At 47.9% G+C, this 142284-nt stretch overlaps 2 protein-coding genes and 1 long non-coding RNA gene across 22 annotated transcripts; all 3 read left to right on the top strand.

Moving 5' to 3' along the window:
• The first annotated feature begins 21766 nt into the window (after nt 1-21766).
• Nucleotides 21767-99734, top strand: IQSEC2 (IQ motif and Sec7 domain ArfGEF 2). Of its 5 annotated transcripts, XM_027053474.2 has the most exons (16): nt 21767-22712; nt 46431-46460; nt 58949-59044; nt 79827-80088; nt 81022-81423; nt 83835-84730; nt 86412-86573; nt 87047-87169; nt 88144-88310; nt 90504-90643; nt 91407-91532; nt 93648-93747; nt 94306-94467; nt 96151-96324; nt 96816-96865; nt 97464-99734. In XM_027053474.2, exons 1-16 carry the CDS (start codon nt 22006-22008, stop codon nt 98427-98429), a joined length of 4563 nt encoding a protein of 1520 aa, XP_026909275.1. In that variant the 5' UTR covers nt 21767-22005; the 3' UTR covers nt 98430-99734. The 5 variants fall into 5 exon arrangements, with proteins under 5 accessions (XP_026909275.1, XP_026909276.1, XP_026909280.1 ...); XM_027053475.2 differs by lacking the exon at nt 58949-59044; XM_027053479.2 differs by lacking the exon at nt 96816-96865 and having other exon boundaries at nt 21768-22712; nt 97464-97561.
• LOC128311598 (uncharacterized) lies at nt 62055-70820 on the top strand. Its single transcript, XR_008290118.1, has 2 exons — nt 62055-68463; nt 70100-70820. It is a non-coding gene; the product is annotated as an uncharacterized LOC128311598 (long non-coding RNA).
• Nucleotides 99735-106584: 6850 nt separating the features above from the next.
• Nucleotides 106585-139023, top strand: KDM5C (lysine demethylase 5C). Of its 16 annotated transcripts, none has more exons than XM_027053516.2 (27): nt 106588-107232; nt 111115-111192; nt 113413-113535; nt 113843-114013; nt 114547-114681; nt 115390-115513; nt 115627-115808; nt 116855-117013; nt 118772-118891; nt 119008-119166; nt 120019-120200; nt 120295-120457; nt 126753-126872; nt 126980-127174; nt 131209-131390; nt 131479-131603; nt 131731-131878; nt 132489-132594; nt 133281-133639; nt 134248-134386; nt 134850-135029; nt 135176-135313; nt 135501-136100; nt 136371-136440; nt 136522-136778; nt 136881-137006; nt 138159-139023. In XM_027053516.2, the coding sequence occupies exons 1-27, from the start codon at nt 107083-107085 to the stop codon at nt 138279-138281; spliced, it is 4614 nt and encodes a 1537-aa protein (XP_026909317.1). In that variant the 5' UTR covers nt 106588-107082; the 3' UTR covers nt 138282-139023. The 16 variants fall into 16 exon arrangements, with proteins under 16 accessions (XP_026909323.1, XP_026909325.1, XP_026909324.1 ...); XM_053202352.1 differs by having other exon boundaries at nt 106589-107232; nt 136881-137073; XM_027053510.2 differs by lacking the exon at nt 138159-139023 and having other exon boundaries at nt 114550-114681; nt 136881-138128.
• The last annotated feature ends 3261 nt before the right edge of the window (nt 139024-142284 follow it).

Genomic DNA, 142284 nt, shown 5'->3' with positions numbered 1-142284 from the left:
GAATTGAAAATGGGCATTCAAACAAATGTTTGTTTATAATACTACTATTCACAATAAGCAAAAGGAATAAACAACCTAAATGTTCATCAACTGATGAATGGATAAGCAAAATAGTGGTATGGTCATATTATGAAATATTGTTCATCCATAAAAAAGAGTGAAGTACTGATACATGCTACAACATGGATGAATCTTGGAAACATGCTAAGTGAAAGCAGCCATACATAATAGGCCACATATTATATAATTCCACTTACATGAAAATGTCCAGAAAAGGTAAATTCATATAGGCAGAAAGCAGATTGTTCATTTCCAGGGGCTGGGCACAGAAGAGGGATGGGAATGACTGGTTAATTGGTACAGGGTTTCATTTGGGTATGATGAAAATGTTTTGTAACTAGATAAAAGTGATGATTGCACAACATTATGTATTTACTAAATGCCACTGAATTGTACACTTTAAAATAGCTACTTTTATGTTTTGTGAACTTTACCTCAGTTTAAAAACTCATTGCTGGGGCACCTGGGTGGCTCAGTCGGCTAAGAGCCTGACTCTTGATTTCAGCTCAGATCTTGATCTCAGGATAGTGAGTTCAAGCCTCACATTTGGCTTCACGATGGGTGTGAAGTCTTCTTAAAAAAAAAAATTATCGTCTCCACTTCTTCAAATGTTAAATATAAATTTACCATATAACCCAGAAATTTCACTGTTAGGTATCTACCTAAGATAAATTAAAACATGTCTGCATAAAAAGGTGTACTTGGGGGGCACCGGAGTGGCTCAGTCAGTTGAGCGTCTGACTTTGGCTCAGGTCACGATCTCACGGTCGGTGAATTCGAGCCCCGTGTCGGACTCTGGACTGATGGCTCAGAGCCTGGAGCCTGCTTCACATTCTGTGTCTCCCTCTCTCTGCCCCTCCCTGCTCACACTCTCTCTCTCTCTCTCTCAAAAATAAACATTAAAAAAAATTTAAAAAAAAAAGGTGTACTTGGGTGTTTATAGCAGCATTCTTCATAATAGCTAAAAGATAGAAACAGTCCAAATGTTCACCAACTGCTGAATGCATAAACAAAATGTGATATATCCATACTATTTGTCAATAAAAAGCAACAGAGATAGATATGTACTATACCATACATGAACCTCAAAAAAAATTTGTTCAATGAAAGAAGCCAGACATACAAAAACCACATATTATGAGTCCATTTATATGAAATTTCCAAAAATTGCAAATCTATAGAGACATAAAGTAGATTATTGGTTGCCTGGGGCTAGGGGTGGGGATTGAGAGTAACTACAAATGGGCATGAGGGCTCTTTCTGGGGAGGCAGAAATGTTCTAAAAGTGGATTGTGGTGATAGTTGTACAACACTGTAAATATGCTACAACTAATTAAACTGTACACTTAAAGCAGGTGAATTTTATGCTACTTAAATATATCTCAACAAAGCTGTTTTTTCTAACAACAACACAGAACATGCCATCCAACAGCAGCAGAATTCACATTCTTCTCGAGTACACATGGAACATTTTACTGGATACATCATGTGTTAGACCACAAAACAAGTTTAATAAACTTCAGAAGATTGAAATTATATCAAGGATCTTTTCCAACTACAATGGTATGAAACTAAAAATCAATTACAAGGATGAAACTGGAAAATTCACAAGTTTATAGCAGCACTCTCAACAATAGCCAAATTATGGAAAGAGCCTAAATGTCCATCAACTGACGAATGGATAAAGAAATTGTGGTTTATATACACAATGGAGTACTACATGGCAATGAGAAAGAATGAAATATGGCCCTTTGTAGCAACATGGATGGAACTGGAGAGTGTAATGCTAAGTGAAATAAGCCATACAGAGAAAGACAGATACCATATGTGTTCACTGTTATGTGGATCCTGAGAAACTTAACAGAAATCCATGGGGGAGGGGGAGGGAAAAAAAAGAGGTTAGAGTGGGAGAGAGCCAAAGCATAAGAGACTCTTAAAAACTGAGAACAAACTGAGGGTTGATGGGGGGTGGGAGGGAGGGGAGGGTGGGTGATGGGTACTGAGGAGGGCACCTTTTGGGATGAGCACTTGGTGTTGTATGGAAACCAATTTGACAATAAATTTCATATATTGAAAAAAAATAAAATAAAATCAACATGTCTAAAAACAAATAAATAAATAAATAAATTTTAAAAATAAAAAAATAAAAAGGTAAACAATATAGACAAACCTTTACCTAGACTTACGAGAGAGAGAGAGAGAGAGAACCCAAATAAATGAAATTAGAAATGAAGGAGGAGTCATTACAACTGATACCACATACCACACAAATACAAAGAATCATGAGACTGTGAACAATTGTATGCCAACAAATTGGACAACCTAAAAAATGGATAAGTTCCTAGAAACATACAACTTATCAAGACTGAATCATGAAGAAATAGAAAATCTGAACAGACCAATTATCAGTAGACATTAAATTAGCAAGCAAAAACCTCAAAGAAAAGCTCAGGATCAGAGGGCTTCACAGGTGAAGTCTACCAAATATTTATAGAGGAATAATACCAGTCCTTTTCAAACTGTTCTAAAAAATAGAAGAGGAGGAAGCACTTCCAATCTCATTTTATGAGGCCAGCATTACCCCAATACCAAAACCAGATAAGGACACTACAAGAAAATTACAGGCTAATGTCCTGTGTTTTAACAACACATTAAAAGAATCATGCACAAGGGGCACCTGGGTGGCTCAGTTGGGCGTCTGACTTCAGCTCGGGTCATGATCTCACAGTTTGTGGGTTTAAGCCCTGTGTCAGGCTCTGTGCTGACAGCTCAAGGTCTGCAGCCTGTTTCAGATTCTGTGTCCCCCACTTGCTCTCTGCCCCTCCCCCGCTCATGCTCTGTCTCTCTCTCTCTCAAAAATAAAATAAACATAAAACAATTTTTTAAAATAATCATGCACGCAATTAAGTGGAATATATTCTAGGGATGCAAGGATGATTCAATATACACAAACCAATCAATGTGATACACCACATTAACAAATTGAAGGATAAAAATCATATGATCTTCTTAATGGATGCAGAAAAAGCACTTGGCAAAGTTCAATATCCATTCATAAACAAAAACCCACAATAAACTGGGTATAGAGGGAACATACTTCAACATAATAAAGGCCATATATGACAGACAAGCTTACAGCTAACACCACACTCAATGGTGAGAAGTTGAAAGTTTTTCCTCTAAGATCAGGAACAAAGACAAGATGCCTATTTTCAGTGCTATTATTCAACATAGTACTGCAAATCCTAGCCAGAGAAATTAGGTAAGAAAAAGAAATAAAAGGTGTCCATATAATAAAGGAAGCAGTGAAACTGCCTTTATTTGCAGATGATATAATATTACATATATAAAACCCTAAAGACTCCACAAAAAGAAACTATCAGAATGAATCAATGAACTCAGTAAATTTGCAGAGTACAAAATCAATATTTAAAAATAAGTTGCATTTCTATACACTAATAATGGGCTGTTAGAAAGATAAATTAAAGGGGTGCCTGGGTGGCTCAGTCGGTTGAGCGACCGACTTCGGCTCAGGTCGTGATCTCATAGTTTGTGGGTTCGAGCCCCGTGTCAGGCTCTGTGCTGACAGCTTGGAGCCTGGAGCCTGCTTTGGATTCTGTGTCTCCCTCTCTTTCTGCCCCTCCCCACTTATGTTCCATCCCTCTCTGTCTCAGAAATAAATAAACATTAAAAAAATTAGAAAGATAAATTAAGAAAACAATCCCATTTACAATTGCATCAAAAGGAATAAAATACCTAGGAATAAATTTAACCAAGGAGGTGAAAGATCTGTACACTGAAAACTATAATACATTGATGAAAGAAATTGAAGAAGACAGAAGACACAAGTAACTGGAAAGATATTCCATGCTTATGGATTGGAAGAATTAATATTATTAAAATGTACATACTACCCAAAACAATCTACAGATTCAATGAAATCCTTAAGATTCCAATGGAATTTTTTCATAGAAATAGAACAAACAATACAGAAATTTGTTGGAACCATGAAAGATCCTGAAAAGCAATCTTGATAAACAATAAAGCTGGAAGCATGATATTTCCTCATTTTGAACTACATTACAAAACTATAGTAATCTAAGTAATATGCTCTCAGATCCTAAAAGTTCTCATCACAAGGAAAAAAACCTTTTTTTGTAACTATATGAGGTGATGGGTGTTAGCTATTCTAGTTAACTTATGTTAACTAAACTTAATCATTTTGCAGTATATGTATGTCAAGTCATTATTCTGTACACTTTAAACTTATACAGTATTGTATATCAATTCTATCTCAATAAAACTGGAAAAAAGCAGTATAGTATTGGCATGAAAACAGACACATTGATCAGTGGAAAGAATAGAGAGCCCAGAAATAAACCCATGCATATATGGCCGATTAATTTATGACAAAGGAGCCAAGAATACACATGGGAAAAGTATAATCCCTTCAGTAAATGGTATTGGGAAAAATGGACAGACACATTCAAAATAATGAATTGGACCCCTATCTTACAACATACCCAAAAATCAACTGAAAATGAATTAAAGGCTTGGATATTAAGACCTGAAATTATAGAAGAAAGCATAGGGGGCAAGCTAGTTGACAATGGTCTTGGCAATGTTTTTTGTATTTGACACCAAAAGCAAAGGTAACAAAAGCAAAAATAAACAAGTGTAACCTCATCAAACTAAGAAGCTTCTGCACAGCAAAGGAAAGTCATTATGCTGTACACCTTTTCCAAATGAAAAGGGCGGAATGGGCAAAAATATTTGCAAATAATATATCTGATAATGGTTAATATTCACAATATATAAAGAGCTCATACAATTCAATAGCAAAAACCCAAACAATAAGATTAAAAATGAACAGAGAAATCGAATGAACATTTTTCCAAAGACATACAAATGGCCAACAGGCACATGAAAGTGTTCAACGTCACTGATTATCAAGGAAATGCGCATCAAAATCACAATAAGATATCACTTCACACCTCTTAGAATGGCTATCATAAAAAAGACAAAAGTGTTGGCAAAGACATGGAGGAAAGGGAATTCTTGCACACTGTTGGTGGGAATGCAAATTGGTGCAGCCACTATGGAAAACAGTATGGAGGTTTCTCAAAAAATTAAAACTTGGGGGCTCCCAGGTGGCTCAGTCCGTTAAACGTCCAACTCTTGATTTTGGTTCAGGTCATGATCTCACAGTTTTGTGGGTTTGAGCCCTACATTGGGCTCTGGGATTCTCTCTCTCCCTCTCTCTCTGCCCCTCCCCCACTTGCGAGTGCATGCATGCTCTCTCTCCCTCCCTCCCTCTCTCTCTCTCTCTTTCTCTCAAAATAAATAAACTTAAAAAAATTAAAACTTGAACTACCATATGATCTGGCAATTCCACTTCCAGGTATATATCCATAGGAACTAAGAACAGAGCTTCAAAGAGATACCTGCACTCACATGTTCATTACAGCATCATTCACAATAGCCAACATATGGAACGAACCTAAAAGTCCATCAAAGGATGAATGGATAAAGAACATGTGATATATATCCACATATTATATATTCATATAGATATTCAGACTATTATTTAGCTATGCAAAAGAAGGAAATCCTGTTATTTGTGACAACATGGATGGACCTTGAGGGCATTATGCTAAGTTAAATAAGCCAGACAGAGAAGAATAAATATTGCATGGTATCACGCAATGTGTGGAATCTAAAAGAAAAGAATCAAACCCAAAGAAACAGACAGTAGAAAAGTGGTTGCCAAGGGCTGGGGGGTGGGAATAATGGGGAGAGTTTGGTAAAAGGGTAAAAGCATTTAGCTATAAGATGAATAATTCTGAGGAGCTAATCTATAACATAGTGTCTAGAGTTGACAATGCTGTTTTGTGTAATTGAAATTAGCTAAGAAAGTAGAACTTAAAAGTTCTCACCAAAAATAATAAATTAAATAAATTAAATTAAATTATATTAGCAACAACAATGCCTCAGTGCATTACTCTCTAGCTTCTACTCTATTTCTCTGCTCTCTGCCATAGGCAAACAGCTTAAGAATGTTGTCTGCACTTGCTGTCCATATACTTCCTCACATCCTGTTCACTTTTTTCTTTTTTAATCTTTTTTTCCCCTGCAGTCACATCTTAACTCATTGCATTTTGCATTCCACTCCTTTTTTTTCCCACTCCTTCTTTCTTAACCCATTGTAATTTGCCATCCACCCCCATCACTCCCTGTTCTCTGCAAGACTACTAGTGACCTTGTTGCTAAATCTAATGGATGTTTTTCAGACTTTGTTTCATGTAATATTTGGCATGTTGACCCTTCCCTCCATTTGGAGGATGATTTGCCCTTGATTTATGCGACACCACACTCTCCTTGTTCTATTCTTTATTCTTTGGCCACGACTTCTTGGTCCTTTTTGTAGGCCCCTCTCCCTCTATCCTTTCCTCAAATATTGGTGTCTGATAGAGTTATGTCCAAGGCCCTTTTCTTTTCCTACTCTGTACAGTCACGGTAGGTGATCTCATCCATTCCTATGGCCTTAACCATCCACATGCTGATTGCTCTCAACTCTATAGCTCCTGCCTACATTTCTTTCCTGAACTCCAGATCCATATATCCAACTGCTTCCTGAATATCTCCCCTTGGATATCCCACAGCCACTTAAAATTGAATTCAGCATTTCCCCTTTGAAACCATTCTTCTTTGGGTGTTCTCTGTCTCAGTGAATCATTCCATCATTTACCCAGCAACCTCAGCCATAAATCCAGGCTTCTTCTTTGACTCACTCCCTTAACTACCATATGCAATCCATTTACTAATAGTGTTGGTTTTCACCTCCTAAGTATTGTCTTATTCAGAGATTCTACACAGAGGTTCATGGACCCTAGAGGGTTTTAGAAAATCCATGAACATACTGAATTGCAGGCAAAATTTGGTACAATTATGTGCATTAGCATTTTTTCTGGGAGAGTGTGCAGACCATAGCTTTCATCACATTTTCAAGCAGGTCTGTGACTTGACAGAAAGTTAAGCACATTGCTCTAACTCCGCCTATTTCTCTTCATCCACCCCTCCACTCTGACCAGATGTAGTCACTACAGAGGATCATTTCTGTATTACAGCCTCTTTGCTCTCTTAGGGCTGCAAATAGGGAGGGAATTTTGCTGAGGAAATGGGCTGAGGCTAGCAGAGCTGAATGCACCCTATTCCTAGGGGCTCCTGTGTGCTATTGTGGCCGGCTCCTCTCCCCACTTTCTGCCAACAGATCATTTATTCATTTCCTTTTCTCCTCTCCTGGTCTCTCTTTCTTCATCTTCTCCAAAACTCTTTTCCTCATTCTCCTTCCCTTCGTCTTTCCCTTTTCCAGCTCCTCCCTCATGCTTCACTAACACATAATTATAGGGTAACCGGATCTTTGATACACATAGCTTGAAGCCTCTTAAAACCAAGACTAGAGGCAGCTTCACCCTGTTCATTGGCTCCCACTTGCAGAGAGCTGCCAGTAACCCCTCCAAAGAGGAAAGGGGAGTGGGAAGCCTGAGCTTGGAGGTGTGGGATCTGTAAGTAGGGAGACACCAGCCACAAGTATAGTTGTGGTGTATTAGGAGAAATATGTGGGGCAGGCCAAGGAATCATAGACCTTACAAATCTTTATTAAAACTTAAAGTTTGGAAGGATTTTTTAAAATGATCTAACCCAATCTTCCTCTCATCTCATACAGATGGTCCTTCTTGATTCTCTTCTTTTCTTCATCCTGTACATCCATTAACAAGTTTGGGGGCTCTATTTTAAAATATATTTCATTTTGTTCCATTGATCTATGTGTCTATTCTTTCTTTAAAAAAATTTTTTTTCGACGTTTATTTATTTTTTTTGGGACAGAGAGAGACAGAGCATGAACGGGGGAGGGGCAGAAAGAGAGAGAGACACAGAATCGGAAACAGGCTCCAGGCTCTGAGCCATCAGCCCAGAGCCTGACCCCGGGCTCGAACTCCCAGACCTCCCAGACCTCCCAGACCTCCCAGACCTCCCAGACCGCGAGATCATGACCTGGCTGAAGTCGGACGCTTAACCGACTGCGCCACCCAGGCGCCCCTATTCTTTCTTTTAATACCACTGCCTTATATACTGTAACTTTATAGTATTGTAGCTATCTTGAAATCGGTAGTATGAATTCTCCTACTTTGTTCTTCAGTATCATTTTGGTTGTGCTAGGTCATTGGCTTTTCCACATAAACTTTAGAATCACTTTGTTTATAGCTACAAAATAGTTTGGTTGTATTTTAAATGAAATTATGTTAAATCTATAGATCAAGTTGGGAAGAACTGACATTTTTAACAACACCGAGTCTTCCTATCCATGAACATGGAATATATCTCTCCATTTATTTAGATCTTTGGTTTCTTTTACTTGTGTTTTGTCATTTTTCACATTAAGATCCTGTGCATATTTTGTTATATTTATACCTAAGTATTTCATTGCTTTGCAGCTGCTGGAAGTAGTACTATTTTCTTAAAAGTTCAAATTCTACTTTTTCATTGCTGGTATAATAAGAAAGTAATCGATTTTTTCATATTGAAGTTGTATCTGCAACCTTGCTGTGTATGTCCTCATTAGTTCCAGAAGGTTGTGTGTGTGGGTGTGGGTGTATGAATGTGTGTAGATTGTTCGGGATTTTCTACAATCCTATAAATTTTGATAAATTATATTTTCATTTTCATTTAACTCAAAATATTTTAAAATTTCTCTTGAGACTTCTTCTTTGACCCATGCATTATTTAGAAATGCATTAATTTCTAAACATTTGGGGATTTTCCAGCTATTTTCTGTTATTGATTTATAATTTAATTCCATTGTGGTCTGAGAGCATACTTTGTATTATTTCTTTTTTTATGTTTATTTATTTATTTTGGGGGGGGGCAGAGAGAGAGGGAGGCAGGCTCCCAAGCAGTCTTTGCACTGTCAGCTTGGGAGCCCAATGTGGGGCTCAATCTTAGGAACTCAGGATCATGACCTGAGCTGAAATCAAGAGGTGGATGCTTAACTGACTGAGCCACCCAGGTGCCCCACTTTGTATGGTTTCTATTCTTTTAAATTTGCTAAAATGTGTTTTATGGACCAGAACAAGGTCTATCTTGGTGAGTGTTCACTGCAGTCTAGAGAAGAATGTGCACTCTGCTGTTGGATGGAGTAGTCTATAAATGCCAATGAGATCAAGTTGATTAATAATAATGTTCAGGTAAAAACATATCCCAAATCTGTCTACTTAACTTGCTTCACCATCACTATCATAGCCCAAACTATCATGGTCTCTCACCTGGACCTCCTAACTGGTTTCATAGCCAGCCTCCTAACTTGTCTACCTGTTTCCAGTTTTGCCTTCACTATAATCCATTCTCCTCACCTCACACAGAATGATCATAGATCATATCACTTCCAGCTCAAAGTCTCCATTAGCTTTTCACTGAACTGACAATAAATCTAAACACTTTCAGGGTGCCCGTGTGGCTCAGTCGGTTAAGCGTGTGACTTCAGCTCAGGTCATGATCTCACAGTTGGTGAGTTCTAGCCCCACATTGGGCTCTGTGCTGACAGTGCAGAGACTGCTTGGGATTCTCTGTCTCTGCCCCTCTCTCTGCCTCCCTCTCTGCTCTTCCCCCATTTGTGCTCACTCTCTCTTTCTTGCTCTCTCGCTCTCTCTAGAAATGAATATATAAACTTGAAAAAATTCTAAACACTTTCTCATGGCTGGTATGATCCTACACAGTCTTTCTTTAATTAATTTATTTTTTTTACTTCAAGGATAATTAACATACAGTGTTATATTAGTTTCAAGTGTACAATATAGTGATTCAACAATTGTATACATTACTCAGTTCTCATCAAGATAAGTGTTCTCTTCATCTTTACCATTTCACCATCTCCCTATTCACCTCTCCTCTGGCAACCACCAGTTTATTCTCTATATTTAAGGGTCTGGTTTTTTGTCTGTCTCTATTTTCCCTTGTTTGTTTTGTTTCTTAAATTTCATATATGAATGAAATCATATGGTATTTGTCTTTCTCTGGATGACTTATTTCACTTAGCATTATACCCTCTAGATCCATCCATGTTGTTGCAAATGGCAAGATTTCATTCTTTTTTATGACAAATACACCCTACACAGTCTTGCTCCAGAACTTCTTTCCTGCCTCATCTAGTACCAGTCTCCCTGGTCTCTCTAGTGAGACTTCTTCTTGAAGTCCCTTGAATATACCAAACTCTTCCCCACCTTAGGGCCTTTACCCTTGTGTTTCACCCTGCCTGGGATGCCATGCATCTGGACCTTCATGAAATGACTGCCTTCTTATCATTCAATATTGCCTTCACTGTCACCTCCTTGGAGACACCTTCTCTGACTCTCTATTTAATCTTGTTCCCCATCCCTACCCACACTGCCTTTGTACAGTTTTTTCCATTTGTTTTCAAAGCACTTTTAACTTTTTGAAATGATCTTGTTCTTGTATTTGTTGGTTGTTTGTATCTATCATCTTTTCTCTAAAATGTGAGCACCAGGAGAGCTTGGGCCCTCTTCACTACTGAGTTGTCTACATCTAGAGCAGACCCTGGTACCTAAATATTTATTGAATGCCTGAAACTTCCTCCTGAACATTTCCAGTGACTTGGAGCTGACTACTTTGATCTATGAGGCAGCCAATGCCTCTGTGGGTGGTTTTGTATGTTAGAAACTTCATATTTCTCTTGAGCTAAATACTGCATTCTTGACCATATAAACAGATTAGAAAATTAAAAAAACATGATCATTACAAAAGATGCTGAGGAAGACTTTAATAAAATTTAACACCTGTTAGAAAAAAAATATTTTAGCATACTAGGAATAAGAGGGAACTCCATTAACCTGATAAAAAGCATTCTCCAAAGTCCTACAGCAAACATATATAATGGTGAAACATTGAAAAACTTCCCTTTAAGATGAATAACAAAACAGGGATGCCCATTATTGTCCCTTTTGTTCAGCATTGAACTGGAGATCCTGAACAGTAAGACAAGGAAAAAAAATAACAGGAGTAAGGAATTGGAAGGAAGAAACAAAACTGTCATTTAAATCTACTTTCTCATATCTTTCACCCACTCGTCCTCCTTCTGCTTTCTGGAGGCCCACAAACCAAAGCTGTCCCCTCTTCTGCCTGAGAGCCCAGGTCTTCTTCCCTCTCTGGGCCTCAGTCACCTCAGCTGAAAAGTGAAGGGTTAGACAAAGTTATCAAAAAAACTTCTTGTTGTTCCATCTTTCCATGATTTAGGAGTCCATATCCTCTCTCCTATAGGCTAAACATCTCTATTTTCCTTAACAGTTTCTAATAGTGATTTCCAGAGCCCTCCTTTCCTATCAACACACTTTATTTTGTTGGTTTTTTTTAAAAAATGTATGATGCCCAGAACTGGGCAAAAGGTGAAGAAAGGATAGGGCACGAAAAGGTTGGAATAGAGGGACTTAGACTAAAAACAGAGCCTAAAAATGAAATGGTAGAGAGAGGCAGCAGGGAAAATGGGCAGGGGACAGCATCTGAAGGAGAAGTTGCCTGGTGGGACAGAGCTCCTTGACTTCTCTCCCTGGGATGGGAGGATGGTCCCCTGCATGGTTTGGGGGACAGTGATGGGTACTGAGTTTGTAGTTGGCCACAAGCATTTGGTGGCCCCGTCAGTCCTTCCTTCCACCTTTTCTATCCCTAGGCTATAGGACCCTCCTTCTCATAGCTGAGATTGGGGGAGGGGTATTGACAAAAGTCAGCTCAGGATGGGAAGGGAGGCTGCACTGAGCTGGGTCCCTGTCCAGGAGGCAGAAGCAGCCATCACAGTGGGAGGGAGCAGCAAGCCAACAGCTGAGTGAGACAAGGCCTGGGTTATTTTTTTTCCATTTTGTTGGCATGTGGGTGGATTTTTCTCCTTTTTTCTTCTCTCCTGCTCTCTGCCGTTTCCACAGAGATGTGGGAGTTTGCAAATTTGTCTCTGTGGAAGAGAGAGGCAAGAGCTGATCTGGGGGGTCCTTGTCAGGGACCAGGAGAGCACCAAAGGACACCGCAGTTCTGGTAGCAAGAAACAAGGACCTATTTCCCTGATGATATCACTGGAGCAAGGAAGGCTCTCACTCTCTTTTCCTCTTAAGGATGCAGGGATTCCTTCTCACCTCTGCTCGGCTCTTGACTCTCAAATCCATCCCACCTGGTAATTGCAAACTCCTGTTTCTTTCCTTGCTCTGCAATGTTAAATGCCTTTTCCTTAGGGCCCTGAACAAACTATAGGCACACCTGAGATTCATGCCCAGAGGCTGCTCTCCTCCCCAGTACCTCTGGGGGGTTGGGGGTGTGAGGCCAAGGAACTTTCCTTTTTTTTCCAGTTACATATTTAAAGCATTAAAAAATAATGCAGTACTTATAGCACATGCTAAGTGTCAGATAAGTGTTTCAGGGAAAGCTTTCTGAAATGATTGAGAGGTGGGTAGTTTAGGAAAGGCTTCCTGGAGGATATGGGACCTAGACAAACTAACAAAGCAGGCAAGGGCATGCCAGGCAGTGGCAGGGAGTCTGGACATGTACCTGCTGATCCCACTTCTGCTATAAATTTGTAATGTGATGTTGAACAAGGAATTTACTTCTCTTGGGCTTTCTTTTCTCATCTGGAAATCAAGCTGGATATTTAAAGCTCTACAGATCTCTGGAACTTGAATCCTGATTCCTGGCCTTGGGGGTTTTGAACCATCTAATGAGATCATGTGTATGCACAGTGCATCAAACACCATCAAGGAGTAGGATGACCAACTGTTACTGTTTACCTGGGACTCAGACGTTCCCTGGGAAGTGGAACTTGGGTGGTGAAACAGTCCCCCGGGCAAACTGGGATGGTCAGTCTCCCTAACAAGGACCACATCCACTACTTGTTATTACCATGATCATGATCATGATCTTTATCATTATCATTATTACCACTAGAGGGCAACACTCTCTTACTCCTGGGAGTAGGTCTTCCCCCATCCAATAGGTGCAGAACTGCCCCCTCATTCCAGGACCAGCCAATCCTGTGGATCTTTCTCCTATAGAGAACATCACTGAGGAACAGAGAGATCTGTGGATTTTGAATCCCAGGAGCGTCCTTTTGGTCTTACCAACCCCATGTGGTCAGATTTTGCCAATTGTGCCTGGTACTCAGATGCCTAGTCTGTCCTACTGTGGCAGAACTACCCTGCTTCTGTGGGTAATGGGGAAATAGATGCTACACACAGCTTTGGTTTGTCAGAACACAAGAGACACTTTCTTTTCTTTCTTCCTCCCTTCTTTCCTCCCTCTTTCTTTCTTTCTTTCTTTCTTTCCTTCTTTCTATCTCTACATCTAATGTGAGGGCTTGAACTCACAACCCCAAGATCAAGAGTCCCATGCTCTACTAACTGAGCCAGCCAGGCGCCCTCAACAGGCACCTTCTCAAGGCTATGCTGTTGGCCCCCTGCTTTGATTATCTGGCAGTGTACATATTCTACAATGCCAGATCCGTTGATGCAAGAGCTGGCTTCCTCCCTCCTACAGAATTGATTTCTGTATTACCTTCTATCCCTTATCACGTTGAATTGTAGTTATAATTGATCTATCTGTATACTCCATTAGATTGTTGATTCATGTATTCAACAAACACGGATTGCTTATTGCTTACTTACCGTGTCCCAGGCTTTTTGCCAGACTTGTGGTACAGTGGGGAGCAAAACAGACGGAGTATCTGCCCTTGTAGAGCTAACAGTCTACTGAAGGAGGCAGGGGGAAAGCAAACAAAGAACCGCACAAATCAATATGTAATTACATACTTGCTAAGTTCAAGGAAGGAAAACGACTCCCTGAAAGCGTGTATCAGAGGGATCTGCCTCATCCAGGAGTGAGAGATGGTGCTGCTGAGTAACTGACATTTGAACTAAGATCTGAAGGCTGAATAGGCGGTAAGTAGGCAAAGGCAGCAAAAAGAGCTTTTCCATGCCAAAAGAACAGCAGGTGTTCAGGGCCCAAGAGGGGAAGAGCCCAGCTCTCAGGAGGAACTATTTGCTCCTTGAGGGCACAGCCTGCCTCTTGTTCATCTCTTGCTATAGCTCCAGGCTTGGCACATGGATATGCCAAATCAATGTCTGTTGAATTGAATTGGATACAGTTTTTGTTATGGAAAGCATCGTGGGCTGGGGGTGAGGGTGTCAAAAGACCTAGCTTCTGCTTCCAGCTGTTCTGGGCAATTCAGTTCGATTTTCTAAAGATTTCCTGTGCATTCACTATGTGCAGGGACTTGTGGCCAGGTCCAGTTGGGGGATTAAAAGGTAAACAAAAAAAGGTCTCTGCCCTTCAGCAGCGCATGGTCGGTGAAGTGGCTGACAGGTAGACAGGCCCCTTCCACTCTCTGGGCCTCTTTCTCTCCAGTTCTAAAATGAGGGGTTGGGATTATATCACCTCTAAGTCTCCTTCCAGCTCTAACAGTCTTGATGTGCTCTTTCCTGAATAACAGCAGTGGGAGCAATGGAGCTGATGTTTTCATTTCTCCTGCCGCATAGGAGTCACATGGAATAGGACTGGGGAAATGCAGCCTGGGATTCTGTTTCTGGACCACTATCCCCTTTGCAAGCATCTCAGAAGCAGTTAGGGTTTGCTGCTTTTAACTAGAATGTTCTAGCATTTGATGAACTTCAGTTTCTTTCTTTCCTGTCTCCTTTCCCCACTTGGCCCCCCTCTCTCCTGTCTTCTTTTCTACACCTAGAGCTGCATTTTGCATCTATTAGGACTGGAAATGGCCTTTAAAATCATCTTATCCAACCCCTCCATCCAATGTTTCCATTCCCTCTGCAACAGACCCTCAGAATTAGGCTGTCCAGCCACTATTTGAGGACCTCCAGCAATGAACTCACCATTTTTACTAAGCTTTGCCTGTAAGAGGTTTGTTTTCTCAGGGAATTTGTCTCTCTGTAATTTTCACCCATTACTTCTGGTTGTGCCCTTTGGAGCTAAGCATAATAATTTCACCACATTGCCCTCTTGACAGCCTGCTCGATATTTGAAGCCAGTAATCATGTCTTCATAAGCCTGCTCTCTTCTAGGCCAAATATCATCTGTTCCTTCAAATGTTCTTTGCTAGTTCAAATCCCCTTTGCATCTGTAAATATAGTTTAGTTTATGTAAGATTTGTATCCCACCTACTTTAAAGAGGATATTAGGAGGCTCATCGGTTACAACATGAAAGAAAGACAATTAGGGATAAAAATGTGGAAGAAAACAGACCAGAGACCATGTAAAGGAAGCACGAATAGATGTTGCCAGGTACCTAAAATGAACTGGATTATAATTGGACTCTGAATTTGGCTCAAAGTTTTATGGCAGCTAGGACAAATTTGGAAACACATTGGGTTATGTGGTTTTATGTTCTGACAGGATCAAGCTTACAAATCATCTTCAGAGAGAAAATTTTTCCTGAAACAAAACTCCAGACTAGCCTATTTGGAGTGCCTTCTGTTAGACTGTTCAGGACTGACAGGTACTTTGGATAAATCTTGCCCCTTCCCCCAATAGGGGAAAGAAGGCTGGAAGGATGATTAACTAATTAGCTAAATGCTGTCTCAGTTTTAAGCACCGATATCTCTTTAGGGAACCCCACAGAGATGAGAGACTTCCTTTTCCTTTCCTTTTTCATTCTCCTATGCTCCTTGAAGATGGTCACTTTCCTACCATTCTGCTCTTTAAAGTCTGCAATGTTAAGACTCTTTGGGACACCAGACCTCAGGAACTAGCCCAAGTAAGGAATTGCAGCCTAGCGATCGCACAGCAAAAATGTGCAAATCATTTCTCTTGGGTCCTCAGTGTTCTCATGTGAAAAATGAATTAATCTCTTTGGTCACTTCAACTCTGATGTTGTGGACTGTAAACTTTTTTAAAGTTATTTTTTAACATTTATTTATTTTTGAGAGAGAGAGAGAGAGAGAATGGGGGAAGGGCAGAGAGAGAAGGACACAAAAGATCTGAAGCAGGCTCTGCACTGTGAGCACAGAGCCCGATGCGGGACTCGAACTCATGAACTGTGAGATCATGACCTGAGCTGAAATCAAGAGTTGGATGCTTAACCAACTGAGACACCCAGGTGCCCCTGGACTGTAAACTATTTGATGGAAAAACCAATGATTTGATGGAAAAACCAATGATTTTTTTTTTTAATTTTGATTTTCCTGTTTCATGTCTGGCAGCTAACCAGTATAACAGAAGATCTGTTTATGGACAGAGCTGTGAGAACCCAATAGGAAAAACCAATTTGAACAGATGCCACCTTTGCATCTGAAGAAAATATTTCCTGGCTTTCATTATCACGACGAGTTCTTGTTGACTGGCTACTGGCAGCGGTGAGATGTGGTTTTCAGGGTTCTTTCCTGCTCAAGCTCCATATTCCTTGGCAAAGCCAGCTCTAGGGTAAGGGGAATTGGAACAATCACACCAGGGGTTGAGGCTTCTTGGAAATGACTCTGGGAGCCAGCAGGCAAGGGGAAAAAAGGGTAGTACCACAGTCTCTGCTAAACAACAACGAACCAACACAAAACTCACCTTGTAGTGTGTATTATTTGGTACATATAATATCCATGTGGACCCCCTCCCTGCCTACCATGTTGCTCTCGCTCAAAAATATTCCATGATTTTTCATTGCCTATAAGAAAAGGTCCAGATGCTTCAGCTTGGCAATGGAGCCTTCTCCAAGCTAAATCAAGCCATGTCTTCCCACTACCTCCTATCCCTTACAACACACACACACACACACACACACACACACACACACACACACACATACACACCTGCTCATGCACGCATCTCTTGTTCTCTCTTCAACCAAACTGTGTGTGGTTCCCTAAATACACACTGTTTTACTGACTGCTCGTTTCCTCCCACCACACGCGGTTCCCTTCAACAGGTATTTCTCTGCTCTACCACTTCCACCTGTTGAAATCCTAAGCTCAGTTCAAACAACTTCATATTCATAAAGACCTCCCAGCACCCCAGTCCTGGTGCCTCCACTCTGGCACTTTACACATTGTCTTGTTTGTCCTGTTTGTGACTTAGGGTCATAGCTCTCTGACTAGATGGGGAGCTCTCTGAGGCATAGGCTATGTCTGATTCACCCAGGGCTCTCTGTCATCCTTTCCCGTGTTGTCTTTCTCCAGAGCATCTATCATCATCTGTGTTAGTCTCCTGGGGCTGCCGTAACAAACTACCACAAATTGGGTGACTTAAAACAATGGAAATTTAATTTCTCACAGTTCTGAGGGCTAGAAGTTAGAAATCAAGGTGTTGCCAGGGCCATGTTCTCTCTGAAGTCTCTAGGGAAGAATCCCTCCTTGTTTCCTCCCACCTTCTTGTGGTTGCTGGCAATCCTTGGCATTCCTTGGCTTGTAGACTCCAATCTCTACCTCTTTCTTCGCAGGTCATTCTCCTCGTGTCTGTGTGTGTGTGTGTGTGTGTGTGTGTGTGTGTGTCTATGTCCAAATTTCCCTTTTCTTATAAGGACACCAGTCATTGGATTAGGGCACACACTAAAAGAGTATGACCTTGCCTTAACTTGATTACATCTGCAAAGACCTTTATTTCCAAATAAGATCGCAGTCACAAGGCAGGCCTCAAGTTTTGAGGGGATACTATTCAATCTAGTACACTATCCAACATGCTCTCTATATTTTTTGTTTATTGTCTCTCTGTCTAACCCACCAGAATGTCAGCTCCATGAGGTTAGGGATTGTTGTATACTTTGTTCATTGCTATATCCTCAGCATCTAGAATAGTGCTTGACACGTGGCAGACATGCAATAAGTATTTTGTGAATGAACCTTTGTACCCATTTTCCCTATACCCCACAGGGAATCTGAATGGGAGAAGCAAGGATAAAGATGATAATGCAGGTATTGCCTAGAACATAATAAATATTCTGTAAGTGATCACTGGATACATAGAAGTATTTGATGCGTGTGTTAATTTAACACTTATGGGTACCTTTTTTATATAAAGTACTGAGGAAAGGTACAAAGAAGTGAGATGGAAACATCTGAGCATCCAGGCTATGCCTCTGGGCAAGTCAATTGAACCTCTGGGTTTCCCTACCTGTAACATGGGACTAATAGCACTGCCTACCTCATTGGATTGTCATGAGGAGTAAGTGAGCTCATACATGTAAAATGCCTAGCACAGTGCCTGGCACATGGTAAGCTCCATAGATGTGTTAGTTATTATTACTGTAGTTGCTGTTATGTGCTATACTCTGTGCAAGGTATATGGGTTTTTTTTAACCAGCTTTATTGAGATAAAATTCACATATCATAAAATTCTCCCTTTAAAAATGTACAGTTCAGTGATTTTTAATTAACAGAGCTGTGCAACCATCACCACAATCTAATTTTAGAATGTTTTCATTCTCCCTCCAAAAAAACCCCATACCTGTTATCAGTCACTCCTCTTTCCCCAACACATGCCTGGCAACCACCACTGTGCTTTTTGTCTCCATGAATTTGCCTATTCTGGAATTTTATATAAGTGAAATCATAATATGTGGCCTTTTGTGTCTCATGGAGTATAACACAGCAAAATGTTTTTAAGGTTCATCCATGTTTTAGCATGGATCAGTACTTTATTCCTTTTTATGGCTGAATAATACTCCATTGTGTGGATACACCATATTTTGTTTGCCCATTCATCATTAGATGAACATTTGTTTCTATGTTTTGGCTATTATGAATAATGCTGCTATGAATATTCATGTGGAAGTTTTTGTGTGGACATATGTTTTCATTTCTCTTGGGTATACACCTAGGAGTAGGATTCCTGGGTCATATGGTAACTCTATGTTTAACATTTGAGGAAAATTTCAAACTGTTTTCAGAGTGACCACACCATTTTACATCCCAACCAGCAGTGAATGAAGGTTCCAATTTCTCTGCATGCTCACCAATACTTCTGTCTGTCCTTTTTATTTTACCTGCCATAATGGGTGTGAAGTGATGTGTGTGTGTGTGTGTGTGTGTGTGTGTGTGTGTAAAGAAGCTGATGTCTATTTTTCGACAACTTTATTTCCATTTTTTGTTTAAGAGCCTGTGGAAGAACAGTTTAAGACCACCACTAGTTGTTCCTATCCATTCAGTGGGAGCTTCGGACCAGTCTTCAGCGGTGGGCTGAGCACTCCAGTCTTCAATAGGGAACTACTGGAAAGGCACTGAGGGCATATGTACACCTTCAGACCAGTCTGTGATCTTGAGTTGAGTAACAGTAAACCCAGGAGCTGGAGCGGTAAATTCACCTTGAAATTCCTCCTTAGACAGCCTTTTCAGCAGTGGCCTGCTCTTCCTTTTCAATGTCTTCGGGATCTCTTCTAAACAGAGATCAGGTATGATCTCCCATGGATACTCATGGGAGATGATGCCACGTGTGCACACAAAGAACTTCCTGGTCGAACAATCACCACAGCAGACCCACTAAGGTGCGCCCTTGTTGTTGCATGGGATTGCAATATCCACAGGGCACAGAGAAGAGTCTGTGTTACACAGAGCAATGGTAGGCAGGTTAACATAAGACACCTCTGTGACAGGCTGGTGGTCAGCCTGGGACCAGTAGTCATGGCTCCTGGGAGGCTGCCTTGATCTGTTTAGTGAAGCTTCCAGGAATGAGGTGGCCAGCAATAGGAGTGGCCCCAGTTTTCGGCCCTGGCAGAAAACTTTAGCACAGCTTGCTGGTCAGTACTCCGATATCAGCCGGGTTTTCAATGGCAACAATGGTAAAAGCCACCAGCAGAAGCTTCTCCTAGGTTCTCTTCAGATTTAAGATGTGGATGCCTTCACTTTTCCATTTGTACATGTACTGTTCCACTTGGAAGTCAAGATTGGAAGTCAAGGTTGGTGCCACCTAAAAGGGTTCCTGCTGCAAAGAATTTAAGGACAGCCCCCTCCTTCATCTGCAGGACCCCAAGGGCTCTGGAAATCATGAAAGTTTCCCTTTAGGTTATGACGGGAATCCAGAACACCACCTTGTGGGTAGCACAGAAAGCTCATTGTGTTTTTTTTCTCATTGTGGTTTTTGATCTGCATTTTGCTGGTGGTTAATGATGTTGAGCATCTTTTCATGAGCTTACGGTCATTTGTACATCTTCTTTGGAGAAATGTCTCTTCGAATTCTTTGCCCATTCAAAACAAAATTGGGTTGTTTTGTTGTTGTTGGGCTGTAACAACAGTGGAGAGGGGGCTGGGGTTCTTTGCATATTATGAATACAAAACTCTTATCAGATATATCATTTGCAAATATTTTATCCTATTCCCCGGGTTGTGTTTTCTGTGCCAAACGTTTTTACTTGCTTTTTTCCAAGACCACTCCTGTGAGGCAGGTGGTATTGATAGGGAAATGGAAGTTCAGAGAGGAGAAGGTGGAATTTAGATCCAGTTTTGTCTGACTGTAAAACATATGCTTTTTCCTCTACCTCAACTGCTCACAAAGATGAATGAAGACATGTTTCTGGCTTTAGGGAGCTCAGCCTGGCAGAGGACATAAAACAAGAACACAAACTGACATGCTATAACAAGAACACAAACCAATGCGCTATAAAGTAGGGTTCCACTTGTTCCACAAGTGCCACGAGAGAAGTGTAGAGAAGTGCAATTGGAGGTCCAGAGGAGAGAGAGCAAGCACTTCTGGCTAGAGAAATCAAGGTTGGCTTCAGGAAGGGGGCATTTAAGTCTTGAAGGATGGGTACAGTTTCATTGGATGAAGATGATGGACAGAATGGAGAAGAGCATCTCCAAAGGAGGATGGAAAGTGAGAGTTGAATGAATGAATGAAGCTTTGATCCTAAGATTGACAGCAATGGGCAGTCCCAGAGCTTTTGGGATGGGATCCTGGGACTGCCTTGGTTGGAGGACCCAGAGACTGGCTAACCTTTGGGATCCTGGGGTTGACTGGGTTAGGGGATCTGGGTGCTGGCTTGGATGGAGAGTTTAGGAACTGGATGGAGTGGGGGATGACTGTGATGTTGTGTGTGGGGATAGGGGAGTGATGTTCCAGGGGCTGCCTGGGAAGGGGGAACTGTGTGTGGACTGCCTGGCTGGAGGGACACGGGGCTGGGTGGGATGGAGGAATGGTCAGGGGACTGGCTAGAATGAAAGATCCAGGGACTACCCGGGATGTGGGCGGGAGGAAGGTCGCCTGAGATAGGAGGCCCAGGTGTTGGATGGGATGGGGAATCTGACACTTGGGACTGGCAGACTCAGGGAATGGGGAATTCGTGGGATGCTCGGACCTGGAGGCTGCCTGCGATGGGGGTTCCTGGGAGGTCTTAGATGAGGATCTTGGGCTGAGAGGACCCGAGGGATATTGGAACGGACCGGGCTGGAGGGCTTCGTCAGGCTGAAGACCTTGGTTAGGTGAAGACCCTGGGACCGGTGGAAGGGAGAGCTCTCCGGCAGCCTGCGATGGGGCTGGCCCCGACCTGGCGCGGGTGTCTTGGGTCGGGTCCGGCTTCGGGCGCGGGTGGCGGCGGCAGGTGGGGCGCGCGGGGGCGGGCCGGGCGCGCGGGGTGGGGGCAGGGGCGGGGGGAGGGCCGGCGGCCGGGGCGGTCCCGCGCGGCCGCGCTGCGCAGTGACTCCGCAGCGGGCGGAGCGCCGTGGGCCGCGTCCTCCTGAGCTGTGGCGGTGGCGGTGGCGGTGGCGGCGGCGGCAGCGGTAGCCTCAGCTCCTGCTCCCCGTGCCGCCGGCCCCAGCGCTGTCTCTCGGGCCCCCCCGGGCCCCCGGGCCCTCGAGCCCGGTGCGCGCCCTCGCGTCCCGCCGGCCCCCTCCCCCGGCTGGGCCCGGGGGAGGGTGGCGCCGTGAGCGAGCGGGGACCGGGCTCTCCTGCCCCTTCCCTTGCCCCTGGGCCGCCAGGATGGAGGCGGGGTCGGGGCCCCCGGGCGGTCCGGGATCCGAGAGCCCCAACCGGGCGGTGGAGTACCTGCTGGAGCTGAACAACATCATTGAGAGCCAGCAGCAGCTGCTGGAGACCCAGCGGCGGCGCATTGAAGAACTGGAGGGCCAGCTGGACCAGCTCACCCAGGAGAACCGCGACCTGAGGGAGGAGAGCCAGCTGCACCGCGGGGAGCTGCACCGGGACCCCCACGGCGCGCGGGATAGCCCCGGCCGCGAAAGCCAGTACCAGAACCTGCGCGAGACCCAGTTCCACCACCGCGAGCTGCGGGAGAGCCAGTTCCACCAGGCGGCCCGGGACGTGGGCTACCCGAACCGGGACGGCGCCTACCAGAACCGGGAGGCAGTGTATCGGGACAAGGAGCGGGACGCCCCCTACCCGCTCCAGGACACTACCGGCTACCCAGCCCGCGAGCGCGACGTGGCCCAGTGCCACCTGCACCACGAGAACCCAGCCCTGGGTCGCGAGCGTGGCGGGCGGGAGACCGTGCCAGCGCACCCGGGCCGCGAGAAGGAAGCCGGCTATTCAGCTGCGGTGGGCGTGGGGCCCCGGCCACCGCGGGAGCGGGGCCAGCTGAGCCGTGGCGCATCCAGGAGCTCCAGCCCCGGGGCCGGTGGCGGCCACAGCACCAGTACCAGCACCAGCCCGGCCACAACCCTCCAGAGAAAGTAAGGAATGTGTGTTTGTACCCCTCTCCCCCCTACCCCCTTCACCCCGGCTCTTCCCCTCCAGTTCCCTCTCCAACTTGTCCGGCTGATAAAGTAAGAAGCCAGTGCCTGATACCATGTCCTCCTCTCCCGTCCCAGACTGTCAGAGAAGCTCGGTCCTGCTCAAGCAGCCGACACCCCTTCTCCGGCCACCCCAGCTTGGCTTGGCCAGATGAGTGCAGGTGTCTCTTCTTTCTCAAAACCGTGGCCAGTGAGGGCCTACAGCAGTCATCACCCCTCTACTTCTTCACCCCCTAGCTGTACCCTTACCAGAGGATGGCTTTTCATTTATTTCTTTATTTTGGATGTGCTGCTTGGGATTTTTATTATCTGTGACATTGTCACCTCAGAGCCCCAAGGGAAAGAAAGCCCCCGTCTCCCCCCCCCCCCCAACTTTGGGTCTCCTCTGCAGGTCCTGAGTGTAGGCCTGATCTTGTCTCCTCTGGTGGCCTCAGCTCCATCCTTTCCCAGAGAGGCAGGTGGGGACTAGAATGGCTGCTGGAGGCTGAGACATCCCTCTGATGGGAACCGCAGCACATCCTGGCCAGGGGAGCAAAGATGGGGGAGCAAAGATGGAGGCCAGGCCCTTGGCTAGTTCCTCAAAGAGCACCCCCACTCCACCCTCAAGAAAAACACCGCCCAATTAAAGAGCTCCCAGGAAGGGAAGCCTACAGATCTTCTCTCTTGTTGGATCAGTGCCAGTTTCTTTGCTGGTGTCCGTGTATTTGCCTATTTGGGACACCTTGGGTTGGTGGGACATGGGCTGGGTCCACTTCTTCCATGCAGATACTACTGTGAGCTGGTCAGGATAAATGTCAGGCTAAGAGAGTCAAGGGCATGCAGGCTCACAGGGCTGCCCTAAAGGCCCCCTGATTTCTCTTTTGCTGTATTGGAAAGAACAGCACTGAACTGGGAGTTAGGACACCTGGGTTCCCCTTCCAGCTGTGCTGCAGATTGACTTTGTGACCTTGACTGACTCCCTTCCTCTCTCAGGCCATCAGTTCCCCCCATATCTTGTCTTCCTTGAATGCTCTTTAAGACCCCCCAGCTTAGATTTGATGGTTCTGTGACTAATCCAGCCACACTACCGAGCAAGTCTGAAGTCCTCTAGCGAATGGACAGCCTTCCCCCTCCTCTCACTGCTCAGCTGGTCCTACCATGTGCCACAGACAGTGGAGTGTCTCTTGGAGGCTGGGCTGGGGGTGGGGAAGCCTTCTGCCTCAGGAAATCTGCTGGGAGACAGCTCTCTGCAACTCCCCCGTGGTGAGGCAGCAGGCTGGGGTGCTGGGTTGAGATGGCTGGGCCCCAGGAGCAGCAGCTGCAGCTTGAGGCCTCGGCTGGGCTCCACTGCAGTGCACCCTCAGCTGAGTTTCGGTGTGGACTGCCTCAGAGTAGTCCCAGGGCCAGGGAGATGGGTTCTCCTGTCCAGGCGTGGTTGCTGGGAGCCCATTCCCAGTGGACCGACTGTGTGCAACTTGGGGCCCCACCCTGGAGGAAGGGTCCAGATCAACCCAGCAGAGCTGTTTCAGGAGAGGGCTACGGTGGGTGGGAGCAGGAGACTGGAGCCTGCTGTGGTCCTTGAGCCTGACTGTGGAAGACTTTTCTGGAGTGGTCAGGCCTATGACAGAGGAAAGAGGCTCATTATGTGTGGCTCCAGAGAGCAGAGCCAGGAGCGGTAGGAAATTTGGGGGTAAATCAGGGAGAACTTTCCAACCTGGCTGCCTGGTGATGCAGAGGACTGAGTCAAGAGGTGGGGGTGGGAGCTGGGTGGACTTGTCCGGCAGAGGCCCAGTGGGTGTCGGGAAGAGCTGGAAAAAGCACCATTCCTGAATTGGGTGTAAAGCCCAGTGAAGTGACCTGGGTCTTCCCCGATACCAGGATTTCATTACCCTCAGATTCTCCATCCTGCAGACGTGGATCTCTTGGCTGGCTGGAAGCCCATTTGCTCTTGAGCTCTGTGCTTCTGCCATCCGCACAGGCCTGCCTCTCAGTCTATCCCTCTTTTGTGCACCCTCCAGGCTGTTTGTCGGATTTCTTTGCCTCACATTTCCTACTGGATTAATAAGGGGGTTTAGATAGTGCTTTGAATTTCTCCTAGCCACATATTAAATATTTGCACATCAGTTATTGCCTCTTTTGGGCCTCACCACAGGTTCTGGTGAGCATTAGCAACTCCATTTGAGAGATGGGGAAACTGAGGCCCCAAGATGAAAGGCTTTTGCCCAAGGTTATGCTGCTAGTTCCTAATGGAGCTGGGACTAGAACCCACATCCACCTGTGTCTGAGACCTGTCATTTTTCCACTAGATCTTTCCAACCCACATGAGTCTCCTGGCTTCAGGACCTGGCCAGGTCCCAAACTCGGAGAGGCCAGGCAAGCCTTAGGTATCTATAGGATTGGAGCAGGAGGAGCTGACTCTGGGATGAGTGGCAGAGTCAAGGGGCAGGGGTGTGGGGGAGAAGGCTGTGTCTCCCTCCTTTCTACTCTTCCTCCCAGCCAAGCATCCAGAGGGCTTGTTCATGCAGTAACCATTGCTGCCACCACAGCTGCTGAAGAGACTCCCTTGCCAGGCCTGTTCTGGGTTTGTAAGGAGTGGGTGAGAAGGCTGCTGCTGGAAGCCAGGGCAGGCAAGGTGGGAGTTTAGCGGCAGAGGCTGCAGCACTGGGGGTGGATCGGTAGAGCAGGTACAGGCTAGGCGTTCCTGGTCCCCAAGCTCCCTCTGGTGGAAGAAGAGGGGAGAGATGGGCCTGGGCCCCAGCTGCCTCTTGTTGAGGGCCCCTTGTGCCTAGGGACTTATTTAGTTCTCCCAACGACCCTGTGCGTCAGGGACCGCAGTCCACATTTTACAGCCGAAGAAACCGAGGGGCTCAGAGAAGTGAAGCGACACACCAGAGGTCACTGGCCCTAAGACAGACTCTTCATCCTGTGAACTTACCCTCTACTGCGGTTGCTAGCGGCTGTCATGTCCACCCCCACCCATATCATACCCCCAGGATTCCAACATCCTCCCGCACTGTCTCTTCTGGACGGGTTCCCGGATGCCAGTATGCCTTCTGGTGTGCTCTGGGTGTGGCCTTCTTAGTGCAGCAGAGCACGAGATGAGGCTCAACCTCCTTCTGCCCCCTGGTCTTCTGTATGTGAGGGCTTTGCTTGCTTGTTTGTTTGTAGCTGCTGGTTTCCACCAGTGTTCAGGTCTTTTTTCCCTGGAATCGTTCCCCTCACCCCCCAGATGATTAGAGAAGAGTTCTGCTTTCGTTGTTGATCTTGACCTGGCCCTCCTTGCAGTTCTGGCGCCTGGAATGATTTACGGGTGTGCTGGGGACCACTGCTGAGTTGCTCCACACTGAAGAGAGCGGTATTTCCCACGCTTTGTGCATGGGCCCAGCTCCGGCTCTGCCGTAGGCGGTGGTGGGGTGAAGCTGGTTTGGTGGTAACTCTCCACCCACCGCTCCACCCCCCTCCCCACACACACCCTCACCCACCCTCAAGCTGGTCCACATTGGGGGGCAGCAACCAGAATGCCTGGCCTGGTGTTCTTGACAGCCAGGGCAATGCGTGGTCTGCTGCTTGGCTGCTGGGCTGTGTCAGTGTTCTCCCTGCAGGGGCTGAGGGCACTGGGAAGGAGGGGGGGGAGAGAGTGAGCCCAAGGGAGGGGCCCCGGGGAAGTCTGTCTCCTTTGGGCTCTCAGGTACTTTTCCGGGGGGGGGGGGATTTCTCCTTCTTCCCAGGAGGGTAAGCCATCTATTTTTCCCCCCACTGTGTTGAGAGCATTATACTTGTGTGGGAGGAAATGATAATGTTGAGTTGAAAATTAGAGGAGTCTTGCTTCTCCGTCTAGATCTGGGGCAAGAATGGGGTTGTTGTCATCCACAAACATTTCTTGGCTGCGTGCACAGAGCAGGAGGGGCCACCAGGCTGAGCAAACACCATGCTCTCTGTGCTTGAGGAGCCCCCTCCTCCTTGCCGGAGCTGCAGGGCTCCAGGCTCAGCCCACCATCGTGACAGTGCTCTGGACAAAACAAGTGGCAAGGGTGGTGGAGTGTGGAAGTTCTCAGAGGAAGGATCAGGGTAGGCCAGGCCACTGGTTGGGGACCCTACTCAAGGGCTTCAAAGAGAGTGGGTGTCTCCTGGGGTCCAATGGGGGCCTAGGTGGGAGGAAGACTGGACTGAGGCTTACCCTCTGCTACTCTTTCATCTCACCCACCCCTGCCTACTGTGGCCTCTGAATCTGCTGAGAGCATAGTAAAGGCCTGGAGCACGGAGAAGAGGCCACACATGTGCTTGAGTGAGTCTCAGCCTTCTGTGTGCCAGGCACCACCCTCTGTGGCTTTATATAATAATAGCTAACATTTTTTTTTTACTGCATTTACTGTGTGCCAAGCACTATTTGTTCTGAGTGCTTTCCATGTATTAATTCAGTCAATCTCCACGTGAATCTTTTGATGTAGATATTGTTATTAAATCCATTTTACAGATGAGGCAACTGAGGCCCGGGAAAGGTTGGTTAACTTACCCAAGGTCACTCAATAATAAGCAGGAGAATTGAGAAGGAGCTAGAAGGAGCACAAGTAGCCAGGCTCCAGAGTCCATCTGCAGCGTTCTTACCCACCATGCAGTACTACTGCCTCTTATCTCATTTGCAGAGTCCCTGCCAGGTGGGTGTTAGTATTATCTTCATTTTTCAGACAGGGAAACAAGGATCAGAGAGGTGCAGTGACCTGCCTGAGGTTACACAACTGCATGGGGCCCAGAACTGTCGGGCTCGAGACTGTGGTACACCACTGCCTCCCTCAGGCAAGGTGTAAAGACGTTAGAGACACTCCAGGCATGGCTCCGGGCTTCCCCCAGCAGAGCTCCCAAGACCACTGCTCCAGTCAGGGTCCGTCTCCTGACTGCTTCCTGAAGTTTTGCCATAGTCTTCTCTGACAGATGCCTCTCCTGCTCTTGTTCCATCAAGCCTCTGACGAGATGCAGCCTGGCCAAGCTTTCTGCAGGGCTCCAGTGGTTCCACTCTGTCTTTGGCCTGCAGGAGAACGTTCAGACTCCTCCATCTGCCATGCATAGTCCTCTTAGCATGGGCACCTGACTTCCCTTTCTCCCCTCATCTTTTGACAGTCCACTTCCCACAGACCAAGCCCCAGCCAGAAGGGCCTGTGCACCCCAGTGTTAGCCCACTCAGCCTTCTGATAGCCTCAGGGTCTTTGCTGATGCTGGTTCCTCCTCCTGGGCTGCTCCATATAGTTCCCACACTGAGCTGAGCTGTCATCTCTCCTGTGTCTATTTGCTGGTCTACCCCTGGCCCTTGAAATGAGCACTTTCTCTCTTTTTAAGTTTCTTTTCTTTCCTTTATTTTTTTGAGAGATAGAGAGCAAGCAGGGGAGGGGCAGAGAGAGGGAGACAGAATCCCAGGCAGGCTCCGTGCCATCAGCATGGAGCCTGATGTGGGGCTCGAACCCACAAACCATCAGGTCATAACCTGAGCCATAGTCAACGGTCGGTGGCTTAACCAACTGAGCCACCCAGGCGCCCCTCTCTCTTTTTATACCTTTATGGTTATTTGTTTACATCTTGTATCCTCTCTACTAGATTGAGAGCCCCTACAGATTGACATTTAAGTGACATGTATCAGGAGCATGTTGTGTTGGTCCCTATGGTAGGTGCTCTGGGCATGAGTGACAGAGCCAGCAGCTTGGAAACACACAGCACAGCACGTAGTAGCTGCTCAGTAAATGTTGAATAAACAAATGAATGTCAGATTAAGCCTTGGTGCACTAATGGCTAGAGGTGCCTAAGTTTTTCTTCATTCTAGGGCCCCCCATAGAGAGATGACTCCACTTCAGAATTCTGTTGGCTCCTGCCTTGCTTTCTCCTCATGCTCCCAGGAGTTGTTTGGCCTCTACTCTGGGCTTTTCACACTTACCAGCCTTCCAGTTTGTGGGATATCAGGGTAGCAGAATCAGAGGAAACTTTGGAGACATTTAGGCCTGTCTATTCATCATTACCTCTCTCTCCCATGCTATGGCCATATCATACCGTGGTCTTGACCCTCAGTGCAAGATCTTCTGTTCTGAAAGGAGCAAAGAGACATGCGTAGGACTCGTATGCAGCCTGCCCAGTTTAGTGGAAAGCTACTTATTTATCCAACAAGTCTCTGTTGGGTCTCAGACCCTGGGCCGGGTGTGGTGTCTCAATGTCATAATAAGACACAGCCCCTTTGGCTCACTCCCTGGCTGTATTCCCTGGCAGAATGATAAACACGGGTCATGGGGGAGAACGATAAATAAATGACTTATTTCCACTTTTGAGGTAACTCATTTAGGGCAAGGTAATTTGCTAATTACTCTAACTTTCTCATGGAAGTTATTTGATCTCTCTCCAGGCATCCATGTTGAAAGCATTTATGTAGGGAAGCCTGTTATCAAGCACTTAAGAGCTAAAGCTCTTTGGGGCCTCTGTATTCACGGAAAGCGCAGTGCCGTGGAAGGGGGACTCTCTGTGACTCTAGGCAAGTCACTTAACTTTCAGAGCCTCGGTTTTCTCAAGTTGCAAATGGGGATAAAACTATATTTTCTGATATATAAGATTCAGATTCATGTTGCACCCCACCTCCCCAATGTATCAAAAATTTTCCTGTCTACCTAACACAGTAGTCAAGGAAGGTTCTGGTCAGGATGGAAAGCTGAGAGACGAGGATGGAAAATAGTCTGTGGGGTTGCCCTGCCCCCTAGAGGTGGAGTGTAGCAAACCAGACAAGTCAGCCAAGATCCACACATCACATCCTTTTCAAAACAAAGATAACAAGCCAGAGCTACGTGGGCTGATCAGGATGATTCCTCTAACATTTTAAGAAGGAAAGTTTGTTTTTATTTTATCACAATTTAATCACAATTATCACCTGATATGTGCCACTTCTCCAGTATCAATGCCTGTCTTTTTAGCTATGTGATTTTTATACCCTTTTAAAGGGATAATATGACTATATATCTGGGCCTTGTGATTTCCTACTGGAATCCAGGATGCTGTATTTGCCTTTATAAAACCAATTATTTTCCTCTATATAACCACTTTAGAATTATTGTCATCATATCTGTGATTAAAAGTACCTACATGTTCCTTCCCTAAAATTCCCTTGTAAAACTGGGAGGCACTTGTACATCTGATATGCTGGCCAGTTCATAAATAACCCATATTCTCATGATTGTTGTAAAAATTGAGTAAGATGACATATGTGAAGTATTCAGCACATAGTGTATGTTTAGTTGGTGATAGGCATTGTTGTTATTATTTTTAAAAGTTTTTTAATGTTTATTTTTGAGAGTGAGCACAAGTGGGGGAGGGGCAGAGAGGGGGAGAGAGGGAGACACAGAATCCGAAGCAGGCTCCAGGCTCTGAGCTGTCAGCACAGAGCCTGACACAGGGCTCGAACTCATGAACCATGAGATCATGACCTGAGCCAAAGTCAGAAGCTTAACCGACTGAGCCACCCAGGTGCCCTGAGGCATTGTTATTATTAATAATTTTGCAAAACTCTGTGCTGGGGAGGAGCCAGAGGGACAGGCCATGTGGGAGCTCACCACACTTCTGAAAGAGAGGTCAGTCCAGTGAATATTGTGTGCCTAGGACGTGCCATTCCTTGTACTGCTGCAGGCAGGGAGTTCTGTGATTAATGTTATACAGTTCCTGGCTTCAGGGCATTCACAGTTGGGCAGAGAAGATGAATGTGATGCGGTTTCCTGTGTGCTGTGCCGGGGGGGGGGGCACAGGGCTCTGTGGGTGCCCAAAGGAGGGACATCTACCTAGACTGTCGGGGAGAGCTTCCTGGAGGAGGTGTTGCCTGAGCTGAGGCCTGGAGGATGAGTAGGAGTTAGCACGGTGAAGCAGGACAGTGTGTGGCTTGGTAGAAATGGAGAACAAAAGGGAGACTAAGGCAGAGGGGCCAGCATGAGTGAATGAACAGAGGCATGGAACCAGCAGGTCGTGTTGGGGGGCGGAGCACTTTTATTAGGTCAGTACAAACTAAAGCACAAACTGAGGCAGGAAAGGTCTGGAGAAGAGTCTGAAGAGTCAGCCATCCCAGATCAGGAGGACACTTGACTAGCAGGATAAGGAGCTTTATTATGTTGGGAATTGGGAGCCAAGATCGGGTTTTAGCTTGGGGCAAGAGGTCCTTATTGTAGAGAATGGGGAGATGTGTTGAGAGGCATGTTTTGGAGAGATCCCACTAGTGGACAGTTTGGAAGACAGATTGGAGGGCACCCAGTGAGAAGGCGAGTGTGACAGTCTAGATGAGAGATGATAAGGCCTGAGCTTGGGTAGTGGGGAGTAGAGATACTCTGTTGGAGGAGAGTGATAACACATTGACAAGTGCTGTGACAGAGGGGCATGCAGCCTACTGTGGGGACACAGAGGAGTGGCAGCCATTCATGATGAGCAGGATTTTAATAATACCAGCATAAAAGCCAAGAAACTTCAAGCTAGAAGGGTCCTTAAAAATCATCCAGCTCAAGCTGTTCATTTTACAGATGAGAAGACTGAGGCCCAGAGAGAAAGGGCTTGTATGAGGCTGCTCAATGTATGAGCAGAACAGCTCTGACTAGAAAAGTCACTCTAGGGGCGCCTGGGTGGTTCAGTTGGTTAAGCGTCTGACTTTGGCTCAGGTTGTGATGTTATGGTTCATGGGTTTGAGCCCTGTGACAGGCTCTGTACTGACAGTCAGAGCCTGGAGTCTGCTTCAGATTCTGTGTCTCCCTCTCTCTCTGCCCCTCCCCTGCTGATGCTCTGTCTCTCTCTCAAAAATAAATAAGCATTAAAAAAATGTTTTTTTTTAAAAGAAAAGTCACTCTACTGTTAATGCCAGTGTTTAAAGTACTGTTCCTTAGATGTGCTATTTTATGCTTTAAAAGCCTGTGAAGATTATAGGGATCATTATCTTTGGGTCCTGCTGATGAGAAAACTGGAGCTCGAGGAGGCTTGGAGACTTGCTGGGGAGGAAGCCGTGAAGAGGAGGGATCACCTAAATAAAGGATCTCTTGCTTTGATGGCAGACAGACCCTCTGCTCTGTCTAGTTCAGCCCCTCAGAAATCAGATCTCCTAGATTCGTAGCTGGGGAGTAGACCCAGATTTCACTTTCTCCACCCAGGCCCACCGTTTTTTCTGCTGCTTTTTACCCTAGGAGTCCTCATTTAATGTAACTGAGGCAGCTCACAGGCAGTTTTTGCCCTGAGAGCTAGGCCTGTCATCCCCCCTTTTTCTATTTTTGTGGAAGAGGGCGGGCTTGTGTCTGTCATCACTTGTGTGCCCATCGCCTTGGGCAGAGTGTCTCCAGCCTGGATGCCTTTGTTATGAGTCCCCATGGTATGATACACAAAGAAGGAGCTTTGGAGACAGACAGACCTAACTTTGTTTTTGTTTTGTTTTGTTCTGAGTATAGTGACACACAATGTTACATTAGTTTCAGGTGTACAATATAGTGACTTTGCAAGTTTATACATTATGATATGCTCACCACAAGCATAGCTACAGTCAGACAAACCTAAGTTTGAATCTAGGCTGTGCCCCAACCCACTGGATGACCTCAGCTATGTCACTTACCTTCTCGTCTTTGGTTTCCTTATCTGGAAAATGGGATGACAATGCCCATCTCTCAGGATTAACCAAGAACGTTTGATGGCATTCCCTGATACTTGTAGGTGCTTAATAGTCATTTGCAGGGGAAGAAAATCAATGAAATAACCCAAGATTGTGCCATAGCACATACCTCATTTCATAATTATGGTATTACCTGAAATTCTTTAGTTTTTATGGGAAATAACTCATCCAAATATCTGAATAGTTCATCCTGAATAAGACAACTTAAAGTTTAAAAAACAAAACCAAACCAGTCATCTCCTTCTCCTGCTTGGAATCTCCCATAGACAATGATTGGAAGAATTCAGTGCTCAGCAAAGATTTGCTTCCCCTGAAAACGGGTGTATTTCCTCCTTCCTAATATGAGGTTGCCATGGCTCATTGTATCTCGCTTTCTTCCTCGGCTACCAGTTAATTTGAAGTACAGCTTTAGCATCTCTGTTGATCTCTTTTTCTGAGCTCTCGTTTTCTAGTTCAATTTTTATTCTTTCTTTATCTGTGTTATTGGAGTAAGCCACCTCAAATCCTTTGTGACTCAGGCAGGTATAAATAACTAACGGGTGTAAATAGTTGAATGAATGGAGGGCTGGAGAGGCTGGACAGGCAATGGTGGGACTTGAAGGAGACCAGAGGGCGGTGCAGGCTGGGGCAGCTGAGAAGGCATCTGCATAGATGACTGTGGTGCCATGAGGAGTTGAGGCATTAGTTAGGGGGAGTCAGCCCTTTACTCGCCTGTCTTTTTCCTGCTCTAAAAAGAAGCATGGAGGGGCACCTGGGTGGCTCAGTGGTTGAGCATCTGACTTTGGCTCAGGTCATGATCTCGAGGTTCATGAGCTTGAGCCCCACATCGAGCTCTCTGCTTTTGACAGGGAGCCTTTTAAATCCTCTGTACCCCCCCCACCCTCTCTGCCCCTCCTCTGCTCGTTCTCTCTCTCTCTCAAAATAAATAAATAAACTTTAAAAAATAAATATATAAAAGGAAGTATGGAGAACAGGACCTCACACCACGTGGAATCATCAAGCTCCCTCTTTTGTATGTAGCATGTGGGCGACCAAGGTCCAGAGAAAGAGGAGGGACTTGTTTTTAAAATTAAATTAAAGCAGTACATATGCATAGTTTTAAAAAGGCAAGTAGTACACAAAGACACATGTAAAAAGCCAGTGTCTCCCTGTTGCCCCCTTCCCAGTCCCCAGAGGTGGCTGCTTTTACCATTTAGGTTTTCTGGCAGTGACTTCATATCTCTAAATATCATGCATCATTTCTTCATTTATCAACTTTGAACATTATCCACTGACTTCTCTCTACTATGACAAGTGAGGATTTAGCTTATTTACAACACCTGACTCTTTCTCTCCTCTTCTCAAATTTGTAATTTTTATCAAGTACTATTTTAAATTTTTTTTTTAACGTTTATTTATTTTTTTTGGGACAGAGAGAGACAGAGCATGAACGGGGGAGGGGCAGAGAGAGAGGGAGACACAGAATCGGAAACAGGCTCCAGGCTCTGAGCCATCCGCCCAGAGCCTGACGCGGGGCTCGAACTCACGGACCGCGAGATCGTGACCTGGCTGAAGTCAGCTGCTTAACCGACTGCGCCACCCAGGCGCCCCTATCAAGTACTATTTTAAACTATGGTTTCTTATTCCATCCATTTTCTACAGTATCTTTCTTTTTTTTAATGTTTATTTTTGAGAGAGAGAGAGAGGGAGACAGGATCCGAAGCAGGCTCTGTGCTGACACCAGAGATCCCGATGTGGGGCTTGAACTCATGAATCAAACCCGTGACATCATGACCTGAGCTGAAGTCAGGCACTTAACTGACTGAGCCACCCAGGTGCCCCTCCACAGTATCTCTCGACCACTTGGTTTGTAAGACATAGTTATTAGGGCCCCATCCTTCCTTCCATCTCTCCTCCACCCTTGTAGCTCCTGCTTTGTGTGTTCCATACTTTTGTCAGCAAGCTTGATTGCATTTATATTCTGTTCTGTGACAATAATTAGGTCTTCAGTGCTGTATCAAGACAAATTGATTTTAAAAGCTGACCACATTGGGGCACCTGGGTGGCTCAGTCAGTTAACTGTCCGACTTCGGCTCAGGTCACGATCTCATGGTTTGTGAGTTCGACCCCACGTCCAGCTGCTGACAGCTCAGAGCCTAGAGCCTGCTTTGGATTCTGTGTCTCCCTCTCTCTGCCCTTCCCCCACTTGTGTGCGCTCTCTCTCTCTCTCTCTCTCTCTCAAAAATAAACATTAGAAAATTTTTTTTTAAATTTGACCACCAATATACTCTATTTATGGGATTATGATTATGTCAATATTATTCATTGCAGGGCCAAATAGTGTACTATAATTGCACCTCAGTTCCCAAGGTCCGTTGTCACAACCTCTGTACTCCCAGGAAGATGTTCCTAGCATCCAGATCAAATGAATTTTCCTTTCTTCTGCTCTACGACATTGTTCAAAATCATGCCACTTTTTACTTTGTTTTATATTTGAGACCAGGACTTCCTTTCTACCTTGTTTGTTTGTTTGCTTCCTTGCTTATTTAGTTACTGTTTTGTGGAGTTCCTTGCACCTGCAGAATAATCACAGCACTTCTTCTGGGGACAATCTCCTTGGAGATTTCTAGAAGAAGGATTTTTTTTAAACTTCACACCGAAACATAATATGCATACAAAAAAGTGCTCACATCGCAAATGAATAGCTTGGTCAATTTTTACAAGCCAAACACACCTATGTAACCAGCACTCAGTTTTCCAGTCACCGACCCCCCGGGAAAAATGTGATGCATTTTGTCTTTTGTTACATAATTTTTTTGATAGTCTCCTCCCCTTCATTTTCTCTGTTTCCTCTTGCTGGAATGTCATTTAGTTGGATGTTGAGCTTCCCAGATTGATCCTCTGGGCTGCTGCTCTTTTCTCTCATACTTTCTATTTTAGTAGTTTATAAATGAGTTAGTAGAAAGTCTGGTTGAGATGTTTGTATATCCACACTGGCTTGTCCACTTGCTGGCTTTCTTTCAGATGAGCCTCCAGGGAGCTGACTGTTATAATGGGTGCCCCCTAAATGCCAGGATGAAAAGCACTTGAAAAGCACTTTATTCCAGGGACACCAACATGCCACTTGGATGCCCTAATTCATCCCAGATAGTTTAATTCCTTTAGCCCTGAGCTCTCTGATATTTTGCCTAGGAGTGAATGCCAGGCAGCTTGTATTCTAGATTTGAGGGGTTAGGGAAGCAGGGGAGGATTTCATGTACTTACCCTTGGTTTATTCCCCTGTCTTCAGATCCTGAGCATTCCTACCCTTTCCTCATACCTACCATCTCCAAGTCTGGAGTCTTTCTGGGTCTCTGCTGGCCCAATTGGTTCCCACCCCGGACTGCAACCCCCTGAGTGGTGCCCCTGGCTCTCCTTCCAACTGTGCACACTCTTCTTTTTGTTTTTTGCTTCCAGAAATTTGTCGAAATCTCTCATCCATTGATCTCACTCTCTTCCATCCTCTTCACTGTTACAATTTCCTACCTTCTTTGATTTTTCACATTCGTTTTAGTGGGGTCCTGGGAGAGAGAGAGGAGATAAACATTTATGCTCCTGAGGCCCAAATGAAGCTAAAGATACTTTTAAAAGTGGTTGTTTTGCTTTCTCACTCTGCACTGAGACTGGAAATTATTAGGAACCCCCCAAATACCTAACCATGGAGGGCCTCATTTCAACATGTGTTACCTCTGGCTCCATGTGCATTCATGAGCATTTTTCTCAACCTCTGGTGCAGTCAAGAGAGCCCTCAGCAAACTGAAGGCCTGGGTTCTGACTCCTGCTCTGCCACGGCCTCCATCTGTACCCCCCAACATGGGCCAGCCCCTCTACTTCTCTTGGTACCCTCACTGTGACCTGAGAGGGTCCTGGGTCTGCTGTGAGCTGTGCTGTGGCAGCATTGGGTGGGTGCCTGGCATGCAGCCCAACGTCCTGGTCCTTTGCTTAGGCCGTGGGAGCAGGTAGACCAGAGATGGGCCCCCTGGTGCACAGGAGGGGCTTTGAGGCTGAGCTGAGGCCTCTACAACAGCAAGCTTCTCTAAGCTGCACCCCCTTCCACCCACTCTCCTTCCAATCATGGCTGAACCTCCATCCCTCTGCCTCCAGCAGAGGGAGGCAGGAAGGGAGGGCTGGAGAGAGCCAGTTCCATTTTCCTTTTCTCCCTCTCTCCTCCTTCCTTTTTTTTTTTTTTTTTTTGTCATAATGCTGAGCTGATCTGGGCTGCAACACCTGTGCCTAATCCCACCTTCCCTTTTCTTTTTGCTCCCCCTCTGACCTTGAATGATTGTTTCTTCCAGAAGTACTCTCTGAGTGCTCATGGTGTGTCGGGGGTGTTGGGCTGCACTGTGTGGAGGGGAGATTGGAGCCAGGTGAGGGAGAGAGGCCAAGCTCACAGTCTGGTATGGGAGATGAAGTGCCGCTTAGCTCTGGCATGACAGAAGGAAGCCACAGCTGTAGCAGTTAAAAGCCTTGGTTTCAGAGTCAGACAAACCCAGACTTGAATCTCAGCTTCCCTGCTTATTAGCTGCGTAACTCTAGGCAAATCTCATTGCTACCCTGATCCAGAGTTTTCACATCTATACAATGGGAAGAATAATCACTATCTTGCCCAACTGTTGAGAATATAAAACAAGCCCTGAACCATTGTAGGTGCTTAATCAATAGTCACTTTATTCTTTTTGGATTATTAGAAGGCAGAATATGCTATGGACCAAAATAAAGCCTGCTTGACAGAAAGGAGCATGAAGTTGGGGAAGGCAGTATTTGACCTAATCACTCCTAGGGCTGAGCTCCCCAAAGGCTCCTCAGAAATTATAGGGCAATACACTGTTGCCTGGTATTCAAGGCTCTTTGTTGTAGTCTCTGCCTATCTTCTATTTGAAATAAAAATGTGAAGTGGTACTTGTCTCATTATTTCCTGAAAAAGAAATTCAAAACATTAAAAGCAAATTATTTCCTTTGAAGTATGCAGCAATCTTCATTATTATTATCATCATCCTTATCATCCCAGAACTTGTTCAATGAATAATGGTGATCAAGGACCATGGGAAGAGTAATCACCAGCAAAGGGATAAGCAGCAACCAAAATTCCCATGGCCTTCATTTTGCATCCGTGCCACCATCTTGGCCTTCGATGTGGCTCTATTGCTGAAGGTGGTTTCATTATCCAACAAGCTTTTTGATTTGTCTGGTGGTTCATCTGGTTGTTCTCTTTCATTAACCTTTATAAGATTTTTTTGCACATCACCATCATCTCATCCTCCTGACTTCTCTACCTGCCTATTTGTCATTTCTAGATCCGATTCTTGTTTCAGATGGGTCCCTTCGGAAGGAGTCTTCTCCAGCTGAATAATCTTTCAAAAGGTTTTGACTTTCATTTTTCACATTGTCATGATTTAGATGCTCTTGGACTTGGGAGGTATCTTTGCCTCTCCCCCAAGTGCTTTTCCATTCCCTAGCCATCAAAAGTAAGTCTTTACACCACTTGTGGTCTGGGAAAGCTCTTGCATGCTCCTTTTGGTCAGGCTGTGGCTCCATTCACCTTTCTAGCCACTTTCTTCCCTTCCTGGCCAGTAATCAAGTTGTATTCAACTGTCTATGGTTCCCTAAGCACAGTGGACTTCTTTGTGCCTCCATGCCTGTATTGTGGCTATTTTATCAGCCAAGAATGCCTTTTTACCCCTAGGTAGCAGATATCTACCTAACGGTAGAAGAACATCTTCTATGTACCTCACACTGTTCTAGGTACTTAGAAACAGTGAACAAAACAGACAGAATCTCTGCCTTGTGGAGCTGATATTCTAGTGTTTGTATGTTAGAAGGGGTGGGGGCAGAAAAGAAACAAGAAGATATGAGTATGTCACGTAGTAGTAAGTGCTGTGGAGAAAAATAAAGCTGGGCAGGGCATCGGGAGTATAGAAGGCCTCGTCAACTCCACCATAACCAATATTTGCACAACTATTATTAAGCAGCTTTTCCTCATTTAAGAATGTTCCAATTTTATTACATATTTTTTACAACCATAATCCTTCCAACAGCTTTATCAGGTTAACGCTATTAATACCTCCATTATATTGATGAACAAACTGAGCCTCAGAGATGCAAATCACATAGTTAGAAGGGGCAGGGCTGCGATTGAAACCTAGGCCTGTCTTCTCCAAGGCCTGTGCTCATAACCATTAGGCCATCCTGTTCCCAGAAAGCCTCACCACAACTCTCTGAAGTTGGAATTATTATACATATTTTATAGTTGGGAAAACTGACGTTCAGAGAAGGGAATGGACTCATTCATGGTTGCACAGCTGATAAATGGATTTGAACCCAGGTCCATCCACCTCTCAGTGTTAGACCTTTCTATAAACCCTGAGGCTTAGGTATGGACTTGCCTGGCTCTACTTTTGTAGGGCCCGGGCAAGGTACCAGTTGACACCCTTGGCCTGTCCCCATTCTGTATGAACCTGTGGTTTGTATAGAACCTTGAGATGTGTATGGACACTCCAGGCCACATCAAAGCCCTCCCTACTCCCAGATTCCCCTTGGCCACCTGTTGGGCCTAGCTGGTGGACCTTGATAATAAGACCACACAATTTTCGCAAATAAGCTCAAGAGACATAGGCAGGGAATGCCGGGGTCCTGGGTACCTGGAGTGCAGTCTAGAAGAAAGAGGGCCAAAGATCCTGATGGTCCCATTCCCTTGGCCCCTGAGACCCTGATGGTCCTATTCCCTTGGCCCCTCAGATCCTTTACCTCATGGATAGGGGTTTCTAAAGTTTGGGGCCCAGTGTAGGGGCCTCTGTTTCCCAGGATGGCCTATGGTATTGCTATTTGTAATAAGCTAGACTCCAATATCTTCCTCCTTTGGCTTCCCAAGCTAGGTCCTACTTTTGCAGCGAGAGGGGTTCGTATTCCATAGGCCTGGGGCTTCAAGGTCTCCGGACAGTGAAGAATGGAGCTTTCCCACCAAGCACTGTGGGACCTGCACACAGACTCTTAGGTCCCCCCTCACAGTATTTTGTTCATAGCACTCTCAGGACATTTGCCTTCACATCTCAGGACCTTTTTAAAAATTAGACATTTAATGCATTCTTCCATTAGAAAATGTAGAAAAACTTGGAAAAGTAGAGGAGGAAAACATTATGCATAATTATAGCACACAAAGGCAGCCACTGCATGCAAACAGTTGGTGTGTTTCCCTTGTTCTTTTCATTCTTTTCATACAGTTGAAATGATACAGCACATAAAATTTTTTCTTGCTTTCTTTTCATTTGAGCATTTCCCCATGTAATTGCATATTCTTCATAAGCATTTTTTTTCATGGCAACTGATATACCATAATGTACTTAACCATCTTATGAATGCAGGGCATGGAAGCTGGGCCCATTTGTCCACGGTTTTAAATCATGCTGTAGTGGGCATCCTTGCACATCTAGCTTTTAGGGAACTGGCCTTGTATAGGAACAATTGTCTTCGGCTTATTTCCCTTTCTAGATGGTCCCTCTGGCTGGGTCTGATTCATTTTGGAAGTCATTCATTTATTCATTCATTCTATCACCACATATTTGCTCTGTGCCTCTGTGGACCAGACCCTGGGAACTGGGGGGTACAGGCATGACTGAGTGACAGCCCCAGACCACCAGGAGCTCCTGATCTGCAGGGAGAGTCAGGAAATGGACACTTTCAGAACAGTTTGATCAGGGCTGTGATGGAGGCAAGAAAAGGACAGTGCAGGGGAACAGAGGAGGGCCTCCTCATCCAGCCTAGAGACATTAAGATAAGCTTTCTGGAGGAGGTCTTGCCTAAATGAGTCACAGAAGATGAATAGGAGTTAGCTGCAATAAGAAGAGGAACTTCCTGTTATACATAATGAGTTGAATAAACTTATTTATCTCTGACACTTCCCCAAATCCAACCGAAATATGAGTAAAGAAACAAAAAAGGTAGGGGCACCTGGGTGGTTCAGTCAGTTGAACATCCAACTTCAGCTCAGGTCATGATCTCATGGTTCGTGAGTTCAAGCCCCCATCAGGCTTGCTGCTGTCAGTGCAGAGCCCACTTCGGATCCTCTGTCCGCCCCTACCCCTACCCCTCCCCTGTTCACGCTCTCTCTCTCAAAAATAAATAATTTTTTAAAAAGAAAAAGAACTAAAAAAGGTAGAAACACACAGGGTCTGGGATGCTGACCAGAAGTAAACTGTTCCACCCAGAGAGCCCCAGAAATGCTTAGGATTTGGAGGGGCTATGAACCACAGCAGACAGGGTGAGATGTGGAATTCAAAACAGGGAGAATATTGGAAGTCTGTTAACAGACACTCTTGGCCCCTCCCTGGCCCCATCTAGTGAGGGCCCCACCCCCACCCCTCCAGCCCCATCCCTGCACATAGGGGTTGATTTTTTGGAGAAATTGAAGTTAAGAGGCCCTGGGCTTGGGGATACCAGGCACAATGAAGGGTGGGGTGAAACAGGCTTACAAGCATCCTAAAACAGTGGGATCCCAACCTCTTCCACTCCCCTACTTCCAGGACACTGAAATCAGGAGCATACAAGAGGGTAAAGTAATCTTCTCTGAGGAACCTGAAAGTCCCTAGAAAAGGGCCTCCAAAAGATAACATGTGGGAGTCTTCCAACAAAAGAACAGGCTTCAGCCCAGCAACTGTAGTGAAGCCCACCACCTGTAGTGAAGCCCACCACCTGGCAAGCTCCATCTATCCACAGAGCTTCCTATCAGCTTGTTAGTGTCATGGGAACCAGTCACCAAGGATCACCAGCCAAGGACACTTAAGATAGGTACATTTCATTTTATGTAAATTAAACCTCAGTACAACTGACATTTAACCTCCCCCCCCTCCCTGCCTGCCCTTGACTAGCAAGCCTTAGGTAGCCAGAGATGATCAGATAGTACAAGTCTGTTTGAAGAAGAACATCAACCTATAAGAGTGACCAAAAAAGCAAGCAAGAAAACAAAAAAACAAAGGCACTTGGAGGGAACAGAGGTCACAAAGGGAGGAGAAGAAACCTGGGAAGTTAAAGATAGAGTCAAAATAAAGATTTCCACAGAAGGATTAGAAAATAAAAGGTGAGGAAATATCCTAGGAAGCAGAATAACAAGACAAAGAAATAGACAACAGAAGAGAAAAGATGAGAAAATTGGAGGATCAATTGGGGAACTCCAGCATCCGACATTAGGAGTTCCAGAAATAGAGAATGGAGGAAACAGCAGGAAGAAAGTGATCAAAGCCATAATACAAAGTGATCAAAGAAAGTGATCAAAGCCAAGAACATGTCCCAGAACTGAAGGAATGAAAATCCTACTGAGTAACCAGCAAAATAAATGTTAAAATGACCACAGCAAGGTATGCCTGTGGAATTTTAGAATACCAGGCATTAAAGAGAAGATCCTGAAAAGTTCCAGATAAAAAATATGACACACAAAGAATCAAGAAAAAGAATGGCATTGGCTTTCTCAACAGCAACACTGGAGAGCTAGGAGACCATGGAGCAGTGTTCTCAAAAATCTGAACGAACATAATTTCCAACCTAGAAGTCTATACTTGGTTGAACTATTGATCGAGGTTGAGGGTCTAATAAAGACATTTTCAGGCATATGAAATCTAAAGATTCTATGCCCTAGGCCTCATAGGGAGCACTGGGGAATGTGCTCCAGCAAAATGTGGACATAAAGTCAGAAAAAAGGCCAAGGGATCCAGGAAATCCAACACTGAAGAGAGGTGAAAGGAAACCCAGAGTGATGAGGAGAGAAGATCTCAGTGCAACCTTGTTCAGGTCTAGAGAACGCCCAGTCTCAATTGCACTAGGGACAATGTCTCAGAGGGGGAAAAAATAATCTGATAGATTACCTGATGTGTCAAAACGTATTGAGAGGAGAATTGCACTTCTGACAGAGTTTGGGGAGAATTGATCATAGATATGAAGAAAACTAAGCAAGCAAGATCATCGTCACCATCATCATCATCACCATCAACAACATCAACACCAGAGAAAAGAAAAAGTTGCATGGAAAAGGAAATGTGGTTATAGCATATGATACGATTTATCCATTATTAGTATTGATATAGTCATAGTAATGTCCGCTACCAGTATTGATTGAGCTAGATGTACACATGGGCTCTTTAGAAATGAGGAGGTAAATACCTGAAAAAGTGGTTAAAAGAGTTGAAAAGGGTTTGTCCCTGAGAGTGGGAGTTGGGGGTGCAAAGGGAGTAGGGTAGGAAATTTGTGTGTTTTGTTACAATCCTTGAAGTACTGGGTGACTTGAAAATCTACATATGTGTATTACTTTGGCAAAAAAATGGTAAAAGGACACACAATAAAATATGTTGCAAAAACAGATTAGCAGCACGAACATATACTTTAGAAATACGAAAGTGCAATCAGAAAAAAACGTGGAAAATGAGTTTTGTGTTAAGATCGTTTTACAATTTGACTTTTTAAACTATTTCACGTATCACTCTAATATAATTAAAAATACTTTAAAAGGCATAAAAGAAGGGCAGGAGTGTTCCAAGTAGCAAATACCAGATGTGCTAGACAAGTAGGTAGGAGGCGGAGTAAGATGGAGAGCTTTGGAGAGTTTGGGCAGGACTGGCAGGGAGGTCTTTGAAGGGAGTCACTGAATGTTTGGTGCAGGAGAACCACGTCAACTGATTTGCAATGAGAAGGGAGTTCTCCGTTGGAGAGACTTGCAGTTAGACCAGGTGATGTCCAGGAGAGAAGATGCCTGGTTGCCCCTGGGCTGGTTCTCAGCTTTTGGAGAGACCTGTATGATCCCTGGACCAGAGTATCTACCTCTTTCCCCTCAGAGCACTGCTGGAAGGAGCCCTGTTCACAGTTGTCCTCGAAACCCCACATTAGGTAGAAGTCACTTAAGAAAAATCCTTGGTCAGGGCGCCTGGGTGGCTCAGTCAGTCAGTTAAGCATCTGACTTCAGCCCAGGTCATGATCTCACGGTTTGTGAGTTCGAGCCCTGAACCGGGCTCTGTGCTGACAGCTCAGAGTGTGGAGCCTGCTTTGGATTCATTCTCTCTCTCTCTCTCTGCCCCTTGCCAGCTCATGCTCTCTCAAAATATATATAAAAAATAAACGCTAAAAAAAAATTTTAAAAAAAGAAAGAAAAATCCTTGGTCATATTACATGCCCAAGTTTTTGGTTCAGAAAATATGGTCACTATACTCATAGGCTTCAATAAGTTACTGTTTATGAGGATCGCTCCTGAGGATAGGAATTGGCATGGCTAAACCTTTTGAGAACCCCGGGGCCCCAAGTGACCTTTCATTAGGAGAGGGCTGTGGGAGTAGCAGGAGAAATTGATCTCTTCTCCTGACATGGATTGATAAAGGGAGGCCTGGTACCCTGCGTCTTTGCCTCTCTATCTAGACAGCTGAACCCAGTTGATAAAAAAGAGAAACTTTCTCATTCTGAAGAAACTAAATATTTTAGGGCCCGAAGATTGTTTGGAACTCAGCCAACATAGCCCCGTTGTTTATAAATGAGGAACCAAGGTCCAGACAGCAGTGACTTATCCAAGTCTGTGCCACCTCCCCCAAAATGGTGGCTCAGCTTCATGGAGTAAGAGGTAGGCTGACCATTAGGCAGGGCATTTGCCCTCAGAGAGGTGTAGGAAAGCACAGCACTAATGATCATTGGTATCTACACATAGTTAATCATACACTAAATGCATAAAGGGCTGTAAACCTCTGAGGTGGGATGCCCCCCCTACATTTAGGGTCCCATGATGCCATATACCCTCAAACTAGTAAGAATCGGCCCACAGTGAGGAGAACTGGTTAATTCATTCCTCATCATGGCTTAGAGATCTTTTGCTCCCCTCAGCTGCCATCTTAAGGACTGTAACACCTCATATAGGCCTGCTTTTGGAGCAGAGATAGGTATCTAATAACCTCTCAGAAGAAAGAGCCCTAGAGAGGAAGGGTCTGTCTTGACATTAGGGAAGTCGGATAAGGGAACTCACCTTAACAGTACATATGTGCCCAGCACTGAGCTACCGATACAGTGGCATGTGATGGTAAGAGCACGAGCTTTGGGGTTCATGCCAAGCTCCCCTACTTACATGATGTGTGGCCAATTATTTCAACTTCTCTGAGTCCTCGTTTGATCATCTTAAAGTTGGATGAGTAGTTCCCCCTTTGCAGGATCAAAGTAGATAATGTAGGGAAAGAGTCTGACACTGTGCCTGGTACATATAGGTGCTCAGTGCTGACGGAGGTGATTATATATGTTGCTTATGCTCAAAAGTAGATTGGGGCAGGAGGCCAGTCCAGTTCCTGGAGGGTTCATATTTCCAGGTCTGGGTCTGGTATATGGTAGATTGAATCCATGTGTGCTGGGGCTTGGGGGTGGGATGGGGCAGCAAGAAGACCAGCCTGTCTGGAGCAGAGGGTTAGTGTTAGGGAGAGAGGCTGAGGGGCTTGGCCTCAATTCTGTTGGCAGTTGGGGAGTCATTGAAGTCAGACCCCTCTGACCTGGTACCTGTGAATAATTGGGCCAGGCCTCAGAAGCAATCGTGTTGCTGCACAATGAGATGGAAAGTTTTAATAAACATGAAAAGGTGCTCTGTGGCCCTGGTCATCTGTCCCTTTACAGGACTGTGAGGCCAAAGGTGAGTACCACTGTCCTTGGCTGAACATGTACCATGTGCCAGGCAGACGCTGTGCAAGTCTTACCTGACAAGAGGAGGGATTCTCCCTCCACACACACACCCCATTTTACAAGTGAAAAAGCTGAGGCTGGGCATAGGGGAGTGCCTTTCCCAGAATTACGTGGCTAGTGAGTAGCAGAACTGGGAGCACAGTAATCACCCAGTCAGAGCTTCAACACCCTGATGCTTGCCTGCCCCACCTCGCTGTGAGTTCTCCATTCACTCTTCTAACAAATACTCCCTTCTGAGGTCCACCTCCCCTCCCTGTGCATCCATCTCTTGCTTTGCACTCAGCATAGATGATGCTCCCCTCACTGAGGACAGAGCCTGTGATGTGTTATCTCTGTCTTCTCTGTGGAAAAGGTACGGAGGGGATGGGGGGCACATAAAGGAGGAAGAAGAAGACAAAAGAGATAGGAAAGCCTGCTTCTACACTCTCCCACTTCTTCCAAGTTCCCTGGTCCTTCTTCCTCCCCTTCCCCACCCCTAAGGCACCAGCTTCACTGTCTCAATCCTCCCCCCACCCCACCCCCCACACCCCTCTGAGGAGGAGCTGCCAGAGGGGTGTGGTTCAGATTTCACTCATTCCCTTGGGTTCCTTCAAAGCTGTCCTCCACTCCATTCTCTTCTCTCGCAGTTCCTTCACCTCTGAGGGGGCCTCACAATGGAGAAGGCAGGGCCCGTGTAGTAGAACGGAGCCCAGCAGCTGACTCACTTACCCTCTCAGCCTCATTCTGTTCATCTAGAAAATAAGCAGGTTGGACCAGGCAGTTGGTGAAGCCTTTGCTATGTTGTTAATAATACCTGGTATTTGTCTGCTGGGTTCCAAAGGGCTTAATCATCCCAACAGCCCTGCCAGGATTGGCGTTGTGTTCCAAGTGGGGAGACTGAGGCTCAGATCCTGAGAAGGGGGGTGGCTTGCCTGGGTCACAGGGCTGGTAGATGGCAGAGCCAATATCTGAAGTGAGGTCTCTCTGGGTTTAAAGCTTGGGCTTTGCCTTGGCCCAAGCTGCAGGCTGCCTCTCAGCCACTCTGATTTGGGCCTTACCTTTCACTGTGACCCACTGGGACCCACATGGTTGGCTCCTGGCACCTCCCTGACCTCACCCCCTACCGTTCCTCCCTTTGCTCAGCGCACTCCAGCCATGCTGTCCTCCTCACTGTCCCAACAAATGGCTAGGCCCTTCGCCATCTTCCAGCCTTCTCACTGGTTCTTCTCTGGATGAGATACCCTACCCCTCATTTTCATAACATGTATTAGGCCACCAGGTCATTGCATAGGGCACAGGGAGAAGAACAGAGAAGAATGCTGACTTTTTTTTTTTTTCTGTTTCCCTTTCAGATCTGATGGTGAGAATTCCAGGACAGTCAGGTCAGTACCCCCTTTCTCTAGTAGCAGTTGGGAGATGGGGCAGGGACTGGGGTGGGGCCCTCTGATTTCTAACTTGGGGATCCATGGGCAGGGGTGGGGGCCAACCCCAGGGGTTTTGTCCCGTTGGTATTAGGGACGGGTATGGAGCAGACTGGGAGGGCTGGGTGAGTGTGGCAGGCATGGGAAAGGGGTTGAAAATTGTTCCTCAGTCTTTCTGACCCTAGCTACTCTGGGCTGAGCTGGGCTGAACCCCAGAGGGATTCATGGTTGCTGCCCAGATGGGAAAGCCGACTTGCAGAGAGGTCGGCTCTGGACCTGGGACCTTCTCCACCTTTTCCTTCCAGGAGAAGAGGGTATGAGAGAAGTGGGGCTTCTCTGTCTAGTGTTGGTGCTTTACCCCAAACTGCACTAGCCCTGAGTACTGGGATCTGGGTGGACTTGTAATGTGACACAGTCTACACATTAGAAACATACATCATGGTGCCAAGTGCACATTTTTTTTTTACATGCTTGGTAAAAAGGATTTACAAGCTTCAGTAAGTTTTCAGGGTGTGATCAGTTGGCCGCTTGTGGGGGCAGGAGTAAAATGGGGGTAAAGAAAAGGGCTATTTATGAATTTCCCAGGCCTTAACCCATCAGAAGCTTCATGAAGACACAAGTGTGAAGGATAGGGGGTCTGGGTCTACATGGGAATGGTGGGGGGACTCAGGATAAGGCTCACTCAGGCTCAGCATCTAGGCCAGGGGTGATCTCTGAGATGAGATGGGCCCAGGCAACAAAGAGATGGGATGGGTATACTCAGTCCCAGCCAGGATTGTAACTAGCATATACAGTGCCTTCGTGAAGAGTAGAATCCACTGAGTTGATCAGTTGGAGGAAAGTTCCCTTTCTACTGGTCTACTGTGGCCCCTCACTGGGGTTCCCGGCTTAGTGAACAGAGCACAGGATACCATTTCAGTCCCCTACTTGTGGCCTCTTGGCTGTGAACCCTTGTACGGGGCACAGCTTGCCCAAACATATGTGGCAGCCCAGGTCCTGCCATTCAGGCAGTAGATATGGGAGGGAGGCAGAGGATCCCAGCATACAGATGGAAGTGTGTAATGGGACACACCGTGTCCTGGCATCCCAAGCAGGGGCTATGGGATGAGCACACTGATGAGGGCCAAGGTCGGGACTGTGGGGTGGGAGCACACTTGTGTCAACAGGAAAGCAGGGGAATGTGACAGATGCAGTCAGGCCCAGTGTCCAGGCAAGGAGTACATGACAAGATGCAGTTAGTCCCAGGATGCAGCCAAGGAGGGTGGCATGGGCACAGCCTGTCCTAGCATTTAGGAAGGCACTAGTCTAGCAAAGGACCTGGGTCCCACTGTTCCGCTGTGGGTTTGGAGAAAAGCAACCTGGCATGGCTCCAAGCACAGTCATAGGCCTCCACACTGATATCCCTGCTACTTGTTGAAGAATCCTATTAAAGGCATCTCTAGCTCTCAGCTCTCCCAGCAGGGGAGTTCCTGGGACCTATAGCTCAGGGTATTTACTAATGATCATAATCATAAGTCATGATGACATGTATTGGGCCTTTATAACTTATAGAAGTCATCAGGGACTTTCTTTCATTTGATCCTCCTAGTGACACTGTAGGTGTAACCCAGGCTGGCCTTATCATCACTGTTTTAGAGCTCAAGAAACTGAAGCTTGGGCTGGTTATGGGTTTTGCCTACAGCCACGCAACTCATAGATGGCTGGGCCAGGATTCAAACCCAGGTCTGCCTGGCACCAAGCCCGGAGCCCTGCCCACGCTGTCACCGTGGGAGCTCTTGACAGCCTTGCAGATAATAATAATCATCCTCATCATCATCCTAATATTAGTAATAATAGCAGTTATCATTTGCTCCTCGCATATTAAGAACTCTGAACATGATCTTATTTAATGTTCATAACAGCCCTATTAGATGTAGATTGGGATCCCTGATTTACAGATGAGGAAAATGAGGTTCCCCAGAGGGTCAGTGCCTTGCCCAAGGAAAGAAAAGCAATAGGTCAGGGTAGCATCACTCTGACTCATACCCTGTGCTGTCTGGTTCCAAAGCCAGCATTTGTTTTATGGAGACTTGCTTCCCGACATCCATCCTGTGTCCACAGCCCAGGAGGCTACAGCAGCCTCGAGGACTCAGCAGTTGGGAAGCAAGGGTCACACTTGGGCTGTGGAAGGGTCTTAAAACATAGCACTTGTGGGGAAGATCTTGCAAACCTGATTGGTAGACCCTTGAACTTGGAACCAGGGCTGTGTGAGAATGCTCACAGGACCACATGTAAATTCTTGAGCTGGCTTCAGCTAGGGGTCTAGGGAGAGCTTCCTGGAGAAGGCAGAATCTGATCTGGGCTGTGGAGGACTGACATGCAGGCTTTGCAGTGGAGGGTGGGGGCACATCCCTGGGAATGTAGCCAATATGCATCAGAAGTGAGGATGGGACTCCAGGGGGGCGCAGTTGGCTGGGCAAAAACAGATCCGGGCAGGAAAAGAGCTAATGTTAAAGTTCAGAACACGGACTGATACCTTCTGTCATCAGTGGGAGCCAGGGAAGGCTAGAGGGGAGAGGCTGAGCTCTGCAGCATACCAAGGGCAGCAAGTAGATCCAGGTAAAGGGCTCCATTTATGGCAGGTCACTTTCTAGTTATGTGCTTTTGGACAAATCTGTTCATCCCTTGGAGCCCCAGTGTCTTTCTCTAATAAGCACTGTGTGTGCACAAAAGAGAGAGGCTGGGGTGGGGGAGAAGAAACACCAAGGAGAGGAGCGAGGCCTTGGCAGTTGTGGAAGCAGGGTAGGTAGATTGAAAACCACGGAGGCCTGAGGGCTTCTAAGTATGGGGTGGCAGAGGAAGTGTGGAGTCTAATTAGAGCTGAACAGCTGGTGTTGCGCGAGGGCTGTGGGCACAGGAAGGTACCCGGACTTCCTGTAGGTTTGTGAGAAGTTGTTAAGCCTACAGGCACTTTAAACCAAGGCCCTTGGAGGGCGATGGCTCAAGTTCACAAAGCCAGCTCTTAGCAGAGCCTGTTTCCTAGCCGGTGTGCTCTCTGCAAAGTCACTGAACTTCTCTGATCCTTGGTTTCCTGGCCGGTGAAATGAGGATGAGGATTCTTGTCCAGGTCAGATGAAAGAAATTAAAGTAAAACAGTGTTCAGCATAAAATAGTGCTCAATATGTTGTAGTGCCCTCCACCCTCCTCTATGCCCAATCCACTGTCTCTTACTGGATGGTCAAGCTTGAGAGATGTGGAGAAGTGTGGGGAGAGGCAGGAGGGGCCAATACCTCCCAGGGGTCCCAGATTTGGAGGCGGTGCCACAGTAGGGAAGGTCGGGCTGAAACTGGGGGGCCTTGGGGACAGGGCTGGGGTTGCCAGGCACACAAGGAGGAGAGCTGAAGAGGTGGCCTGTTGGTAGGGAAGGAGGGAGGAGGTGGGGGAGCCACTGACACCCACAGAGCCAGGAATGTCCCCATGGCAACGGGAGCCTGCTGCATTTGGGAGGAGAAGTGGGAGGAGGAGCCACGGTTGGCTCTGTTCCCAGAGGAGGCCTCCCACTCTGGGCCTCAGTGCCCCCATCTGCCAAACGGGAGTTTGGATTAGGTAATCTCTAAAATGCTTCCTTGTTTTGACCTCCTGGCAATCTGGGGTGGCTGAGACTGCAGGGATCTTCCAAGGCTCCCCCATCCACAAGTCGAAGACTCCACCAGTCCCTGGAGGCAACCCAGCTGTGTTGGAGTCTTCCCTTCCCAGGCTGAGTCCTGTTCAGCATACCCTGGTTGCCCGCCCTGCCCCAGCCCTCTGTTCTCACCACTTCCTGTGCCTGAAAACCTTGTCACTTAGTGTCTGCTGAAAGCTTTCTGGCTCTGGGAGCCCAACTCCAGTCCTTCTCACTCTGAGAAGCCTTCCCTGGCTGCCCTAGTCCACCCTGCCTACTTTCTCCCTCCTGGGATGCTCTGACCCCAGAGTTGCTCCTCCTGCTGCCCTTAGTATTCACTGCTGCCGTTTATCTGGCAGCTTCTAAGATCTGGGCTCCATACAAGATGCTTGACAGGCTCAAATCTTTGCAGTCCATCTGTGGTATCATATCACAGACCCCCATTTTACATATGAGGCTGTTCTCTGTGAGGTTCCCCAGGTACCATGTGGTGGAGCCAAGCTTGGAACTTGGCTCTGTGTTATTGCCAGTACCCTGGGCCTGAGGTGGGGTGTTAACAGCAGGAGCACTTATTGAGTGTTAGCTAAAGCTGTTATATGCCAGGCACCATGCTGGGCACTTTACCTATATTCTCTCATTTAATGTCCATAATGATGCTACAGGGTGTATATTCTTGTCATTTTGCTGATGAAGAAACTAATCTTAGGGAGCTGAAGGCATTTATCCCATAGTAGAACTAGGATAGGAATTCAGACCATCAGAGGTGCAGTCACTGCAGTCACTACAGTATACTGGGGTCAACTCAGTTGTATTCCAGAAGCACGTAGAGCATTCCCTATGTACCATACCTGTGTTGGGTGGTCTGTTGGGGGTGGGGAGACAGAAGCGGGGTACAGACACAGATATGCCAGCTCCAGCAAGCCCAAATGAGAGTGTGCTGAAGAGGAGAGGCCAGTTGTAAGGACAAGAGTCTGGAGGGGGTACAGCTGGAATAACAGTGAGATAGAAGAGGATGGTGTGGGGGAGTTGGGTAATTTTCCCAAAGAAGGTGCCATTCCAGGAAGATCCTGAGGGACAAGAAGGGGTAAGAGGGTCTTCCCTCCCCTTCCAGTTTGTGTTCCTCTGCCTCCGCCTGGCCTAGCCCCAGGAAGTGGGTGACCCCTAAGCTGGCTGCGTGCCTGGTTGGAACCAAAATAAACTTGCCTTCTCTCTCTTCCCCTCCCCTTGCCTCTGTCCCCTCTGTCCTGGCTTTAATTAGCAGCCCCAGGGATGAGTCACTTGGCAGCTGGGGAGAGAGGCTGCACAGAGCCCAGTCAAGCCCCGACTCCTGCCCTGAGCTTTGTGGGCAAGCGCCACTGTGTTCATGCACCTGTGTGTGCTCCTGCGTGGCCTCTGCTTCTGTGTCCGTGCGGGCGTGAGGAATGCAGAGGTGCTGGCATGTGTCCATGTGTGTCTGGGTATCTGCATAAAAGCATATCCAGCCATTGCTGCCTTTGTTTCTGCATGCCACTGAATGTCAGTGTGTGTGAGTGTGTGGCTATAGTGTGCGTCTGTGGAAGCAAGTGTCAGGAAATGAGGGAGCATTTGAATGAGCAAACACAAACACTTTATGATTGCACCCACCCCTCCCTACATAATGTTCTTTATGTGGTCTTGCTTATGCAAACCCTGCACTTATATCCCCAATTTTCCCTTGTCTGAGTCTGGGTACATTTTGTTGCAGGGAACAGAAACCCACTCAAACTCACTCCAGAATGTAAAGGGTGGGGGGTGGACTATTGTGAAGCTACATCTCACCGAATCTGAGAAATTAAGTGTGTGCGTGTGTGTGTGTGTGTGTGTGTGTATAGAGTCAGGCCTCACACCAACTGGAAGCAGGACCAAGAAATCGAGGACCAAGATTACTTGCCCTAGCTCCCTCTCCCTCCTTCTCTCTCTCTGCATCTCCCAGGCCCATGTCTCATCTCTGTGTATCTCATGGCTTGCTTGGTCTCTGTCATCTCTTTGTCACTGACTCACCTCTCTGGACTAGCTTCATCTGCGTTTGTTTATACGATCTGATGTGGCTGCCAACCTGGAAGCTTAAGGGTCCGTTCCATATGACAGTGTTTCTGTCCAGCCTATGGGAACAGGCGGCAGCAAGGGGCTGTAGGTGGGAGTCAGTTCTCTTAGAAGTGGGTGAGGGTAGAGAGGTCAAATACATCTCCAGCTAGCAGTTATTGTGGGTCCACACATGAGGTCAGAGCCTCGGGGGCGGTCTGCTCAGAAGCCCATGGTTGTTAAATTGCCTGTCCATTAAGGTTTTCGTTACTTTTCTAATGCAAGTTGACCTTTGCTCACTGTGCTTTCAAGTTCCATGCACTTGCATTAAAACACCCTCATTTTATCTAAATAATTCCCCCCTTTTTATGCCAGAACAGCTTTTAAGTGCACAGTGAATATTACCATTGCTACCAGTGTGTGGTGATTTTCATAGCATCAGAACAACTAACATAATGCTACTCATGGTACAGCTACTACTGAGTTCTTGGTTGCTTCGGGAATTTTCACATTTTATTAGTGCAGGGACTGAATTTATAGTTATCTGCAGTATATAATTATAAGTGCACATTATCAATATTATCAGCTTGACGCTTGGGCTTACTTTTCCATCAATACAAACCCCTGCAGTTTTTACATTAATTACAGAGAGAATTAATGACCTCTTAGACAAGTTTTCACCTATGAGTAAAGAGTTCGGAACCAGCTGTGCCCATAATGACTGTTCTCCAGATGCAGGGGCAATGCCCACAGCTTTGACTTTGGCCTTTGCCTCGCATCCTCTGGCTGAAACTTAGGGGCTGCCCACCGCCTCCTTGGGGGCCTCCTGTTTCTGGCTTGCATATAGAAGGTGCTGTTATTTTTAATATTTTTAATAGGAATGATAGGTTCCTTATTATCATTAAAGCCATCTTCTATGTGTAAACGGTAAATATGAGGTTGGAGAGATTATCCCAGGTTCAAGGCAGAGTCTCCTTCAACTTCTCCCCTCCCCCCCTTTTTTAGTATTCCAAATATTAATAATTGCTTTGATCTGCAAAATGTCTGCTGTGTATTGGGTACTGTTAGGGAGCATTTGGCACACATTCTCTTTAAGCCTCCTGGCCACTCTGCCAAGTAGAGATGATTGTGGGCACTTTACAGCTGGGGAAACTGAAACCTGTAGAGGTAAAGTGACTTCCCAGAGTCATCCATCCATCCACCCACCTATCCAACCACCCATCCACCCACCCACCCATCCATTCACCCATCTATCCACTCATTCACTCAAGGATGATTTCTTGAGTACCTACAATGTGCCAGGCACTGTGCTAAATTAGATTCAGCTGATATACTGATGAATCATAGAAGTCTGCTCTGAGGAAACTCACTGTCCAGGAGGGAAAGAGATGAGGAAATAGACAATTACAGGGGAAGTATAGGGCGGGAGCATCTCAGAAGTATACTGTACCCAGCCTGAGGGGCTGGAAGGCCTCTCTAAGCTGATACCTAGGCTGAGACTTGGAGGATGAGTACAAGCTGGCCAGGTGAGGACTGGGGGTGGGGTGAGGTGAAGCCGAGAGGAGAGAGTTGCAGGCAGAGCAGGAAATGTATGCTGGAACTGTGGGAGGCGTGTTTGGCACCTGTGTTTGTAAAGAATTAAAGCTGTTTCTGCAGAGGAATGGGACTGTCATAAGCCATGGGCTGGGAAGGGCGCAGAAGGTAAATTGGGAGGCTGTAACTGGGACCCCAGTCAGTTAGGCCCAGAGCTGAGGAGCTGCAGGACCCAGGAGCACAGTTTCCTTGCTTCCAGGCGCACCTGGTCCCGGTACCCACTGTGGGTCAGCCTGGGCAGCATCAGGCCAGGATTCTAGTGACCACAGTGCCCTCTAGTGTCCACCAGCCCATCTTGCAGCCTCCACCTCAGTGTGGATTGTCTACCACCACCACCATGTGCTGACCTGTGTGTCTGGGTGCCCTGTGCTGGATTCTGGGGACACTGGGATAAATAAGGCAGCACCCCTGTCCCCACAGAGCTCCCGGCCCAGAGGGAGAATCAGCTTGTGGACAGACAAGGCTGAGACAAGTGCAGGGTGGGAAGGAAACAGGGAAGGGGCCAGGGCCTGTTCCAGGGGGCACAACCTGTAAGCTGACTTGTGAGGAACTAGGGGGAGCTAGTGAGGTGGGGAGGTGGCAGTGGGGGTGGGTGGTGGGAATGGATTTTTGAGCAGAGGCAAAGATGAGGCTGGGACAGCAGTGTGGCAGAGAATGTAAGCACTCCTGTCTGGGTGGAGCACTGGTTGAGGATCAGGGGCAGGGGAAGGTTGAGTCTAGCTGGGGGGGGGGGCGGGTAGGAGTCAGCTCAGAGAAGGTTCTAGGAGGCCTGCCACTAGCTCATGGTGGGCGCTTAGCGAATGGAATCATATAAGGAGCTTCCCTGCTCTTTTGGGATCATAAACCCATGTGAGGATCTGATGAAAGCTACACTTTCCCCCCAAACATGCTGTTACTCATTAATATTTTCCATACAACTTCAGGGGCTTTGAGGTACTTCCACTCCCCCAGTGCCTGTACATGAACCACAGGCTGCCAAACTGCTCTTTGTATAAATACCAAAACTTTATCGTGGCCTCCGAGGCTCTGTGTGATTAGAACCCTGCCTACATCTCCAGTCTCACCTCTCTCCCCTTTGCTTTTTCCACTCAGCTGCATTGGCCTTCTTGCAGTTCCTGGAAATATCACCTCAGATCGTTTGCCCAAATTGTTTCCTTTGCCTGGAACACTCTCTCCTGCTGCCTCCTCTTTTTGCCCAGCTTAATTCCATTAGCTGTTGAATGTCTGTCTCCTCTCACTTGGATATGAGCTCCATGAGATCAGGACATTGACTACCCTGAGCCCCTGCTGTATCAGGCCCCTGGCCCAGTTCCGGGTCCACAGGATCTGTTGAATAAGTGAATGAAGGCCTCTGGTGCCCTGTGGCTGGGTCAAGCTGCTCAGCATTAATTCCTTCTTCCTTTCAGCCCCTGGTGGGTCATCACATGAATCTACCCAACAGTCTCAGATATGTCTGAATTCCAGGAGTGGCTCAGAGATATTTTCCTAGAATCCTCCCCATCCCTGAAACAAATAGGCTTCCCGTGGGTCTCCCCTGTCTTCTTGGGAGACGTGTCAGACTCGTTTAGGCTCGAGCTGACTCTACACCATAGATGCGCATTCGTTTCACTGAATCATCACAAGAACCCATGAGGTAGAAATTGCCACTTGTCTTTTAGAGATAAGATAACTGAGCCTTAGAAGCGTTATCCAGCTGGAAAGTGGTAGAGCTGGGACTTGTACTTGCTCTACCAGGCACCCAGGTGTGGGATCTTGGCCTTAACACAGGAGAAGGAGCTTGCCCAAGGGCCACAACATCAGCCTTATGGCCAGGACTAGAATTTCTGTCTCTCAACTCCTACCAGGCCAAGAGGAAGGTCTGGGCCAGAGGTGCAGCCATTAGTAACTGCAAATGGGCACAGAGCACAGCGGCTGCAGGAGCTAGGAGAGTTGCTCAAGGAGAGAGAAAAAAGCAGGGGTCAAGGCCAGAGCTCTGGGACCAGGGTCTTTAGAGGGTAGGAAGAGGGAGAAGAGACCACAAAGGGCCTGCAGATGCCAACTTTGTGGTGGTCCGGAGGGCCTATCTCTCTCAACGGCTTTGGCTTTCTTGAGAGGAACCAGCTGCCCCAGCAGGGAGGCAGGAAGGCAGGAAGGCTGGCCTGTTGCCTGTCAGTTCCTATTCCTTCTAGATCATTGCCCCCCTGGCCCCTCCCAGGGCCGCCTTCTGCTCAGAACAGCCAGGGGCCTGGGCTCTGGGGCTGTGAAAGGACAAGAGCACTCTGAGCTGGATCTGTGGGACTCTTCAGGAATCCCCCATCCTTCCAACCCTCCAAATTCTCTCCTTTCTCCAGCCTCATCCAAAGGAAGGAGAGAGAGAGAGATTCCTGTGATGAGTAGGTGGGGAGTCAGGGCATCTGGATTCTAGTCTGACTGGCTGTGTGAACATTAGCAAGACTCTTCCCCTCTCTAGGCCTCAATTTCCCCATCTGTAAAGTCAGGCAGGGCAGTTTCCTTGGAAGAAGAGCCTCTTGATGGAGAATGGTGTTTCTTCTGATTTTTGCTTTTCTCTTCAGGGAGCATTTCTCGTAGCCAGTCCTGGGAAGCATACACAGGAGAATGCAAGCTTATTGCAGTAGTCAAGCATATTGGCCAGGGTCTTGCCTTGATTTCCCCAAATGGGTGATTTGAATATTACTTGATCTGCAGCATCCAGGCACAACAACAAAACATGGTCTCTGTGCAGAAGATGAGAATGTGAAAAGCTTCTGTGGAAAAGTTTCTGTACTCACAAGCCAGCAATATGGCTGAGGGGACCGATCCAGATCTGGGGAATGGTCAAACCAGGTCTCGATCTTGGGGTTCTGCCACTTTGTAGCTGTAGTACCGGTACTGAATTACTTAATGTCTCTCCATCTGAGTTTTCTTGTCCGGAGAATAGGGCTAGTGACACACACTTGACAGGGTTCTTGGGGGAGATTCCAGCAGAGATGCACATGGGGAGCCTAGCCTGGGGTTTGGCCCAGAGGAGTCATTGTGAGTTCTCAAAACTGCTTCCCCTTACTTGGAGTTCCCAGCCCTCCTGAGGGAGCAGGGGAAGGAGCAAAGTTTCCAGTTGCAGTCTGGCCAACAGCCCAGCTGGCCTGGCCCCGCCTCCTTGGTTCCTCCTTCTAGGGAAGGGCTGGGAGGAGGGGGTGGTGACACAGTGGAGGCACCGCCCGGCCAGGGGGCCTGCCCTCAGGACAGGTCCAGACCCATGGAGCCCTCCGGGAGGAGTAGCAGGTAGGAACCTAGCCCCCCCACCCCCGACCCTGCAGCCTGACCCCCTCCTTCCCTGCCCCGGCCTGGACTTGGTCCTTGGGCTGCTGATTCAGCAGCCTCCTGGCTTCCTGGTTCCTGGCTCCCCTCTTGGACTCTTGGAGGCCTTTGGCTTGGGGAGGGAGCTAGCGAGAGAGGGTGAGCGCATGGGCATCGGGGTACCCCCCACACTGTGAGGACTCTGGAGCCCTGAGCAACACAGTCCATGGCCTATGAAGGGTGTAACTAGTGGCTGCTTTGGCATGCTAGCCTGGCTCAGCACTGCAGGGCTCCCCCATAGCCGCTGAGATTCTCTGATACTAACATTCCAGCAGCCTAAGGGTCTCTGTGTCTCAGATTTAATGAGATAATGAGTCAAGGACTGGGGCTGGTGACTGGCACATAGATGGCACTTGAGAGACAGTCATTCTGATGATGATGCTTATTCCAGAGTCTCTGACAAGAACAGGCTCAGATTCCAAGATTCTCTATAAGGATCTAAGATTTGGGCATCCTCAGAATCACAAATGAGATGCTGGGCAGCTGGCCTGGCCTGCAGCCACATCTCCTGGCCTTTACTTGCGCTTTGGAATGGCCAGGCCATGACCACAATCTGCCTTCAGAGGCATGTGGGGGAGAGGGGCTGGCTGACCTGGAAGGGCCAGTTCCACTCCCAGCACCTGCCCTGCTCAGGGTAGACCAGGCCCTCAGCCTCACTACCCTACTGTCCCTCCTCCCCCAGGCCCATTCTCTGGACTTTAATCATGGGAAGCAGGAGGTACAGGGGCCTTTGGACCCTGTGCTAGGGGTGGGGGTACAGCGCTGGGGGGGTGGAGTGTGGGCCATGTCCTGGGCTAGGGGCACAGCACTGGCCTTGGAAGCAAAGACTCCTACTGGGAACCACCCTGTCCTCTGGCTCACTGGGCTCCACCCACCCACTCAGCCCCAGTCCCATCCGTCACTTAGGCCACTGAGACCTTGGCAGCTCTCCTCCCGCCCTCGCCTCTCCTCTCCTTTGCTCTGGCGCTCTCTGCCTCTCCCTGTCCTCTCTCTGTGTCTTTTGTCTCACCATTCCTCTGTCTTCCTCTTTCTCTGTCTTTCTCCTTTTCTGTCTTACCCTTTCCGTGTCTCTTTCAGTTTCTCTCTGTCCCTCTCCCTCTCCTCCTACAGTGTTTCCTCCACCCACCTGGCCTGGGTTCTTCCCCCTCTTTGGATCCAGAGTCTCCTCTCCCTCCATGCCGTCCTTCTTGTAAGGGGTCTTCTATAAGGGGGAGCCCCCCATATATCTTTTCCCTTTCTCTTTCATCCCCTCTCCCCTTCCCTCTTTCCTACCTGTGTGGCCTCTGGTGTGAGGAGGGCTCCCTTTCCCCTTCCCTGCTGTGGTGTCCCAGTGTCTCCGTGGCTTAGGTCCCCACGGAGTCACCTGGAACACAGGAGGCCCAGACTGGCTCTTTTGTCTCTGCTGCCCCCTGTTGTCATTGTGTTCTGTTTGTGGTTCGAGTGCTGTCCTCTCTTTCTTGACTTTGTGTTTTTTTTCTTTTTTTCTTCCTTCCTTCCTTCCTTCCTTCCTTCCTTCCTTCCTTCCTTCCTTCCTTCCTTCCTTCCTTCCCCTCCTTCCCTCCCTCCTTCCTCTCTTTCCCTCCTTCCTTCCTTCCTCCCTTCCTCCCTTCCTCCCTTCCCTCTCTCCCTTCTCTCCCTTCTTCCCTGCCTCCCCACCTCCCACCCCTCCTCTTCATTCCCAATCCTCCACCACCCATTCTTCCCAGTCTTCCCTTTCCCCTTCTCACTTCCTCATCCCTACTCCCCACCCGGCCACTCCCTTCCCTCCCTGTCTCTTTCTCTGTCTCTCTGTCTCTCTGTCTCTGTCTCTCTCTCTCTCTCTCTGTCTCTTGCTGTCTCTCAGGTCCACAGCGTCTCATACTCTACACCAGTATTGCTGTCCTACTCAGGTCCTTGACTCCATGAAGCTTACCCCCTCAGGCAGGCTGGCAGAGAGCAGGTAAGAGCTAGACCCATCCTTCCCCTCATCCTTCACCCTTCCAGACAAATCTGCAATAGCATTGCCAGACCCTCTCCCCCATCTCCCTCTAGCCCCCCTGAGTGATTGTGGAATGAATGTCTGAGCATGTGAGAAGAGTGACTGGGAGACCAGGTAGGAGACCAAAGAGGAGATTCAGATTCTGTTTGTAGTTTATGCTTCCTTAAAAATCCTTCCGCAGATAGACGTCCCCATTCCCAAAGGCGGGAGTGGTTGGTTCTACAATATGTAATATTTGAGCTGTTTTGAAGGATGAGTAAGAGTTTGCCAGTTGGATAGGATGGAGAAGGATGTTTAGGCAGAGGGAACAATCACCCACACCTTTGAGAACATTATTTCCAAGTTAATGAGAAATCACATTTTACATTTTCTAATTATAAGGCAATAAAATGAAATATAGCAACAGCAAAAAAAAAAAAATAGACCCATTTGAAAGTTTAAAAAAACACTTGTGTGAAAGAGGAAATAAGAATGGAATTTATAGACTATTTAAGATAAATATCAATTATAGACTATTTAGAATAAATGTCAATGGGAATACTGTATATCAAAACCTATGGGATGTGACCATGGGGGTTCCCAGAAGAAAATGTAGAGTCTTAAATGGTTTTATTAGGGAACACAACAGTTTAAATTAAACAAATTATCCCACTCAAAAATTTAGAAAAATAACAACCAAATGAAAGCAGAATAAAGTAATTACTATAGATAAAACCAGAAATTAATGAAATAGAAAACAAAAGATTTGATAAACTAAGAGGTGGTTTTTGAAAAGACCAGCAAACTAGACAGACTATTCTCTGGCAGATATGACTGAGTAAAAAGCAAGAAGAAACATAAATAAAATAAGGTATGATGAAGGGGATTTAACCACAGATTTTGAAGAGATGAAAAAAGTCATAAAAGATGCTCTGTATAATTTTATACCAATACATGTGAAAATATAGGTGAAATGGGTGGTTTTCTAGGAAAATATAAATTACCAAAATGACTTAAGGAGTGACAGAAAACTTGAATAGAATAGAACAATATAGAAGAAGTTAAAAATATGGTCAAAGTTTTCTCCTCAGAAATGGTACCAGGACCCAACTGGTATTACAGAAGTGGTGGTATGATGGAAGTTTTATTGAATCTGGAAAGATCAGATAATGGAAAAAGATGGGCAGCTCCACTTCATTCCAGAAAACTAGTATAACTGGATAGGTTTAGAGAAGGAGAGAGAGAGAGAACGAACTATAGCCCAATCTCACATTTCAATAGTCATACATTTTTTAAATAAAAGATTATCAAACTGAATCCATCAGTGTATTGAAAGAAGAACATATCGTGACAAATGAAAGTTTGTCCCAGCAGTGCAGGGATTGTTAAACATTAGGAAAGCTGTTATTTTAATGGATTACATTGATAGATTAAAGTAAAAAGAATGTATAACTATCTCCATAAATGCTGAAAAAATAATCTGATAGAATTATGTATCTGTTCTTGGTTTTAAAACTCTTAGTAAGTGTCCTAGTTATTTCTTACTTGTATTGGTATGATTTGTTACACAGCCATAGATAACTAGTACAGTAAGCTGTCAGTGAAAACATCCTTATTTTGATAAATAATTTTTTATCAGAAACCAAAGATAATCACCAAATTTAATAGTGAACTACTAGGTAAATTCCTATTAACCTCAGGAACAAAATAAGTATGACTGCTATCACTGTCACTAACCAACATTTTTTCCTAGAAGTTTTTTTTTAAATTTAATTTGTTTATACTAGAGAGAGAAAGTGAGTGAGCACGAGCAGGGCAGGGGCAGAGAGAGAGGGAGAGAAAGAGAATCCCAAGCAGGCCCAGCGCTATCAGCGCTGAGCCTAATGTGGGGTTTGAACTCATGAACCCTGAGATCATGATCTGAGCCGAAACCAAGAGTCAGACGCTTAACCCACTGAGCCACCCAGGCGCCCCATCAACATTTTTTTCTAAAACTTTTAACCAGTAGGATTAAAAACAGAAATAAGTGGTATAAATATTAGAAAGAAAGAGTCAGAATTAGCACTATTTGGAGATGATATGGTTGTCTACTTAGATAATCAAAGAGAATAAAAGGGAAAATTATTAGAACTAATAAGAAAATTCAGTGAGATGGCTAGATACAAGATAAATATATACCCAAACCATTAGCTTCTCTGAATAGCAACAATAACTAATTAGAAGACATAATAGAAATAGATTCCATTCACAATAGTAAGACAAAATGATAAAATTACTAGGAATTGACAAGAAACATGAAATACTTCTCCATAGAAAACTAGAAAATTTCATCAAAGGCTGTAAGAAGACTTGAATAGTCAACGATCCTATCCTGTTCCTGGATGCGAAGATTGAATATAGTAAAAATGACAGTTTTTTCCTCAATCTGATCAAAAGTTTCAATGCATTTCTCACTAAAATTTCAGTGGTATTTTCTTTGGGAATTGGGCAATTGGATTTTAAAGCTCATTTAGAAGAGTAAATGCCCATGAATTACTAAGAAAATTTTGAAAAAGAAGAACAATGAGGGGGAACTTATACAAAATTACCATAAAGCTGCAGAAATTACAATCTTATATCATCACAGAAATAGAGAATTACATACAGGGAACAAAATAGAGAGTTTAGAAACAAAACCAAATATTCATATGGGAATATAATTTATGATTAAAAAACACATTTCAAATTAGTAGGGAGTCAGTAAATGGGATGGGACTATTGGCTACCATTTGGGAAAAAACTAAGTTAAACCTCTGTCTCACATAAAATCAAATACAAAGGATAAAACTGCAAAAGTATCAGAAGACAATACAGAATATTTTTATCATAGTAGGATGGAGAAGCTTTTCTGAGCATGACTTAAGAACCCAGAAGCCATAAAGTAAAGAACAATAATTTTGACTACATTAAAGTTGAGAACTTCTGTGTAGAGAAAGAGACTATACACAAAATTAAAACATAACAGCCTAGGAAAAAGGATTTGGTACATAAACATCAGGCAAAGGTTAAGATCTCTGTTTATATATAAATCATCTCCTGGAAATCAATAAGAAAAAGATGTATACCATCTTTTAGAACAGAGAAATTACATGATTTGGCAATTCAGAGAATAGATATCCATTAGCTGATGAATGAGAAAATAACTAAAACAAGAACAAAGTACCAATTTTAAAGTGCCAAAATTTAAAAGATTGAGGAAACAGAAAGACTGTTTCCAGTGAGGAAACAGAATCTCTCATGTTCCATGATTGGAGTGCAAATTGGTACCATTTTTTATGGCACCAATTTGTTAGCTGCCCCTCCCACCCCCAGTCTTAAATGTGGGTATACTTCCAACCTGAGAACCATGTCTTGAAGGTAGATTTCTCTAAGACTTTACTACTAGATGGTCCTCCAACCAGAGGTCTTTTCTAAAGCATTCAATCCCAACTTTGAGCATAAACCATACTGTGCAACTCTTTATCACATGCCCTTTTAGGATAGCATTCTCAACCAACTCTTTTTTTTTTTTTTTAATGAAATCTATTGTCAAATTGGTTTCCATACAACACCCAGTGCTCATCCCAACAGGGGCCCTCCTCAATACCCATCACCCACCCACCCCTCCCTCCCACCCCCCATAAACCCTCAGTTTGTTCTCAGTTTTTAGGAGTCTCTTATGTTTTGGCTCCCTCCCTCTCTAACCATTTTTTTTTCCTTCCCCTCCCCCATGGTCTTCTGTTAAGTTTCTCAGGATCCACATAGGAGTGAAAACATATGGAATCTGTCCTTCTCTGTATTACTTATTTCACTTAGCATAACACTCTCCAGTTCCATCCATGTTGCTACAAAAGGACATATTTCATTCTTTCTCATTGCCACGTAGTATTCCATTGTGTATATAAGCCACAATTTCTTTATCCATTCGTCAGTTGATGGACATTTAGGCTCTTTCCATAATTTAGCTATTCTCAACCAACTCTTAATGAAAAGGTTGTATGATGTATGCTTCTCAAAATAAAGGCTGGATTATGTGAGTAGGACTAATCTTTATTTTTAGCCAGTCTATAAAGATGTTAAAGCAACAGAAATAAGTTTTATCTACATTTTAAACAAAATGTGCATTCCTTTGGCCCACCAATTCAACTTTTAGGAACCTGTTCTTCAAAACTGCTTCCAGACATACACAAAGATGTTCATTGCAGCATTGTTTATTATAGCAAAACATTAAAACAACCTACATGGCCATCCACAAGAGAACAGCTTTTCTTTCATGATTCACCCATCCTATTGTATTCACCCATACTCTTACAGATCAAAAGAAAAAGATACATCTCTATATACTGGCATGAAAGTATCTCCAAGACTTATCGCTATAAGAAAAAAAGCAAGTTGGAGCGCCTGGGTGGCTCAGTCAGTTAAGTGTCTGACTTAGGCTCAGGTCATGATCTCCCGGTTTGTGAGTTCGAGCCCCACGTCGGGCTCTGTGTTGACAGCTCAGAGCCTGGAGCCTGCTTTGGATTCCGTGTCTCCCTCTCTCTCTGCCCTCCACCACTCAGGCTCTGTCTCTCTCTCTCTCTCAAAAATAAATAAACATTAAAAAAAAAAGAAAAAAGCAAGTTGCAGAACATGGTTTGTAGTATTATCCCATTCTTGTAAGGAAAAGAAAATCTGCATAACAACAATGAAAACATGTTATACACATTCTGTCATAATTTCAAAATTACTGGTCTTTATCCTCGGTCCCATTTATTTGCTTTTACTAACATTTCCTTCTCTATATATACCATTTCCCTACATCCAGCTGTTCAGATCTTGCTTTCCTTTTCATAACTAGCTCAAATACCACCTTATTCATTCAGCAAGATTTGTCCTGCCCATGGTCGGTTAGGCCTTGTGCTGAACCTTGGTGGGATACAGGAATGAGTTGTATCTTGTCCTATCAGGGAGCTCAAGTCTAGAGGGAAGAGACACCTAGACAATGACAACATAGTATGGTTTGGTATGGGACAGAAGTAGGTTCAGAGGGCTTCCTGAGGAAGGGCACCTAACCCCACTTGTCCCCTACAGGAGGGGACATGGGTACTGAGGCTTGAAAGAGTGATAGCTTTTCTTCATCCCCCAACCCTGCCAGAAATGGTCTTGCCTACTTTTTTGGCTCTTCCAAGCAAGATGACCTAGTGGGGGAAAGTAGTTGAATTAGTACCTTTCTTTATTTAAATCCAAGTTTGACCACTTACCAACTCTATGACTATGGGCAGGCCATTTAACCTCTGAGCCTCTGTTTCCTCATCTGTGTAATGAGGATAATGCCTACTTACCTCTCAGGGCTGATTGGAGATGGTGCATGTAAAATTCCTGGGTGACTATCAACTCTTGAAGGGCATGCACTACCCATGTCTTGTTTTCCTCATAGCCAAGTATGTAGCATTGGATTGGATTGGATCTAAAAACTTCATGTATCTGAGGATGGTTCTGGATCAAAGAATGGGCCCAACCATAGTGGGGCTTTGAGATGAGAAGCTGAGAGTAGTACATGGGATGGAGGGGGTTACGCTATAAAAAGAGAGAGCCAGGTCTCTGGTCTTGCCATGAAAGGGGACACAGGAGGGAAAAAATGAAGCCATGGTAAGTGGAGCCCAGACAGGGCATTCTGGCCCTGGTTCTTGGCCCTGTTCTACCGATGCCATCTTCCAATCTCACAGTCCAGGGCAGGGAAGCATGGTGGGCCAATACTTGCATTGGTGCCAACACATCTCAATTTCATCCCCAGTTCTTTCACTCACTAGCTGCATGACCATAGACAACTCACTTCACATGTCTGAGCCTAGTTCCTTATCTGTTAAAAGAAACACATAACATCATGGGGTTTATAGATGAGACCAGTTGCTGAATGCATGACACATAATGGGTATTCAAAAAACACGTAGCTGTTATTAGTGTTCATTTCAGTAGATACTTATGGAGTTCTGCTGTAGCCAGGGCCTATGCTGGGTAATGGTTCTTGCCTTCCACAAGTTCCCAGTCAGTTGAGGAGACCAAGGAGAGCTATGATAGAGGGGCTCATGGTGGAGGGGACTGTGGAAGCCCAAAGGAAGGGATTTGGCCTGGTCTAGGACTGCTGCAGGTCAACTCAGACTAAAAGCTGAGTCTTAGAGGATGAGTAAGAGGCGGTCAGGGACAGAAGGGTGAAATGTGGAAGAACCTTTCAGGCAGAAGGAACAGCATATGTAGAAGAACCTAGAAGTTATTGGGTAGGGCCAGAGGTTCTTAACCTGGGTTTCATGGGCTTCCGGTGGTCCATGAACCTCCTGAAGTTGAATGCAAAACATTTTGGGTGTGTACCTACGGGCATTTTTTGTTGGGGAAATGGTCCGTGGCTTTCATTATATGTATAAAGGTCAAGAACCAATGTTGCTAGTGATGAAGTAGCATGTGAGTAGATTCTAAACAGGAGAGAAATTTGGTATAATTTGTGTTTTAGAAACATTGCAGTAGCAGTCAGTATGAGAAATGGATTGTGTGCATGGAGGCCAGCTGGAAGACCTCAACTGGGGTATTGGCATGGAAGGGAATGGATTTGAGCAGGACTTCTGTTGCAGTACTCCACTGGGCACCAGTCATATAGAAACATTTTAATTTCAAATTATGGAATCTAAAGCCTTTGGGAGTTATTAATGAGATAGACCCAATAGAAGATGGAGGAAAGGGAGGAGACAAGGATGAGTTGGCATTAGCAGAGGTCCAGAGGGACATGAATCCAGGGTAATAGTGCAAGAGGAAAAGGGAATCTCTATTAATGCTTACCCAGCATTCAAAGTCCTTGCTAATTACTAACTTCCATCCTACTCAGTTCTTGGAGATCCTGGGCAACACTGGAGACACTTATTTCTCTATGGTCTTTGAAGAGGAATTACTTCTGGTTTGTGAGTCAGGTTGTTTCCTGAAGAAAGTAGTGTTTGAGCCAATCATTCAGGTCCATAAAGATTCGGAGAGCTAGAGATGGGGGAGGATACTCTGAGTGTGCACACAAAGGCCCAGGGGTGAGAGATAGCGAAACTAAACATGGGAGGGTGCAGAGGTTGGACCTGCCTCCAAACAGCTGTCTGGGGAGTTAAGGCTTCCTCTTTCATGGTAGGCAGCTGGAGAGCAGTGAGCAGTTCTCGAGCAGGCAAGGTGGCATATCTCATCCTTCTAAAAAGCTTTTTCGAAGGAGGGGAAACTAGGGAGGAGGCTGCTGTAGTAATCCAAAAGAGAGATAACTGAAGATAGTGGCCATGGGGACAGAGCAGAGGAGATGGATTTGAGAGGTGATTGGGAGGATCTTCTACTACTGGAATAGTAGGCTGAATAAATTGTGGGGGTGGAAGGGAGTGGAGATGACAGAGGTTGGAATTCAGAGTGAGTTTCAGTGTTCAGGTCTGGCAATGGAGTCATTCATTCAACAAATATTTATTGAGTGCCAGATGCTGTGCCGGGCATTAGGAATACAGCACCAAACAGAACAGATGGTGGTCCTGATGGATCTTACAGGGGGTGAGAGGGATAATAAATAAATAAACAACTAAATATGTAGAATGTGTCTGGTGGCACACCTAGCTGGGAGACAGTGATCCAGATAGAAGGAACATAGAGCACAAAGTCCCTGAGGCAGCAGTGTGCGTGTTATGTTTGAGAGACAGCAGGACACCAATACGATTGAAGAGTCAACAGGGAGTGAGAAGAGCAGAAGATGAGGAGGCGGAATCGGCAGAATTTGGCAACTGACTTGTTAAGGGAGCAGGAGGAACCTAGCATGACTCCCAGGTGTGTTTTGGGCTTGAGCACCTGGGTGGATGGTGGTGCTTTTCAGGAAGGTGCAAAATGCAGAGGACAGGTTTGCAGTGGTAAGATGCTGAGTTCAGGGTCCCTGTGAGCTCAGAAGGCCTTAAAGACCATCCTGATGGAGTTTCTGGCAAGGATTAGGCTTGATGGGTCTGGGACCCAGGAGAGAGGGGAGGAGATGGGGAGGGTCCTAAGCCATCCCTGAAGTTATGCAGTGGAGATTGCTGAGAAAGGGTGTGGAATGGAAGAGAAGAGGATCAGAACTGGGGAAGAGGGACCAACACAGAAGAAATGAGGAGAGGAAGAAGAGATGGGGGTGGTCGGAGAAGTAGGAGGAAAACCAGCAGGCAGTGGGCTCATGGAAGCAGAGGAAGGAAAGAGCCATCCATGCACAGGAGGGGCTTGTTAAGAGTGGCAAATGTTATAGCTGGTAGAAGTTAGATGCGGGTGGAAGAGAGTCTATTGGCTTTAACCACTAGGAGGTCCTCGACGACCTGGCTAAGAACAGTTTCTATGGCATGGTGGGTGCACCAGGCAGATTGTGGTGGGTTGAAGAGCTCGTGGGAGGTATTGAAGTGGAGATGGCCAGTGTAGATGAATTTCTCAAGAAGCTTAGCTGTGAAAAGGAGAGAGGGACAGTGATTGCTAGAGGGAGATGTGGGGGCAGATAGAGGGTTCTTATTCCCAGATGGGAGAGACTTGAGCTTCTATAAATGTTGGTAAGAAGGAGGCAACAGAGAGAGAGAGAGGGGTTGAGATACAGGAGGGAGAGGGGGTGATTGTTGTGGAGGAGGTAGCAGTGGTGGGTTCCAGAGCCCAGGTGGAGGGGCTGGCCTTAAATAGTATAGGGGCCCTCTCTTTCTTACAGAAAAGGAAGGCAGGGGTGGTGGGGTGGAGAAATATGAGGGTGTTGAGCGGGTTGGTGAGAGAAATGCTTCAGTGAAGTTCAGAGCAACAAATGGAGATCCCTGACCAAGGGATGGATGCTGGAGCTAGGAGGGAGCAAGGAATACTTCTGGTTGAGAGTCAGAGAGGACTTCATGCAAGAAGCAGCATTTAAGCTGGGCTATGATGTTCAGATGGGATTTCCATAGGAAAAGATGTATGCAGAAGGAAGGAGCAGAGTCAGCAAAGGCACAGAGGTGTGAAAAGGTTGGCCATCCTGATGGAATAATGAACAAGCTGATTTGATGAAGGGTGAGATGAGTGAGCCACTGATGATGACAGTAATAATAACAGTTACTACGTAAGAAGCACCAAACCTACCCTGTGGCAGTTGCCTTACGTACTTGAGTTCATTTAATCCCACCATGCCCTGTGGAATAGGTGTTTTCCATTTTGCAGATGAGGCAAATTAGTCCTAGAGAAGTGAAGAGGTGGACCCAAGGCCACCCAGCTAGTAGGAGGTGTGGCCAATATTCATACCCAGGTCTGTCTAACTCTAAAGCCCATGCTTTTTCCACCTGACAGGGAAAGCCAGGTGAGGCCATATTGTGGGGGAGCCTTGAATGCCAAGTTGAGGAGTCTGACCTTTATCAAGGAAGCAGTGGGGAGCCAAGGTGGGTGTCTAAGCAGAGACAAGCAAGAAATCTTTGCTTGCAGTCTTTATTAGGAAGGCTGACGGGTCCAAAAGGGGAGAGAGAAGAAGAAATGAGGAGGTGGCTGCAGTGGCAGGCTGAGGGGTTGTAAGGGCCTGACCTGGATGCAAGAGGAGTGAGCGGTGGGACTGGAAGATCGTTTGTTCTTCATGACAGCCTTGAGAGGTGTGGAGTTTTCTCCTTTTATAGATGAGGAATGGGAGCCTCAGAAAGGGGGAGCCGCTTGCCCAGGACTTGAGCTCTGCTTCACGTGGTTTTGCTGACTCAGTGATTCTGTGGAACAATGTGTCACAGGGAGCTTTGAGTATGAAGAGGGTGTGTGTGTGTGCTTGGGTGCCTGTGTGCATGTATGTGTGTACGTGCACGTGTGTGTGCTTGTCTGTCTGTCACCTGGACAGCAGTGCCTTCCCTTGCCTGTCCTCTTTCCTTCTCATTTCTTCCCAATCCTCCAGTTTCCTGGATTCCATACTTACCACCTCTCTTGAGCCAAGGGGTCTGGGAGTGGGGTGATACTGTTTCACTGGCTATCTCCAGAGGATCAGCCTTTTCATTCCCAAGGCACCTGGACCCCCTCAGCCCTACTGTCTGTCCATCCCCCATCCAAAAAAACTGTAGCCCAGCTCCAGTGATGGCCCCCTAGTACCCTGCGGACAGGCGCTTGTTCCTGCAATCACTCCTCCCTGCCACTGTGGCACTACAGTGTGGGTGCAAATGGCCACCTTGGGAATTAGATTCAGTTCATGAGCAGTTAACAATAACCACCGCCATGTTCTTATTGCTCTTATTTGCCAGGCAGTTGACGTATGTTCCAGTCCTTGCAACAATCATGTGGGGTTGGCATCATGAGCCCCATTTTTACAGATGAGGAAACTAGGCTTCAAGAGGGGCAATAATATGCCTGGGCACATAGCCTGGAAGCACTTGTAAAGCTGGCATTGGAACCCTGGTCTGTTGGCTTCCAAAGCTGTGGGCTTTCCATACTCCATTTCTAAGCATCTCCAATTTGCCTGACTCCGAGCCTTCAGGAAATACAAATCTTTGTCCTTCAAGGGCAGGGTGGATTTCTCAAGATAGTGCCAAGTTCACCTAAAGGACCTCGTGGGTTGAGTCTGGGACTTGGAACTCTAAGAACTCTGGGTTGAAATCCTGACTCTACCACTCACCCAGCTATGTGACCTTGGGCAGGTTATCCAACCTCTCTGAACTTCAATTCCTTTGTCTCTAAAATGTTGCAGTGTTGTTGCAAGGGTTAAATGAGATGATGTGTGCAAAGAGCCAGCACCCAAGCAGGTTGCTGCTATTTATAGTCAAATGTAGGTTGGGCACCTGTCAGGTCAGAAATGGAATTTGTATACTCTGGGCCTGACCTTAAATGAGCCTGGCTTGGGGGCGGGGGGCTCTCAAAGGCTCTTTGGAGACTGAGTTGGGTGTGGCCATAGATCATCTGCCATACTGGCCTCCCCATTCAGACCCCGTCCTAGCCCCACCACCCTGGTTCCAGCCATTCATGTATCTCCCCTGCTTTGCAAACTAATGCCTCTGCCTCTCTCTGTCACCCACCTGCCTGTGGCCTCTACCCTGCCCTTCCTGGCCCCAGGGAAGAGGAGGAGGAGGAGGAGACTGAGGAAGAGGAAGAGGAAGACGCTCATCAGTTCTGCTGTCCGGCCTCCGAGTGCAGTAGTCCCTCCTCTCGGTAACTGAGAGGACAAGGGTCATTTTCTATGCAGAAGCAAAAGCCTTAACCAGCCCCCCAACCTGCCCTGCCCAGGACCCCCCATGGGACCCTGTCCCTGCTTCAGGATAGGCAAGCATCATGCCCCTTCCTCCCCCACCTCCTTCTTGCAACTCCCCTGTCCCCCCACTACTGCCTCCCCTGGACTCCAGCCCCTGAATTATAAAGGCTGGAGCCCTAGGTCTGACTAAAATGTGGGAGCAGTAGAGCTTGGAGCTTGGAACCTGGACCCTCCCGTACCCACACCCCACTTCCCAGGCACCCTGGAGCCTGCCACTCCTGGAGAGGTCTCCAAATGACATCCCAAGGACCTACCTCTGTCCTCTGTGAGCACAAACAGAGATTCAGGGTGCCTAGGGCTCAGAGGACCAGACGGGGGTGGGACCCAGCCTGCCTAGTTCCCCATTGCTCGCTCGCTGGTTCCCTCGCTGTGGCCATTGCTGCCATCTCCACTGCTTGAAGGCCTTGCCCCGTGCCCTCTGCCACTCCCATAGTGCTCTGTAAATATGATCAGGATGAAAGGGCTTTCAGAGTGCGGGTGTTGCTGTGTACAAAGGAATTTCCATCAATAAAAGCTGATCTCTTCTCTCTGTCTGATGTATGTTCCACCCCACCCCCACTTCCCTCTCCTCATCCCCACCAGGGCCTTACCTTCTTTCCTATCCAGGGCTGGGAACAGGGCCTGGGAGAGAGAGTAGGGTCTGATTCTTGGTATTGTCAATACCCAAAAGGCACTCAATAAATGAACGAATGGTGTGGCACTCTCACCACAGACAAGTCTGCTGCCTTCTCCAGTCAGTCAGCCTGAGGCAGTATGGGCCGGCCAACCTGGACATGTTGCTTGGCCCCTCTGCTACCTAGTTTCCACCCCACCCCATGTGTAAAAGGAGGAGGGAGGTTGGACCAGAGGATCTCCAAGGGTTCCTCCAGTTCTGACATTCTGTCAATCTGAGATGCTAGAATTTTAAGAAACTGTGATTATATGGACTTAAAATATGATAATTCAGTGACACATTCCATGCAATTCTGTGGTTTCTATTTCTACAACTCTGTGATTTGGGGATTCTCCAATCCTGTGGTTTTAAGATTTCATGATTCTGTTATTAAAAAATTCTGATAATATGATTTTAATATTCTGTGATGGTTAAGAGTCCTCGATTCTGTACTTTCAAGGTTCAGATTCTACAACTTTAGGGATCTCTGAGTCTAAGGGGAAGCCATTTCCTCCAGATGCAATGACCCTAAATATATCCTGCACCTTCCAGAAGCTGGTTCTAAGCATCCCTGGAAGCTGTTGGCAGGAGGGTGGAAGGTATCCTTTATGGACGGTGGGACCCACACATTCCATAATGTGTCTGTGTTGGGAGCAAAGTCAAGAGACACCCTCCGCCCCAAGTGGGCTCAGACCCCGGCTTTCCCTTTCTAAGCCTTTGGCATTGAACAAAACTGAGTTTACCTTGGTTCTCCCACTTAACTATCTGTGTAATCTTGAGCAAATATTTTCTTCTCCTTGAGCTTCATTTTCCTCACGAGTACAGTGAGAATATATCTATCTCTGTGGGTTGTCATGAAGATTAGCAAGAAAACACTAGGAACCCAGCATAAGGTGTGATGCACAGTTGGACAAGTGTGCAGTGGCTGGTGGCTCTTGCTTTGATTAAGGTGCAGGTGAGAGTTCCTCCTCTCCTTTCTTTCAGCACCCCCCTCCTTCAGCGTCCCCTCACCTTGTTCCCTCACTCATTGTTTCACTCAACCACTCAAGTCATCTACTCATTTACTCATCCAAATTCTAATTTATTTCTCTCCTCCCTCTGTCCCTTACTCTTCCCTTCCCTCTCTCTCTTCCCCTCTCCCTCCTTTACTCCTCCAGAAAGCATTGTTTGAGCATCTAACTGTGGGAAAGACTTCACGCTTAATACTGTGAGGGATCCAGTGGAAGGAAGGAAGACAGTGGCTGTGTTTTCCATAAGATCTCCACCTCCCAGGGGAGAGGAGAAATTCCTTTGGAAAAGTAGGCAGGGTGTGAAGGGCAGAAATGATGGAGTAGATATGGCTTCACTAATGAGCAAACTATGTTCCTGGCGCATGGAGGAGGGGGTATGTCAAGGTGGGCTGGGGAGGATTGTAGTGTCTAGGAGGGCTTGCTGGAGGAGGAAGGGCAAGAATAGAAGACTCAGAAGGGTTTGAATGGGTGGTAGATGTGAAGAGGCATCACAGGAGACACAGCATGGACAGAAACCTGGTGGAGAGCTCCAGAGTTGTGCTGGTGAGTTGGGGAATAGTGTGTAGATCTGTTCCACTGGCTCTCCAGGGCGTGTGAGTCTAGATGACCTGTGGTGGCTGGAGAAGAGACCATTCTACCCTTTATCCGATTGGAGATAGAAGGAAGTGAAGAGGGGCGAGGATTCAACTAAATGGAAGGAGAGGGCAAGTCAAGGTCAGATGATCGTTGTGGGAGCCGAGGAGGTGTAGACTCCTATGTAGACAACTGAATTGGCTGAGGGCCTGGGCTGTGGGAAGAGGGAAGGTTTCTCTCAGTTGTGAGGGAAACGTGTGTGTGTGCCTGTGCATATGTGTGCATGACTTTATGTGCAGCAGGCAGGTGGATCAGTAGTGAGAAACTGTGCACTGTTGTGTATCTAAGGGAATGTGATGGTATAAGGAATTCTGAGTGTGTGTGTGTGTGTGTGTGTGTGGTTGATTGTGTGAGGTGGTGACTTTCTACGCCTGGCAGGCTCTCTGTGTGTGCCTGGTAGAGATAATCATGAGACTGGGCGTGGGTGGCTTTTGAGCATGTGGGGCTATGGCTTTTAGGGTGACAGTTGCCAGGCAGGATGGTCACACACACTCAGACACACACGACTGCCACCTGACTCAGGGGACCAAGGTGGCTGGTGAGCACATGCTGTGTGCTGGGCCCTGGCCTGGGCATGCCGGGTCCACAGAGGTGAATCATACCAGGCCACTGCCTTTGGGAGACAGGAGCAGGAAGGGGACAGACACTTCAAGAGAGTAGCTTGAAGTTAGCTGCTGATAAGGATCATCTGTGACATGACTGTGCACAAGACACAGAGTGGGGAGTAGCTTACCCTGTCAACTTCTACGGCGGGGTGGGTAGACATGAGTCAGAATTGGCTTCCCAGGAGGGCTCACCTTCTCAGAGTGCTGCAAGATGCAGAGGAGATCACCCAGACCAATGAAGTCTGGGGCGAAGGGAAGAGGGAACAAGGAAGAAGAAACGAAGAGTACAAACAAAGGCACTGTGCTCACATAGCGTTGGAAGTGCAAGTAGCCTGCTGTTGCCCAGCTGTTGTCTAGGAGCTTAAAGGTGCAGGGGTTGGCGGGGGGAAGCTGGACAGATTCAAGGGGATTCTGAAACTAAAAAGTGGGACACTGGCCTGGAAGGTAGGGGATTTTGGTTCTCATTCTTTGCGACCCTGGGCATGCCACTTTGACTTTCTGAGCCTGAGTTTGGATCTGTGGGATTGCATGGTTCATAGAGTCCATCTCTGTTCTGTTGGCTCTTCTACCCTTGGCCAGTCTAACCCATGACTCACAGTTCTCAAAGTCAGGTGCTTCTTCCATCTAACCTCAGTCTTTCCTGCTTCCTCCCAGGTGGCTTCTTCTCACACTCCACAAATATTTACCCAGCATCTGGCCCTGTGTGTATCATTGTAGGAAGGTGTAGGGAGCTGGAGAATGCAGACTAGACCTGGGAGGGGCAGTTCAGAGCTGAGAGAGGGTGGTTAAGAACACCTTAATTTGTTGATTTGGCTCCTGGCTCCACCACTGCTGAGCTTTGAGACTTTGGGCAAGTTACTTCATCTCTCTGTACTTCGGTTTCCTCATCTGTTATCTCCTTCAGGGAGAACAACCCAGACCTTGCAAAGTTGCTAGGCCTAACAAAAAGTAGATACTTGGTAAATGACAACAATTATTTTTAGGGCTGCAAAGAAGCAGATCTGGGATTCAAACCTGGGTCTGTGTGCTCCCAAGCCGGTGTTTGCCCACTCTCTCCCCAGTCAGTCCCTTTGATGGCCTCCTCCCCTACCAGCCCCTGTGCCAAGCCAGGTTGGCCCAGGTTTGGATTCTCCATGGCAGTGGGATTGAGCAGTAGAAACAGCTTGCAGAAGAGCCATCAGAGGAGACAGAGGTGATTGGGGTCCCTCTGCCCATCTGCCCCACCCACCCCTTTGTCTGGCGTCCTTGTCTGTCTTTCTCCAAGGCCCGAAGAAAGCCCCTGCCCTCATCTAGGTGCGCTGACTTCCTCATATTGTTTTCTTGTCTCTCACTTCAGGTCCCCTCACTGCCCCCCACCCCGCCTTTCCAGCCTAAGTTGTCATGGCAATAGTCCTCAGCATCCCTAGCTTCCTCTTGCCCTCATCTTATAGTATCCATAGCAACAGCCCCCATTCATTTCCATGGCAACTGCATCCTGATCCCATCCCCTGCCGGCTGCCTAGCTCTGGGCAGTGCCAATAAAGAGAAGGAGGGAGAGAGACCTCCCATTAGGAACAGCATCTGGGGAAAGTCAGTGCCCCACACCATGGGAAGGCCACCCCAAATCCCTACAGAATATCCTACCCTGCTTCTCCCTATCTTAGTGCCTTGGCTCACAAAGTCACTCACTTCTACCAGTTCCTCCTAGGCAAGGCCCTGGTCAACAGCTTCCTCCTCCAGGAAGCCTTTATAAAAGGCAGCAAGGGAACTAATACAGGCTCTGGGCTTTGGATTCCTGTTCTGCCACTTGCTAGCTCTGAGACCTTTGGCTGTTACTTTCCCCCTCAGAACCTTTTTCCTCACCTGCAAAGTAGGAATACTAATTCTTCCTTCACGTTTGTCATGCAGATTAAATAATGTGTGGAAAATGCCTGACACAGGGAAGGTGCACTGTGAGTGTGAGTTTATTTTTATTCTGCTCAGCCACCCCCAAGCAGAAGGAATCTCTCTCCTGAGCTCCCCCAGCACTTCCTCTGTTCCCCAGCCTTAAGGACTTTCAGCTTTGTACTGTGGTTATTTGTATAACGTAGTTTATTTCCCCTGATGCAGAGGATGCTCTCCAGTTTCCCCCACAGAATAGCCCAGAAGACAGTGCACACGTGTTGTGTGTGTGTGTGTGTGTGTGTGTGTGTGTGTGTGTATGTGTGTGTTCTTATATTCTTTGCCCCTGACTGGGAGGAGTCCAGAGGTGGGGGAGCGGGGTCCCCCAGGCCCTTTCAGAAGTCCAGGAAACCAAAGAGGGAATTGCATTTCCTCTAGCCCTACACAGAAGAGAAACAGGTGCAGAGAGGTAAAGGGACGTGCCTGGGCTCATACAGCTGGTAAATGGCAGTCAAGACCTGAACCTAGGCCTGCCCAGCTTTTACTGTACGGTGTGTGTGTGTGTGTGTGTGTGTGTGTGTGTGTACGCACACACACACACACACACATATGAGTAAGAGAAGAGAGATTTTCCATGTGATCAGCATGCCCTTTGGTGTTTTGGGGGACCCTGAGTAAAGGGATTCCACATCCTCAGGTGCTATTTCTTCAACAGTACGTATGATGTCAGGGGCAACACCCTCAAGCACTGTCCTTTTTGCCAGGCCCTCTTGGGGGAGGCTGTGCTGACAGTCTGACCTCCCTGCCCCTATTCCCTTTGCACCAGAGTTGGGGGCCATCTCTGAAGGGAGGAATTGCCAAAGAGTGAAGACCTGGGGGCGACATGGAGCCAGAAGTGGGGAGAGGCAATGAGATGTCATGAAAAGACAGCCTGGGCCCTGTGTTTGCATCCTGACTTTCTCACCTAATAACTGTGTGACCTTGAGCAAGTTTCTATCACCTCTCTGAGCCTCAGTGTCCTCATCTATAACATGGAGCTAATGGTGTCTGCCTCGAAACATTTTGAGGATTCAATGAACTCATTAATGCTCTTGCCCTAGGGATAGAGGTGACCATAAGGCCCTATGGCAGCAGAGGAAGGACCTGAAAGCCAACATGTGTGGAGTGGGCAGGTGGGCATGGAAGAGCACACCTGAGCTAAATGTTGAAGGGTGAGCAGAGCATAGCCAGGTTGAAGTAATGGGGCAGAGGAATATGAAGCAGGGGTCAGGTCAGCAGAACCATCCATGGCTGTGGTGAGGAAGTTAGACGTTATCCTATGGATGATGATTCCTATGAAACCTAAGTTAGATCACGTCCCTCCTCAGCTCATCTCAATCAGAGTGAAAAAGTCAAAGTCTTTATCATGGGCTTAATGCCATTCATGATTTGGCCCCCATTACCTCTCTGATCTTACCTCTCTATCACTCTCCCCTCATCCACTTTGCTCCAGCTACACTGGCTTCCTTACTGTTTCTCAAACATGGCAGGTGCCATTCAACTCTATATCTTTTCACTAGCTCTACCTTCTGTCTGGACTGCTTTTCCCTCAGGTGACCACAGAGCTCACTCCCTCACTTCCATCGGGGCTCAGCTTATATGCCACTTCTTCAAGAAGACCTTCCCTGACCACAATATCGAAAACAGCACTTTTTATCCCTCTGTTGTATTTTCCTTCCTAGCACTTCTCCCTACCTGAAAGGACAGTATGTATTTTAAAAATTTTTTTTAAGTTTATATATTTTTGAGAGAGAGACAGAGACAGCATGAACAGGGGAGGGGCAGAGAGAGAGAGAGAGAGAGAGAGAGAGAGAGAATCCCAAACAGGCTCCACACTGCCAGCACAGAGCCTGATGGGGGGCTTGAACTCACAAAACTGTGAGGTCAAGACCTGAGCCGAGACTGAGAGTCAGATGCTTAACCAACTGAGCCACCCAGGCGCCCCAACAGTATGTATTTATAGTCTGCTTCTCTCACTAGAATGTCACCTCCCCAAGGAACACGTCTTATGTATTTTGTCCACTATTTTATTTCTGGCACCTAGCATTGTGCCTGGTGCATAGAAAATGCTCAATTGTTCGTTGAATGAATTATGAGGAGCTGTGGAAGGGTTTTAGTGGGAGCACAAAATGGTCAAAGCTGTACTTTGGAGAGCTCTCTCTGGCCTCAGGATGGAGAATGGATTGGAAGAAGACACTGGAGAGGGAGGTCAAGGCTCAGGTGGGAGGATCTATTAGCATAGCCACCATGGCCCATTCATTGACTCCTTCACTCCAGAAGCTTTTAGCTACTCTGTTCCCGGCCTTGTCCTCTGTGCTGGCTAGGAGATTACCAAAGTCTCTTCCTGTGCTGGGAACACAAATAGTTGTCATGCTTTGCCAAAGCTAACCTGCACCATAAAAAGAAGGACAGACATGTGCTGTGTGTGGGAGCTCTGCACAGGACCAGCAATAATTTCTGGCTGGAGGTGGGCTTCAGGAGGGCTTCTTGTGGTAGCATATGACCTGAATCTTGATAGAAGTAGGGTGTGGGGGGATTTCTCAGATTGCAGATGGCAGAAATGATAGGGGCTGTATTCTAGGCAGAAGGTACTGTATGAGCAGTTTTGGAGGTGGAAAGCAGAGGAGTATTTGGGAGAAACAGGATCTGGGCCAGGCTGGAGGGAAGGGTAGATGGGATGGGGGCTGGCAGCTAAGCTTGCAGTATGGCTTAATATTGAAGAGTGTGAGCTCTGGAGACCGACCGCCTGGATTTGAATCCTGGGTCTATCATTAATAGCTGTGTGACCATTGATAAGTTACTTAACCTCTCTGAGCCCCAGTTTCTTTATGTATAAAATGAAGATAAATCACAATACCTATCTCATAGGGTTCTTTTGGACAGTAAACAGGTTATTAAATGTGAGGTGGTAAGCACAGTGCCTGACATGCTAAGCACTCTATAAGCATTAGCTATGGTATCTTTGAGAATCCTCAAATGCCAGAATAAGGAACTTGGGCTATCTCTTGTGGACAGTGGGAGCTCTGGATGGTTCATGAACCGAGGAGACAATTGAGGAAACCTGGGTTTGAGCTGTGTGCTGAGAGGGAGAGTTTTGAGAGGTTGCTGGGCAGTATCCTGCAGTCCTGAGTGAGGTGGAGAGGAGCACCTTAGATGCCTGGGTTGGTGGGGAGAGCGCTGGGCCAGGTCTGACCCCCAAAGTGGACTTCACAAGGCCCTGAGGCCCAGGAGGAGAGAGTATTTGGGGTAGAGGGCAGTTCCCCAGTCTGTTTCTGCCTTGCTCCTGGCAGTGTTATAGACTGACGTTGGGAGGATGGAGGTTGAATGGTGGGTGGGAGGCTCCACTAGGGGTGGAAAGGAGCTCTCCCCCTGCAGCCCAGGACCCAGCCTGGTGGGTGGGTACAGCCTCCCCACTGCACCCCTGAGTGCTCTCCTGCAAGGCTGGAAGGTCTGTTGCAGCTCAAGCTCCCATATTGGTAGGGAGTCCCCTTACATCCACCCCAGCTTGCCCTGCCCTGTGCCCTGGCCTCTGCCAAGTAGGGGTTGGGGAGTGGCCCCTTAACCCTTTCCAACCAAGGGCCCCTTCAACCATGTGCCTGCCCAAACCAGACCATTCATTCCCTGGGCCCCAGCCACACCCATTCCCCCCACAACCCCCATGCTTCACCCACCTGTCCTTCCCCTCCCGACCTCCCTCCCCCATTTTCCCCACCTCTGCGGTTCCTCACCTTGCCCGCTAGGCTCAGGGCACCTGGGCTCTGCCGCCACCTGGGTTCCCTGGCAGCCTGGTTGCCATGGCACCATGGGAGCAGGTCTGGCAGAACAACAGCTCTGAGTAACCAGGGCAGGCAAGGCCCAGTGCCCAGCTCCTGCCAGTCTTCAACCTTGAGACTCTTGCCCTCCCCTCCCCCAGCTGAGTAGAGGAGGCCATGAGGAGAAAAAAGAAGTTGCCCCGCAGGGCAGCTCTTTACCTGTGAGGATGCTGAATGGGAGGTGCCTCCCACTGTCTGGGAGCCTGAGCCCTTGCAGACAGGGAACCCTGGGAACTGGCTAGACCAGTATCCAGGCAGCTGAGGGCAGGGGCGGGGCTATAGGGGGTCGGGCTAGGCAGGGGAGGGGTGAGTGTGGAGGTGCAGGATGCAGGAGTGGGTCCCAGGCCTGGGGTCAGGGCTGATCTGGGTGGTGCTGGGGGATCAGGCTGGGAAGGAAACCACAGCATGCAGTGTTGGGGACAGAGCCATGAGGGGCTAGAGCTGAGAGGGATGGGACTGTGAGGGAACTGGTCCATCAAGGGAAGGAAGGTTTGGGGATGGAATTGTTAGGGGCCAGCACTATTAGAAAAAGGTACTTGAGTGGACAAGACTGGGAGGGAACCAGTCTGGGGATAAGGCTGTGGAGGGGACGTGACTATGAAGGGACCAGGTGTGAGGGGTGAGTAGGACTGGGGACAAGCCTGTGAGAAGACCCAACCTTGAGGTAAAGGAGTCTAAGAGGCTGGAGCTGTGAGTGGTGGGGCTGAAGGGCAATGAGGGTAGGGCTATGAAGGCAAGGGGGCCTGAAGGGAAAAGAGGGGAACTCCCTTGCTGCCCTTAAATACTGGGGTTCCTGTGTCTGTGAGGGAGCTGGGGAGGATGGGGTTGTGGGCAGGGATCTGGTCTACCCACTCTCAGTCTTGCTGAGCAGGCCCATCTCCTGGTCCCACATCCTGGCTCATCTTATCTCATCCCCACAGTGTGGAGGGTGATGCCCCAGGCAGTGACCTGAGCACAGCGGTTGATAGTCCTGGGAGCCAACCCCCATACCGGCTGAGCCAGATGCCCCCCACCAGCAGCCACATGGGGGGCCCCCCAACTGGGGTGGGCCTTCCCTGGGCTCAACGAGCTCGCCTCCAGCCAGCCAGTGTCGCCCTGAGGAAGCAGGAGGAGGAGGAGATAAAGCGCTCCAAGGCCCTATCGGACAGCTACGAACTCTCCACGGACCTGCAGGACAAGAAGGTGCAGAGGAGACAGTTCTGGCTGGGAATGGGAGTGGGAACGGGGTGGGGGTGTGTGGGTGTGCGAGAACCAAGGGAGGGATTGGGATGTGGCACTTGAGGGCGGTATCCAGGGAGGGATAGGGAAACTAGAATGGGAGACTAGCTCTGGGGTCCTTCATCCTCCTGGGGATGCACTCATTCACCACCCATCCACTGAGTTTCCAGTTCACTCAGCAAACACTGACACAAAGATGAATGAGACCGGAACCCAGTCCTCCAAAATCTAATAGGAGAAGCACACACATAAATGGGCACTTTCAGAAGAGTGTGCTATAGTATATCACATATATCACACAGGATTTGTGTAGCTAAAAAAAAAAAAAAAAGAACAAAAAAGGTCAGGGAGCACAAAATCCTATGTATATAAAAAAAACCTGGAAGGACATATACCAAAGCATTCATTGTGGTTATGCCTAGGTTTTGGGACTTCAGACGAACCTATCTTCCTTCCTCCCTTCCTTCCTCCCCCCTCCCTTCTTTCCTTCCTTCCTTCCTTCCTTCCTTCCTTCCTTCCTTCCTTCTTTCCTTTCCTCTCTGCACACTCCCCTTCCCTTCCTCTCTCCCTCTCTTCTTTCTCTCTCTTCCTCTTTCCTTTCCTTCCCCTTGCTCTCAATTTATTTCTTACTTTTCTTTCCATTTTTGGCATCTCTGTTTTTTTTTAACTTTTCTGGCATAATGAACATCTATTTCTTGTAAATAAAAAAGAAAACCACAATCCAGTCCCATGTGACAAGTGTTATCTGAGATTAAAGTGAGGACACAACACTGAGAGCACAGCCTGGCCTGTCTAGGCAGCTATGCGCAGTTGGCTGTGGTGTGGGTTGAGGCCCAGGGAGGTGAATGAGGCTGCAGTGAGTTTCTGACCTCATCCCCCTCAACCCTCCCCTGCTAGGTGGAAATGCTGGAGAGGAAGTATGGGGGCTCCTTCCTGAGCCGCAGGGCCGCCAGGACCATCCAGACAGCCTTTCGCCAGTACCGCATGAACAAGAACTTTGAGCGGCTCCGCAGCTCGGCTTCAGAAAGCCGCATGTCCCGCCGCATCATCCTTTCCAATATGCGGATGCAGTTCTCCTTTGAGGAGTATGAGAAGGCACAGAACCCCGCGTACTTCGAGGGCAAGCCTGCCTCGCTGGACGAGGGTGCCATGGCTGGTGCCCGGAGCCACCGGCTTGACCGAGGGCTCCCATATGGGGGCTCCTGTGGAGGGGGCATCGATGGTGGGGGAAGCTCTGTCACCACATCTGGAGAGTTTTCCAATGACATCACAGAGCTCGAGGACTCCTTCTCCAAACAGGTCAGCATCCCTGAAAAGGGCCTCTCCTCCCTATATTGCCTATATTCCAAACTGAAAGAAGTTGCCTGGCAAGCATGTGAGTACGGACTGTGAGATGGATGAGAAAGGCATCCATCTAGTTAGAACAAGTTAAACATCTAGGCTTTTGGAACACATAAGAAAATTTAAGTTCTCACTCTTTGGAACTTGATGCACAAGCAAATTAAGGCCTAACAGGTGATGAGCTCCTACTCCATGCCAGGTGCTGTGTGTGCATCATAACGACCTGCACAATGGGGGTTGTTATCCCAATTGTGATAACAGAGGAGGAGACTGGGGCTCCAAGTCCCTGAGAGGCGAAGTGACTTTTCCAAACTGGATTGGAACTCAGCTCTGTCTGGTTCTAAAGTCCATGTCCTTTCCCTTATACTGCACTACTACCACTATCGACCAGGCTCTGTGGTGGGCACTGCGACAGAGACAGATGAGCCAGCCAGGGTCCTTGTTCTCGAGGATCTCCAAGGCCAGTAGGAAATGACAGACATGCACATGACTGTCTCCTGAAATAGAGTGTGCTCAGAGCCATGAGAAAGGATCACATATAGTACCATGGGAATGCAGAGGAGGGAAAAGAGACTTTCTTCTGGGAGGACAAGAGAAAGCCTCTTTGAGAAAATAGCACTGGAGCTGGGCCTTACCAGACAAATAAGACTTAGCAAGTTAGAGATTGTTGGGAGAGTAGGGTGTTGCTTGCACAGGCATTACATTGGCAAAAGCATGAGATGGTGGGAATATAATAGGCAGTGATGGTGGTAGCAGATCATTCTCGGCTTGAGGTCTGTCAGCATTAGCTGTTCAAGTGCAAATCCCAGTTCTGCCATCTCTCAGCTGTGTGACCTCCGGAAAGTTGTTTAACATCACTGAAACATGATCAATAAAATGGAGATAGAACCTTCCTTTTAAAGCTGTTTTGAAGAGTCACTTAAGCTAGGTAATATACATGAAAGCAGCTGCTCAGTACATGTTAGTTTCCTTCCTAAAACCAAGGAGGTATTTGGCAGAAAGGGTTGAATGAATGAATGAATGAATGAAGCTTTATAAGAGAAGAAACCATTCTTCTCTAAGCTCTCTGATCTCACCCTGCCATCAGCCAGGAAATGCTTCCCTGGAGCTAGTGAAGGGGTGTAGGTAGGGGGGAGGAAAGAAATTTTAAATGGAAGATCTAAGTCACTCATCCATCCATACAACAAACATTTAATTGAATACCTCTTCTGTGTCAAATGTGTTGAGCTGAGTCGACTGAAGCTGACTGAGCTGGCTGAAAAGACAGAAACCTGGACCCATCCCTCAAGGGGAGAATGGGGGACAAGGGATCACAGTCTGGTGCAGAGACTGAGGAACCAGGCCTGGGCTCAGCTGTTAATGCTATCTAAATATGATGGAGAAGTGTGGTAGTTACATGTATCAGTTACATTGCTGCATAACACATGACCCCCAAATTTAGTAGCTTCAAACTGAACATAAAGACTGCACTTAAACAAGAAATATTTATTATCTCACACGGTTTCTGAGGGCCAGGAATCTGGGAGTGGCTTGGCTGGTGGTTCTGGCTCAGGGTCTTTCATGAGGCTTCAATCAAGCCATAGGGTGAGACCAGTCTGTGAAGACTTGCTGGGGGCTGATGGGTCTGCTTCCAAGCTCACTCACTTGACTGTTGGCAGGAAGATTCAGCTCCTCATCATGTGGGCATCTCCCTAGGACTGCTCATGGTGTGGCTTCCCCCAGAGCAAGGGGTCTGAGAGAGAGAGACTGAGAGAGAGAACAGTGAACAAGAGTGCTCAAGAAGGAAGCTGCAGTCCTGTATAACCTGATGTAGGAAGTGACATCCCATCACTTCTGCCATATACTGTTGGCTCCACAGACCAAGCCTGGGATCATGTATACCAAGAGGCAGGGATCATTAGAGGCCAGTTTGGAGGCTGGATACCACAGGGAAGCAGAGTTACCAGCCATGGTTTAGATCATCAAATAATAAATATTATGGGTTGAACCAGACAGAACCAGATGGAGGGCTCTGGGAGCCCAGAGGAAGCTGGGATATTGGTTTACCCTGGGGGATGGCAGAGGCAGGAATGTGGATTGAATCAGAGAGTAGGTGGCATTTGGCATGGGTACATAGGGACATGAAGGAGGGATTGAGATATTGAGAAGGGGACTTGTGGCCAATAGCCAGCCCCTGTGAGCTCACAATGGTTCCCTGGGAGTTATTTTATACACTGCAGAGAACCTGTGGGGGTGGGGGAGGGGATTCCCTCTTCTTGGCTGACCCACTAGGAAGATTCCCCCTTTTGCCTCCCCTCCCTCCCTCCCCTACTTTCCCTTCCACCATCCTACCCTCCTTCCCTTCCCTCTTCCCCTTTACTCCCACACAGGTAAAGTCTCTGGCTGAGTCCATTGATGAGGCCCTGAACTGCCACCCATCAGGGCCCATGTCTGAGGAACCAGGGTCAGCCCAACTGGAGAAGCGAGAGTCAAAGGAACAGCAAGAGGACAGCTCAGCCACGTCCTTCAGTGACCTTCCCCTCTACTTGGATGACCCAGTTCCCCCACCATCCCCTGAGCGACTGCCCAGCACAGAGCCCCCACCCCAGGGCCGGCCTGAGTTCTGGGCGCCAGCCCCTCTCCCACCAGTTCCTCCACCAGTGCCACCTGGGACCCGGGAAGACGGTGCCCGTGAGGAAGGCACTCGCAGGGGTCCTGGGTGCTTGGAGTGCCGGGATTTCCGGCTGCGGGCCGCCCACCTTCCCCTGCTTACCATTGAGCCTCCTAGTGACAGCTCCGTGGACCTGAGTGACCGCTCAGATCGCGGGTCTGTCCACCGCCAGCTGGTGTATGAGGCTGATGGCTGCAGCCCCCATGGGACCCTGAAGCACAAGGGGCCACCAGGCAGGGCCCCAATCCCACACCGCCACTACCCAGCCCCAGAAGGCCCAGCCCCAGCCCCGCCAGGGCCACTGCCACCAGCCCCCAACAGTGGCACTGGGCCCAGTGGTGTGGCTGGGGGTCGGAGGTTGGGGAAGTGCGAGGCAGCAGGCGAGAACTCTGATGGTGGAGATAATGAGAGCCTGGAGAGCTCCAGCAATTCCAATGAGACCATCAACTGCAGCTCTGGCTCCTCTTCGAGGGACAGCCTGAGAGAGCCTCCAGCCACAGGCTTGTGCAAGCAGACTTACCAGCGGGAGACGAGGCACAGCTGGGACTCACCAGCCTTTAACAACGACGTGGTGCAGAGGCGGCACTACCGAATCGGCCTCAACCTCTTCAACAAGTACGTGCTCCCTGATCCTGCCTCCTCGCCCCTTCCTACCCTGCTAGAGGCACTTGGACCGTTGGGGCTGAACTCCAAGGAGAGATCCTGCTTCAGCCATCCTCTCGTTTTGTGGGTGGTGTTTCTCCCCAGCCTTTCAGGGAAGAGGATTGGCAACAGGGTGGCAGAATGGAAAGCCCTCCCCACCACACACAGACACACCTGTCAGAGGCAATTCTAACCCTAATACTGCCTCTGACTGGCCGTGTGATCTTGGGCAAGATGTTTCCTCCTCTGGGCCCGGTTTGCTGTCTATAGGATGGATTCTGAACCTTGGGTCCCCCATGTCCCCTTTTTGGTGGGGAGGTGATATGATGTATAAAGAGCCCTGCTCTAAGTAACAGGAGCCCTCGACCCCTAACCTGACTCCGGCCAGCCTCTCTGTGTAGCCCTGGGCAAGATGTGTTCCTTCCTTGGGCTTCAGTGCTTCCATCTATTGATTAGCAGGGTGTGTGGGGCACCTGGGTGGCTCAGTTTATTAAGCATCCAATTCTTGATCTCGGTTCATGTCATGATCTCGTGGTTTGTGAGTTCGAGCCCTGCATCGGGCTCTGAGCTGACAGCACAGAGCCTGCTTGGGATTCTTTCTCTCCCTCTCTCTCTCTGCCCCTTCCCTGCTCGTTTTTTCCCTCCCTCCCCTTCCTCCTCTCCCTCTCTCTTTCTCTCTCTCTCTCTCAAAATAAATAAAACAAACTTTTAAAAAGTTTTGATTAGCAGGGTGTGCATACTCAGGCCTGGGGCGGGGGGGGGGCAGGGTGGAGTACTGGAGTAGTCAGTGACCATGACTGAGCCCTTTCTAGGTGCCTGATCTTATGCCAGGTGCTTAGGAGTGAGGTGGAAGCCTGACATTTGCTCAGAAGAGAATTAGAAACCAAATGCCTTGCGTCTTCATAGCCTAGTAGACACTGCCACCTATATTTACTTCTCACAATAGCTCAGGAAGGTGGGAAGTAGTGTCCCTGTTTTATAGAGAAGGAGCTGAGGCTTAGAGACATAAAAGGAGTTGCCTTGAGTCACACAACTGGTAAGTGACAGATGTGAGACTCCTGTGGCACCAAAGTCTCTTCCAAATTCCAGCCTCATGGGGTCCTAAGGCTCTGGGGTTTTGAATACGGGATAGCTCAGACCCAGAATTGGCCTAGTGGAAAGTAGAGAGTATCTTGTCTATTGGCACATTCACAGAGGCTGGGTACTACCTTGTCTGGGTGGGATTTGAGAGGCAGACAGAGAAACCTCTTCACTTTCCTGTTCTGAGGGTCTGTGACTCAGAGAGAAGGGCTTAGCCTAGGGGCTCAGGCCTTCTCCCAGGACTCCTTAGTGGCTACTGGGAATATTAAAGCTCCTGGCATAGAGCAGCCTCTCATTAGATCTTAGTTTCCATTGTAGTGTGGCTCCAGTTAACTGACTGGCTCCAGTGAAAGGGTTTAGGATGCCTTGGAATTTAGAAACTCTGTGAGAGTGACTTCCTCCCCTTGGGCCTCAGTTTTCTTATCTGTACCATGAAGGGATTGGACATAAGTTATATATTCACCTTCCTTGGTTCTCTGAGGCTATGGTTGGGCCCAAAATTAGTTCATGAAGTGGGACCAAGGGCCGAATTCTAGGAGCACAGTCATCTCATCTACCTCCCCTCTTTCTGCAGGAAGCCAGAGAAGGGTATCCAGTATCTGATCGAGCGGGGCTTCCTGTCAGACACACCGGTGGGAGTGGCTCACTTTATCCTGGAACGGAAAGGCCTGAGCCGGCAGATGATAGGGGAATTCCTAGGGAACCGGCAGAAGCAGTTCAACAGAGATGTGTTGGAGTGAGGACCCCAGGATGGGGCAGATCGGGCCAGGGATTCCTGGAAAAGGAGGGCAGGAGGGAGGAAGTGGGCAGCCTGTCCTTTTTGTTCAGATAAACTTTACAAAACAGGATGAAGAGACCTTCCTGCTCCCATACCCCTCTACTTCAAAAACGTCTGATCTCTCTTGGCCCTGTTTCCAAAAGTCCTCTGGGTGGTCCTGCTTGTCCTATGGCCTGCTTTGGGCCCCAGTTTGCCTATCTCTGAAATCAGCGGGTCAGTGGAAAGGACCCTTAGAACCATGTGTCTGGCCTTGATTTTCTGGGATGGATTCAATTTCAAACATTCCATCCTCGTAAGTACTTGGTAGGGCTATGGGTCCAGATTTTGGAAGTCTGTCAGTGGGGGTGTTTGTCCGTTTGAGCAGGTCAGGGTAGGTCAGAGGTTTTCTGCAGAGGATTTGAGAGTGGCATACCTGCTTCTTTCCTCCTCAGCTGTGTGGTGGATGAGATGGACTTCTCCTCCATGGATTTGGATGATGCACTCCGGAAGTTCCAATCCCATATCCGGGTCCAAGGCGAGGCCCAGAAAGTGGAGCGACTTATCGAAGCCTTCAGGTGTGCCTTTTTCCCATTCCTGAAGCTGCCCTTCCCCCCTTTGGGGGGCAGTGTAGTATGTGTCTACAAGTAACCTCTCTGAGCCTCATACTTTCCTCACCAGAAACTGGAAATCATAAATCCTATCATGCAAGGCAGTTGTGAGGATCAGAGGTAGTGTGCCTAAAGTGTCTAGCTCAGCATCTGGGACATGGGCATCCAATAGGTGACGACAGCATTAGCAACAGCTAATGTTTGTCAAGCACTGGTTTACCAGGTATCAGCTGCTGAGCTGGGCACTTTATGTGATTATTTCACCAAATACTCACAACAACCCTACGAGGTGGGTGCTTCCATTATTATTCCCATTTTGCAGATAAGAAATCAGAAATTTAGAGAGGTTAAGTAATTTGCTCAGTGTCATACAGTAAGAGGTTCAAACCAGGATTTGAACTCAAATGTGTTTGCCTCCATGACCTAATGCCTTTGACTCTTATCCTCTACTGTTAATGCTTTGGGAATCAGGCAGACCTGGACATAACCCGGCTCCACCACTTAGGGGTATCAAGCAGGGAAACAGAAGAGTTGCTGACAACTTGTTTCCCATAATGGGAGAAGGATTTGTCCTATAGTCAGAAAGATCTGGATTTTCATCTTGTCTTCACCATTTACCAACCTTTTACCTTGGGCACGTTACCTCTCCACTTTGGGCCTCATTACTTCCTCTGTAAAATGGGGCTGCTAATAGCTACCTTACAGGATCGTGATAGGATTACATGAGACAATGTATGGAGGTCTGTAGGCAGAGCTCTGTAAAAGGTAGTGGTTGTGATTTTATATGCTAGTCTTGGGGAAGCTGAAGAAAGAGGACATACCCAAAAGCCTTGGGAATATTTCTTGGGGGAGAGGGTTGGTGGCACCAGACTGGGGGTGGGGGGACGGTGGGTAGGTGAAGATTACTAGTGCCTGACCCTGGCCCTGATCCTGCCCTGCAGCCAGCGGTATTGTGTCTGTAACCCAGCCCTTGTGCGCCAGTTCCGGAACCCAGACACCATCTTCATCCTTGCTTTTGCTATCATCCTCCTCAATACCGACATGTACAGTCCCAGCGTCAAGGCTGAACGCAAGATGAAACTAGATGACTTCATCAAGAACCTGAGAGGTGACCCCAGACATCGCTAGCAGCTTGTCCTGTCCTTCACCTCGGAAGGGAGAGTGGGCAGGGTGGAGGTGGGCTGGGGAAGGAGCGGGGAGATCACACCTCCTCTGTGGAAAATTACCTGTGATGCTCTCTCACTTTCTGCCAAAGCTGGGTATTGCCAGGGCATTCACTTATTAATTCACTCAAATAGTTGTTTGTCCATCTACTCATTCCTGCACCAGATACTCACTGAGAAGGTTCTGGGGTTACAGCAGTGAACATGAGAGATAAAAGCCCTGGCTCTTACAGAGCTTACACTAATCCACTCAGTCATTTTATGCATCCGTTCACTTATCACTCCTCCCTCTTTCCCTCTCCTTTTTATTTATGCCCATAAAGACTCATTTAAGTATTCTACGTACCCTTTCCTCCATCCATACATTCCTTTATCCACTTGAACACCCAGCCAGCCAGCCAGCCAGTTGACACTGAGTGCCTCACGTGTGCCAGGCCCTGTGATGGGTGCTAAGGAAACCATAGTCCCTTGCCCCGAGAGAGCTCCTGGTTTGTGGGACAGACTGACATATAGTACCAGATACCCAACACGAGAGAAAAAGCAAACCATGATGTCAGGCCAAAAGCGCAGTCAGACCTCAGAGGAGGGAGAGCCCACCTCCAACACACTTCCTGGAGGAAGCAGTATTTTCATTTTAAGGTGGGCTTTGAAGGCATGGCTAATATGACAGAATAGCAATAGAGGAGGCTTACCTAGTAGTAAGAATAACGAAGGCACAGGGGCACCTGAGTGGCTCAGTCGGTTAAGCATCTGACTTTAGTTCAGGTCATGATCTCCCAGCTCATGGGTTTGAGCCCCACATCGGGCTCTCCCCTCTCAGGGCAGAGCCTGCTTCCAATCCTCTGTCTCCCTCTCTCTCTGAACCCCCCCCCTCAAAAATAAACAAACATCAAAAAACATTAAAAAAAGAATAACAAAGGCAGGAAAAGTTGTTTGAAGAACAATCAAGATGGGGTGGATGATCCAGTTGGGAAGGTCAGTTGGAATCAATATGCAAGGACCTTGAATGCCAGGTAGAAGGTGTCACCTTGACCTTTTTTCTTGGTTTATTGTATTGATGTCAAACCCTGGCTCTCACCAAAGAGCAGCCTCCTAAAAATGGCACATATGCTAGGATTATTTAAACAGAAACGAAAGAGGGAAATAGACATGAGGAAAAACAAACAGATGAGACAAATTGGCTGACCGGCAGGGTTTGCACAGTAGATGGGCTTAAGCTCTCTGGCAGCTGAGGTAAAAAGGCGGTGTGATGAAGCATGTTCCTTTAGCACCTGTCCAGGGAGGAGGCGTGGCATTTCCAAAGGAGAAAACATTTTCTCTAGCAGAAGGTTTGGAGGGAAGAGTGAGTGGGTTTCACTCAGCAGACAAGAGTGAAGAAGGATGGTAGACTTGGGAGGAGGGAGTTAGATCAGAGGCCATCTGGATCTGTCTTCTGGAATCCTGCTGTTAGTCATTCGTTCATTCATTCATTTCATCAATCCTCCCTCCCACCCTCCCTCCTTCTCTCTCCTGCTCTTTATTATCCTGCCCTTTCCACGTAACCTCGCTACAGGAACTTTCACATGCTTTTTGTAAACACCAAGTTTTTAATAGCTGTAAATTATTTTATTAAATGGATACACTCAGCTTTACTTAACTGTCCCTCTATTGTGAGAACTTAGGTTGTTTCAAGGTTTTTCCTGTAAGTAGCACTTGTACGCACATCTGTGCGCATACTTCTGAGTAATGCCTTAGGGCAGATTCCTAGAAGAAGAATCATGGAATATTTAGGCTTTTGCCAAACTACCTTCCAAAAACAGTTTTGTTAATATACATGCCCACTTTCCTGCACTCTTACTAACATTTAATGTTAGTTTTGCTAGTTAGAAAGGGGAAAAGTATCTGATTATTTTAATCACAGTGTGCTCTGAGTGGCTTAGAAAAAATCCCCGCCATGGGAAAGAAAGCAACTGGCTATCCAGTTGCTTGGTGAAGGACACCTTTTCCAGTCCAGTCCTGACCAAGGGACCGAGGGTGCCCACTCCCTCCAGTCTCGGCCATTGTTTGCACTCATGCCTGGGTGTGGGGCATTTGGAGGAACCCCTGCCACCCACTCCTCACATTTGTGCAATATGCCCCTGTGTTACTCCCTTACCCAGGGGTTGACAACGGTGAAGACATCCCCCGAGACCTCTTGGTGGGCATCTACCAGCGAATCCAGGGGCGTGAACTGCGGACCAATGATGACCATGTGTCCCAGGTGCAGGCTGTGGAGCGCATGATTGTTGGCAAGAAACCGGTAAGTGCCTGGAGAGGCTGCAGAGGGACGGGGTTTGGGTCTGCTTCTGCCACTGAATGGCAGGTAAGTCAGTACCCCTGACTCTGAGCCCCAGACTCCCCTCTCCAGCTGAATGGAGTAGGCGATAATGCATTCCTCAGCGGGGCGTGGTACAGAGTGAGATGCTCTTATGGGGATGCATCTAGCACATTGCAAGGAACGTGGTGGGTGCTGTATAAATATTGGCATCCTTCTCACCCCCGGTTTTGCCTCTCCATCCCAGGTGAGGAGCCAAGCTAATAGTAAACTGATAACTAAAACCAAGAACACACTGTAGTCTTTTAGTCAACAAGCATTTACAGATGCCTTTCCATAGAGCTGGGCATTTGACTGGGGAGTAGGGACACAGATATGAATCAGACATAGTTTCTGTCCTTAGAGGTATTCACAGGCTGGGAGTGGGGGTGTCAGTGCATCTGCCTTATAGTTAGTCTGAGGGAGCATAAAGGATGGAGAGGTCACTTCTGGTCCGGGGAAATCAGAAACACCTTCTTGGAAGAGAAAAGACTAGAACTGGGATTTGGAAGAAGAATGGAATATAAAGCTGGGCAAGAAAGGCATTCTAAACAAAGAGAGCTCCAAGGACAAAGGCAAGCCTAGGCCTTTGTTGCTTAGACTCCTTGTGTCAGAGTAAACTTCCTCTTGAGGTTGGACGATAAGGTGCCAGAGGCCTGAAGCTGGTGTGGCTAGCCTTGATGACATCTATTTCTTCATGCCTATCTAGGTCTTGTCTCTTCCTCACCGTCGACTGGTTTGCTGCTGTCAACTCTACGAGGTGCCAGATCCAAACCGCCCCCAGAGGCTAGGGTTGCATCAGCGGGAAGTCTTCCTCTTCAACGATCTCCTCGTGGTAGGAGCACTGTAGGGGAGGAAATGGAGCGGCGGGGGGAGGGGAGGGTGAACTTGCACCCTGGGTCTATGTGAACCATGTTAACCGCTGGTGGGTGGAGGTGTGGTGGATGATGTGCTTTACCATGTGATGTGTGCAGTCTTGGATAGGGCATAGGCCATCTCTGCCCCTCTTTTACCTTTTGGATCCATTTGGAGGGAGTGACAGCTGCACAGGGGAGAAGATGTGAGGACCAGAGGAGTTGACAGGCTTACAGTCTGGGAAGTGGTAGGAAATGTCCCTGTTCACCTCAATAGCCCAGAGTGTGGGCTGAAAGGAGGGGAAACCTGTGACCCTGGGGTCCCTCTGAAACCTTCAAGTGGTCAGGATGCTTGAAGTGATTCAAGCTTAAAACCAAGCTCATCACCCTTGTAGACGTGCATCTTTTAGAGCTGGGACTCTTAAGGACTCTGCTGGTACAAGAGAATTTCAGGGTCTCTTGTCCAATCTCTTACCTGAAACCAACTTCCTGCATGGCCCCCTGCTTGCATGACTGTGGAGACAGAAGGGTGCCTTCCTCTAAGGCAGCCAGTTTCCTGGTTAGACAGCTCTGATTGACAGAATCTGTTTCCCAATGGGGTTCCTCCAATCATCTTCCCTGGGCCCTTGGGATCACAGAGAATGAGTGTTCTCCTGCTCTGAGACAGCTCTTCAGTGATTTGAGGACAGTGAGCTATCTTCCCCCCTTATCCCCGTGATCTTCAGTTCTTTAGAAAAGGGTCTCTCGATCTCACCACTATTGACATTTGGGGAGGGATAACTCTTTGTTGTGGGGGCTAGCCTGTGCATTGGAGTGTATTTAGCATCATCCCTGGTGTCTACCTGCTAGATGCCAGTAGCGCTCCTTCAACCAAAACTGTTTCCAGTCATTGCTAGATGTCCCCTGGGGTTCCAAGTCACACCTAGTTGAGAATTGCTGCTTTATTTTTTTCTGATGTTTATTCATTTTTTTGAGGGGGGGAAGGGGCAGAGAGAGAGGGAGACACAGAATCTGAAGCAGGCTCCAGGCTCTGAGCTGTCAGCACAGAGCCCGACGTGGGGCTCAAACTCATGAGCTATGAAATCATGACCTGAGCTGAAGTTGGACATTTAACCGACTGAGCCACCCAGGCACCCCGAGTATTGCTGCTTTAGATGAAGCCTCTCCAATGCCTTCACTAAGTCTTAATTTCCTCCTCTGTGAAGTGGGGCTAATCCCTATCTCATAAGGTTGTCATGAGAATGGAGTTAAGAAGTCAGAAGTGGAATAGCCTAACCCAGAGGAGTGCCAGGCCCACACGGGTGCTGTGTAAATGTTTCAGCACCTGTCATGCACTGACACCTGTGCGTGTCCAGCCCCATGCTGGGCACTGGGTTCACAGAGATGAGTGAAAGTCAGTCCTCATTCTCGGGAGCTCACAGTCCAAAGGACTAAGAAAATGCTCTGCATAACCATGCACTATAACCCATCCTGAAATCAAGTAATTTGCTTTTAAACACCACTTTGTAGACTGTCTGACGTGTTCACAACCTCCGGTTGTCGAATCCAGAGTGCCCAAGTACTTGATAAAGACCTTGGGCTATTGAGAGGGAGACTCATTAACTCTAGACGTTGGTTCATTGGCATTTGCCACAGGTTGCGGGGTTCTACCGAGGTGGGCAAGAAACACGACAATCAGACTCTTCGTGGCGCTTCTGGTCCAGCAGGGGGCGATCACACCCGCAGAGCGCTCACCTAAAGCCTGGTGGTGAAAGGCACTGAAGCAGCACTCTGGAAGTTCAGAAAAGGGGGCAGGGTGGGGGAGTCTGTGTGAGGTATTAGATAGAACAGGCTTTCTGGGGAGCATTCGGTTACTTCCTATAAAAATCGCAAATGTCCGTTGCGCATTGTCATTACATCAGGAACTTGCGTTTTCTCCCATCTCTCCTGTTCTGCTCCTCAAGCTTCAGTTCTCCCCAACTTGTGGGTATGTGTGTTTGTGTGTATATGTCTTTCAGTGGCGGTGGGAGGGGAGGGTGGCTATGAGAAATAGGTGTCATGTGGAAATTCCCTACCCCAAACCCTGCCTCTTGTCTTTTTCCCACCCCCTGCCAAAGGTCACCAAAATTTTCCAGAAGAAGAAGATCTTGGTGACGTACAGCTTCCGTCAGTCCTTTCCTCTGGTGGAAATGCACATGCAGCTCTTCCAGAATTCATGTGAGTCCCTACTTGGATCCCAGCATCCCCAAAGTCTATGCCATGGCCCCCGTGTTCATCCTTCATCCATACCAACCTCCAGTTTTTGGAGTCCTTTACAACTGGACTAAGGTCTCCAAAGCACCTACTTGGTCCCGGGATGCAGGGTAGGCTAGGGTGGAGTATGATTTGGGTCTGTTCCCTGGGGGTCTGGCAGAGAACCGTGGTGTGTACGTTTTCTGGTGGGCCAAAGACATGGTGATCACGCTGCGCTTTGAAGGACTGAGCCAGAGGAGCTCTGTCAGGTGGCAACAGAAGCAATGTGAGTAGAGGCAGAGGTGTGAAGGCAGGGGTTGGAGAGAGTCAGAGTGCAGTTTGCCTTTCTATCTGGAGTAGATGGAGTAACAGGGCCATGACTGCCAAGATTTTGGGGACCTTGGGGGGCAAAAGGGAAGCCACTGAGGATGCTGAGCAGAGAAGAGGCTGGATTGGAGTTGAAGAGTAGAAAAACTCATTCATGTATGAGCCACCTTGCTTCAGTGCTGACAGGGATGCCCGACCTCCCCTTTCCCCCACCAGACTACCAGTTTGGGATCAAGTTGCTGTCTGCAGTACCTGGCGGGGAGCGCAAAGTCCTCATCATCTTCAATGCCCCCAGCCTCCAGGACCGGCTGCGCTTCACATCCGACTTGCGCGAGTCCATTGCCGAGGTGCAGGAGATGGAGAAATACCGCGTGGAGTGTGAGTACCCAGCTGTACTTCTTGTCCCTTTTCCTGATACGATCCCCCCCAGACACCAAGAATCCTGTCCTCTGAGAATCTCAGAGTTGAGGGTTAGCTTGTCCAACCTTCCTACCCCCATTCTAGGAACTTTTCAGCTTCTGCTTGAATACCTTCAGGGACAAGAGGCTTGTTACCTCTGAACTTCAGATAATTATTCCAAGCCCTGATTAGGAGCCAGCTCTTCCTTCTATTGAAAGGCAGCAGGGAGAAGCATCAGGGTATTGGAGGTAGGACTCTAGTTTCAGATCCCAGGTATGCTACTTATTATATAGGTAAGCTGGGGTGAGTTGCCTGACTCCCTGATCCCCCAGTTTCTTCATACATGACATTGGGATGATGAAATATCCTTACAGAGTTGTGGAGATTTAATGAGGCAAGGTAGAAGAGATGTCCTACATGTTAGTAGGACCCTGGCACTGAACATCCTAGTTGTCCAAAAAAGGTGATCCCTCTTCCCAGCCCCCTCCCCTTTCCTGTCCTTTTCCCACACTCCATTTCCTGAGCTGAGTCCCCATCACCCATCCTTCTGGCCCCCAGAGGCCACGCCAAGTCGTTTTAAGCATATATAATGGGAAAAGAGTGATTACGTCTAATTTTACTCAATTCCCTCCAAGTTTTCTCTTCTCCAGGCTAAGCAGTCACAGTTAAGTAACATGATGTTGAGGAGAAAGAGATAGGCAGACACAGAGAGAGAAACTGAGGCAGCTGACAGCTGCTCAGTGAGCCCTTCACGGTTCCAGGGTCTGCTCCACTCAGCAAAGCAAGGTCCGCACATTTCAGTTCACCAGATCCTTGAGACCCAGGGGACATTCAGAGAGGGGTGAGCATACCAAGATGAGGGGAAGGCAACAGGCAAAAGTCTCCATGACCTCCTCAGGGAGGTGAAGGGGGGCGTTGTAAGGAGGCTAGAGAGCACAGGCTTTGGACTCTGGCAGACCTGCTTCCAGAATATCAGCTCCCCACCGCCCCCCACCCATTTCCAGCTGTATGACCCCAGGCCAGCTTTATGACTTTTTGGATTCTCAGTTTCTTCCTCTGAAAATGTGGATGATGATCCTTCCCTCTGAACTGTTGTGAGATTAAGCGAGATCAAGTACACATAGCTCCCAGCAGACTGCTGGCATATAATAGAGGATTCCATTCCTGTTGCTTTCCTGCTCCTGTCCTTCCTGGAGCCCTCTGCTCTGGAGCAAGATAGCTGAGAACTGAGCTGACTTTGGAAGGATTGCCCTTTGCCATAGACTAGAAGGGCCTTCCTGCCCCTGCTGTGACCAGCCAGCCACTGTGAAGCTCTGTTTTGAAGGGCAGGGGTGGTTTGGGAGACCAGACTGAGAGTGGGCAGGGGAGAGGGGAGCAAGAAGGGTGAGAGGAAGGGGAGAGGAGCAGGAGGAGCAGGCAGAGAGGGACAGAGGGAAAACCCAGCCAGAGGAGATGGTGTGAAACAGGGTGGGCGCCGTGGGGGGGCTTCAGAGATGGTACTGAGGTTTTGGGGGAATGTGCCGTCTGTCCAGGGGGCAAAGCAGAAGGCCTGGGGACAGAACAGGCAAGAATGGGGAAGGTTGCTGGAGGGCTGGGATTAGCCAAGTGGCCTTTCACTCCTGTTCCTGACCTTCTCTCCCCATCTCCCCCACAACCACCCAGCGGAGCTAGAGAAGCAGAAAGGTATGATGCGGCCTAATGCCTCGCAGCCCGGAGGGGCCAAGGACTCAGTCAATGGCACGCTGGCCCGCAGCAGCCTGGAGGACACATATGGGGCAGGCGATGGGCTCAAACGGGGCGCACTCAGCAGTTCTCTGCGAGACCTCTCCGATGCAGGCAAGTCTTTGGGGCCCCTGCCCTGGCTGGGGAGATGTGGGACCGGGTGTCCTCTCTGCCTCCTATCACTGACCGCCAGCCTCTCCTGCACCCACCACACCTGCACACACCCGGCCTTTATCCAGAGCCCTGGGCACTGTGCCGCAGGGGGCCTGGGAGCCAGGTCAGATCAGGTGGAGCCCAGAGTTTGGGCCAGGGAGTGTGAAGTGGGGCCACAGTCAGCCCCTCTCTCTCTCTCTCACTGCTCCACCTCTCCTCTCTTTCCTCTTCTATCTCTCCAGCACCACCTCTCCTCCTTCGCCATCTTTTCCTCCTCTCACTCCTCCTCCTCCACCTCTCCTCCTCCCCACCTTCCCCTCTTCAACGGGGGAAAGGGAATAGGGGTGTCTGTCCCCGGGAGGGGCCCAGGCCTGGTGCCCAGCTCTGGAGCCCAGCAGGGTGGGGAGGGGGGGTTGCTGCTCTGACGCTGGGCTCCTTGCTTGTGGGTGCAGGGAAGCGGGGGCGGCGTAACAGCGTGGGATCGCTGGACAGCACCATCGAAGTAAGTGCCAGCTCCTGCCCCACTCATCCTCTGCATGAACCCTGCCCTGCCATGGAGCCCCAGAGGAGGAGGGGACCTGATGCTTTCCCCTCTTCCTTGATGGGAACCTCGAGGCTGCCTCTCCCAGCCAACCACTTTCTCCATCTGTCCTCAACTCTGTCTGTCCTCACTCTGCCTGTCTCTCAGTCTGTCTTCCACTCTCCCTAGCCCCTCTCAACCCCAGGGCCGACTCTGAGTTGAGATGCCCTTGGAGTTGGACCGTGAGAAGCTCTCACCTCCAAGTCCTGCTCTTTGAGCCTGAGCAAGTCACTCTGTGCCTCTGGGCCTAACATTCTCCCTGCCTGCAAAATGGGGATGAGGAGGAGGTACTACTAATTCTTCCTCTCCCAGCAGAGGCTCAGATGAGATAGTGGATGTGACAGAGGAGCTCTGCAAGCTGGGGAGCTCCATGTACAAGTACAGGACCATTAAACTGGTTTTCATTATGCCATGGGGGTTCCTGTCTCCCCAGTTCCAGCCCTCAGGGACCGGGTGGAGTTTAGGGTTGGGGGTTTAGGAAGTCTAGACTGGCCTGACTTTCCCCCCTCCCCGCTTCCAGGGGTCTGTTATTAGCAGTCCACGCCCTCACCAGAGGATGCCACCTCCGCCCCCACCCCCGCCGCCAGAGGAGTACAAGAGCCAGAGACCGGTCTCCAACTCCTCATCTTTCCTGGGCTCCCTGTTTGGAAGCAAGCGGGGCAAGGGGCCCTTCCAGATGCCACCACCGCCAACAGGCCAGGCTTCTGCCTCCTCTTCATCTGCTTCTTCCACCCACCACCACCACCACCACCACCACCATGGTCACAGCCACGGTGGCCTGGGGGTGCTGCCTGATGGGCAGTCCAAGCTCCAGGCCCTGCATGCCCAGTATTGCCAAGGACCAGGCCCTGCCCCGCCACCCTACCTCCCACCCCAGCAACCCCCTCTCCCCCCACCTCCTCAGCAGCCCCCGCCCCTGCCCCAGCTGGGCTCCATTCCACCACCTCCCGCCTCAGCCCCACCTGTGGGGCCACACCGCCACTTCCATGCCCATGGCCCAGTCCCAGGCCCCCAGCACTATACTTTGGGCCGGCCAGGCAGGGCTCCCAGACGGGGGGCTGGAGGACACCCTCAGTTTGCTCCACATGGCCGCCACCCCCTGCACCAGCCCACATCCCCATTGCCCCTGTACAGTCCTGCCCCCCAGCACCCTCCAGCCCACAAACAGGGCCCCAAGCACTTCATCTTCAGCCACCACCCACAGATGATGCCAGCAGCAGGGGCCACAGGGGGCCCTGGATCCCGGCCACCAGGAGGCTCCTATTCCCACCCTCACCACCCCCAGTCACCCTTGTCACCGCACTCACCCATTCCACCCCACCCTTCCTACCCACCCCTGCCCCCCCCCTCACCCCATACCCCACACTCACCCCTGCCACCCACCTCCCCCCATGGCCCGCTGCACGCCTCTGGGCCCCCTGGCACGGCCAATCCACCCAGTGCAAACCCCAAGGCCAAGCCAAGCCGGATCAGCACCGTGGTCTGATGAACAGAGGGAGTGAGCTGGGGCCCAGGGAGGTCTGGGGAATCCACAAGAGGTTCCCAGTTTTTCCAAAATATATATACACATAAAGATGTCCTCCTCCCCACTTCTTCCCTGCCTCGGGACCCCTCCTCTAACCCTCAACAGTTGCCATGGGGTTTCCTTCCAGATTGAAGGATCCTTGCCACCTGAAGCCTGGATGCAGGGCTCTCAAGCTCTGGGGAGTGGTGAGGACCTTTTGGAGATCCTCCTCCTCTTTTCCCTGTCTCCATCCCACCCCCATCCCCAAGGTGACCTCAGACTTCTGGGCCAGTGTGAGCGCCCATCAGCTCTGGCTGGTAGAGAAGGGCAGGCAGGTGTCAGGAGCAGTAAAGGGTGGAGGCTTCCCCAGAGCACCTCTAGCCACATGGGGCTAGGAGGGAGCTCTGTAGAATTGTGGCCAAACCTTGGCTGACTCGGCCCTCTTTCAGACCTCAGGGCCTGACTAAACTCCTTCATGTGTCTCAACCTGCCAGAGGAACAGGGCTGTCAGTGCACTCGGTGGGTCCCCACTAATGCTGGCCCGCAAATGGGCAGTGCTTCCTCTCCAGAGCCAGCCTCTGTCCTCTCTCCAGTGGGCCCCCGCCCAGACCACTTCAGCTTCAGGACCTTGCCTCTCATGGCAATGTTCTTACCCTGATAAAAGTCCAGACAGGTTTGGGGGGGGGGGGTGCTCAGGTCTGGGATGAGAAGGGCACTGCCCTCCCTCACCCATATTGCATGCCCTCCCATTCCCTTACACCAACCCCTCCTACAACTGAAGACAATGCACTTTACAGATCTTGCCCACATACACCTCGCTGGAGCAGGGCACCCAGCATCAGCCCTGGGGAGAGACGCTCCCAGAGGGCCACCATAAGCCCAAGATGTCCTTCCTGAGGCAGATTGAAGCCATCAGAGCAGGGGCTGGGAGCCAGGATGCCTGAGTCCTTCTGTCCGTCAAAATCTCTGCTGCCTCTCCAGCACCCTTTACAGCCCTATTTATTTATTATAAATATATTTTTTACAAGCCCCAGCTCCTCTTCTTGCCCCGCACATCCAGCTCCTTTCTCAGCTCCTGCCTCCCTCTCCCCCCTCTACTGGGCTGCAGTACAGACAGACAGACCCTGGCTGTATAAAGGTCCAGGGACCCAGGGGCTTGGGGGTGGGGGAGGGCAGCAGTGGGAGGGGCTGTATGGAGAGGAGCTGGGGTTCAGGCATTGTCTTTTTTCCTCCTTGTATATAAGAATGTATATTTGATGCCTCATAAAAGACCTTGTGCTCACCTCCCGCCTCTGCCTCCTACTTATGCCCCCTCCCCCAGGGTGGAGCCCCTGGAGAGAGAAGCCTTAGCCCAGGGAGGTGAGGAGCTAATGGTAGCAGCTCAGGCAACTGGGTGGGTGAGATGCTTTGGTTGGGTGGGAGGTGGGGTTGAGGGAGATTTCCCTCTCTCAGCTCCTTAATGGACCACAGCGGCAAGGGTGTGGGCTTTGGAGTTGATCCAGTTCCAGTCCTGAGGTTTTCCCTTCTGAGGCACACACACTCAGGAGAAGCACCCTCTGGGTCTCAGTTTTCTTGATTTAAACCTTGAGGTGATAAAGCCGTTGCCACATGGAGTAGCGATGATGACATGGCGGTAACGGATATCAAGCAGACAGCATGGAGTAGGTGCTTGGGGAGGTTAGTTCCCTGCTCTTCCTTTCACAGGTGGGATACTTCCTTCTGCTCTTGTGCCATCTGTGCTTACCCTTCTTGTGGCTGCCTGGCTTTGCCCTGGGGCCCTCCCCACTGCCCAAGGCTGGCCATGTTTCTGTCCTTGAGGGTAGGGGGGTAGGTGACCTGGGCCAGGAAGCCAGGGGCTGGATACATCATAAGAGCTCTTTTGTGTATATACTTACGTTGTTAGATAGCAAATAGCTGATTCTCTTTAGTTTACACGGGAAGACACAAGTCCAGAGAAGGGAAGGGTCTTTTCCAAGGCCACACAGCAAGTCGAGATGGGGGTTCCTGATTTCTAGGCCAGTCCCCCCAAACTGCCTCCCTATGAAATGAACATGTTTCCAGCCCCACAAGTTATGTCCTGGGTCTTGGGAGAGCCCAGTAGGAGTGGGGCAGAGCACTGGCTCTTGGTTGGGGTCAGCAGGGTCCCCAGAAGCAGCAGTCAGTAAATATGTTTGGTGCTTTCTTAGAGTCTGGAATAGCATCTAAGAGGGAATGGTTTGTATGGCCTGGAATAGCACCTAAGAGGGAATGGTTTGTATGGTCCCACTCTTTAGCAGCTTGGACCGAGGCCTTTGTTTTCTTCATATGCACATTTGAGTGAGAGAAGCAGCTGGGGCCATCTAACCATTTGATGCCACCTCCAGGACCCAACCTGAGCATTGGAAGAGCTTAGATGTGGAGGTTTCAGAATGAAATCCAATGACCATTTTTTAAAAAAATTTGTTTTAAGTTTATGTATTTATTTTGAGGGAGACAGAGACAGTGCAAGTGGGGAGGGGCAGAGAGAGGGAGAGAGAGAATCCGAAGCAGGCTCTTGTGCTGCAGTCAGCCACGGGGCTCAAACTCACGAAACTGTGAGATCGTGACCTGAGCCAAAAGCAAGAGTTGGACACGTAACCAACTAAGCCACCCAGGTGCCCAGGTGCTCCAGCATTTTTTTTTTCTTTTTCTCTTCCTTCCTCTCTCTCTCTCTCTCTCTCTTCCTTCCTTCCTTCCTTCCTTCCTTCCTTCCTTCCTTCCTTCCTTCCTTCCTTCCTTCTTTTCCTTCCTTCCTTCCTTCCTTCCTTCCTTCCTTCCTTCCTTCCTTCCTTCCTTCCTTCCTTCCTTCCTCTTTGGTTTCTTCCCTGGTGGACCAAGCTGGACTGCCTTTAGTCAGGCCCCATTCTCCCACCTTCAACTTCATGCTGGTTTTGTCTTCCCAAAGCTTAGCTTTTAGCACTCAAATCCTGGCTCAGTCACAGACTTGACTGTGTTGCCTTTGGCAAGTCACCTAGACCCTCAGAGCCTGGTCTTCCACCTGTGAAATAGGAATAATAATCTCACAAGGAAATTGTTAACAGATGCATATGAAATGCCTCCCTCCTGCCAGATGCACAGTAAGCTGTTCTCTGCCACCTACAGAAACGAAAGCAAACTCCTTGTCTTGACATTGGAGGTCCTCCACCGCATGGCCCCAACCAATCTCCTAATCCTCATTCCTCGCCCACACTTTGACCACCCACTCACTGTTCCCTGAAAAGGCCTGTGTGTAATTTTCAGACTCTATTTTACCTGTGCCTTCCTGCTCCCTGCCCCACCCCCAGAAAAGGTGCCCCCCCCCAATATCTCTGGTTTTTTCACTGTTGTTAGATGAGCTTAAAAGACCCATCCCTTACAAAGCGTGCCCTTGATCATGTCCTCTGAGATCCTTCATGTCATTACCTTTCTTCCTCACCAGGCCTCAAGGGTGACAATGGTCTGAATCATCTCTGTCCAGAGCATTGCACAGCATAGATGACCCTGAAATTTTGTTGATTTGAATGAATAGTTCTTTCCAAGCTAAATCTTAGGTATCTTTGCATTGGTTAGCTTATTGATTGGTGCAACCTGTATACCAAGCTTTTGGTCCCCCTGGGACCTCCTCATGCCTCCTCCAGATATTTCTGATGTTCCCCCCTCCACCCTTCACTGGACTGTCCCTGCCCTGCCCTCTCCCACTTCCCGGCACCTCACCATCCAGACTGTGGAGGGGTACTTTGGCTCCTTACCTCCCCATTTCTGTGAGGGCCTGAAGACAAGAAGCCTAGTGGCTATCCGGCTCTCAAAGGTCCTACTGCCAGTCTCTTTGGGGACGTAGATGGGGAGGGACAACACATAACAAAGGACAAAGGTCCTAGACTCTCACAGAGTCTTTGTCCTAGACCAGTGCTGTCCAATAAGTCTGTGATGATGGAAATGTCCTATATTTGTGCTGTCCAGTACAGTAACCCCTAGCGCATGTGGCTACTGGGTACTTGGGATGTGGCTAGTGCCACTGAGGAACTGAATTTTTAAATTTAAATTTAAATAGCCACATGTAGGTAGTGGCTACCATATTAGTTCAGGACAAGACCCTCAGGAATGTACATTGGGATAATGTCCCTGGGGATAATGTCCATGCAATAGGTACAGTCCCTGAAGGGGGCACAGCACGTGTGGGGGGAGCAAAGAAGGGAAAAATCCAACTTGGGGTCGGCGTGGGTGATTGGTGGGCAAGGAGGGAACTGCCCTATTAGCTGTGTCTTGAAAGGTGAGTGGCATGGGTGGGGACGCCTGGCTGGCTCAGTTGGAAGAACATGGGACGCTTGATCTCAGGGTCGTGAGTTTGAACCCCATGTTGGGTGTAGAGATTACGTAAATAAAAACTTAAAAAGAAAGAAAGAAAAGAAAAGTGAGTAGGAGTTATCCTGGTAAAGAAGGGCATGTGTCAGAGGGAGCAGTGTGTACAAAGGCCTGTGAGTGTGTGATGTATGTGAGTGTGTGATGTGTTAGTGGCATACTGAGAACGGAATGGGAGAGGGAAGCCCAGGTCATAGGCATAGCATATCCCAAAGCACAGAGGCTGGCAGTCAGTGTACCCTCACTCCTCTGTTGCCAACCGGTTTTTTTCACCAGAGCCTCATGAGGACCTGAAGTAAGAGCCCAGGGATACATTAGCCTGTATAGTGTCCCCACTGTAAAGTTACTGTTTTTCCCTTTGTAATAAATGAGAAACTTGTGGAGAGCTACATTGAGATTATGCAAATATCCTGTTCTCCTCGAACTTTCACTCACAGGTTTTAGTATTCAATGACAATTCTCCAAGTTGCCAAATGGTGATTTTCAAATGCCACCATTCCTTTGACATGGATTAGTTGGCTCTCCGCTATAAGGGAAAGCTTTCCCTTCTTCTACATGTATTTGTTTATCTCCTCATGGACTTTTGGTTGTCTATTGTATTCAGTGGGTTATAACACATTAATATTTGATGTTCAAAAATGCCCCAGATGTGGCCAGCAGGAGGCCCTCCAAGCTGGCTCCTATATCCTCTTGGCCAGTCTCCAACTTTCTTTGAGCATTTCCTAATCTTCTGGCACCACAAGATGCTCCAGGCCCATCATGTACTTTCCCTGCCCCAGTCTTGGAATAAGCCACTTTACCCAAGGAGCCCTGGTCCTTTTTAGTGGAGAATGGCATTTGGGAACCAAGATTTGGGCCAAGATTTTAGGGTTATAGGTGTGTTTTAATTGGAAAAAGTCTGAGCATCTGTTGATGATTTTCTTACTCCATCCTTCCTTTAAGGAAAAGCTTTCCCCTTTCCCTCATTTTATTTATGTATATCAGTGTGGAGTCATGAATTTTTATTTCACTCTTCAATGAATTATAATCCACTATCATAATTCATTTGGAATTATCATTATTTTGAATATATATTATGTGTATGTATGTATCCATGAGTTCACACGGATACCTTGATGCCTTTAGGAGTCTCTTTTAATAATCCAGGCTAGAGATAATAAATGGCTCTCAGGGCGATAGAAGATTAGAAAATGGCATGAGAAGGGGATGGATGGATTCCACAGCTATTTAGTTAGAACTCACAGTTCATACCTACATCACTAGAAGGGACCCTATTTTACAAATCAAAAAAGTGAGGTACAAAGTCACTCTCATCCTGTTCATCCAGAAAACCTGGATTGGATGAGTGTGGTCGAGAGCCCAGCCAAGGCTCCAATCACTTCCCTGCACCAGCTCCATGCCAGACTCTCTCTCCAGGTGGGTAGGTGAGGCCAACCTAGCCCCCAGCCCAGGGTGGGCTCCCTGATGCTTCCCAATTCTTAACTCTGCAGTTCCCAGATGCAGATTTATCTCCAGCAAGACCCAAAGGTTAGGAAAGGAACCCGTTTCCTGAGCACTTTATTGGGCCTGGGGTTGGGTGGGTGTGGGGAGCACCATCTGAGACTTTTACAGCAGTCAGAGAGACCTGGGTTTGAATTCTGGGTCTTCCACTTACTAGCCATATGACTTGGTAAGCTTCCCTGAGCTTCAGTCCCCTTATCTGTAAAACAAGGATAACAATACCAATGTCAACAAGGATAACAATACCAATGTCATAGCAGTCGGCCCTTGATGAACGGCAGTTATCATTATCTCTCATCTTCATAACTGCCCTGTGAGGAAAGGATTATAGAGCCTCATTGGATAAGTGAGAAAATAAAGGCTACAGGAAATGAGGTACTTTGCAGATCTCAGTTGGTAAATGTCAGCTTCAGGAAAGCAGGGACCATGTCTGTCTTGGTCACCATTATATTCTCAGGCCCAGAAAAGTGCCTGGTGCATAAGAGGAATTTAATAAATATTTGTGAATGAATGAATTAGATCTGACTGGCTTCAAAGACTCTATGCAATTTCCATTTGCCCTTCTGGGATGGTGGGGATGGTGTCTGGGCTAAGGACCTCAGAGAAGGCTGAGCTAGGACCCCAAACCTGGTCTCCTGATTCCTGATTCATGTTCTTTGCCCTTCAATGAGCTGCATCTAGATGGAAAAGCTGAACTTCCTTTAGCCTAGGATTTGGCATATCTCCCACCTTCTGCATTCTCCTTACCCTTCTCCTGCCCCATCCTATTCCTGGTGAGAAAAATAATAGGAAGAACATTTGACCAGGAGGTAGCAACTTCCTGTGTAACAGTGGCCAAGTTGTTTAATCTTTCTAGAATTTAGTTCCTCATCTATAGAATGGGTAAATTGACCTACATCTTTCCCAGGACAAAGGTTAAGGGAAATTGCAAAGATTAATAATAATTGAAATAATTAGGCCTATCTGACCCTAGAGTGTGAGCGCCTACTGGTGTGCACCGCTCTACAGATAGGATGTCTTTAGCTCAGTCCTGAAGTAGGCAGAATAATGTACCTAACTGGGACACGGTATATGATTAGGAACGGTTAACTGTTCCCTGCTTCAAACATATTTAAGCTTATAACAGATGTTTAATATACACAGAAAGTGTTTGCAAAGAGTATGTATTATTTTAGTCAATATATACTAAGGATGCTCAAAAATATACATTCATTTTTCTTTTGTTTACTCAACATTTACTGCTTACCATGCCAAGTGCTAAGGATGTATAAAGCCACATGGTTCCTGCCCTTAAGGAATTCAATCTAATGGGGGAACACAAAATAAGCACTTACACAAGTACTCTAATGTGTGAATAGTAGGTGTCCAAACTGTATGCAATAGGCCTACAATCATGTATAGCATAATCCTCAAATGCAACAGATGCCTGATGTGTGGGCAAAGTACTGGTTTGATGCATGCAACTGGTTAGTTGTCATAAACCTATTCGTAAACTGCGCAGTGAACATGCACACAATAGTAGATATACACATGGCAGGTACTCAAATGCATATGACAGGGCTATACACAATAAATACAACCCATGTACACAATGTTTGATAAGTACACTGTAGGCTTACAAATGGTAGGTGTTTCATACAGTAGGCATTAGTAGGCGATAAATATGCTGTTGCTAAACATCCAACAGTTAAAATATATGTACACTTAGGCTTATTTTATAGGAGTACCTTCCACAAATGTGTACACAATAAAAGTGCATACAGAACATTTGAAAGTGTTCATTAAAATGCTGACGGACAATGACTCTTTGGGGGGTATGAATGGAAGCCCCATCTCTGAGAGGCCTCTACACATAACCTTGGATGAAATAAATATTTCCTTTCTCTCCTTGGGACCCAGGATTCCAAAAATCCGTAATTCCCAGGGGGTAAGCAACATCTTGTCTTCCTTCTTTCAAAGCCCCAGCGGTGTCAGCGCCTAGAGCTGGGAACTCCCACGTCTCCCTCAACCTGCATGCCAGCAGGCACCCAAAGCCGCCTTCTGAGGCCCACACCGGAAAGACCCTGGAGAAGAAAATGTTGGGGCGGGGCTCGCGCCAGGGCTGAGGTCATAAAGGGGAGAGCCAATTTGGACCCACCACCCACTAACGCCAGCTCCTCTTCCGGTCTCTCTTCATAACGCGCATGCGCATCACTGGCCTTTAAACGTGCGCCCCCGGTCCACCGGAAAAAGGATCCGACAGTTGAATTGCTTTGCTCGTCCGCCACCGTGGTGGACTATTTGCTCTCAGTCTGGGAGGTACTTTTGCGTCCCTGCTTCCAAATAGGGAACCCATGCCTGCAGATTCAGCTAGGTCTCCATGGGATGAAAGTTTCTTAGAGCTTGGCCTCATGCAAGGTATACGAGGCTCGGAGGGACACACCGCGGAGGGATTCGGTTTGTTGTGGTGAGGGGAGGGGGGAGGAGACGCTGACAAACCAAGATGGCGGCGGCGGCGCCGAAGGCCGCGGCGGCTGGGAGGTAACTGTAGTGGTGAAGGCTGCGGTAGTTGGGAGGCAGCGGCAGAGTTTGGAAGGAACGAGGCAGGACGAAGAGGCGGTAGCAGTAGCACCAGCTTGAGCCTCTCAGAGCGTGGCAGCTACACGCCCCCCAAGGCCCTCGGCGGGCGGCGGCCGCCCCGCTTAGGGCCTAGTCCCCGAGCAGTGCCTCGGCTTCATACCGCGGTGTCCGCCATGAGTCCTTAAGGGCGGTCCGAGCCCTCCAAGTCCTAGGGCCCACCATGGAGCCGGGGTCCGACGACTTCCTACCGCCGCCGGAGTGCCCGGTGTTCGAGCCTAGCTGGGCCGAGTTCCGAGACCCTCTTGGCTACATCGCGAAAATCCGGCCCATCGCCGAGAAGTCGGGAATTTGCAAGATCCGCCCACCCGCGGTAAGTCCCGGGGTCCGTGGTCGCCGGCGGCGAGGCCAGGGATGAAGAACTAGCGTAGCTGGTGGAGAACTCTGGGGCGGAGGGCAGCTCGAGGTGTGGAGAAATGGGGGTGGCTGGGACCGTTGTGGATGTGGCGCGGGTCGGAGAAAGGATGATGTGGGGCCAGGGGTCCTCTAGCGGTGTGAGGCCCCCAAGGGACCTGGGTCTCTGACCCATCCCCACTTTCACTCCGCCTTTCAGGTTCATTCCTGGTGAGGTTCAAAACGGGGATGCCTAGTGGACCCGGGAGAGTTCAGAGAGGTATCTACACATCTCTCAGTTATCCCGGACCACCCAGGTCAAGGCTGTACCAAACAAGGCCTTTTTTCCGTTTATTGTCATCACTTCCCTCGAGGCAGGCAATGTGCTGTAGTGGAGAGATCACAGCTCTAAAGGGAGACAGACCTGAGTTCAAAATTCCACTGTGAAGCTTACTAGCTGTGTGACCTTGGACAAGTAACTTAATCTCTCTGAGCCTGTGAATTGAGTCCCCTGAATGCTTATTTTGAGAATTGGATTAAGCTAGGTAGAGTCTCTGTGTAGTAGGCGCTAGATAAGTGGTAATTATTGTGACTGCGAAGGTGTTTGATGTGGTCATTGGTTTGCTCCTATGTGGGTTGACTCATATTTACTCACGCCCTGTCAGGCCAATCCATCTAAGATAATGTCCTGGCCTAGTAGATCAGGAAATTCTATTACAGGGAATGTTCTATCTGGCTCCCCTGAGATGGGATTAGGGAATTGTCCCCTTCTTTTCCTAGCTGAAGGCAATATCCTTCCCTGCACATCACCCCCCATCCCCCCAGACCTGGCTCCTATGGGTAGGCTTGGACCAGCCGACTTGACGGTGGGGTATGAGTCCTTCTTAGAAGATTTTGTACTGTGTTCTGTCCCAGGATGTAGCAGGTCCCAGAGGATAGGGTATTCTTGGACTCCCCAAAACAGAATGGAGCTATGGAAGTCTGTCTCCTTTAGAACACTTGATTTCCAGAGGTCAATGACAAAGGGCATATCTTTGTTCCTAGGCCTGGCTTCAGGGCCGCGAGAAGTCCCCCAAGGGCTAGGATAGGCTGCCACCTTGCTGGCATGGAGGAGAAATGATGGTATGTGTTGTTCAGTCACCACTTGGGATTCCAAGGACAGGAATTCAGTTTGGAACAGGGTGTTTTTGAGTAGGTGTCTCCTGGCTGAAACAGGATGGGAAGCCTCACTGCCACCTGAGGAGGGCACCACAGGCCTCCTTGTCCATCTTGGTGTTTTCTGGTGTTCAGCCACAGATCTAAGCTAGTTTCAAATGGATCTTTTGGGAGGTGTTGGGTATACTAATTTTTCCCTTGTTGGAGCCTGGCCATAGATCTTTGAGGTATCCTTGTTCATGGTGAAGGAGTGGCATTTGGTAGCGAGAAGTCAGAAAGGCTAGCAGAAAGGAGAGGCTGGAGTCCTGGGCAGCCTCAAGAAGGCACTCCCTGAAGTGGTCCAGCAGGCAAGGAATCGTATCTGACACAGAGAGTAGCTGAGGCCTGAATTTCTGTTTTTCTGCCTTAGACTTATTGGGCAGGCTGGCCTTGTGCAGGTGTTGATACCCTTCCTTGGGGGACCAGGAAGGGGAAAAGTGACACATCCCTAGTGTGTGTGTGACCTGCAGGAGGCCATCTTTTGTTATGCTTCTCTACCCCAACAGTGTACTTCCCTCAAATCCAGGAGACCTAGTCTCTCTGGTTTTGTTCAGTTTTTTCCTCTTGTAGAGCTGCTCATACGCCACCTTTAGGCAGCCAGGCCATCTAGCTGGAATTTGAAGCCCTTGCCCAAGTGGTGCTTCAGCCCAGGGTGGGAACCTCTGTATGGGTGGGTTCTTGGAAATTGGAGGTTTGCCTGAGGAAGGGCGATTTGGGCTTTGAATTGCTAGACAGTTGACTGCTGCTCTTGGGGAAGATGGGTGGGAGGAGAGTGTTGGTACCCTGGAGTAGACCCAGGGGATCTTGGAAGGCTCTTGCTTCCTGCATCGGGTAGCCAACTTTTTTATCACCATCCTAATAATACGGGTGTGTTTGGCACACAGGAGTAGGAGACTGAAGGCAGAATGAGGGAGCTCGTAGGTTCCAGGGAGAGCTGGGTGGGGGTTTGCTGGACCTTCCCCAGCTATCTGTTGCACCCACAGCTCCTGCTCTAGGATTCGGTTCTGCCATTTCCTGTCCGGTTGCTTGATGCTGTGCTTATTCTTATCCAGAACTTGATTCAGCAGGAAAGAAGGGTTCCTGGAGTTTTGGGTCTGAGTACCTTTCTACCTGCGCTAAGGGGAGTGCCCTACTGGTGGGTGGCAAGAGGGCATGAGGAGCTTGTCTGGGCTTGAGCCATACCATTTTAGTCTCTTTTCTCTCTCTTATCTTTTTTTTTTTTTTTTTTTTTTTAATTTGCTCCTGCTTCACTGAGCCGCAGGTGTTTGCTGCAAACCTGCTTCGGCTGGGGGGTTGGGGTATTGAGGGGAGTATGTGTGCCTGCAAGTAAGAGTCCTCTGGCCTCTTTTCTAAAAGTGTGTGTGCAGAAAAGGCCAACAGCTTTTTCTTCTCTTTTACTACCCCCCACTTCCATATGTATGCATGTGTGTATGAACACTGGTATCCTGGTGTTGTACAAAGCCTTGGACTGGAGGTCTGAAGACCTGGGTTCTAGTCTGACTCTACCACTAAATCAGCATGTGATTTTGGAGAAATCACAATTCATATCTGGGCCTCACTTTCCCCATTCATAAAATGAGAGCATTGGTCTAGGTTACTCTGGGTGGTTTTTACCACCCCAGCAGGAGCTAGGGCTTTGGGGAGGAGAGGACTGCATGGGAGGTTTTGGAGAAAAGGCCATCAGGGAGGGGCTCCCCACAGTTACCCTTTGGTAGGACACAACAAGCCTCAACTTGGCATGGCAGTCACCCCCCACTTCCATTATCCTTCCGCAACTTCCTTCTCCTCAAATTCTCCTATTCTTTGCGACCATGGTTGGGTATCCCATCACTAACCCTTTCCCCCGCTCCCCCCCCCACCTTTCCTGTACCAGGCAGGTGTTTGAGAGAGGACCCACAGGAAGCTTTCCAGACTGGGTGAATGATGCAGATTCTTGCTCCCCATCCCTTGCTTTTCCCTACAGCACATGTCTCAGGTCCTTTCAACTGAGAGAAGACATTAAAGGCCTGAACCTTTAAATTCTGGCAGAATTGGAGCTGAGCTACCCTATGTGTATATTAGGTGGTGGAGTTAGCTTAAGATACCAGGTCTTAAGGATGACTCCTTTGAATAACATTTTTCATTTGAAAACCAGTTTAATTTGCCGTTATCAGTATTATGAGGAAACCAGGGCAAGTGTTCATATTCCCACCTTACAGGTGAGAAAACAGGTTCAGAAAAGTAAAATCCCACAGCTAGTAAGTAGTGGAGCTAGAACATGAACCCTGGTCTTCTGACTCCAGATCCCTGTGCTTACCAGTACTTCCAGACTATGTCCTACAGTACATGCCTGGGGAACAAGGAGTTAATGTGGATGTAGGGAGAGTTTGAGGTCAGCTGTTTTGGGCGCCATCTCTCTCTTTCTTGAAATCCTGGTGCCGTACTGTTGGAGGGACTTGGGAGAAATTTCAATGCTTGGGGCATTGAGTATGGACTTGAGGGACTTCTAGGGCCCTGTGGTGAGTTCTGGGGGGCAGGTAGTGGGTTGGGTGTTTGCCAAGTTAAAGGGCCTGGGGTGGCTAGAGGTCTGGGAAGGAACAAATGGGGTGCTGAGCTGCTTGTGGTGCCCTCTGGCCTTGCACTATGCTGGAATAACTCAACTCCCTTTCCCCTCTGTGTAACCCCCCAGGACTGGCAGCCACCCTTTGCTGTAGAAGTGGACAACTTCAGGTTTACTCCCCGAATCCAGAGGCTGAATGAACTAGAGGTGAGAAGACTAGCAGCTGGTGGCGGGGTTGGATATGTGAACTCCGATTCCACTTCCCTCATACCTTCTTGAGCTAAGGTGCTTTACCTGACTATGCCTTTATTCTCTCTCCTGTGAAGTTGCATGGAGGTCATAGAGGAAGCTTTAGAGCTCTGTGTATAACCAAGAGCAGGAGCATTTAGGATCTCTAATATGATAGCTCAAAGACTAGGGACGTCCCTTTCCCTAAGGTTTGCTACTTCTGAAAGTCCCCTGTCAGCCAGCCTACTGTAACTGAGTCAACAAAAGGGAAATAGGGGGTTGGCTGAGCCCTTTCATGCTTGGCCAGCTGAATGTGGTCTCATTATCCAATTCATCCACAATCCTGTGCTTCTGGCCTGCCTTCTATGGGGCTTGGTGAGGTGGGACATGAGGTAGAGGGGCAGGAACAACACAAGAACTGGTCTTTATCAAGGCCAGAATGGTTATAAACTTGGACAGGGGTCAGGCAGGTAGGCTTTTCCCTCTCCCTTTTCTGTACAGGAAGTCCAGGCTCTGTGCATGGATAGGTGAGGTTCTCCACTAAGGGCTTGAGAATGCCCTGGGATAATGAGAGTGTGTGCTTTGAAACCAGTTCGTAGGAAGATCCTGGAGTTTCCCAGGGAAGATACAGTTGAGAACTATGTTACCACCTTTTTCTCTCATTATGTATCCATAAACCTTACTAGATGCCCTGGGGAGGGGGAGTGTATTGGGCCCTACTGGAAACTTATGACCTAAAAGCTTCCTTGTTTCTAGACTACAGTTCCTCAACCTTGATGCTATTGACATTTTGGCCCAGATAATTTTTTGTCATGGAGGGGCTATCCTATGCATTGTAAGATGTTTATCAGTACCCTTGGCTTCTACTTGTTAGATGCCAGTAATACCTTTTCCCAGTTATAACAATCAAAAATGTCTCCAGGCATTGCTAAATATCCCCCCCAGGGAGCAAAATTGTTCCTCATTGAGAACCACTGTTGTAGGGTCAGTCTAGGAGCTGTCCTGGTCAGGGAAAAAAATCATCTCATGAATGGGGTATAAGTTCCTTAAAGAAATGGATCCTAAAGAAATGGATCTATGGAGGTACAGCTAGTGCAAGGTGTCACCTAGCATGGGACAAGGGCAGGTTTTCTAGAGATACTGTGCTGGCTGTTGATGCGGAGGAGCAATGAAGAGGCCAAGATTGGAAAGCTAAGATGGAGGGAGTAGAGTTGCTGGCCTCTTCCAGGTTTCCGCAGTTAAATAGCCATAGGTTGTTTCTTTCCACAAATAGACCTTAGTTTTCCCCATCTATGAAATAGAACTGTTTCTGTTCTTCTAATGGGATCTGAGCAAGGCGGTGAATGGTAGTGACTTATCTAGTTTTCCATAGAATTAGGCTATCTGACCAGGGCAAGGTGGTTCTAGACTTAGAGCTTTGGGGAGCCTTTCTTGGGTCACTGAGATTTCAGGGAAGCAAGCAAGGTACATGCCTTGTTCCTAGGATACTTGGCCCACATCGGGTCCTGGGTTGGTCAGGTGCCAGTGCTGCTTTGGTATACTGTCTCTTAGTTCTTTAGGCCATTCTGTCTCCAGCATGCACTCTCAGCCTTCAGCCACCATGGGACAAGTTCTGTGGTGCATAAGAAGAGGTAAATGTGCTCTTTTGGAGCCTTCAATCTGAAACGTGCCTAGAACTTAGATACAGTTCTGGAGTTTCCAGAGGGTCTTCACTGTTTCTCTCATAACTCCACCCTTCTGGAGTAAGTGGACTGGGCAATTATGTTAGTTCCCCCTTATAATCAGAAAATGGAGTTTCAGAGAATAGAAGGCTATACAAGCAAATCAATAGCAGGAAACAAGCTGAAACTTAAGTTATTTGACGTTCAGATCTCTTGATATCTGCTCTGTGACTTAAGGAAACAGAGGCTGTCTGTAACAGGAATGGTGATATTCACACAGCCCTGTCGAAGAGATTGAGAGAGCTGTTGTGACCTAACCCTCTCTGTTTTGGAACCTTGGGCTTATCCTATTGACTAGGAGGTGGCAGAGATGCGAGAGAGGTGGGCTAAGCACTGCCTAGAGTTTGGGATCCATTTCACGGGGAGAGGCCTTGGATGGTGGGCTGCTCTGTACACGTTCTTCTCTCCTAAGATTAGGCCAGAAGATGGGGCTCAGGTGGAGGGGGAGGCCATCCTCTTTGAGCAATTTCTTCTCCAGGCCCAGACAAGAGTGAAGCTGAACTATTTGGACCAGATTGCCAAATTCTGGGAAATCCAGGGCTCCTCCTTAAAAATTCCCAATGTAGAACGGCGGATCTTGGACCTCTACAGCCTCAGCAAAGTAAGAGAAGGTTTTTCTCAAACCCCTCCCCACCCCTTAATATCCTTGGTACTCTGGGGGCTCCCTTGGTTTGGATATTAGATCTCTAGGCTGTAGTGGAAGGGCACAGCCTGGTAGCACATGAGCTGTTGTCAGAACTTCTTGGTGTCTCCTACTGCAATTTGAATCTGAGTGGTGGTGGTAGAAGGAGGGAATAGTCCTCACTGAAGTGAGGGGCCGGACTTGTCCTCATTTCCCTTTCTGCAGGCCTATTCCCTCATGTACATACACACAGCACATCCACATCCCTTCCTGCTTGTCCCTGCAGATCGTGGTGGAGGAAGGTGGCTATGAAGCCATCTGCAAAGACCGTCGGTGGGCCCGGGTGGCCCAGCGCCTCAACTACCCACCAGGCAAAAACATTGGTTCCCTGCTACGCTCCCACTATGAACGCATCGTTTACCCCTATGAGATGTACCAGTCTGGAGCCAACCTGGTGGTAAGGATGCCAGGCTGGGGTGGAAAAAGGCTTTCCCCCCCACACTAGATGCAGATCTCCCACACTTGGCTCTTAATGGAACTGGTTCAGAGAACTGGACACCTGGGAGCTAGACTCTACCCTTTTTTGGTGGTGCTTATTCTCTTCCATGCTGCCCAGGATCAGAGGTCCTGGAGTTGCCCACAGGGCCAGCCTACTATCCAATATATAACAAGGTTTTAACTGATAAAGGAATTCCAAGGAGGGAGAGACATTTTGGACTTGGAGAGGTCTGGGAAGAGATGGCATCTGATTTAGTTAGGGAGATGGTTGTGGGGAGGTGGTTTGAAGGAGGAATGACCTAAGCAAAGGCAAGAGAAGAATTCTCAAACTGTGTGCTGGTGTCATTGGTAACGACCAGTTGAGCATGGCCTTTTGGTGTGGGCCATGTGGGTGCAGCCACAGCTTGGTTTGCCATTGGGTAAGGGTAGAGGGAAGTCATTGTTGGGGTTTAGGGCCCCATACCCTCACCCTTACTCCTCATTTGTCCCCAGCAGTGCAACACACGTCCATTTGATAATGAGGAAAAGGACAAGGAATACAAACCCCACAGTATCCCCCTTCGACAGTCCGTGCAACCTTCCAAGTTCAATAGCTATGGCCGGCGGGCCAAGAGACTGCAGCCTGATGTGAGTACTTCACTTCTAACTCAGAGCTTTGGAAGTGGGAGTTCTCTCCCTTCCTCTGACCAGAGTTCTGTTCCCTGTTCCACTTTTCTTCACTCCACTCGCTGAGTTCTGAGCAGAAGTGTGCCCCCCTCCAGCTTCTGAGCTGGGTCTTGATCTCCTCGTACAGTATCTTTTCTATGTCGGCCCTTCTTGCCTATCTTGTTCTTTCCTGACTCACTCTGCTCGTAGGGGTAGAACTCTTCTTTTCCCTTATACCTGTATCCTAGCTTTAGGCAGAAGCTTGTGTGCCAGACATTCTTCTAGGCACTGGGGATACAGTAGAATAAGATAGACATTGTCCCTGGGCTCACCGAAGCATGTCATTTAGTAGATCGTATTAGTCACTGTCATTTATTGGTAGTGTCAAACACTATTAGATTTCTTTATATATGTTATCCCCAGAACTCTTTGTAAGCCTCTCTGTAAGGTAGGAGTTAATATTCTTGTTTTACAGTTGGGAAAACAAATTGCATCTTAATTTTTTTCCAAGAGAGGGCTGAGGGGGGAGCTCACTTAACCCTAGTCTCCAAAAAGCAGCTCTGCCCAGGCCTGCCCTTGCCTTAGTCCCTGGCATGAGCTCAAGTGATATATAGTCCAAGCTATTGTTCTTTTAGGATGGGCAGTCTGCCTCAGATAGCAGGCTTGATTCATTTCCTTTTTTTCTCCCAGCCGGAACCCACGGAAGAAGACATTGAAAAGAATCCGGAACTGAAGAAGCTACAGATCTATGGGGCAGGCCCCAAGATGATGGGCCTGGGCCTCATGGCCAAGGATAAGACTCTGCGGAAGAAAGGTGAGGCCTGACAGGCTGGGACAGTGTGAAGGATGGTGGCTTCGCCTGGGGAGAGGAGGCGGGGCCCTGACTGTTCTAGACCTGTACTTTAGAGCCACTCTTCCCTCTCCCAGATAAGGAAGGGCCTGAGTGTCCCCCCACCGTAGTGGTGAAGGAGGAGTCAGGCGGGGATGTGAAGGTGGAGTCAACCTCACCTAAGACCTTCCTGGAGAGCAAGGAGGAGCTGAGTCACAGCCCAGAGCCCTGCACCAAGATGACCATGAGACTGCGGAGGAACCACAGCAATGCCCAGTTTGTAAGGACCCAGCCCTGACTTCTTAATGCTCTGCTTCTCATCCCTTCAACGAGCATTTCCCCAGCATGGCTCTGGACCAGGTTGCATTAAGCAGAAAAGTGGGCCTGGTGGGCCCTGCCTTCAGGTAGCTCACTTAATTGGGGAAACAAGGCCAACTCACATGGAACAGAGGACAAGAAAGGGTGATCAAGTGCTGTCAACATGAAGTGCTGGAAGGGTCCAAAGAAGGAGACTCCCTCTCCATTGCTTCAGGATAAAGGCTAAGCTCCTCATTATCATGCATGATCCAGTCCCTGCTGACCTCTAGCCTCATTCCCCAGCACTGCCCACCTCACTCCTCTGCTATAGCCACACTGAACTACTTGTAGGTATGTTCGTTTTTTCCCCTGAGACGCGCCATGCTCTTTCTTGCCCCCATCCCTTTGCACATGCTGTTTCTTCCGCCTGGAAGTTTTCCCCTGTGCTCTGCCCCATTGCCAGACTTCAGTTTGCATTCAGGTTTTGGTCAGTTTCAAATGTCACTGTCAAGTGTCCCCTTTTCGGTGAAGTCCTTCCTCAAGGCTATCCCTCCTTATCTCTGGCTGATTTGAGGGCTCCCTTCTCTAGGCTCCCATAGTACCCTTCATGGGCCAATATTGGCAATTGCCACATTGCCCTTTAATTTTTATGAATGTGTGTCTCTGGAGTACTGTATGCCTTTAGGAGGCAGGTACCATATTTATTCATTGCTGTACTTCAGAGTCCAGCACAATGTTGAACACATAAGTGCTCAGTGTTTGTTGAATGAATAAAAATGGGAGATTCACGACTGAATGATAAAGACTCCGCTCTCACAGCTCTACCAGTTTATTTGGGGACATGGTATGTGCACACAGTTAAACTCCAGAACTAGCATGACTAGCCTGTCACAGGGCTATGATTAATCTAGCCAGTAAGCATGGTGGGTTTCTATTGGAGAGTTATGTGGACTAGAGTACTGTCTGGAGGACAGTTTGAAGGCTGGACAGGGCTTAGATTGATGAACTGTTGCCTCCTTTCCCTGGCAGATCGAGTCCTATGTTTGCCGGATGTGTTCCCGAGGGGATGAGGATGACAAGCTTCTGCTGTGTGATGGCTGTGATGACAACTACCACATCTTCTGCCTGCTGCCTCCTCTGCCTGAGATTCCCAAGGGTGTCTGGAGGTGCCCAAAGTGTGTCATGGCGGTAAGGCCTTCCCAGCCCCAGCTCATGTCTGCCCCATAGGGTATTTTTGCCTTCCTTCATCTAGCCTTATTGAGAACAGCTTCCTAGTTCAGCCACAGTTTAATATTTTGGGTTCCAGCGTGGGGCTAGGCTGGGCAGTGTTAGGAGGAAGAAGAGGAGGAGACTTAGCCTTTGCTTATGTCCTCTGGGAGCTCCCAGACCACCTGGGGCAGTGAGAGTCATGATTGGACACATGGTATGCTGATGTATAGTCAAATGCTAAATTACGTGTTAGAAACTCTGAGGTGTAGAAGTTCAGAGGAGAGGAAGATGACTAAGGGTAGTAATCAGGGAATGTGTCAGGAATGAGATTTGGAGAACAGGAATATGAAGAAAAAGTTGTTCTTTTGATTTCCAAGTTTTTTATTCTTTGTTTTTTTTAGAAAGCTTGGAAAATAGACAAATTACCTATCATCTCACCATCTAGAGACAACCATTGTTAATAGTCTGGTATATTTTCTTCTCATCTTTTTGTTGTTGCATATATATAACTACCTTTAACGAGTTTGGGCTCTTACTGTATATTTTCATTTGCTACTTTATGATCATTTTCTATATTAAATTTATTCATGGGTATGATTTAATTTTTCTTTTGGGGGGTCCATCATATGGTTATAATACTTAGTTTTCCTTTTGTTTTGGTAATTTGATTGGTTTGCAGTGATATAGGCTTTAACTAGAAGAGATGGGCAGGCTTTCTAAACCTGGGAATGGAGGCATGCTGGAGCAAGAGTATTTGGGGCAAATGTACCTAGTGCAAGAGGGACAAGTAAGGAGAGCATCTGAAGCAGCAGTGAGGGCTGAGAGGCCTGGTCTGTCTGTCAGGTCTGTTTCATGAGCTTTCTACCTTCATCCAAATTCTGGGCACTCATTTACATTTCTCTGTGGGTTTCTGGAGAGCAAATGTGGATGGTCTCTTGTCTTAGGGACTCAGCTGTGGTCATAGAGACTAGGTGTGCATGTGCACATACACAGCTGAGGAAAGAGACCGGGGCAGTGCATAATGGCCTTGGTGTAGTGGTGGAGATTCCTTCAGGGAGGAGTTTGGACGCCAGTAGTATCATAGACAATGAAGGCTGTCAGCTCTGCTTGGCTCTCTTTAAGTGGTTGTGGGCCAGTGGACCAGATTGACATTGATTTTTTAGACATGAGTCTAACTCTGGGGTACATACAGCTCTCATCTAAAACCATGAACATAGGTACAAAGTGAGGTAGACTCAGCATCCTGTCTTCTGAGACAGTCTAAAGAACAGGAATAGTGTAGGGTTTGACAGCGTAGGAGCTAGTGCCTTCGTTTTCCATCCTCTGAGCTACTAGAACATTCAGTGCCATTTTCTCAGGCTTGTAGTTCCAGGCTGGGCATTAAGAAAGCTTCCTTACACACCCTGCTTAAACTCCTATTTTAGCCCAAGAGGAAAAAATAGCAGAAGAATATAGGATAGCATATTTAAGTCTGAGTTCATGGTTTAGGTAGTAAAGTCCTAAAGGAAGAAAAGAGCAAAAGCATGGCAGGGCAGTGCATGTGGGGAATGAAAAGACTAAGCTGAGGTGCTAGGAGAAAAAGGTGGAGCTATAAAGTGAGGTCTGCCTCAGGGGCCTTGAGTACAGATCTAGGGCTGTTCTTGTTCCCTGCTCCTACCCCATATTCCAGCTCTGCTTTTGAGGAATCTCCACCCCTGTGCCCTCTACCTTGGTGACATGTTCTCCTTTGGGTTTCAGGAGTGTAAGCGCCCCCCTGAAGCCTTTGGCTTTGAGCAGGCTACCCGGGAATACACTCTGCAGAGCTTTGGCGAGATGGCTGACTCATTTAAAGCCGATTACTTCAACATGCCTGTGCACGTAGGTGATGGAGGGCTGGGGTAGTGTCAGGGCTAGGGTCGTAGGTGTTGGTGCCTGGTGGTCTTAGCTCTCCTGAGTCACTGGGGCCATGGTCATCTGCTACCCCTGTTCTCCAGATGGTGCCCACAGAACTCGTGGAGAAGGAGTTCTGGCGGTTGGTAAACAGCATTGAGGAAGATGTGACTGTTGAGTATGGGGCTGACATCCATTCCAAAGAATTTGGTAGCGGTTTCCCCGTCAGTGACAGTAAGCGGCACCTAACCCCTGAGGAGGAGGTGAGTGGATGATTCATGATTATATGTCAGTGGTGTGAGCTTTGGCAGGTCATTCAATATCTCTTTTGGGTGGGGATCATTATGCCTGCCTCATAGAGTTGCTGTGAGATTTAGATGAAGGTGGTACATGTAAAGAACACAGCCTAGTATCTGGAATGGCATCTCTAGCCACGAGATTGGCTACTTCTTTGTAGGATGGGGATAGTACCTACCTTACAAATTTGTAATAATTAAATGAGAAGGTATATGAAATACTTGGCAGGGTGCCTGGCTCACTCATAAGAAGTGTTCAGGGACTGAGACTGTATGTGCAGGAAAAAATGAGGGCCCAGGCCTACCTCAAGAGAAGGGTGCATTTTGGTCCAATGCGGGGGCCTTTAACTTGCAGGTATTTTGGTGGGTGAGTATATCTGTAAAACTTGCTAAAATCGAAGCGAATTGAAATTTTGTGTGCATGCATTTGGTGGAGGGTGGGTGGGAGGTGGAGAATGTCTATAATACTTCTTAGATGTGTCAAAAAGGTCTATGACCTCGGGGCGCCTGGGTGGCTTGGTCGGTTGGGCGGCTGACTTCGGCTCAGGTCATGATCTCGCGGTCCGTGAGTTCGAGCCCTGCGTCGGGCTCTGGGCTGACAGCTCATAGCCTGGAGCCTGTTTCAGATTCTGTGTCTCCCTCTCCCTCTGCCCCTCCCCTGTTCATGCTCTGTCTCTCTCTGTCTCAAAGATAAATAAACGTTAAAAAATTAAAAAAAAAAAAAAAGTCTATGACCTCAAAATTAAGGTTCCCTGGGCTAAAGCTCTCGGTTCCTTAGTATAACCTTCTTCCCCTATCCACAAATACCCAACCTGACAGGAGTATGCTACCAGTGGTTGGAACCTGAATGTGATGCCAGTGTTGGAGCAGTCTGTACTATGCCACATCAATGCAGATATTTCTGGCATGAAGGTGCCCTGGCTCTATGTGGGCATGGTCTTTTCAGCCTTTTGCTGGCATATTGAGGATCACTGGAGTTACTCCATTAACTACCTCCATTGGTGAGCGGGGGCCCTGGGAAGCTGGGGAGGCAGGGTAGGCCCCCTGAGGACCATGTGTGTGACCACTCCATATGTCCCCTTTCCACATGGCCAGGGGTGAGCCGAAGACCTGGTATGGGGTACCCTCACTTGCAGCAGAACATTTGGAAGAGGTGATGAAGAAGCTGACACCTGAGCTCTTTGATAGCCAGCCTGACCTCCTGCACCAACTTGTCACCCTCATGAATCCCAATACCCTCATGTCCCATGGTGTGCCGGTGAGTGCTCAGGAAACAAGGACAAGGGGTAGGAATGGTGTAGCGATGTCCTTTGTGGTGGTGGTGTTCATCTGGAATCTACCCGTGCTTCTTTCTTTTTCCTCTTTTATCTTTATTCGACATCTCTAATAGAGACTTCACATAGCAATAGTTAGATACATGATGTGATGGTGAGCGCTCTGGGCCATGTGTTTGAGGGCAACACCTCAGGATGGTTCTTTTCACGTCTGTATGACAGCCAGTAGGAGAGGGAAGTGGCAGAAGGACAGCAAGACGCGCGTCATTTCCATTCATCTCCTGTTAGTCACAGCTTAGTCACGTGGCCATGTCTAGTTACAAGGAAGACTGGAAAATGTGGTTCTTACTCCAGATGGTCATGTACCAGTTAGAAATTCATATTGTTGTGAGAGAGGGTGAGAATGAATATTGGGGGGCAACTAGCAGTCTCTGACATGTTCCATATAGTAGCCCTTTTGGGAGCAATGGGTAGGTCTTTTTACTTATTTAACAGGTCAAAAGTTCTGTGGTAGTAATTATTTTGCAATATATAAGTGTATCAGGTCAACGTGTTGTACACCTTAAACTTGTAGGGTATTATACATCAGCTATATCACAGTAAAGCTGGAGGGGAAGTAACCTCTAAAAAAAAGTGCCAATGTCAACATTTAAAATAAAGTTGAACCCAGAGTCCTAGACTGAACCTATCCTCCTCCTCTGTGGACTTCTCTCCCACACTATAAAATGTTTTGCTGGGTATACAATCTGGCTTGCCTATATGAAATTTTCAAGCATTAGCATCAGCCAGTTTTCTGGTGTAGATCTTAAAACAGCCTGATCAACAGTCCTGTAGGGTCAGTAATTGGTACATCGTCCACCTGTACTTTGAGTCTTATTCTGTGCTACTCCTCCTCCCCACTCCCTTCACCCCCCCCCCCCCCCCGCCCCCTGCCAACACCTTGGCTGCCCTGCCACTTGGTGTAATGCATAGGATGTGGTAAGCGGTCAGTACATATTGAATTAATGTCTCCTTGAGATCCCCGAGCACCTGTACAGTAGAGCTTTGGACTAGGTCAGTGGTTCTCACCCATATTGTTTCTTGCCTTCACCTTGTTTTGATATACTACATAACCTGTAGTATTTTTTTATTAGCTACTTTAGTGATACTTAACCAAGCCTTGAGGGATCTAGGGAATTAGTGGAAGTGTATCCTACAACAGTTCAGGCAGCCTTCTTCCACTTGAGGTGGCAGAGTGGTAGGGGGATGGCAGGTATCCTTTTCCGTCACTGCCTCACCCCATTTAAGAATTACTGGACTCGAGAGGTGGAGATGATCAAGGGCCCTTCCAGTTCAGCTCTTCGTAAGTAGACACTGGGTCTGACTTCCTCACAGTCCATTCTTCCTGACACATAGCACAGCATTAGACCTTGCCTACAGTGCCAAGGAAAATTATGAGTAGAAGAGGATTCTCCTTAAAGATTTAGACAGCCAAGATACACACACACACACACACACACACACGTACGTGTGTGTGTGTGTGTGTGTGTATTTAATCCTTAACTCTTTTTAAGAAAAATTTATTACATATTTTTAAACATGTGCTCTTTGCTTCCAGCTCCACAGCATTTGTCCTGCTCATGGCTCACCAGCTTCTCTGGCCAGCTGCTGCTTCACCCTACCCCCACCCTGCCCCTCCTATAGGTGGTTCCCAGCATCTCCAGACTCTTTGGACTTGGCAGTATCCCCTCAATCCAAGGCATCTGATTTTCATATTCTCATGCTGGCAGCCTGCAGTTTAGCCAGCTGAAGCTCCCCCAGGATCTATCTTTAGCCCACCCCCTCCCCCCTTCCCCTTTGGCAGAAGAAAACCATTTTTTTTATAGCTATATAGTGTAAGTTTTATTTTCATTATAAAAGAAACCTGCCCCCTTTCCAGAAAATGGAAATATAGTGATCATCTCTATTTCCTCCACATTTTGTTATGTTTCCCATCTGTTATTTTTCTATGTAAATTTTGATATAACAATCAGTGTATGGGTTTTATAATCTCATTTTAAGTTTAATGATCTAGAACGACACTGTCCAGTTTGGTAGCCACTAGCCACATGTGGCTGCTGAGCACTTGAAACATGGCTAGTCCAATCTGAAATGTGCTGAAAGTATAAAACATGTGTCGGATGTCAAGACTTAGTATGAAAATATCTTACTGATATTTTTGTATACCACTTACACACTGAAATGCTGATATTGTGGATCTATTAGAATACTCTGAAGTTATTAATTTTACTTGTTTCTTTTTACTTTTTTAATGTGGTACTAGAGAATTTAAAAGTACATATGTGGCTGGCATTATATTTCTGTTGGACAGTGCTGGGCTAGAATGATTGTTGCTTTCTTACTATGAGCTGCTTATAACCATCTTTTTAAACAAATTTTTTTTATTGCAGTATAATTTACATACCTTAAAATTTACCCATTTTAAGTGTACACAGTTCAGTGAATTTACACAGTTGTGCCATGCCATCACCACAATCCAGTTTTAGAACATTTATCACCCCAAAAAGATCCCTCATGCCCTTTTGCAGTCACTCTCCATTCCAACCCCTAGTCCTAGGCAACCACTAATCTGCCTTCTGTCACTAGAGATTTGCCTTTCCTAGACAATTCTTCTAAATGGAATAATATGTGGTCTTTTGCATCCAGCTTCTTTCACTTAGCATAATGTTTTTGAGGTTCATCCATGTTGTAGCATGTGTCAGAACCTCATTTCTATTTATGGTAGAATAATATTCCATTGTATGAATGTATCACATTTTGTTTATCCATTCACCACTTGATGGATATTTGGGTCATTTTTAACAGCTACAGAATGTGAGGAGAGCCTTTTTAAATAACTACATAGGACATGGTAAAGTAACATTGCCAAAGTGAGGGTGCAGGTTGAGATAAGAGTCAGGAGCATTAAGTTCTATTTCTGGCTCTGCTACTTGAAGCTTCTCTGGGACTCAGTTTTCACATCTATAGAATCAAGGCTGGGTTTAGGTCATTCAGCAAGTACTACTGCTAGAACTCCCTGTGTGTACAAGGCCTCTGGCCAGCACCTTGAAGACAAATAAACCAGTCCCTACCTTCAGGTATGTGCAGTTGAGTGGACAACAGAGGTGAGTAAACAAGTGGAATAAATGTTAGAGGTGCTTCAGAAGAACAACAGACTGTGTCATTAGGAAGAGGGGGTCAGGAAAGCATTTGTAGAAGGAATGATCCTTGAGGGAAGAGTAACAGTGGCTTCAATCATGTGGACATGGAGTTTCAAGTAAGGGGTTCTCAGCAGGGGCATTGCTGGTCAGATTTGCATTTTTTGGAAGATAATTCTGGTGCTTGGTAATGGGGGCCAGTACAATAATCCAGGCAAGAAATGCTGTTGCATCTTTGAAAAGAAAATGTATTGGAGGTGGGAGCTGATGCACGACCTGGATAAATGCGGAGATGTATTCATGAATGGGAAATTTCAGTGTCATGAGGATGTTAATTCTCCCCAATAATCTAGAATCCTAGCAGATTGTTTTGAAGGGTATAAACATTTTAGGCTCTTGATATATATCAGTAATAATATCTTAGTTTTAGTTACTGGTCCCATTACCAGCCTTGCACCTATTTCACTGTGTGTTCATCAGCATTGAATATTCATCTTAATATTCATCTCAAAAAACTTTGTGAGGCTTCTCCTAAAGATGGCAAACTAACACATGGCTGCTTCCATTCCTTGCTGAAACTCCACTAAAATGGCACAAAGGGCTTTTTTTTTTTTAAGGTAAAAAATTATTAAAATGGAGACAAGAGAGCAAAATTCTTGAAACTAGAAAACAGATAAGAAAATTGAAACTTAAGCCAGTATTGAAACATCTCAGAACCAAGCAACCTGATATATAGTTCAGAATCCTCCCAGAGGTTCAGTAGTCAGTGGCACCAGACATTCTGGGAGGAAAGAAGAATGGGGTGAAAATAAGGATTCATTCATGTCTATAAGAAGCTGTGAGATCCCCTGCCATGCTGGGCAGCTGGAAATGTGACCCTCCCTCACTAAAGCAGAAGACTGGAGATTTACTTTTGAAGAGGTTAAAATAAAATATCTCTGGACAGAGGTCTAGGTACAGTTGAGGATGGAGAAAGTGAAAATAGTAGGATTCATCATTGTATGAGTGATGGATGCTGAGGTTCCCAGTCTTCCTTCACTTGGTTCTCAGAACTAGCAGCTAGATGTTTTTCTTTCAGGCAAAAAAAAAGGAGTTTTCCCTGGAGAATCTTGAGTGACCTGAAAAGAAAGACCTACAGTTTCCCAAACTAAATGGCTCAGCCACATCACCCTACAGCGACAGTTGACAGACTTCACCTATATACTCAGAACTTCCATTCAGCTTTTCCATTTTTTACTCTTAAAAAAGTAGACAGCCACAGATTAACAGACAACTGAGGAAACTCTAGAAAACAGAACCAAACAACAACAAAAAAGCAACCTGTATAAACAGAGGTTAGGCAGGGAGAGAAGTAAACTTCAAAAAGAAAAGGGATGGGGTGCTGGGTGGCTCATTCGGTTGAGCATCCATCTTCAGCTCAGGTCATGATCTCGTGGTGAATGGATTCAAGCCCCACATCGGGCTCTGTGCTGACAGCTCAGAGCCTGGAGCCTGTTTCAGATTCTGTCTCCCTCTCTCCCTGACCCTCTCCTGCTTATGCGCTCACTTGCTCACTCTCTCTGAAAAATAAACATTAAAAGAACTTGAAAAGGGAAGGAAATCTCACTAAGATCTTCAGAGATGAGCATATATTGCAAACTGAAATAAGAACAGGATACTCTAAAAAGAACATCCTGATGAACAAAAAAGAGCTCTTGGAAATTAAAATTGTGATAGCAAAAGTGGAAGAAAAAGGTTTAGAGGATAAACAGTAAAGATGGGAAATGGTAACGAAAGTTGAGAAAAGGTAGAGAATTTGTTCAGAAGGTTCTATATTCAAATGAGTTCTGAAAAGAGCAGAGATGAAAACAAATCATTAATGAAATCATTCAAGAAAATTTTCCTGAACTAAAAGACCCAAGCTTTCAGAATTGAAGCGCCTACCCAGTACATGAATGAAAATAGATCTACACCAAGTATATCTGGTAAAATTTTTATATCAAACACTTGGACCAGAAAAAATCCTACAAGCTCTCTGAGAGAGAAAAGAGGTTTAATTCATAGCACTAGAAATCAGGATGGCTTCAGACTTTTCAAAAGCATCACTAGAATCTAGAAGACTAGAGCCATGCCTTCGAAATGGTTTTCAATTTAGAATTCTATATGGTCAAATTATGCAGTATGAGAGTAGAATAGAAACATTTTCAAAAAAAAAGTTGTTCCCACTGTTTCCTAGGCATCAATTGGAGGATGTGCTCAAGTACAGCAAAAGAATACACCAAGAAAGAGGAAGACCTGGGATCTAGGAAACAGGAGATCATCATGGCAGAGTGACGATCCAGGGAGTATAGTGTAGCTGGTTCAGGTTGGAACAGATCATAAGGCTCTGCAACAGAAAGGTGAAAACTGATAGACGAGAAGAGGGTTGGACACTTGTCTAAAAGGTTGGGATTGAATTACTAATACATGCATGGAAAACTAAGCAAACTGAGAAATAATAGGTGGCTATTTTCAGTATAGTCGAGAGGCATGTTATTTAGGGTTGTTAAGGAGAATGCCAGAATAGAAGAGGTGAAAGTGATTGGCTTTCACCAATAGAAGAGGCGGGGTGGGGGGGCAGAGACAGAGAATCCCAAGCAGGCTCTGCACTGTCAGCACAGAGCTCGATGTGGGGCTCGAAGCCACGAACCACGAGATTGTGACCTGAACTGAAATCAAGAGTCAGATGCTTAACCAACTGAGCCATCCAGGCGCCCCAGGGCCTGCTGATTTTAAAACAAATCTTGTAGAACACATGGCTCTGGGAACTGCATATATGACTGATAAAAATAATTATTAATGAAAAAGGCTTAAGGCTTAGCCAGCTTAATGAAAAGTGAGATTTTAAATTTTTATAAAAATTAGTAGGAAAATTGAAATACTTTGGTACGTACATTTCCTACTTTTGACTCTGATCTTCCTGTTGGCTGCCAACATAAGTCACAACTTTGAGAGCAGAGGCCAGTGGTCGGTCCTTTTGGAATTGGATCTGGAACTCTGTTGTCACACTGTTTCCTCAAGCTCTCCTTTGTCTCCTTAAGAACCCTGCACTTAAATCAGGTTTCCTGGCCTTTTTCTTCCTCAGGTTGTCCGTACAAACCAGTGTGCAGGAGAATTTGTCATTACCTTCCCTCGTGCTTACCACAGTGGCTTCAACCAAGGCTACAACTTTGCGGAGGCTGTCAACTTTTGCACTGCTGACTGGGTGAGTGGAGTGTGGTGGGTTGGCAGGGAGAAGCAGGAGGGATGTGGGGAAGCTGAGGCACCATGGCCTTCAGACTTGGCCACACTCAACCGTGAATCTGTCCACAGTTGCCAGCTGGGCGCCAATGCATTGAGCACTACCGCCGGCTCCGAAGATACTGTGTCTTCTCCCATGAGGAGCTCATCTGTAAGATGGCTGCCTGCCCAGAGAAGCTGGACCTGAACCTGGCCGCAGCTGTGCATAAGGAGATGTTCATCATGGTGCAGGAGGAACGGCGTCTACGAAAGGCCCTGCTTGAAAAGGTAGGGTGGAGGGGAGAGTGCCCTGAATTAGGCACCCTAGCCCAGCAGAAGTGGGGGAAGAAAGAAATAGATGTACCCTCTAGTCTTGGAGTGTAGTAAAAAGAACTAGATGCATCTGGATTAGAAATCCCTTTCCATTCTCTGCTCTGCCATTTATCAACAGCTGTGAGCAAGTTAATTTACTTTGCAGAGCGTCCTAATCCATCTCTGAAAAATGGGGATTATAACGTTTATCTTTTTGGATAGTTGAGTAGATTAAAGATTATGTTAAGTAACTGACCCGCAGCAGGTCCTGGTGTTACCGCTGTTTGTCATTATTTAAATCACCTGACAGGACAGCCTGGCATATGAAACCCCCACTGCTGATTAGCTGGGTGACCTGTTCAGGTTGAATAACCTCTCATAGTCTCACTTCCCTACTCTGGAAAATGGGACTAAATACCACATTTGCAAGGGAGTTGTAAAGCTTGAGTAAGGTCATTTATTTATGTCAAAGTATCTATTATTATGCTTGCAACATAGCAGCTGCTGTTGTTGGTAATAGTAACACATGAAGGAAATGATTGAAATATGGAACATTTTTTAGCAAATGCCATTTTATTGCATTCAGATGGTTCAGTAGCCCAAACTAGGGTGACACTACCAAATACAAAGGCGGTCCTCCTTTAGTAGATTTCTCGTAATCCTGTGGTCAGCTGTGTTTGTAGACCAGTGGGAGTGCTACTCTTGTAGCTCAGCTGCCTTCTTAAAGTTCCACTCTTGCCCAACTAGGGAATTGACTTAGAGTCCTACATAATATTACAAGGGAATGCTGGTCCTGAGGGATCCCTTGCTGCCCATTTAGGGTAATCCTTTCTTATTTTAAAGCTCATTTATAATTTGCCTATGAGCATGGGCTGTAAGGAGAATTGCAGCTGTGGTGATGTTGGAAGTCTCTGGTGTTAGTTGGTAAGCCCCTGGGCTTTTCCAGGCATCATTCTCTTTTTCTGTTCAGTGCAGTTATTAAATGATGACCCTGAGGTTGTATCAGACTACAAGAAGGAGCCACAGCAAGGTGGGAAGACAAGGTGTTCTCATCCTGACCCTGAGAATTCGTTATACTTGGTCCTTACTGTAGAGAAAGGTTCTCGACCCCCTAGTCTTAAAAATCTGTAAAAGACTGTGTGTGTGTATTTGAGCACTTTTATGGGGAGAGGGCTCGTACCTTGTATCCAATTCTCAGAGGAGCCTATGTTCCAGAAATACCTAGGAGCTTCGTCCTTAGAGCATTCTCTGACTTTATAGTCAAAATAGACTGTCATCAGATTCTTACTTTGGGCAGGTTACAGACCCTCTGAGACATAGTTTCCTCCTCAGTAAAATGGGATAGGCCTGTGAGAATAGGTATCCTTAATCTGAAAATTAAAGTTAATAATAGTAAATATTTGTTGAGCACTTACTCTTTTTTTTTCTTCTTTTCTACGGTTACCATGCTGTACATTAGATCCCCCAGACCTGCTCAACTTTTGACTGGAAGTGTGTGTCCTCGACCAATATCTCCCATTTCCCCTACTCCCCAGCACTTGGAAACCACTATTCTACTCTGTGTCTATGAATTTGGCTTTTTTAGATTCCATACATAAGTGATATCCTATAGTATTTGTTTTTTTCTTTGGCTGACATACTTGACTTAGTATAATGTTCACCAGGCTCATCCATGTCTTACAAATGCCAGGATTTCCTTCTTTCTCATGGCTGGATAATATTACATTGTATGTATATATCACATTTTTCTGATCTGTTCAGCCACTGATGAACTCTTAGGTTGTTTCCATAGCTTGGCTGTTGTGAATAATGCTGCAGTGATCATGGGAGTGCAGATATCTCTTTGAGATTCTTATTTCTTTTGGGTATATATCCAGGATTGACATTGCTAGATCATAGGGTAGTTCTATTTTTAATTTTTTGAAGAACCTCCATACTATTTTCCAAGTAGCTGAGTCAGTTTACATTCCCACTAACAGTGTGCAAGGGTTCCCTTTTATCCACATCCATGCCAACACTTATCTCTTTTGGTAATAGCCATTCTGACAGGTGTAAGGTGATATCACATTGTGGTTTTGATTTGTACTTCCCTGATGGTGGTCCTGTTGAGTGTATATTCATGTACCTCTTGCCCATTTGTATCTCTTTGGAAAAGTATCTGTTCAGGTTCTCTGCCCGTGTTTTTTTTTTTCTTTTTAAAAAAATTTTTTTTTTTAATGTTTGTTTATTTTTGAGACAGAGAGAGACAGAGCATGAGCAGGGAAGGGGCAGAGAGAGAGAGAGACATAGAATGTGAAGTAGGCTCCAGGCTCTGAGCTGTCAGCACAGAGCCCGACACGGGGCTCAAACTCACGAACTGTGAGATCATGACCTGAGCCGAGTCAGGCGCTTAACCGACGGAGCCACCCAGGCGCCCCACTGCCCATGTTTTTTTAAATCACATTGTTTGTGGGGTTTTTTTTTTTTTGCTATTGAGTTGGATAAGTTCCTTATATGTTTTGGATATTAATCCTTTATCAAACAGATGATTTACAAATACTTTCTCCCATTCCATAGGTTGCCTTTTCATTTTGTTGATGATTTCTTCTGCTGTGCAGATGCTGTTATAGTAGTCCCACTTACTTATTTTTGCTTTTGTTGCTTGTGCTTAGGTGTCCTATCCAAGAAGTTATTGCCAGGACCAATGTCAAGCAACTTTATCACTGTGTTCTCTTTTAGGAGTTTTACGGTTTTAGGCATTACATTTAAGTCTTTAATCAATTTCAAGTTAATTTTCACGAGTGGTACAAGGGTCCAAATTCATCTGTATGTGGTTACTCAGTTTTTCCACTGTCATTTATTGAAGAGACTGTCCTTTCTGTATTGAGTATTCTTGGCTCCCATATCAAATGTTAATTGACTTTATTTATTTTGGGGTTTATTTCAGGGCTTAATTCTGTTCCATTTGTCTGTGTGTCTATTTTTATGCAAGTACCATACTGTTTTAATTATTATAGCTTTGTAGTATAGTTCAAAGTCAGGAAGTATGATGCGTCCAGTTTTGTTCTTTCTCAAGATTGTTTTGGCTGTTAGGGATATTTTGTGGTTCCACTTCTTCTAAGTATTAAGATACTTTTCTAAGTCTTAGTCACTGCACCTTTGTTAATTTTCGTAACAGTACAGTGAGGATGGTGCCATTATCTCCAACTTAATAAGACGGCGAAACAGAAATCCAGAGAGGTTTAAGTAATTTACTCAATATCACACAACTAATAAGAGGCAGAGCGAGATTTGTAACGTACAATGGACTCATATCTTATGCAGAGGTTAGATGTTAGAGTCAATGTAGAACAAAAACTGTTAGTCCAAATTTCCCTTTAGAAATCCCTAAAATTGCCCATAAGGTACAGCATTGTGTTGTCTTTTGGTTACTTCAGCCTAGCTGGGTTTTCGTCCGTTTTTGGAACAGATGGCTTTTTCTTCATCTGAGTGACAGATGAAGTCATTGGCATAGGTTTGGAAACCATGTTGTTGAAAAAAAAAATTGTATCTTTAGACACTGGACACAAGCACAGAGTCTTATTTTTGTGAGTTATATGTGTGCATGCGGCGTGTCCTGTCTGCTAAGCTGCCAGCATGGTGCCTGGAACACTGGGTGCCAAGGGACCGGAAGCCAGCATCGTTTCCCTTGCACATAGCCTTTCTCTCAGCCGCTCCCGCACGTTGCCACCTCTCTGGTGCCTTGATCCACCACCTCACCTCCTTTCACCCATAAAGGCCCTCTCTGCTGATCTGAATCCTACCCAATTTTTCTTCCTCTCAGCCCTCACTGATCTTGCCCTGGTTCATCTGATTCCTCCAGTTTTGAGAGTTTGAACTTCACAGAGGCAGTATGTTCTACGAGTTTGCTCTCCACAGCTCTTAGCACAGATTGTGGAGTCTAGGTTGAGGCTTGGTTGTGGCAGCGATGGGGGCATTTCTGCAGCCCTGTTCTGGTTCTGTATGACGTGTGTGGGTTGAATTGCCCCCAGGGCATCACGGAAGCTGAGCGAGAGGCTTTCGAGCTACTCCCAGATGATGAGCGCCAATGCATCAAGTGCAAGACCACATGCTTCCTGTCAGCTCTGGCCTGCTACGACTGCCCGGACGGGCTTGTCTGCCTTTCCCACATCAATGACCTCTGCAAGTGCTCCAGTAGCCGGCAGTACCTGCGGTGAGCCAAGGACCTATTATGAAGGAAGTGGGCTGGGGAGGGGGATACAGAGCTGGGCCAGATGTGCTTCCCTGCTGTCTTCGTCCAGGTATCGATACACCTTGGATGAGCTCCCTGCTATGCTGCATAAACTGAAGGTTCGGGCCGAGTCCTTTGACACCTGGGCCAACAAAGTTCGAGTGGCCCTGGAGGTGGAGGATGGGCGGAAGCGCAGTGAGTGATGGGGGGACGGAGGGACTCCACAGGCAAGTTCTCTTCCCTTTTGTTCTGTACCTCCCCACCCCCTTCTCTGCCTTTACTCAATACTGCCTACTCCTTGCCGCTCTCATTCTCTCTCCAGGCCTTGAAGAGCTGAGGGCACTAGAGTCTGAGGCCCGTGAACGGAGGTTTCCTAACAGTGAGCTGCTGCAGCAACTGAAGAACTGCCTGAGTGAGGCAGAGGCCTGCGTGTCCCGGGCTCTGGGACTAGTCAGCGGCCAGGAAGCAGGGTATGACAGTGGGATGTGTGGGGTTCAGGTAGCCTGCTGAGGAGCCAGCACCTAGAAGGAGTGGGCTCTGAATGCCACTGGGCAGATGACAGCAGGAAGCTGACAAGCACTACAGCGCAAGGTGGCCTAAGAGGTGTTGGGAGGGCAGGGAGATCAGGCAACTAGGATGGAGAAGAGTGCCTCAGTGCTAAGAAAGCTAGAAATGGTCCTTTTTATCGGTACCTGGAGATGTCAGACAGGCTGAGGGATTTTGTGGCCAGAGAGGAGTTGTGGAAGGTTTAGGGACAAAGAAAGGACACAGAAGAATAAACCTGATCAGAGAATTCGCAGTAGAGGATGAGCTAAAAAGTTCAGCCTTTGTTACTATCATTTAGTTTCTCAGCTTCCCCCCCCCCAACATATCCTATATTCCCCCCTTCCAATTCTTTGCTCTCATCATATGAATGTGCTTATATCTTAAAACCCTCCTCCCTCTGATCTGGCTAGTTGGGGGCACTGAAGTGTGAGAGATCCAGGTGGGCAAGCATGAGAAAAGGCATTGGGTCTGAGTGCAGAGATGGAGGGAGGGGACTGGGTTTGGACCTGAAACCCCACATGTGAAACTCCATAGCCCCCACAGGGTGGCTGGTCTACAGATGACCCTGGCTGAGCTCCGGGCATTTCTGGACCAGATGAACAACCTGCCTTGTGCCATGCACCAGATTGGGGATGTCAAGGTGAGGAGGAGTGCACTCAGAGTGCTGATAAGGATTCAGGGGGATTGGGAGACCCGAGCAGCAGGCTACTCTTGGCTTCCTTCAAAAGCATCAAGTGTTTGGGCAAGATAGGATGCACTTATGAGAATAACAGGAGATAGGCAAAGGGGGTTTGAGGGTCAGGTGGCAAGGGGTAAGTACAGGATATGGAGTCAAGGGAATGTGTCCTGGTGGAAGTGGAAGAAGATAAAGGACCAAGGATGTTTGTGGGCCTAGAAAGCTGAGTCAAGTTCAGGGAGGTAGAGGAGAGGTGGGATGAAGAAGGCAGTGACACCAGCATGAGCATAGGGGTTTGTGAGAAGGCCAAGTGTAGCAAGTGTGTTCTGGGCCAAGGGTCTCCTGGTGCTAAACATCAGAATCCTCTGGGGACTTTCGCAAAGCACAGACTCTTGACCAAACCCTATGAAGAATCTCTACGGGTGGGGCCCAGGCATCTGCATTTTAATAAATTCCTCAGAGCATTCTACCAGGTACTGAGTATTAGGAACTGTTGTTTTAGGGTGTGGGACAGGAAGAGAGTGCAGCCCCTGTTAGGTGCTTTTCCCAAATACTGGAGGCTAAGAAGGTAGGTGGGGCAAAGGTATTTGGCCGTGGCACCTCAAAGTGTGCCCAGCTGAGGAGTTTCTTCTTCATCTGTGTCCCGGTAGGGTATTCTGGAACAGGTGGAGGCCTACCAGGCTGAGGCCCGTGAGGCCCTGGCCTCGCTGCCCTCCAGTCCAGGGCTACTGCAGTCCCTGTTGGAGAGGGGGCAGCTGCTAGGGGTGGAGGTGCCCGAGGCCCAGCAGCTCCAGCGGCAGGTGGAACAGGCACGATGGCTGGATGAGGTGAAGCGCACGCTGGCCCCCTCAGCCCGGAGGGGCACCCTGGCTGTCATGCGGGGACTTTTGGTCGCGGGTGCTAGCGTAGCCCCTAGCCCTGCTGTGGACAAAGCCCGGGCTGAGCTGCAGGAGCTGCTGACCATTGCTGAACGCTGGGAGGAGAAAGCCCACCTCTGCTTGGAGGCCAGGTAGGTCCAGCCTCCTCCCCTACCTGCTCTACCCTAACCGTCAAAGTTTAGTGGAGAAGCCAGAAATGATTCCCATGGGTGGCCTTGGGTACCAGACTCTGTCACTGGTGTATTGACTTTCTTCCCCTTTTTTCTTCCCTAGCTTATCCTTTAAAACTCCATATATACACAGAGGCAGAGATAGGCTAGTGGGGAAGCAGAGATGGACAGATACAGAGACGTATAGTGGCACCAGCTCCACGGGCTGACGTGGGCACACGTGTGAGCACAAGTACTAACAGGCAGGTGGACAGCTGTCCATAGAAAGAAGCCACACACAGGGCAGTCTGATGAACTGGAGTGCCAGGTTAATCTTTCCAGTTGTGTAGGAAGTGTGAACAGGATGACAGACTGGTTGGCCAGGCAGAGGCACGAAGGCTGTGGCAGAAGTCGGGTGGGTGCATGCGGTCTGGAGCAAACAGGGACCAGCAGCCCCCTGTAGGCAGAGTACTAGCAGGTAGGCCCACATGGCAGCTCCAGGGTCCCATGCCGATATATCTGGCGGTCAGGCCGGGCTGCTGGTCAAGCAGATTACCCTACACTGAGGCCTCTTTTTTCCCTACCTTCAGGCAGAAGCATCCACCAGCCACACTCGAGGCCATAATCCATGAGGCAGAAAACATCCCTGTTCACTTGCCCAACATCCAGGCTCTCAAGGAGGCTCTTGCTAAGGCCCGGGCCTGGATTGCTGATGTGGATGAGATCCAAGTGAGGACCCTGTTGCCCCCTGAACCTCCACCCCAGGCCTTCAATCCAGCCAGGAGAGCTGGCATACACTGGGTTGCGCTGGGTTGGGTGGGCTAGAGAAGTGAGCGCGGTACATCTAGTGGAGGCAAAATGGGCTTGGTGTGGTGAGCAGCGTGAAGAGGGATTGCAGGGCCAGCCTGGGGGCAGAGAGGTTGTAGAAAGGGTGAGAATGGTAGGGGCAGGGAGGGTGGGAGAGGCAGGCCACAAGAGGATGATTAGTCTGGCAGTCACTGGCACTGACTGGTATCAGGGGACAAGCCAGTGGATGTAGGAGCTACAGGAGTGCTTCCCGTGGGATGATCCCTGGTTTGTTCTACCCGAAGACTACCAGTTCAGTCCCTCCTCCCAGCTCAGGGCTGGGCAGAGTAGTACCATCAGTAGATGTTGGCAAGTTGACTGGAGCTTTCTCTTGTCCCTGTCCCAGAATGGTGACCACTACCCCTGCTTGGATGACTTAGAGGGCCTGGTGGCTGTGGGCCGGGACCTACCTGTGGGCTTGGAGGAGCTGAGACAGCTAGAGCTGCAGGTACTGACGGCACACTCCTGGAGGGAGAAGGCATCCAAGACTTTCCTCAAGAGGAATTCCTGCTACACGCTGCTGGAGGTAAGGCCTGGACCCTGACCTGCACCGTCTCCTGCCTCTGGCCCGGCTGTTGGGAGATGGCTCATGTGAGGATGTGGGGGTTTGGAAGTCCTGGCAGTGGGAGGTAGGAGAAGCCTAGTCATCCCTGCTCTGTCTGCCTGCCATAGGTGCTCTGCCCGTGTGCAGACGCCGGCTCAGACAGCACCAAGCGCAGCCGGTGGATGGAGAAGGAGCTGGGGTTGTACAAATCTGACACGGAGCTGCTGGGACTGTCTGCACAGGACCTCAGGGACCCAGGCTCTGTGGTAAGGAGCTGGGGCCCTGTTTGGGAGAAGAGCCTGGTGGTGATAGGTGTCTGAATGGGGCGACTATGGCCAGACCGCTTGCTCCTGGGGCCTCACTTCTCCTGGTTTGGGAGTAGGGTGTTAATGGCGTCAGAGAAGGGAGGGGCTGGGCCGCTGACCTCCTCTCCCGCTGTCCTGGGCCTGCCAGATCGTGGCCTTCAAGGAGGGGGAACAGAAGGAGAAGGAGGGTATCCTGCAGCTGCGTCGCACCAACTCCGCCAAGCCCAGTCCACTGGCATCATCGACCACAGCTTCCTCTGCAACCTCCGTCTGTGTGTGTGGGCAGGTGCCGGCCGGGGTGGGAGCTCTGCAGTGTGACCTGTGTCAGGACTGGTTCCATGGGCGATGTGTGTCGGTACCCCGCCTCCTCAGCTCCCCAAGGCCCAGTCCCACCTCGTCCCCGCTGCTGGCCTGGTGGGAGTGGGACACCAAATTCTTGTGTCCGCTGTGCATGCGCTCACGGCGCCCCCGCCTGGAGACCATCCTGGCACTGCTGGTAGCCCTGCAGAGACTGCCTGTGCGGCTGCCTGAGGGCGAGGCCCTGCAGTGTCTCACAGAGAGGGCCATCAGCTGGCAAGGCCGTGCCAGGCAGGCTTTGGCCTCTGAGGATGTGACTGCTCTGTTGGGACGGCTGGCCGAGCTTCGCCAGCGGCTGCAGGCTGAACCCAGGCCTGAGGAACCCCCTACCTACCCTTCAGCCCCTGCCTCTGACCCTCTCAGAGAAGGCAGTGGCAAGGATATGCCCAAGGTGAGCTGCCCAACCCAGCTCTTGCCCTCAAATTCCTGCCTCCTAGCCCCCGCCCCTATTTAGGTGCCAGCCCTGTCCCTGCTCTCTGACTTCTGGCCTCTTTTGGCCTGGCCTCCCTGCCCCATCTTACATTCTGTCCAGATCCCCAGACTGCTCCGTGTGCTGCAGCCTTTGCTCTCCTCCTCCAGGAGGTGGAACGTCCCAAGTCTGGGGTTGGTGGGAAATAAGGGCCTGGTTTCACCGACCACTACCCATCCTTGCTCTTTGCAGGTCCAGGGGTTGCTGGAGAACGGAGACAGTGTGACCAGTCCTGAGAAGGTAGCCCCCGGGGAGGGCTCAGGTAAGAGAGGTAGGTCTAGGTGTGGGTAGGCTGTTGGTTGGATATCCCCAGTGACCCCTGTGGTCCTCGGCTCTGTTTTAGTGGTGGGGATACAACCAGGAGCAGTCTCTAACCCAGCCTGTCCCCGCAACCCACCAGACCTGGAGCTGCTTTCCTCGCTGTTGCCACAGTTGACTGGCCCTGTGTTGGAGCTGCCTGAGGCAACTCGGGCCCCTCTAGAGGAGCTTATGTTAGAAGGGGACCTGCTTGAGGTGACCCTGGATGAAAACCACAGCATTTGGCAGCTATTGCAGGCTGGGCAGCCTCCAGACATGGAGCGGATCCGCACACTTCTAGAGGTAAGGAGAGGGATGGACAGGGCCAGGAGGTCAGGCCAAGGAGGCAGGGAGCCCAGGCCTGACCACTGGCCCACACCTCTTTCTGCCTGTCTGATCACACAGCTGGAAAAGGCAGAGCGCCATGGGAGCCGGGCACGGGGCCGGGCGTTGGAGAGGCGGCGACGGCGGAAGGTGGATCGGGGTGGGGAGGGCGATGACCCAGCCCGAGAGGAGCTAGAGCCAAAGAGGGTACGGAGCTCAGGGCCAGAGGCTGAGGAGGCCCAGGAGGAGGAGGAGCTGGAGGAGGAGACTGGGGGTGAGGGCCCCCCCCAACCCCTGCCCACCACTGGCAGCCCCAGCACCCAGGAGAACCAGAATGGCTTGGAGCCGGCACTAGGGGCCACTTCAGGCCCCTCGGCCCCTTTCTCTACTCTGACTCCTAGGCTGCATGTGCCCTGCCCACAGCAGCCACCTCAGCAACAGTTGTGACAGTGGCTGAGCCTAGCACAGACCCCTAACAAAGACCACCCCCCCCCCGTTGGTCTCAAGGATCCTCTTTCTGACCATCAAGCCTGCTTCTTGGGAGGTGGGCAAGTAGGGGGGATGGCCACTGTCCCCCCCCCACTCCCCAGCCCACCCCTGAGTCCCTTGACTTTTATATTCTGACTCCAAGGTATTGTTCAGACCTCAGCTCCTGGGGGCTGGCCCCTGGAGTCCCCCTCCCTGGTAGCCTCTAACCAGCATTCCCAGACACCTGAGGCAGATAAACAGATGGGTGGGCAGGTGGGCAGGGGGGTGGCTGGGGCTGGGCCAGCACCATTCCAGAGACAAGGCCAGTGCGTACGCAAACTGGGGGAATCTCCTCTCCCTTCTCTCCCCAGTTCTGGCCCTGGCCAGGCCATGCTACACTAACCTCACCTCCCTCTCACTCTTTCTCCTCCCTCCCCTTTCCTACCTCTATTCCCCCACCTTTACCTGCCCCTCCCATCCCCCTTCCCCCTTCCCCCTTCCCCCTTCCCCCTTCCCCCTTCCCCCTTCCCCTGACTGGTCTACCCAGGAGGAGGAAACTTCACATAGCTGTGCTCACAGTTTTTTATTTTAAATGAATTTGGCTGGGGAGCTCCCCATGATCTGAAGAAAGCTTTTGGTGCTTGTCCTCACAACCACCTTGACCTTCTCTCCCTGTCCCATCCCATCTCCTTTCCTCCTCCTGGGTTCATGTTGTAATAAAAGAAGATTGTTGGTGTGTAATTAATTTGTTCAAAAAAAAAAAAAAAAAAAGAAACTTGGTTCCAACTGAAGCCTATTTTAATTTTATTTTATTATTTTCCTCTTGTTAGAAATAAAACCCTTAGCAACATTTTTTGGAAACATGTTTCTGAAGTGTATTTCTCTTTGAAGGGGGAGAACAGTGCCTCCATCACCCGTCAGCGGCGGAGGAGCACTAGGGCTGAAGTCTGGGAGCTCTGGGTTCTGAAAACAAGTTCTACCGGGTTCTCCTTACCTGAGGGCAAGACGTCCTGAGTCTCCCCCTACCCCACCCCCCAAGCCATTTTCCCCCATCTCCCAACGGACGGCCTGCCACCTCGTCTAAACTTCTGCCACGGCCTCCTCCAACTTCATGCCCTCCGGTCTGTCCTCCTCAAGCCCCTGAGGGGAATTTTGGTCTTGGCTTTATTGAGGTATAATTTCTACATCATAAAATTTACCTGCTTTAAATGTAAAACTCAGTGATTTAGAGGGATGTTTCTAAAGTACAGATGTGATCTTGTCACTCTTGCTGCTTAAAACCATCCATGATGCTTCATTGCCCTTAAGATCGAGGTTATATTTATAATCTCATTCTTTGTGGAATGCTTTCCTGTCTGACCCACCCATATGCCATGTTCAGGGACGCTTCCCTGATTTGTCTATACCCTAAAGGGTTTTTTTCTGCCCCTGTGAAATGGAGACTGAAGCTCAGATGTGTGGTCATTTGCAGCCCAAGTTCACTTTTACAGCTTTATTGTGATACAATTTACATATCATACAGTTTACCCACTTAAAGTATACAGTACAATGGCTTTTAGTATATTCTAGTTGTGCAACCGTCATTGCAAAAGATTTTAGAATGTTTTCATCATTCCAAAATGAAATCACACTCCCCAGGCATCACCCTTCCCCTGCCCTCCCCCCCCCCCCCCCCCCGCCCCTTGACCCTAGGCCACCACTAATCTCTATGGATTTGCCTATTTTGGACATTTTATATAAATGGAATCATACAATTTGTGATCCTTTGTGACTGTTCTTTCGCTTAACATAATGGTTTCAAGCTGAATTCGATTTTAAATGGAGTTGTCAATGGTGCCTTTATATTGGACAGATTTTTTTTTCCCCTTCCGGGCCCCAGAGTCTTGACAATGAGGGAAAATGAGGGTGTTAGACTAGATCGGGGGTCATCACTACTCTCCCTTTTCTCATTTGCTCCCTCACTGGGTTCATTTTGCTCCATTTCTCCTCCTTCCCAAGATTTCCAGTTGATGGGAACCTAGTGATGAGTGAGAAAGCCCACCATTTTCTGGCTGCTTTGATTGGTGGGAGGATCTGGCTAAGCCCTGCCTCTAGCCTTCTGGTCAGGAGGCACTGGGCTGTACAAGTTAAAGGGGAGGCAGGAGCCAATGAATACCCCTGTCCTGGGCCCAGTTCAACCCAGGCCCCAATCTAGGGGGAAAGGTTGGCCTGTCTGCCCACTTACTTGGAATGGATCATGAAAGGAGGGTTGGAGGAGACACCGTAGAGAAGAGATAGGCTTGAGTGCTACAAAAGGGACAGGAAGGGGCTCAGGCTCAGCACTTCACTCCCACTCCCCACTGCAAGGCAGTCTGCCCCAGAAGTAACCCAACAGGTGGGGGAAAGGGTACCTATGACCTGCGAGCTAGCAAACTGCCGGCCCCAGTCTGGGGTCCTCCAGGGTATGGCCCAGCCCTCAGTAGTTTGCAGACAGCCTTTTCCATCTTGGCACTGCCCTGTGCCATTCCTCACGGCATGCATCCCATGAGCTCTGGAGAGGCCCCGGCTCTGATTATGCAAGACCCAGGTCAAACATGGCCTCTTCCAGATAGCTTGCTCTGGTGGCACATATGTCCCCCTTGCCGAAGCACTCACCTAGAAAAGGGGGAGTCGGGGGTGGGTGGGGGACAGAGTGGGAGATGGGAAGAAAGGACCTGGGAAGAAGAGGGCATCTTCACCCTCAAAAGTCCTTTCTTATAGACCCTATTTGCTGCTGCTGCTGTTGCTGCTGCTGCTGCATCCTCCCAGAGGTTGCCACATCATTCAGGATGGCTCCTGAGTCTGCAGGTGACAAGGATGAGAAGAGACATCACTTCCACTGAAGACTTAGCCCAACCACACACCTTTACTCCTCTAGTGCTTCCACTGTGCATTACCTGTTGTCTGAAACACTCTAGGATTAATGGGTCTGTCTCTCCCACCATCCTGGGAGCTCCTGGAGGGAAGGCAAGGCCCAGGCCTAAGTCCTATGTCCCCATTTCAAATCAGTCTGGGTTCAGAAGGAGGGAGACAGGAGCGGCATTTGGAGCCCCACTGCATAGGAACTCTATTCTCTTTGCACTGCATGAATCTCATTGGTAACAATGTTACCCTGTGGAAGTGGGGTCTGGGGTCCAGGACCATGGTCACTGGGGGCATGAAGGAGCAGACACTGACCATGCTTCTCAGAACTCCTGAAATCGTGGTGATGGGAGAAGAGGGATTTCGAGGCAGATAGGGCCACTGCCCCTGGGGCACTCCTTGGAAAGGAAAGGGAGCAGCCTCCCTTGTGAGCCCCCTGCTGGGTGCCAGCTCCATGAGAGACATTTCACAAAGTGCCTGTCAGACATGCAGGAAGCAGAACCCTTGAAGAATAGGCCTTGTCTGGGCATATCAGACCCGCAGAGCTGGGATTCCCACCAAGTCTCTATGAACCTACTGCTCTGTGCCGCATGATAGAAGGGGTCCAAAGTAATCAGCCTGCACCCAGGAAATATTTCATTGCGGGGGCTCATCATTGATCTCTGCTGTTGGCAGGTGGGAACTCAGCAATGCTGAGCAACAGCCAGATTGGCCTTGGTAGGTAGAAGTCCTTATTGTTGAACTTGTACATAACCTTCATGCCTGCCTGTATTCATTATGTATTGTTGAGTAACAAATTACTCCAAAAACTTAATGGCTTAAAACCATGACATTATCTCATGGTTCCTGTAGGTCAGGAATTAGCACTACTTAGCTGGGTTTCAATTTTAGGGCCTCACAGGCTGCAGTCAAGGTGTCAGCCGAGGCTACAGTCATCTCAAGGCTCAACTGGGGAAGGATCTGCTTCCAAGCCTACTCATGTGGGTGTTGGCAGGATTCAGTTCCTTGTGGGTTGTTGGACTGAGGACACTTCCTCACTGGCTGTTGGAAGCTGCCCTCAGTTTCTTGTCATGTGGTCCTCTCCATAGGGCAGCTCACAACATGGCAGCTTGCTTCATCAGACCAGTCGAGATGAGACAGAGAATTGCATGAGTGCAAGATGGAAGTCACTTTATGACCTAATCTCTGCAGTGACATCCCATCACTGTTGCAATATTCTATCCATTAGGGGTAAGTCACTAGGTCCAAGCCACACTCGAGGGAAGGGGATTACATAAGGATGTGAATACCAGGAGGTGCCATCTTGGCACCATCATTGGTGCCATCTTGGAAACTGACTATTCTCTGGCCCCCAATGATTTACGACTCTTGGTTTCAGCTCAGGTCATGATCTCACGTTTGTGAGATGGAGCCCTGTATCAGCCTCTGTGCTGACAGCGTGGGGCTTTCTTGGGATTCGCGCTCTCTCTCTGGCCCTCCTCCCCTTCTCTCTCCCCCCATCTCTCTCTCTCAAAATAAACTTATTTTAAAAAGTCAGAAAGACAAATGCCATATGATTTCACTCATGTGGAACTTAAATGAGCAAAGAAAGACAAACCAAGAAAGAGACTCAACTATAGAGAACAAACTGATGGTTACCAGAGGGGAGGTGGGTGAGGGGATGAAAAAAAAAAAATGGAAAAGCTTGATCTTAACAAAACCAGATAAAGACATCACAAGAAAATTACAGACCAATCTCTCTTATGAATATAGATGCAAAAATCCTCAACAAAATACTAGCAAACCAAACCCAAGAGCATATAAAAAGATTAGGGGCGCCTGGGTGGCTCAGTTGGTTAAGCGTCCAACTCGTGATTTTGGCTCAAGCCAGGATTTCACGGTTGTGAGATCAAGCCCCACGTTGGTCTCCTGCTTGAGATTCTCTCCCTTTCTCTCTGCCCCTAACCTGTTTGCACTCTCTCTCTCTCTCTCTCTCTCTCTCTCAAAACAAATATTAAAAAAAAAAATCATACACTACCATCAAGTGGGATTTGTGTCAGGAATGCAAGAATGGTTCAACATCAGAAAACTGGTTCAAGTTATACATTACATTGATAGAACAAAGGGAAAACCCTACATGATCATGTTGATAAGAAAA

This window comes from Acinonyx jubatus, chromosome X (assembly GCF_027475565.1).
Source record: "Acinonyx jubatus isolate Ajub_Pintada_27869175 chromosome X, VMU_Ajub_asm_v1.0, whole genome shotgun sequence".
NCBI lineage: Eukaryota > Metazoa > Chordata > Mammalia > Carnivora > Felidae > Acinonyx > Acinonyx jubatus.
Note: the sequence above shows the minus strand (reverse complement) of the source record. Positions and strands in the feature narration are given on the sequence as shown.

What these genes read in the sequence shown, in the direction of transcription:
- IQSEC2 (XM_027053474.2), top strand. Translation starts at nt 22,006, where the DNA reads ATGGAGGCGGGGTCGGGGCCCCCGGGCGGTCCGGGATCCGAGAGCCCC. An exon ending in TGATTGTTGGCAAGAAACCG is followed by an intron (nt 90,644 to 91,406) that starts GTAAGTGCCTGG and finishes ATGCCTATCTAG; the next exon opens with GTCTTGTCTCTTCCTCACCG. An exon ending in GCAGCTCTTCCAGAATTCAT is followed by an intron (nt 93,748 to 94,305) that starts GTGAGTCCCTAC and finishes TTCCCCCACCAG; the next exon opens with ACTACCAGTTTGGGATCAAG.
- KDM5C (XM_027053509.2), top strand. Translation starts at nt 107,083, where the DNA reads ATGGAGCCGGGGTCCGACGACTTCCTACCGCCGCCGGAGTGCCCGGTG. An exon ending in ACCAGATTGGGGATGTCAAG is followed by an intron (nt 132,595 to 133,280) that starts GTGAGGAGGAGT and finishes GTGTCCCGGTAG; the next exon opens with GGTATTCTGGAACAGGTGGA. An exon ending in CACCTCTGCTTGGAGGCCAG is followed by an intron (nt 133,640 to 134,247) that starts GTAGGTCCAGCC and finishes CCCTACCTTCAG; the next exon opens with GCAGAAGCATCCACCAGCCA.